The sequence below is a fragment of the Physella acuta genome, unplaced genomic scaffold, assembly GCF_028476545.2.
Source record: "Physella acuta isolate Inbredline_101_S28 unplaced genomic scaffold, ASM2847654v3 ptg001496l, whole genome shotgun sequence".
Lineage (NCBI taxonomy): Eukaryota > Metazoa > Mollusca > Gastropoda > Physidae > Physella > Physella acuta.
In genome coordinates this window covers 1-144,179 of record NW_026733011.1, presented here as the reverse complement: position 1 = coordinate 144,179, position 144,179 = coordinate 1, and the positions used below count along the sequence as shown (strand labels likewise).

General features: G+C 35.5%; 10 protein-coding genes across 18 annotated transcripts; 5 read left to right on the top strand and 5 right to left on the bottom strand.

Annotated features, from left to right (window-relative positions):
• Positions 1-28,100: 28,100 nt before the first annotated feature.
• Positions 28,101-54,931, bottom strand: LOC131928387 (uncharacterized). Its single transcript, XM_059284402.1, has 30 exons — positions 54,882-54,931; positions 54,721-54,790; positions 53,723-53,850; positions 51,379-51,535; positions 50,855-50,917; positions 50,646-50,707; positions 50,147-50,221; positions 49,265-49,313; positions 48,969-49,050; positions 48,455-48,572; positions 47,820-47,893; positions 47,394-47,496; positions 46,404-46,522; positions 45,610-45,701; positions 44,158-44,246; positions 43,214-43,339; positions 42,254-42,398; positions 41,734-41,765; positions 39,930-39,996; positions 39,093-39,219; positions 36,958-37,033; positions 36,621-36,731; positions 35,463-35,660; positions 34,189-34,223; positions 32,991-33,475; positions 32,301-32,397; positions 31,489-31,643; positions 30,940-31,174; positions 30,588-30,746; positions 28,101-30,011 (listed from the first exon to the last, which is right to left on the bottom strand). The coding sequence occupies exons 1-30, from the start codon at positions 54,897-54,899 to the stop codon at positions 29,549-29,551; spliced, it is 3,810 nt and encodes a 1,269-aa protein (XP_059140385.1). The 5' UTR covers positions 54,900-54,931; the 3' UTR covers positions 28,101-29,548.
• A 4,122-nt stretch (positions 54,932-59,053) lies between these two features.
• On the top strand, positions 59,054-82,063 carry LOC131928388 (annexin A4). Its single transcript, XM_059284403.1, has 9 exons — positions 59,054-59,182; positions 62,152-62,227; positions 66,958-67,052; positions 69,182-69,295; positions 74,749-74,839; positions 78,151-78,299; positions 79,125-79,302; positions 80,636-80,748; positions 81,065-82,063. The coding sequence occupies exons 1-9, from the start codon at positions 59,177-59,179 to the stop codon at positions 81,191-81,193; spliced, it is 951 nt and encodes a 316-aa protein (XP_059140386.1). The 5' UTR covers positions 59,054-59,176; the 3' UTR covers positions 81,194-82,063.
• Positions 82,064-82,497: 434 nt separating this feature from the next.
• LOC131928385 (mucin-5AC) lies at positions 82,498-94,936 on the bottom strand. Of its 2 annotated transcripts, none has more exons than XM_059284400.1 (7): positions 94,835-94,936; positions 92,595-92,738; positions 89,732-92,481; positions 87,826-87,949; positions 84,937-87,306; positions 84,617-84,814; positions 82,498-84,415 (listed from the first exon to the last, which is right to left on the bottom strand). In XM_059284400.1, exons 2-7 carry the CDS (start codon positions 92,725-92,727, stop codon positions 84,360-84,362), a joined length of 5,631 nt encoding a protein of 1,876 aa, XP_059140383.1. In that variant the 5' UTR covers positions 92,728-92,738; positions 94,835-94,936; the 3' UTR covers positions 82,498-84,359. The 2 variants fall into 2 exon arrangements, with proteins under 2 accessions (XP_059140383.1, XP_059140384.1); XM_059284401.1 differs by having other exon boundaries at positions 84,937-87,303.
• A 94-nt stretch (positions 94,937-95,030) lies between these two features.
• Positions 95,031-100,677, top strand: LOC131928395 (bifunctional polynucleotide phosphatase/kinase). Of its 2 annotated transcripts, XM_059284416.1 has the most exons (9): positions 95,031-95,045; positions 95,728-96,003; positions 97,095-97,276; positions 98,344-98,433; positions 98,786-98,906; positions 99,062-99,192; positions 99,578-99,709; positions 100,043-100,145; positions 100,344-100,677. In XM_059284416.1, exons 2-9 carry the CDS (start codon positions 95,763-95,765, stop codon positions 100,586-100,588), a joined length of 1,245 nt encoding a protein of 414 aa, XP_059140399.1. In that variant the 5' UTR covers positions 95,031-95,045; positions 95,728-95,762; the 3' UTR covers positions 100,589-100,677. The 2 variants fall into 2 exon arrangements, with proteins under 2 accessions (XP_059140399.1, XP_059140398.1); XM_059284415.1 differs by lacking the exon at positions 95,031-95,045 and having other exon boundaries at positions 95,647-96,003.
• Positions 100,678-100,875: 198 nt separating this feature from the next.
• LOC131928390 (phosphatidylinositol-glycan-specific phospholipase D) lies at positions 100,876-115,311 on the bottom strand. Its single transcript, XM_059284405.1, has 25 exons — positions 115,058-115,311; positions 114,543-114,598; positions 113,583-113,661; positions 110,929-111,026; positions 110,325-110,435; positions 110,099-110,147; positions 109,929-109,989; positions 108,931-109,038; positions 108,497-108,524; positions 108,220-108,359; positions 107,863-108,076; positions 107,443-107,552; positions 107,088-107,203; positions 106,602-106,687; positions 106,377-106,481; positions 106,137-106,205; positions 105,773-105,923; positions 105,466-105,515; positions 104,810-104,910; positions 104,335-104,531; positions 103,788-103,930; positions 103,364-103,451; positions 102,247-102,356; positions 101,677-101,754; positions 100,876-101,562 (listed from the first exon to the last, which is right to left on the bottom strand). Exons 1-25 carry the CDS (start codon positions 115,182-115,184, stop codon positions 101,485-101,487), a joined length of 2,553 nt encoding a protein of 850 aa, XP_059140388.1. The 5' UTR covers positions 115,185-115,311; the 3' UTR covers positions 100,876-101,484.
• Positions 115,312-115,339: 28 nt separating this feature from the next.
• On the top strand, positions 115,340-123,402 carry LOC131928391 (A-kinase anchor protein 7). Of its 5 annotated transcripts, none has more exons than XM_059284406.1 (9): positions 115,415-115,432; positions 117,022-117,126; positions 118,112-118,328; positions 118,759-118,829; positions 119,081-119,206; positions 119,759-119,898; positions 120,340-120,503; positions 121,064-121,174; positions 121,403-123,402. In XM_059284406.1, exons 2-9 carry the CDS (start codon positions 117,073-117,075, stop codon positions 121,561-121,563), a joined length of 1,044 nt encoding a protein of 347 aa, XP_059140389.1. In that variant the 5' UTR covers positions 115,415-115,432; positions 117,022-117,072; the 3' UTR covers positions 121,564-123,402. The 5 variants fall into 5 exon arrangements, with proteins under 5 accessions (XP_059140392.1, XP_059140389.1, XP_059140390.1 ...); XM_059284407.1 differs by lacking the exons at positions 115,415-115,432; positions 117,022-117,126 and adding exons at positions 115,513-115,635; positions 116,050-116,161; XM_059284409.1 differs by lacking the exon at positions 117,022-117,126 and having other exon boundaries at positions 115,340-115,432.
• LOC131928393 (DNA-directed RNA polymerases I, II, and III subunit RPABC1) lies at positions 122,834-130,058 on the bottom strand. Of its 2 annotated transcripts, none has more exons than XM_059284412.1 (9): positions 130,018-130,058; positions 128,661-128,743; positions 125,305-125,393; positions 124,833-124,894; positions 124,371-124,510; positions 124,161-124,241; positions 123,886-123,944; positions 123,604-123,682; positions 122,834-123,007 (listed from the first exon to the last, which is right to left on the bottom strand). In XM_059284412.1, the coding sequence occupies exons 2-9, from the start codon at positions 128,715-128,717 to the stop codon at positions 122,942-122,944; spliced, it is 633 nt and encodes a 210-aa protein (XP_059140395.1). In that variant the 5' UTR covers positions 128,718-128,743; positions 130,018-130,058; the 3' UTR covers positions 122,834-122,941. The 2 variants fall into 2 exon arrangements, with proteins under 2 accessions (XP_059140395.1, XP_059140394.1); XM_059284411.1 differs by having other exon boundaries at positions 129,970-130,055.
• Positions 130,059-130,073: 15 nt separating this feature from the next.
• On the top strand, positions 130,074-136,852 carry LOC131928394 (glutathione peroxidase-like). Its single transcript, XM_059284414.1, has 6 exons — positions 130,074-130,198; positions 134,152-134,246; positions 134,378-134,522; positions 134,939-135,087; positions 135,501-135,585; positions 136,174-136,852. The coding sequence occupies exons 1-6, from the start codon at positions 130,082-130,084 to the stop codon at positions 136,204-136,206; spliced, it is 624 nt and encodes a 207-aa protein (XP_059140397.1). The 5' UTR covers positions 130,074-130,081; the 3' UTR covers positions 136,207-136,852.
• A 2,349-nt stretch (positions 136,853-139,201) lies between these two features.
• On the top strand, positions 139,202-141,628 carry LOC131928396 (DNA polymerase epsilon subunit 4). Of its 2 annotated transcripts, none has more exons than XM_059284417.1 (4): positions 139,202-139,451; positions 140,439-140,523; positions 140,757-140,798; positions 141,561-141,628. In XM_059284417.1, exons 1-4 carry the CDS (start codon positions 139,209-139,211, stop codon positions 141,584-141,586), a joined length of 396 nt encoding a protein of 131 aa, XP_059140400.1. In that variant the 5' UTR covers positions 139,202-139,208; the 3' UTR covers positions 141,587-141,628. The 2 variants fall into 2 exon arrangements, with proteins under 2 accessions (XP_059140400.1, XP_059140401.1); XM_059284418.1 differs by having other exon boundaries at positions 141,570-141,596.
• Positions 141,629-142,009: 381 nt separating this feature from the next.
• LOC131928389 (uncharacterized) lies at positions 142,010-144,166 on the bottom strand (the record flags this gene model as incomplete). The annotated part of the gene is given in 3 exon segments (XM_059284404.1): positions 142,010-142,642; positions 143,042-143,191; positions 144,100-144,166. Coding segments are annotated over 3 exon segments (349 nt in total), but the record flags the coding sequence as incomplete, so codon positions are not given.
• Between the last annotated feature and the right edge of the window lie 13 nt (positions 144,167-144,179).

Below are 144,179 nucleotides of genomic sequence, written 5' to 3'. Positions count from 1 at the left end.
TATATATATATATATATATATATATATATATATATATATATATATGTGTGTGTGTGTGTGTGTGTGTGTTTATATATATATATATATATATATATATATAGATAGATAGATAGATAGATAGATAGATAGATAGATAGATAGATAGATAGATAGATAGATAGATAGATAGATAGATAGATAGATAGATAGATAGATAGATAGATAGATAGATAGATAGATAGATAGATAGATAGATAGATAGATAGATAGATAGATAGATAGATAGATAGATAGATAGATAGATAGATAGATAGATAGATAGATAGATAGATAGATAGATAGATAGATAGATAGATAGATAGATAGATAGATAGATAGATAGATAGATAGATAGATAGATAGATAGATAGATAGATAGATAGATATAGATATAGATATATAGATATATAGATATATAGATATATATATATATATATATATATATATATATATATATATATATATATATATATATATATATATATATATATATAGATCAGTATGTATATATACGTGCCCTAAAAACCTCTTCTACGCAGGTGAAAGTTCGACACGTCCTCTGTCATCTTTCTCCACCCAGATCTCTTGGACAAAAAAAACATTTTGTTTGAACTAGAACTAGAGACGGCCAGGCCACCCGACAAGTCCACGACTGAATGGTACGGCCGGCAGGACTCTAACACACAGGCCGAGCAACGGAAACCGTGGACCAGGAGGAAATGGTCCGGTGAATGAGAAGCGTTTGATTGGATGGGCTGTGTCACGTGGCACTTGTGACGTTTCGATTGAATAGATGCTGTTGGAAATGTCTAGGGTGACCTTTAGTGAGGTTAAGAGGTTGTAGGTTAGATAATGGGGTAGAAACCTACGGCTGTAAATACTGTAATGCTGATTTTTTTAACAAGTGAATGCAGATTTTTGTATTAGATAAGAGAACTTTTACTTGAGGCGGAACTATATAAACTGTGTGTAGTTTGTGTTTAAAAGTAGATCAGAATTTAAAGAACCGGTACTTCATATTTGATTAAATGAAAGTTTGGCAGTGAATAATTTAGTTGTGTATTTTGTGAAGGTTATGACTGAAGGGGAGAGATAAGGTGAGGTAAAAGGAGTGGGAAGGTATTGTTCGAAGGTGTCTGTGAGGTGAGGTGTGAGAGAGTATGTGTGAGGGCCGCTGTGTGAGGGTCTGTGTGAGGGTCAAAGTGTGAGTGTCAAAGAGTGTGAGGATCCATGTATGGGGGTCTATATGAGAGTAGATGTGAGTGTGTCGCAGTGTGTCAAAGTATAAGGGTAAAAGTGTGAGGGTAAAAGTGTGAGGGTGAGAGTGAGGGGGTCGCAGTGAGAGTGTCTGTGTGAGAATCAGAGTGTGGGGTCTCAGAGGGTCAGAGTGTGAGGGTCGTCTGTGTGAGGGTCTGTGGGTGAGGGTATTAGTGCGTCGGTTACAATGTGTCAACGTGTGAGGGTCTGTGTGAGGGTTAGAGTGTGAGGGTCTGTGTGAGGGTTAGAGTGTGGGGGGTAGAGTGTGGGGGGTAGAGTGTGGGGGTTAGAGTGTGAGGGTCTGTGTGAGGGTTAGAGTGTGGGGGGTAGAGTGTGTGGGTTAGAGTGTGGGGGTTAGAGTGTGGGGGTTAGAGTGTGAGGTTTAGAGTGTGGGGGTTAGAGTGTGAGGGTCTGTGTGAGGGTTAGAGTGTGGGGGTTAGAGTGTGAGGGTTAGAGTGTGGGGGTTAGAGTGTGAGGGTCTGTGTGAGGGTTAGAGTGTGGGGGTTAGAGTGTGTGGGTTAGAGTGTGGGGGTTAGAGTGTGGGGGTTAGAGTGTGAGGTTTAGAGTGTGGGGGTTAGAGTGTGAGGGTCTGTGTGAGGGTTAGAGTGTGGGGGTTAGAGTGTGAGGGTTAGAGTGTGGGGGTTAGAGTGTGAGGGTCTGTGTGAGGGTTAGAGTGTGGGGGTTAGAGTGTGGGGGTTAGAGTGTGAGGGTTAGAGTGTGGGGGTTAGAGTGTGAGGGTTAGAGTGTGGGGGTTAGAGTGTGTGGGTTAGTGTGTGGGGGTTAGAGTGTGTGGGTTAGAGTGTGGGGGTTAGAGTGTGGGGGTTAGAGTGTGGGGGTTAGAGTGTGGGGGTCGTCTGTGTGAGGGTCTGTGTGTGAGGATTTAAGTGCGTCGGTCACAATGTGTGGGTCAACGTGTGAGGGTCAGGGTGTGAGGGTCAGGGTGTGAGGGTCAGGGTGTGAGGTTCAGGGTGTGAGGGTCTGTGTGTGAGGGTCAGGGTGTGAGGGTCAGGGTGTGAGGGTCAGGGTGTGAGGGTCAGGGTGTGAGGTTCAGGGTGTGAGGGTCTGTGTGTGAGGGTCAGGGTGTGAGGGTCAGGGTGTGAGGGTCAGGGTGTGAGGGTCAGGGTGTGAGGGTCAGGGTGTGAGGGTCAGGGTGTGAGGGTCAGGGTGTGAGGGTCAGGGTGTGAGGGTCAGGGTGTGAGGGTCAGGGTGTGAGGGTCAGGGTGTGAGGGTCAGGGTGTGAGGGTCAGGGTGTGAGGGTCAGGGTGTGAGGGTCAGGGTGTGAGGGTTTTGGTGCATCATGTTCGAATCAGAACCAAATTAATTTAACATGTACAGTACAGAGTATTTTTTTTGTTCAGTCCTGTTCCAATTCTTGTAAAGACGTTCGACGTTTGTTTGCTTAATTAAGTTAGACCATCTGTTCAACCATTCATAATATTTTAATTAAAATATTTTTATGCGGTTTTTAAAAGGCATAATTCTTTTTAAATAAATCTTCCAGCTCTCTAGCAATTCTCTCAAATGTTAGCTTCCGTGTTGAAAATAAATGATCCTCACAAACTACACATTCCTAAGTACAGAACATTTACATACAATAAATTATATAGTTCACTCCGTTTTTATATTGTTTTAATCAATTGTGTCACATAATTGTACAATGTTTTATTAAAACTGATTCACTATTACGGTTAAAGTCAGTGTCATGACAGTTAAACTTTGACGACAGTAACAGTGTCATGACAGTTAAAGTGTCAAGTGACAGCAGTGACAGTGTGAGTGTCAAGCCCTACCCTCAAATGTCCTGTCATGAGACAACTCTATATCTTCGATCAATCGCCTCAGCCTCCTGTGCTGTGTTCTACTGAGCTATCTGCTACAGTGAGGTAAAAAACAGTTTCTAAATTAACCAACACATTATGAACTGGCATCAACATGCAGGGGACATACAGTAAATATTTCTAGTATATTAAAACATAAATCACAATAAACGAACGTTCTAACTTAGATCTTTGGTATAGTAGGCAAAAAAAAAAAAAAAAAAAAAAAATTTAAAAAGTTTCGAAATTTTCCAACTTTCAATAAAGTCAAGTTCGGAGCTGCACTTGATATTTATTTTCTGCGAATTTTTTAAATAATTTTGTTTTCCCTCATTTATAGCGTGAACTTTAATTTAGCAAACATTATCTTAAGCTTGGTACTAATCAAGACACAAAAATTATTTGTACATTACAACTCAAGTCAAGCAAGTGCAAAAAAAAAAAAATTTCAAATTATAAAAAATAAAAAAATTGGCACACAATTGGCCGACTGTTTTACACTTATGCAAGGAGTTTAACTTTTAAACTGTTGGTACACAAATATTTGTAGAATTTAAGATGGTCTATGAGAGCAGGTAATTACACCGAGGCTTGATTATGGGAAGTAAAAGAATGTTTGGGGATGGGGAGGAATGGGGTGTAGTTATTTTTTTTTTAAACGAAAATGTAAAGCAGGTATTAAATCGTCGCTAACGCGCATGACGTAACGATGCTAAAAATAGTATTTTTAACAAAACATTTGCACGTAAATGTAGGGAAATGTGAACTAGTTTTCACCCTTAACTGTCTAATTTGTTTTTCTTGAATTTGAACTAACTAATGTAAAATGTGGCGTGTATACCAACGTATAACGTCTGTAAACTATGGCGTATATACCAGAGTATAACGTCTGTAAAACAATGTAAACTGTGGCGTATATACCAGGGTATAACGTCTGTAAAACAATGTAAACTTTGGCGTATATACCAGAGTATAACTTCTGTAAAACAATGTAAACTGGCGTATATACCAGTGCATAACGTCTGTAAAACAATGTAAACTGTGGCGTATATACCAGAGTATAACGTCTGTAAAACAATGTAAACTGTGGCGTATATACCAGGGTATAACGTCTGTAAAACAATGTAAACTGTGGCGTATATACCAGAGTATAACGTCTGTAAAACAATGTAAACTGTGGCGTATATACCAGAGTATAACGTCTGTAAAACAATGTAAACTGTGGCGTATATGCCAGAGTATAACGTCTGTAAAACAATGTAAACTGGCGTATATACCAGAGTATAACGTCTGTAAAACAATGTAAACTGGCGTAAATACCAGGGTATAACGTCTGTAAAACAATGTAAACTGGCGTAAATACCAGGGTATAACGTCTGTAAAACAATGTAAACTGGCGTAAATACCAGGGTATAACGTCTGTAAAACAATGTAAACTGTGGCGTATATACCAGGGTATAACGTCTGTAAAACAATGTAAACTGTGGCGTATATACCAGAGCATAACGTGTGTAAAACAATGTAAACTGTGGCTTATATACCAGGGTATAACGTCCGTAAAACAATGTAAACTGGCGTAAATACCAGGGTATAACGTCTGTAAAACAATGTAAACTGGCGTAAATACCAGGGTATAACGTCTGTCTTTCTTCTTCTTCTTCGTTCTTAATTTTTGAATATGGTGGAGGATTCAGACAACAAGTCCAACTTCGTGGACAAACCGGACTGTGGTTTCCAGTTTGTCAGGTGTCCCATATAATTTTTCCCTGAGTGGGGTGGGCTGGGGCCAGTGTCTGCCTCTTGCCTGGCTATACAGAGTACATTCCTGGAGTACGTGCTCTGTGTTTTCCGGGGCCTTGCCACAAGGGCACATTTCGCTACACCCAACCTTCAGTTTTTTGTGCATGTGTTGATTTAGTCTGTTGTGGCCTGTTCTGAGTCGAAAGATTATGTATTGTTGTTTTCGTGTTAAATTGTAATAGCCGTCGTCTTTAATGTAGTAAGGGTGTGTGACAGACCACATTTGCGTTTGTTTGTTTTTAATTATTCTTTTTATTTCTTTTGGGTGTAGCGAAATTTCCGGTTGTGGTTTAACGTCTGTAAAACAATGTAAACTGTGGCGTATATACCAGAGCATAACGTGTGTAAAACAATGTAAACTGTGGCTTATATACCAGAGTATAACGTCTGTAAATTGTGGCCATCACAGAAAGGGGGATAACAAGAGAGGGGAGAGAACTAGAGAGGGGAGAAAACTAGAGAGGGGAGAGAACTAGAGAGGGGAGAGAACTAGAGAAAGCGGATAACTAGGGTGGGTGAGAGAACTAGACAGGGGAGAGAAATAGAGAAAAGGGGATAACAAGAGAGGGGAGGGAACTAGAGAAAGGGGGATAACTAGGGTGGGTGAGAGAACTAGACGAGAGAGAACTAGAGAGAAGGGAGATAACTATAGAAAGATGAAAACAAGAGAGTGTAGAGAATTAGAAATAGGAAGAGAACTAGAGTTTGGGGAAAGAAATACAGTTAAGGGAGAGAATTATTTACTCATAACCAGAGCAACGTTAATTACGTGTAGCCTAGTGCACGGACACTTAAAAAGCCAAACGAAGATTATTAACCCAAGACGTCTTCATTTAAAAAAAAAAACTGTTTCACGCGTGCTAATTGTTGATGTTTACATAATTTTCTTCATACGCTAAATTTGTTTTTTTAAGCTTGCATATAGCTAAATAAAGAAAAGAAAAAAAAAGTCATTTTTTTTCCTCTGTGAAAAAAAGGGGGATTACTTTTTCAACGGGAGAGTGACTACAAGATATGTCAAGGGGAAGTCACCGCACACATAATCAGCAAACCACGAACAATAACTCCAGATGATTATTAAACTTCTCCGTGAAGGTTCGTTACGTGTAAATGTGTGTATCCTAATTACCACAACATTTGTTTGCCGTAAGCATATAATGAATGAAGGTAATCACACATTTTTATATTCCTCTTCGTTCTTAATTGTTATTTCGGAAGGGATTCCCTACAACACTATAAACTATTACCTGTCAACTTGTTGTCTGACATTTAGGCCGTTTACTCTGACAAATTTCAATTTACAGCTTACTCTGAGACCGGTGTTCACACCCAAGTGCAGGGTAGTATTTTATTTACTAATTTATTGTACAGAATGGGATGAAATCCATGCAAACTAGCTTTGTTTTCGACTATTCTTCCACACATTTTGCTTCCACCATCTTTGTTGGCAATGTTACAAACCAGCCTCTTTTCAGTTTTTGAACCAACTAGCTTTTAATTCAATGTATCTTTTGGATTCATCAACATATTTCGCTATTTATGTACTATACTCTGTACACCAATGTAACTATATTGTAAATATCCACCCAAACGGCGTGGAATGTTACTGTATTTGTTTTAAATCAGAAAATAAAAGTATTTTAAAAAAGTAGTTTTTTTTTTAAATATTTTTTTTTATATTTACACGTTTCGTATTAGATTTATGTAAAAGTAAACCATCTTAAATGAACGAAAGTAGGCTACATGTAAGAAAGAAATATTACTGTTGTAAATCTGTATCAGTCCTCACAAGCCGATGATGAAAACTGTAATACTAAAGCGAACACACAACTGACGCTGTAAATTACATGTCTGAGGGGGGAAGAAGAGAAAAAAAGTGCAGGGTAGTAGAGTTGTTTGATTTTGGAGGAGTCTCTCATTGATGGGCTATTTTCCCAAGCTAATGATCCTCATCTACCCGGGGTTCGAACTCGGGACTTTTAGGGTTAGCAAACCACGAGCTTTACCGACCACGCCGACCCATAAATCAGAGGTTTTTCTTTTACAGTTATCCTTTCGGAATTTATATAGAAAATATATACTTTTACCAGTGTATATATATATATATATATATATATATATATATATATATATATATATATATATATATATATATATATATATATATATATATATATATATATATGCACGCAAACAACCGCACCACAGCTGGATGCTACAAAAATTCAGTGATTGTTTTCAATTCATGTTCAGACAAAACCACTTGTCGCACCTTTCTAAAGAAAAGGTAACCACACATTGTGTTTAGATTTTTAAAAATATGTTCGTCTATCAATTTGAAAATGGAGAAATTTTTTTTCCAAAAGTTATAATAAAGTAAATCCTTAGCTGATCGCTAGTATCTTGTACCTGATTATACAGTTAAAACACGATATACGACATTGTTAGACCACGCGTTATACAATAAGTTAAAATAGGCAACATGTAATATATACATGTCTAGAAAAGAAAAAACTGCAACATGTAAGTATAAATATTCTGTGAAGGAAAAAAATGTATATAACATTAGCTTGTTGCGAGGATTTTTTCCTAGACATGTGTAGTATACATGTCGCAGATGTAAGCGCGGTGTTAGTAAGATTAATCACGAGTTATACCGTAAGTTATACCAGAACTCGTACAGTGAAATAATCTATAAATATTTTACAGCAAAAACCACAACGTGAGTAAAGTTGTATTTAGTGAACACGTCACGTGAATAAAGTTGTATTTAGTGAACACCTCACGTTGGTAAAGTTGTATTTAGTGAACACCTCACGTGAGTAAAGTTGTATTTAGTGAACACCTCACGTTGGTAAAGTTGCATTTAGTGAACACCTCACGTGAGTAAAGTTGTATTTAGTGAGCACCTCATCTGTGTAAAGTTGTATTTAGTGAACACCTCACGTGGGTAAAGCTGTATTTAGTGAACACTTCATACCTCACGTTAGTAAAGTTCTATTTAGTGAACACCTCACGTGGGTAAAGTTGTATTGAGTGAACACCTCACGTTGGTAAAGTTGTATTTAGTGAACACTTCACACCTCACGTTAGTAAAGTTGTATTTAGTGAACACATCACGTGAGTAAAGTTGTATTTAGTGAACACCTCACACATTACGTGAGTAAAGTTGTATTTAGTGAACACCTCACGTGAGTAAAGTTGTATTTAGTAAACACCTCACGTGAGTAAAGTTGTATTTAGTGAACACCTCACGTGAGTAAAGTTGTATTTAGTGAACACCTCACGTGAGTAAAGTTGTATTTAGTGAACACCTCACACCTCACGTGAGTAAAGTTGTATTTAGTGAACACCTCACGTGAGTAAAGTTGTATTTAGTGAACACCTCACGTGAGTAAAGTTGTATTTAGTGAACACCTCACGTGAGTAAAGTTGTATTTAGTGAACACCTCACGTGAGTAAAGTTGTATTTAATGAACACCTCACGTGAGTAAAGTTGTATTTAGTGAACACATCACGTTGGTAAAGTTGTATTTAGTGAACACCTCGCGTGGGTAAAGTTGTATTTAGTGAACACCTCACACATCACGTGGGTAAAGTTGTATTTAGTGAACACCTCACGTTAGTAAAGTTGTATTTAGTGAACACATCACGTGGGTAAAGTTGTATTTAGTGAACACTTCACACATCACGTGAGTAAAGTTGTATTTAGTGAACACCTCACGTGAGTAAAGTTGTATTTAGTGAACACCTCACGTGAGTAAAGTTGTATTTAATGAACACCTCATGTTGGTAAAGTTGTATTTAGTGAACACCTCACACATTACGTGGGTAAAGTTGTATTTAGTGAACACCTCACGTGAGTAAAGTTGTATTTAGTGAACACCTCACACCTCACGTGAGTAAAGTTGTATTTAGTGAACACCTCACACCTCACGTGAGTAAAGTTGTATTTAGTGAACACCTCACGTGGGTAAAGTATTTAGTGAACACCTCACACCTCACGTGAGTAAAGTTGTATTTAGTGAACACCTCACGTGGGTAAAGTTGTATTTAGTGAACACCTCACACATCACGTGAGTAAAGTTGTATTTAGTGAACACCTCACGTGGGTAAAGTTGTATTTAGTGAACACCTCACACATTACGTGGGTAAAGTTGTATTTAGTGAACACCTCACGTGGGTAAAGTTGTATTTAGTGAACACCTCACACCTCACGTGAGTAAAGTTGTATTTAGTGAACACCTCACACCTCACGTGAGTAAAGTTGTATTTAGTGAACACCTCACGTGGGTAAAGTATTTAGTGAACACCTCACACCTCACGTGAGTAAAGTTGTATTTAGTGAACACCTCACGTGGGTAAAGTTGTATTTAGTGAACACCTCACACATCACGTGAGTAAAGTTGTATTTAGTGAACACCTCACGTGGGTAAAGTTGTATTTAGTGAACACCTCACGTGGGTAAAGTTGTATTTAGTGAACACTTCACGTGGGTAAAGTTGTATTTAGTGAACACCTCACGTGAGTAAAGTTGTATTTAGTGAACACCTGACACGAATGAACGAAACACGTGTACTCACCTGTTTAGCACGTGCCAGCTCAGTCTAGACACATCCATTACTCAACTAATCGGTTGTCAGTTTTACAATCCTCAAACCATTCCAGTAACCCTAACTAACAATCATCATACTGTTTCAGTAACCCTAACTAACAATCATCATACTGTTCCAGTAACACTAACTAACAATCATCAAACTGTTCTAGTAACGCTAACAATCATCAAACTGTTCTAGTAACGCTAACAATCATCAAACTGTTCTAGTAACGCTAACAATCATCAAACTGTTCTAGTAACGCTAACAATCATCAAACTGTTCTAGTAACGCTAACAATCATCAAACTGTTCTAGTAACACTAACTAACAATCATCAAACCATTCTAGTTACACTAACTAACAATCATTAGACATCTCCAGTAAAACTTACAATCCTCAAACTTTCTCAGTAAAAATAAATTACAATCACCTATTTTTTCCAGTAAAACTAAAAAAACCTTATACTTATCTATTAAGACTTACTAACAATTCTAAAACATTCCCAGTAAAACTAAATTACAACCAACAACTTTTTGAAGCAAAACTAACAAACCTTATAATTATCTATTAAAACTAACAATTCTAAAAAAATTTCAGTAAAAATAACTTAAAATCATTAAACGTTATTAGTTAAAGCAACTTAATCATGAAACTTTTCCAGTAAAACTAACAATCTTCAGATTTTTCAATTAACAATTAAACTACAGTACTCAAAACTTTTCTGGTAAAACTTAACAACAATCATTAAATTTGTTCTATAAACAAAATTACAATCATTAAACTTTTTCAGCAAAACTAAAATACAATTTTTACCATATTTGAATAAACCTAATTTAAAATTAGCAAACGTTCCCAGTAATTCTGAAACTTTTCCAATAAAACTAAACTAGAATCATCAAATTTTTATTCAAGTAAAGCTAATTTAAAATTATCAAGCGTTCCCAGTAAAACTAACTTACAATTCTGAAACTTTTCCAATAAAACTAATCTACAATCATCAAATTTTTATTCAAGTAAAGCTAATTTAAAATTATCAAACGTTCCCAGTAAAAACTAACTTACTATTTCTGAAACTTTTCCAATAAAACTAAACTACAATCATCAAATTTTTAATTCAAGTAAAGCTAATTTAAAATTATCAAACGTTCCCAGTAAAAACTAACTTACAATTTCTGAAACTTTTCCAGTCAAACGATCAATCTCTGCCTGGTTGCATGCGCGAACCTCCAAGAAACTCGCCTCGAGAAACAACAAACAAACTCACCTTTTCTGATTGAACTGACACATCCAGGTAGTCACTTCAACCACAACACGACAAACCGTTGGTTGCACGCGCATTTCGTGGGGGGTAGGGGAGGGGGTGGAAGAGGGAGGAGGGGGGGGGGGTGTTCTACCTGCGTCGTCAAAAAGATCAGGTTCCCCGAGGTTCGACCGTTAACCAGCTGTCAGTGTGAGCAACACGACTAGGAAAACATCAGAACTTGGAGCGTGAGTTGGGCTCACAAACACACGCAAAGCTGACAATAAATAAGGAAGGCACAGATGGAACGTAGATTTTTAGTTTTATGTTGCTAATTTGTTACATAGGTTGCTTTATGGTTGCATATTTGATACACCGGTTTAAAGCTATATGTTGCTTATTTGTTACAATGGTTGAAAGCTGTATGCTGCTAATTTGCTACAATTGTTTAAAGATTTGTTGCTAATTTGTTACATCGGTGTAAAGCTTTATGTTGCTAATTTGATTCATCGGTGTAAAGCTATATGCTGCTAATTTGTTTCATCGGTGTAAAGCTTTATGTTGCTAATTTGTTTCATCGGTGTAAAGCTTTATGTTGCTAATTTGCTACATTGTTTGAACATTGTGGTGGCATTTTAATAACAAATTTAGAATGTGTTAACATATTTAGCTCAGGCAAATAAGTTGTTCAAACATTAGAAACATTAACAATATATACATACTTATATGTGTGTAAGAGTGAGTGTGTGTGTGAGTGTATGTGTGAGTGTACTTGTTTACTAACAAATAGATCATTGGATAAATCAATATCGCAGATCAATGTTGTGATCGATCTTGCCTGACACGTATTTGGGTGTTAAACAGATCTGGTGAATGACACGTGACCAGATGTGTCATTTATGTCAGGGGTGGGGGCTTGAATGAAAGTGAGGGGGCGGGGAGTGGGAATGACTTGTATAATACAACGTGAGAGGAGGCGATGACGTGTATAATAAAATGTGAGGGGGTGGTGGAGGCGATGACTTGTTTGAGAAAATGTGGGACGGGTTGGGTAGGGAAAAAATGTAATATAATGTGAGAGGGTGGGAGAGGGAATGAATTGTATAACTTGTATGAAAAAAAATGTGATGGTGTTGGAGAGGGCGGAGGCATTTGTTAAAGTACCGGCCGTTGCCTGAGATTTGAGCGACGCGGATGGTACCCAGAAAACTACGCCAGCGGAAAACTGCGTAACAAAATACTGCGCAAACAGAAAAAAATGCGCTAATACATAACTAGTCACACAGATGCACTGTATTTTTGTCATAACTCGTGGGAAAATGTTTTATTGTGTTACAATGTACATATGTTCATTCTTTGCATACGTCTATAAACGCTCATTTTTTTTTAAATTATATTTACGTGCGCAGATTTGTGTGCGCAGTTTTCCGTTGCGCATCTTTCCGGTCACCTAGGTGTATCCAGCAGTCTATGGATGTATGCCGGGTAACTTGGCGTCAATGGGGAAATCTAGAATCTCAGACATAACGAAGCAAGTCTAAGGACGGCGTGGTAGACCGGTCTAGTGCACGATTGCTAACGTGGTAGGGTGGTAGAGCGCATGATTGCTGACCAGATAGACTCCCCCCCCCCCCACACTCCCCGAGTACTGACCTCACGGCACATGAGGCTTGCTAGCTGGGGACAGAAACCCAACAAGAAAACTCTGATAATTAAACAACTATGGAAGAACACATAGAAAAGATGTCTGAAGTTGGAATCAACGGGCCATGTGGCGCATAACAAAGATAATGTTGACACGTAATATGTTCAGTGGCGTAGCGAGGTCGGGTGTCACCCGGTGCGGCACTTAATGGTGTCCCCCCCCCCAGAGGCGTAGCGACCCTTCCCGGGGACAAACTTTCAAGTTTTCGATGTGCACCCCCCCCCCCCTCAAACTTTCGATTTGCACCCCCCCCCCCCCCCCCGCTCAAACTTTCAATTTGCACCCCCCCCCTCAAGTTTTCTCTATATATTTTGCTATTTTTTTGCCTTGGTGTCTCCCCCCTAAATGGTGTCACCCGGTGCGGTCCGCACCCCCCGCCCTCGCTACGCCCCTAAATATGTTAACATATCCCGTCTGATATTACACTTTAAAAAAAAAATCTAAAAAAAAATCTGATAACAGTGTTTCTGTATGTTCCAAAATTTTATTGAAATCCCAAAATATAAGTAAAATATATTTAAAATAGTGTTGCATCATGTACAATCGATCTATCTATAGAACATCTGATACCAAAACCTTTGCACGCTCGTGTTCCGATCCCCGCGGGAACCAACCCATCTCTCAAAGTCCATGTATCCATGGAAGTAAAGAAAACATTGTATGTGTCACACGCCGAGAACACAGGAAGAGCTCAACTCTGCTTCACCTGCCTATCCGACGTGCTAGACGTCTGACACAACGTCTTCAAGGCCAAAATTTGAAAGTTTCCCCACTGATTTAAAATTAAAACATGTACATCATAGCAAAAGGTGAAGGAGAATTACCGCCCCTGCTGCATTTTTCACACGATTTTCGCCCGTGCAGAACTCTAGTACAAGATTAATTAAAATCCTTTCTGCGTGCTACTTAAAGATGTGCGCATGCGTGGTAGCCATTCCCCAAGTTTCTCCAATCCCGTGTTTAGTGCCATACGTTAGACCAACTACCCACAATCCCCAACCTTGTTATTTAATTTACTTTTGTTGTTTTCTTCACTGCTTTCCCTTTTCCCTCCTCAAGAGCCCTTACCTGTTCTGCCTTTAGCGTGTCGAGATTAATTGTTTCCCCTTACCCATAGAGTTATTTCCCCTGGTTACGTTTCTTGCCTCCCTTGACTAATAAAAAAAAAAAGAACTTAAATTAAACTACAGTGAAAAGTGCAGTCAAATTGACTTTTATAACCGTCACTCGCAGCTTTATTTTGACATTTTGGAGTGACGTGAGTACTTTACGCATTCATTAAAACCCGCTACGTCGTTTTAACAGCCAACGCTAACGTTGAACTAAACCTTGCGGTGTAAGGTTTAAACAACTCGCACAAGTTTTATTTTCATTTTTTAACACTTAAATAATTGAACACTGCACAGCCTCAGTTCCATCGTCTGACAGATCCAACTGTAACAAATATCGGGAGGAAATTTTATTAAACGCAAATTCGATAGGGAAAAATAAATATAAAATAAAACTTTCTTTTGGGGCGGGGGGGGGGGGGCAAATAACAAAAACAAAACTCAAGGAGCAACGACAATCCAACTTTACAGACCTTAGATAAAAGGGCATCAAGGTCATGATCAAACAGAGCTTAGATATAACCAACACATTCACTCAACCATCAACCAACACATTCACTCAACCATCGACCAAGACATTCATTCACTCAACCATCGACACACACATTCACTCAACCATCCACCAACATATTCACTCAACCATCGACACACACATTCACTCAACCATCGACACACACATTCACTTAACCATCGACACACACATTCACTCAACCATCGACCAACACATTCACTCACTCATCGACCAACACATTCACTCAACCATCGGCAGTTAGGAATAGATACAACAATTAGATTTTGTAATCAACCAACACAAACCAATACATGTAGTCATAGACCATCAGACACAATCTGCCATTGACCAACAAATAGATTTAACCATTGACTAACATATATAATTTGTAATCAACCAACATACTTTAACACCGACCATACCTACCGTTCCAATTATCCGTGCTTTGAACATAAAACTTATCAGCTAACAAATTATTTTGTCAATAAAATATCAAGTTAGATTTTTTTTAAATAGTTGGCGGCATTCTCCGCCAAAATTCTGTGTTCAGTCTAAACTGATGATTCGTTGAGCGTGGAACTTCAAAACAGAATATGTACTTTCAAAACAATTTTCGTTTCATGAAAAAAAAATTATGATTGCTTAGGCGCACGATTTTTGTTTTTTATTTCTTGGTAAATTAATTGACCAGATTTCGATCAATTTCATATCAAAGATGTGAAAAGCGGTTTAATGGATCCAGCTGGTGTAATTTTAAACAAGCTTACACGTTTGTTTAAGGTTTCTGATGTACGTTAATTATCAGGGAAGGGTTGTAAGTGTTGGGCATGGTGTTTCTAAGGATAAAATTTTTTAAAGTTGAGTTGTAGACATGCACGCATATTCAGCTGTTCTGTCCGGTAGTTTAACTCCCACCCAAAAGACATGAAAGAATATTTGGCTGTTCTATCCAGAAAATTGTCACAAGGCACATTTTTAAAAAACAAAATTGAGGACATTTTTCATTTATTCAAGTGAAACTAATTTTCCAATAAATTTAATGGACATCGTCTAAAGAAAGTGTTAGAAGATACTTACAATTTTTGTATAAATAAAAATATGTGTGTATATATATATATATATATATATATATATATATATATATATATATATATATATATATATATATATATATATATATATATATAAAGACTAGAGTAGCATATGTAGAGATGCATAGAATGATGGTAAAACTGCAAAGGTTCTGTGATAGGTATAAAATTGGTAGGTTTGGGTTTTAAACACGGGTAGGTTCGGGTTGAAGATGGTGGTAGGTTTGGGTTTTAAATCTGGGTAGGTTTGGGCAAAAGATAGTAAAGAAGAAAGAGCTCGTAGAATATATATAAATTATGTAATGGGTAAAATGCATCGCTAGAAAAGGTGGAATTTTAAAAGAGAAAGATGGAGGATAATTCCACCCCAAAAAATTATGGTACAACAGGAAAGAGGGAGATTTAAAAAATCAGCAACAGGGTCGTTATGAAACAAAGACGCAATTAAGGCCGGTTTTAAAAAGTCCTGAAATAATTAATCTCGAGATTGAATGAGAATTTTAAGAAAAAAAAATTAAACGTGATTAATTTCAAATGAAACGTTCCAAAAGTTGAAATGATGATCTAATGCTTAATGGACTCGTGCTTCAAGTTTAGTTAAGTTTTAATGTTGGCTTAAATTATTTTTGGGCTCCGGTCTAACTTGGATGGGATTTTAAAGACAGACACTTTTAAATGTCAATCAATTTTTTTGGACAACCAGTTTTAAAGTGCAACCAGTTTTATGGGACAACCAGTTTTAAAGGACAACCAATTTTATGGGACAATCAGTTTTAAAGTACAACCAATTAATTTGACAAACAATTTTAAAGGACAACCAGTTTTTAAGTGCAACCAGTTTTATGGGACAACCAGTTTTAAAGTATAACCAATTTAGTGGGAAAACAAGTTTTAAAGGGCAACCAATGTTATGGGACAAGCAGCTTTATAGACAACCAGTTTAGAAGAATTTGATTATTCGAGTTAATAGATTCACAATTATAACTGTGTCTATGTTTTCTTATTAATACGTGTCTCAGCATTGTCTACGAAATTACCAAATAAATTACCCCTGCCCCAAAGCTAAAGAACACTGACTCTAACGCTATATCAAAACCCCAAACACAAACCTATAGCTAACCTTAACCCCGACATCAAACCGATCCCAAACCCCAAACACAAACCTATAGCTAACGTATAGCCTATCCCAACTTTTAACCTACATCTTACCCTAACCCTGACCCTAATCCTAACTCCAAAACTAACCAAATCCCTGTCCCGAACTTATCTTTAATTGGGCGGGGTGGAGAGGGGGGTAATTGACATGGGGGATAATTGCTCGGTGGGAGGGGGGTTTAATAATTGTGTCTATTTTGTCTTACCATCACGTATTTTAATAACTGTGTCTACTTTGTCTTACCATCACGTATTTTAATAACTGTGTCTACTTTGTCTTACCATCACGTATTTTAATAACTGTGTCTACTTTGTCTTACCATCACGTATTTTAATAATTGTGCCTACTTTGTCTTACCATCATGTATTTTAATAACTGTGTCTAATTTGTCTTACCATCATGTATTTTAATAACTGTGTCTACTTTGTCTTACCATCATGTATTTTAATAATTGTGTCTACTTTGTCTTACCATCACGTATTTGAATAACTGTGTCTACTTTGTCTTACCATCACGTATTTTAATAACTGTGTCTACTTTGTCTTACCATCACGTATTTTAATATCTGTGTCTACTTTGTCTTACCATCACGTATTTTAATATCTGTGTCTACTTTTTCTTACCATCACGTATTTTAATAACTGTGTCTACTTTGTCTTACCATCACGTATTTTAATATCTGTGTCTACTTTGTCTTACCATCACGTATTTTAATAACTGTGTCTACTTTGTCTTAAAATCACGTATTTTAATAACTGTGTCTACTTTTTCTTACCATCACGTATTTTAATAACTGTGTCTACTTTGTCTTACCATCACGTATTTTAACATCTGTGTCTACTTTGTCTTACCATCACGTATTTTAATAACTGTGTCTACTTTGTCTTACCATCATGTATTTTAATATCTGTGTCTACTTTGTCTTACCATCACGTATTTTAATAACTGTGTCTACTTTGTCTTACCATCACGTATTTTAATAACTGTGTCTACTTTGTCTTACCATCACGTATTTTAATAACTGTGTCTACTTTGTCTTACCATCATGTATTTTAATATCTGTGTCTACTTTGTCTTACCATCACGTATTTTAATAACTGTGTCTACTTTGTCTTACCATCACGTATTTTAATAACTGTGTCTACTTTGTCTTACCATCACGTATTTTAATAACTGTGTCTACTTTGTCTTACCATCACGTATTTTAATAACTGTGTCTACTTTGTCTTACCATCACGTATTTTAATAACTGTGTCTACTTTGTCTTACCATCACGTATTTTAATAACTGTGTCTACTTTGTCTTACCATCATGTATTTTAATATCTGTGTCTACTTTGTCTTACCATCACGTATTTTAATATCTGTGTCTACTTTGTCTTAGCATCACGTATTTTAATAACTGTGTCTACTTTGTCCTACTACCGAAGTGCAAGAGACAAAAACCACGTGATGAAGTCGAAAATGTACCCAATATTTCATATATTGGGGAATATATTTTATATTTTAACATTAAGCCGAAATTTTAAAAATTTCTGAAATAACTGATACCCCCCTCCCGCCCTTACTTACCCCCCCCCCCCCCCCTTCCCTATCCTCTAGATATTATCAGCTTGTATCGCCGGCAGGTATATAGAATTGCATTTGGCCTTGATGAAGAACGATGGCTCGAACAAGCTAAAGCCGCATCTCATTCCTTCTATCCCAAATTCCCTATCCCAGTTAATGAAATGGTTTCATTTTTCTATCCCGTTCAATTCCTCCGTCTCGTCTCTCTAAAACTCTGCCAAGTTTTCGCAATTTTCTGAAATTTAAAATAAAAAATTCGACTTCAATTTTTTTTTAATGTTTGTATTCATTTATTTATCCTTTTCAAGCTAGGTGTGGATGCTGTCGTCTTAATTCCAAATTTTTCTATTACCCCTCCCCACAACCCTTTCCCACATTCCTATTCAACACCCCTTCCCTCTTTCCCCGCACATACGTTCCCATAATTAAAACTCCCACTCTATACCTCACACATTGGAGAAATGGTTTTTTAACTAACGGAACAATACATTATTAAATTTAGCGCCATCTATTCTGACGTCACTCGGACATTGTTTTTTGTTTGTTTACCTTTGTCACGCAGATCTTGAATGGGCAAAGCGTCCTTCATTAAAGCCAGGTTTTTCAAATGGAATCTTTTGTCCTATTTTGGAAAAATGATTCAGAAATCGCATGCGTATATATTTTTTACAAAATTAATTTAAAAATAAAATGTATGTAGATCTATCTCCTTTAACACTTTAACATAGAATTGTACTCGTTTTGCTTGATTTTAAAACAAAATATTTTGCTTGATTTGGAAAGAGAATGTTTTGGTCAAGCTTGCGTGAGTTTAGTTTACAGTATAGACTTAGTTACATGTTGCAAAGTTTACTCTATTTGAACCTGCTGTATCTTTGGCTACGGTCAACACAGAGACTGACCAGTCAAAACCTCTGGCTTTCAAGTTCTCTAAATGATGACAGTAAGATCATTTTGTCTACAGATATTGTGTGGAAGTCATCTTGATCATCTGGTCCAGAACGTCAAAAGATCATGTTGCCCAAGAACGTCAAAAGATCATGTTGCCCAAGAACCTCAAAAGATCAATCTACCTAAAGATCATATTGGTTCAGGAACGTCGGAAAGATCATGCGGAATAGAGACGTACAAAGCACCATTCGTTTGCCCGAGAAACGTCCAAATTATTTTTTTGTCCTAAAGTAAAGTTGCCTTTTCGAACGTTTCCCCATGTGAGCTAGGTGCCCATCAGAGCTGGGTGAACTCAGGGACGTTCTACTGACTTGAACCGTCCCATTTGGTCCTGGGACGTTCTAAAGTGTATTTAGGAACAATTTATAAGGACATTTGGTCATATGGGGACCGAAAAAAATCATTTGGTCCATAGACGTCTATAAAAAAAGTAAGTCTTTATCCGTCAGCCGCCACTGTTAGTACTTAGAAAAACGTCAGTCCACATACCGGTATAGTAAGTGACTGCATTCATTCGTTTTAACAAGATTTTTTTTTTAATCCACGCGATCAAAAATTGTAAACGCTATTGGAACATTGATGAAGCAGTCTGTGAAATGATCATACGTGAGACTGGTCCTTTTGAGAATCTTCTGAGCACAATCAATACATGAAAATTGAGATGGTGTGGGCATGTCACAAGAACCAACGGTCTATACAAAACAGTTATACAGGGCACGGTGCCAGGAGGGAGAAGAAGGCCAAAATTTTAGTGGATGGGGGACATCAAGGATTGGACTAAGCTGGTCAAAGCAGAACTCTGTGTAGTGCAGGGGCGTAGCGACCCTTCCCGGTGCCCGGGGACAAACTTTCGATTTGCACTCCCCCCCCCCCTCGAACTTTTCATTAGCACCCCCACCCTCAAACTTTCGATTTGCACTCCCCCCTCAAACTTTTCATTTGCACTCCCCTTCAAACTTTCAATTTGGCGCCCCTCCCTCTAAGGTCGGCGCCCGGGGACATATGTCCCCGCCCCGCTACGCCTCTGGTGTAGTGTGTGTGTGCGTGCGTGTGTATGTATATGTGTGTATGTTGGTGTTACGGGGTCTTTAGATGTATTAAAACATGTAAACCCGTTCTGATCAGACCGAATGTTGCATTTCATCCACCAAGGTAAAAAAAATTAATTAATTTCTGCTTCCCGCCTGTAAACTCCTCACCAAAATCTGAGTTCAAACGAGCAGGCTTTTTAGCCCGGCTGTGGCGTAAACAAACAAGACGCAGCTTTCGCAGTCACACTTCCGGGAAGTGAAGTTAAGTGAGGGAACCTAATAAGTGTAGCGTATTTGAGGGAACCTAATAAGTGTAGTGTATTTGAGGGGAACCTAATAAGTGTAGCATATTTGAGGGAACCTAATAAGTGTAGCGTATTTGAGGGGAACCTAATAAGTGTAGCATATTTGAGGGAACCTAATAAGTGTAGCGTATTTGAGGGAACCTAATGAGTGTAGCGTATTTGAGGGAACCTAATGAGTGTAGCGTATTTGAGGGAACCTAATGAGTGTAGCGTATTTGAGGGAACCTAATAAGTGTAGCGTATTTGAGGGAACCTAATAAGTGTAGCATATTTGAGGGAACCTAATAAGTGTAGCGTATTTGAGGGAACCTAATGAGTGTAGCGTATTTGAGGGAACCTAATGAGTGTAGCGTATTTGAGGGAACCTAATGAGTGTAGCGTATTTGAGGGAACCTAATAAGTGTAGCGTATTTGAGGGAACCTAATAAGTGTAGCGTATTTGAGGGAACCTAATAAGTGTAGCGTATTTGAGGGAACCTAATAAGTGTAGCGTATTTGAGGGAACCTAATGAGTGTAGCGTATTTGAGGGAACCTAATAAGTGTAGCGTATTTGAGGGAACCTAATAAGTGTAGCGTATTTGAGGGAACCTAATAAGTGTAGCGTATTTGAGGGAACCTAATAAGTGTAGCGTATTTGAGGGAACCTAATAAGTGTAGCGTATTTGAGGGGAACCTAATAAGTGTAGCGTATTTGAGGGAACCTAATAAGTGTAGCGTATTTGAGGGAACCTAATAAGTGTAGCGTATTTGAGGGAACCTAATAAGTGTAGCGTATTTGAGGGGAACCTAATAAGTGTAGCGTATTTGAGGGAACCTAATAAGTGCAGCGTATTTGAGGGAACCTAATAAGTGTAGCGTATTTGAGGGAACCTAATAAGTGTAGCGTATTTGAGTTGGACCAAGACTATTTCTCTGTGAGATGTGAGTTTAAAGGCATGTTAGCACACACACACACACACACACACACAGACACACACACGCACGCACACACACGCACGCACACACACACACACACACGCCCGCACACACAGACACACGCACACACACGGAGCAAGCTGCGCGCGTAATTTGATTTGCACTCTCATATCCTTGACATCCTAACACTGCCACGTGATATTTGACCCCTAAATAGAATCTCCATAATATTTTAAACAAGAGATATAAGTTATTTATAGACAAAACATTCATATGTGTAAAGTGGTGCACGTGACAAATGTTATGAAGTAATCATCATACAAAAAAGAAAAAAAAAGAAAATTCAATGTATACATTTATTTTCTTAATTCTGTCTTATCTGTATGTTAAAATTAAGTTTCTTTACATCGCCAACTACATGCACGGGGGGGGGGGGGGGTGGAGAAGGCTGACATCTAAAAGACCGACATGACAAAAGGCAGACATCAACAAAAGGCCGATTTAGACGAAAGGCCGACGTGGGCAAAAGGCCGACACCAAAATGGCCGATTGGACATAAGGGCGATAGACTATAAGGCCGACAGTGGTGTGATATATGGGGGTGGGAAGGGTAAGGGTAGACGGAGGGGGTGAGCAGGAATGTTGGTTCCTAGCTACAAAGATAAAAACCAGCCATCAATCAAAAAATAAAATAAATAATGGGTTTTGTTTATTAACTCACAATGCCTAATGAGGTAAACTTTCATGTGTTTCTATATTGTTGTTTATTTTTTTTTTTTTTGGGAGGGGGGGGGTGGCGACGGCCATTTGTCGAAAGATGCATTGTTTCTTGTACAGATGAAATATTCTTCATAAATATTCAGTATAAATATTTATACATAGTTTATCGCAGCTAGTTTGTCCGTTCTCGGGTTAGGGTCAAGGGTTAGGGTCAAGGGTTATGGTAGTGCTAGGGTAAGGGTTAGGGTCAAGGGTTATGGTAGTGCTAGGGTAAGGGTTAGGATAAGGGTTATGGTAGTGCTAGGGTAAGGGTTAGGGTTATGGTAGTGCTAGGGTAAGGGTTAGGGTTATGGTAGTGCTAGGGTAAGGGTTAGGGTTAGGGTAGTGCTAGGGTAAGGGTTAGGGTTATGGTAGTGCTAGGGTAAGGGTTAGGGTTATGGTAGTGCTAGGGTAAGGGTTAGGGTTAGGGTAGTGCTAGGGTAAGGGTAAGGGTTAGGGTAGTGCTAGGGTAAGGGTAAGGGTTAGGGTAGTGCTAGGGTAAGGGTAAGGGTTAGGGTTATGGTAGTGCTAGGGTAAGGGTTAGGGTTAGGGTAGTGCTAGGGTAAGGGTTAGGGTTAGGGTTAAAGTTAGGGTTAGGTGAGAGTCAAGTGTTGAGCTAGGGCTAGTTTTTATCAGCAACAAACATCGACATAATGTAGATATTCGAAGTATACAGATCTCACGGTAACTAGCAATATTTAAAATAGAATATAAAAAAAATAATTATAGTTATTTCCGAATTTTTTTTTTGGTCTCTTTTTAGGTTCTACATCCTCATAAAATATGTACAAAAAATCTATTTTTGTGATGGCTAAAAAAGACGGAATAGTCCATACATCGCTGCAATGGAATTGAATAAAAGAATACCCAAACCGTTTTTGACGATTGGTGTTTATTTTAGGTTCCACGCGCGGTTGTTTACTTCCGGTCTGTATATGTTTAAGACACGGGAGTTTGGCGGGAGCGGGAAAAAAATGGCTGACCATAAATATTTTATCCCGACGTAAATGAGTTTCGTTTTGTCTGTTTTTATGTTCCTGTGGAGAATGTGGGAGGATGTGGGGAAATGTGGGAGAATGTGGGGGATGTGGGAGGGTGGAAGATGTGGGGGTGGGGCTTAGGGAGGATGTGGGGGTAGGGGGAGGGAGGATGTGGGGGTGGGGGTTTAGAGAGAGGTGGGGGTGAGGGTGAGGGGGTGGGAGGATGTGGGAAGATGTGGGGGGTGGGACTATGTGGGGAAATGGAGGGATGTGGGGGACAGTGGCGTAGGCAGGGGGGTTAGGGGGTCATAACCCCCCCCCCATAGACCCCTCGGTATATATATAAAGTATGAGGAGGGTGCAAATCAAAAGTTTGAGGGGGGTGCAAATCGAAAGTTTGTCCCGGGTAAAAATTTGAACCCCCCCCCCCCCCATGAGACGACCCTGGCTACGCTACTGGTGGGGGATGTGAGAGGATGTGGGGGTGTGGGAGGGTGTGGGAGGGTGTGTGGGTGGGATGATGTGGGGTAATAAAAACCATCAGTCTTGCTGGCCTCTGAAACTGTTATTTTCTACGGTCCAATTGACGGCAGGCTATTTAGCTACTTTATTATGGACGGTCAAATTGGCGACAGGCTAATTAGCTACTTTATTTTGGACGGCCAAATTGACGGCAGGCTATTTAGCTACTTTATTATGGACGGTGAAATTGGCGACAGGCTATTTCGCTACTTTATTATGGACGGTCAAATTGACGATAGGCTAATTAGCTATTTAATGAAGTGAGCGGTGAAGCTTGGCTCAGTACATAAGTATAACGAGCAGTTATTTTATTTTTAATAAAAAATTGTAATTAATTAAAGCTTAAATTCATGTATTTTAATTTGCAGACCTAATAGCGAATTAGCAATCAATCTATTTTGTTATTTTTATCTACGAAGATTAGTCTAAATAATTTAGTTTTTTAATCATTTAGGTGTGTTGTTTCGATTTTTAATTTGCATTAGGTATATGTAATCAGATTTGTTTAATCTCCTATACATTATATCCAGTTAAGCCTGTATCCAGCATAACAAGATAGGCTCTCACACGGAATCCACAGGGCAAAAGAAAGTGGCGGAACAAGAAAGACCTGGAGACGTGACCTAGAAGAAGACACCAAGAAGATTGGATACACCTGGGGACAGTTGGAGAGACTAGCCCAGGACAGAGATGCCTGGAAAGCTCTTGTCAGCGGCCTATGTCCCAGGAGGGACGACAGGCAAACCTAACCTATTTATTAAGTAGATTTGTAATGTTAGTAACGAATAAAGTAGATTTTTTTTATAATTGAGTCTATTTTTTGTCTAATATGTAGATGTGAAAGCTTACACATTCAGAATTTGTTTCGTATAACTTCATTGTCTGTTTTGTAAACATCAAAATGCCGAATTTTAATAAATTGATTTTATTAAAGTGACTTACGTTGTTTTGTTTTTTTATTTTTTGCTTTGTTTTTTAAACTTGTATACGACCTCTCGTTCATTCATTGTTAAAAACGTTTGTTTTTAAATGTTTTTTTTTCTTAAGGATTGAACCATATTCTATAAGAATCTCTTGCGATGCTTTAAATGATCAGCTTCGAGTCTGAGATCGCTAGTCTCTTTAAACTGGGGAACTTAACAGAATTGTCGCCCTTTAACTATGTTTAAACAAAAATTTAAAAACAAAGTCCATATTTGTAACAATCTAGATCTAGATATTTTAAATGCTATGTCTAACAAAAGTAATGGTTTCACCATCGAGACTTAAATTTCTTACCGATGATACCCTAATTGTAGCATTTTAACTGTCGGTTTATGCTCAGTACCTCACATTTTACTAACTGATAATAATAAAAGCACGTCGGTATATTCTTAATATGAAGATTTCTAAAAAGTTCAGATTAGTTGATTTCGTGTTGTGTTTTTTTTTCTTGTTTATTTACTTATTTATTTATTTTTAGATATTTGTCCAATCGAATCAGTGTTAAAGGGAGAGAAATATTGCAGCGATTGTTCGGAACGTTAGAATGATTGTCCTTTATGACTATCTGACACTGATGAACACACCCCAAGCCAATCACAATCCCCATCAACTATAGACTTTCCTTTGGTAAAAAATGGAGGAGAAACTAAATTTTTTTTCCAAACTTTTAGAAGTTAATTCAACGACAAAATAAGTTGACATAATCAATGGTGTGTTTTTATCGAAGGTTTTTTTTCTTATTTATCTTCGCAATAAATAGATAAAAAGATTGTTAGTTTTTTAGAAGTAGCTAAGCTAGTAACCGGGTTAGCGAGAGGGCAACTCAGCTCTTTTATAAACACATGCCACACAGAGAAAAAGAGAGAGGCATAATCGTATAAATAATGGACGCCGACAAAATAAAAACAAACGGCTGCTGTTGTTTTTTTTTCCCTCTCCGAATTAGCCCGAAGCGGCGGGGGAAAATGGGGCATAACTCTGACATGCATCAGATGTAATCGAATCTCTCGCTCTCACCCCGATCCTGCTCCAACATATCAAAGCTTCCATAAAACGATTTACCCAGCGGATGAGAAGTTCCAGATCCGGCAATGGCGTTCATCTTTTTGCGGATACATAGACAACGTAGAGGGGTAGCTGGTTTGGGGAGGGGGGGGGGGGGGGTCGGGATGAGAGGGACAGAGGATCGCCAATAGGGTCTGTTTCCTAACAATACAACCGGAAGTGGTAAAAAGTGAAGCTTCAAAATAAAACAGATCGCGATGTTTAAATGTAGTTACGTTGGGCTTTTCCAAAATTGAATATATTGAGGAATGGAATGTTAAAGGAAAATATTCTGTAGATGATCATGGTGTATTTTAAAAAAAAAATCCCTGCCTTTTAAGGCGATGTGAAAGGCATGAAGCCGGACTTTTTGTTGGGTGAAGTTTTTAAATTTAAGAACAAATTGAATGATGGGATCAATTACATGATGGAGCTGAAATATCGACCTGCGAACTGTTCACGTGTTAAGTTAGGAATGGGCGATGAAATTGTTTCCCTATACTCAGAGGCGTAGCGGGGGGGGGGGGGGTGCGGACCGCACTGGGTGACACCATTTAGGGGGGTGACACCAAGGCAAAAAATAGTAAAATATATAGAGAAAAACTTGAGGGGGGTGCAAATCGAAAGTTTGAGGGGGGGGGGGGGGGGTGCAAATCGAAAGTTTGAGGGGGGGGGGGGTGCAAATCGAAAGTTTGAGAAGGGTGCAAATCGAAAATTTGAAATTTTGTCCCCGGGAAGGGTCGCTACGCCTCTGGGGGGGGGGGGGGTGACACCATTAAGTGCCGCACCGGGTGACACCCGACCTCGCTAAGCCACTGCCTATACTGCATACACCGTAGTTGTCGTCCTTAAGTAGTGTTTCGTTTTGGTTTCTCTTTATTCATCTGGTTGTACTTTGTTTCCCTTGTAATGCCTACACACTGTAGAAATAGCCGTATAGTAGTTTCCCTTTAATGGTTATTCTGTAGTTGTTTCTGTGTATTGTCAACACCCCTGTAGTAGTCGCCCTTTAATAGTTTCTCTGTATGGTCGTTTCCCTGCAGTGCCTACACACCGAACTTGTAGTTGTCTTTAAGTTGTCTCCCTTATTGGTTGCCTGCAATAGTTGTCCGACGTATATCCCCTGTTGCTGTTACCCTCTTGTAGTTTACCTCTAAACGTTGTTCTGCCATATAAAGCATTGTCGTGTATAATTTCAGCACGCGATTTCGCACCTAAAATTTTTTTTTTAAAATTGTAGTCTCAATCCGAAACTCAGTCCAGTTGGAACCGTTAAAAAAATGTCCAACGTCAAATCTATTAAAGGCGTTGTTGTTTGTTTGTTTGTTTGTTTGTTTGTTGGTGGCGGGTTTTTTTTTTTTTTTTTGTTGTTATGAATATTTAAACTACAAAGTTGTATTAAAGACTGCTAGAGTGAAGCATTGTAATGAAGTCGGATCTTGTTTTAATACATGCCTAGTCTCTATGGGACACATTTAATATAAACACACGAGCCGACCCGCGGCATATCATACGCCGCTATTTAGTTGTTGTTTTTACTAAATTTCAGTTATTCATAATTTGTGAATTCGACACTACCAACGCTGCCACTGAAAATATTTATTTAAAACACTATAAGTAGCTCGTTAAGGACGATAATCCTCCCCTCCTTTCCCCCGCCCCGCCCCCCCCTCCCTCCGTTAAAGTAAACTCCACTTAGTTACCCCCCCCCCCCCCCTACGTTTAAAATCGTTTCAAACTAAATTATCTGCCCCTAATTGTCGTCACTAAACCCGGCTCTGTTTGTAAACATTTAGAGTGAACCACAGCTCACCAGACCATGTAGGGGTGGGGGTGGTAGGGAGTGCGTTTACAGCTTGTTTTCTAGCGTCTCCCAGAAGAGAATTATATATAGAGATTGCCACGCCTCTCTGTGTAGCCTATAGGCTAATAGTCGACAACTCAATCAAAGATAAGCTGCATGTTACAACCTAGACCAACTTGTGATAAAAACTTCAAATTTTATTAATGAATTATTTCGGAATTACGATGTTTTGTCACTTAGGCCTACATTTCTGATTTCGAACATTCCATTCCAAACTGATTTAATGTAAAAATATTTTTAAATAAACGGATTTTTTTTTTCATTTAACCTTTCTGGTAATTTTTATCTTTATTTTTTTTTTTTCGTGAAAGGGAAGGTCAAGGATGGCGTTGCCGCAATTCAGTCTTGTCCAGTTTTAAAAAAAAACAGAATTAGAAGAAGACGAAAAAAAAACACGAAAAAATAAGGCTACTCATGGTATGTCGAAATCTAAAGCAGGTCTCTTTCATAACGTCTCTTTCAGTAAGGATTCCCCGCCGCGCTCACATTAACTTGCAGACGATCGCTCAACTAGTCTTCACGGGGACTTTTGATATGGATTATTTTTAAAACTAGAGTTATGGGTCTTGGGTAGTTTTTTCTTTTTTTTTTTTTTATTTATTTATTTATTTATTTTTTGGCGATTTTTAAATACGAATAAAACAAATACATAAACTTTTATAATAACAAGATCTTAAATGCACTGAAAATAAGAAAATAAAACTAATTTGCTTTCTTTAATCAAAACCTTTGGTCGCTTATTTTAGAAAATAAAGGCTTTATTATAATGCTTTGAATACTTTTATTAAAGAAAGCAGATTAGTTTTATTTTCTTATTTTCAGTGCAAAGGCAATGAAAGTAAAATGCAAGTTTATACAAAAATAATTTAATCGCAAAAATATTTATAAAAATATATTCTTTACAATAGGTGTAAAAGCTATATAAAAATCTTCCTTTGCATCAAAACAATGCATCGGTCAACATATCTGAGACTTTTCGAAAGATAAATATTACAAAAGCTGGTACAATACTTATAGGTAACAATGTATTGTTCAACATGTCTGAGACGTTTTGAAGGAAATATATCACAGAGGCCAGTAGAATGCCTATAGGTAACACATCATATTTAATAGTTTAAATTAGGGGTCATCCATGTTCGATTATCTGCAGTTTTAGCCAAGCTTAAGCTCCGCCCCCCCCTCCCCAATCCATATGCATGATATCGTTTACAGATTACCATTGAGAGCACCGAGTCATATTAAAATTGTAGCATAATGAAGTAACCAAAATAATAATACAATTGTAGCATTTTGAACATATCAAAATCATATTGAATTTGTAGCAAGATACCAAAGTCATGTTAAAATTGAAGCACATTCATGATTCAAGATACCAAAATCATTTATAATAGCACCACATTCAATTAACCCAAATAATAATAAAATTGTAGCATATTCAAGAGACGTATATAATACTAAAATTGTAGCCCATTCGAGTGAAATGAAAAAATATATAAAATTTTGGCACATCCAAGTGACCAGATTCCCAACACCAAAACTCCTTTAAATAACACAACTACAACATAAAATAATCTTCTACAGCATATAACAAAGTATGCTACAATATCTTACGTGTCTACATTATCCTATACCTATGTGAACTGATTATTTTCAGTAATGTTTTTTTAGAATGTTAAGTTACCAAAGTTTTAAGTTTTTATTACATTGCCAATGTTTATTTTAGTTGCTAGAATATATTCAAAACATAATGAGATCAATATTTTTATTCAAAAATATAACAACTGTTGTTGAAATATAACTAAATTTCACTTAAACATAGAGCCTAGCAAGTTATGAAAGGTTGCAATAACATGCTAACACTGTATTGTAGACTGTAGACCTAATCATTCTTTACAACAAGAATTTATTTGAATGAAAAAAAATTTTTAATTAAAAGTATAAATAGGGGTAGCTCCTACAATAAAAAATAAACCTAGCTCATAGAATGCCTAGCTTCTAGAATGCCTAGCCCCTACTATATCATGCAGTCTGTAAAAAAAACAGTCTATATGCCAGATTTTGTATACACACTACCCTATTTGATGGGTCCTATTCTATGACAAACTATCAACTTGAGTCCAGATTTTTTTCCATGTGCAGGAAAGTTTTCAAATGTAACCAGGAAATGTCAAGATTTTTTTTTAGATGTGGAATGGCAATTTTTTTTAAACAATGTGTAACAGCCAAGTTGTTATTTAGTATTTTAAAGAGGTAACATGTCTAATTTACTAACTGAGAAACTGAAAGTTTATCTTTTAGGTATACACTGACAAGATTAGTTTTGTTAAACAAATTTTGTTAAACTCCTCGACTCAATACTGACATGGATTATTTCATTCCCTTCCTGCCTCATCTGGACGGACTCAACTTTATTTCCAGGTGCTTCTGGTACAAAATTTTGTGGTACATTATTGTATGGTCCATGATCTTTATCTGGCGTAGATCTGTCTGCAACAATTTGTGCATCAGCTGGATCAGGTGCAACAGAGTACGGCACAACAGCCTGTCCTGGTTGGCTGTCATTTCCTGCGGTTTGAAAGTTCCTGTCGTAGTCACTGGTATATCCTACCCTTCTCTCATTCGTGTGCCTGATTGTTAATTCTTTTGAACTTATCCCCCTTGGGGAAGCTGATCTTTTAGAAAAAAGTTTACTTCCTTTCAGCTTGTCAGCAGTATAAAATTCACCTACACCATTCGTGTCCTCATCTGCTGTAAGCAATGGGAACCCATGAACACTTAGACCAGACCTGAAACAAAATTTAGAATATTATAAAACTGCTGCAAATTCTGAGAAATTATCAGTTACAAAATAATGTCTAATATAAAAACAGGGGAATGGCGTGCTCAGGTGGTACAGCTTACAACAGCTAACCCAAACATTTTGAGTTTGAGTCATGGATTTGAGTCTGTAGGATGTCCCTGAGTCCACTCAGCTCAAAGATGTACCCAACTCATTTTAGGGAATGACCACACTATCCTTTCATATGCCAAGGTCATTGAAATAGATGAACTCTACTTCATCTGCCCCAGGTGTCTTGGGCACTAATGGGAAAAGTGATGCTGAATTTAGAAACAAGACTTATGACACAATAAAACAAGCTTATTCTATTTTTAAATTATATCCCTGAATTTTTACTAATGGATATAAACTATAGCAAAAATTCAAAAGTAGTATGGGTATTCTGAAATTTTAAAACAGGTTTTTTTTAATTATTTAATGTATAAAATTTTTAAATATAATTTTGGCATTATTAATTAATTATTAAAAAGTTAGATTACAACATGTTTGTACGTATGTTTGAGTAAAGTAAAATTCTACTGACATTCTGTCCGTGTCTGCATCAGGTCTGGAGCTAAAAACCTGGCTACATGTGTGAAGTGGCTGAACGGACCAATACGCCAGCTTGTACTGGTCTTCTAATGTCTGGAAATCTTCGGAGTACATGGATCCATCCAGTGGATAACTTGGGCCATGCTGATCCCTGGATAACATAAGGATAATGTTGGATTGCTACCAGTCTATAAATGGGTTAAATCTTCAAAAAAAAAACTCCCTGACTTTAAAAGTAATGAGTGGGTGATGTCACAGTAATAAGTTATAGTAAATTGATTCATCTTCTTTAAAAAAAAAATTTCAATTTTAACATTAGTACAGGTGAAAAAAAAAACACTTACGGCCGGACATAAGCGACTAGTGCCGACTTAGGCCTGGGCTTGGTCATGCTCTTAGGCAGACCTTCCTTCCATCCAGGTACGTGTCCAGATTTTGGCCTTTTCCTGACTTCCTCCCAGAACAGGTCGCGCCCACCCCCCAACCACTGCCCTGCGTGGGCTATTTTCACAGGTCTCCGCTTTGGTTCCTCTGATGCTGTAGGTGACGATGGACGCTGTGGAGGTGGAGCCTTCATTGCTAATGGGCAGAGAGGCCAGATAAATATTTCCATTACATGGTGACACAACAAATTGTAACATGCCAAATTGTAAAAGGTTTCTTTATATTAAAAGCTAATACAGCATAATGATATACAATACTGCTTGGCTGATGTTTTTTTATTACTTTCAAAAACTATGATAACTTTTATGTAATTTAAGCCTAACAAATCTAAATATAAAAACTGAAACCTCAAATTAAACTGAACAAATAAAATTTGTTTAAAATAAAAATTCAATGATAAAGTTTTCTTAATAAGCTTGATTATGCACAAAAAGTTGTGAAGGGCTCACCACTGCCAAGAGTTTGATTCCCTGCTGTTTGTTGACCACACCCAATGGCTCTCTGATGACCAATGGCAGTGTATGGCCTCTGGCGTCTGAACTTCTCAAACTGCTGCTCATGGAAGAGTTGTCTTTCTGAGGCACTTTTTAGAGCTGTCCTAGTCCTAAGGGATTATAAGATAAGTGCCCTAGTCCTAAGGGATTATAAGATAAGTGCCCTAGTCCTAAGGGATTATAAGATAAGTGCCCTGGTCCTACAGGATTATAAGATAAGTGCCCTAGTCCTACAAGATTATAAGATAAGCTAACAAGGATTGATAGTCCTTGAGATATTTTTTTTTTTTAAATTAAATACTTTAAAAAAGGTTTATCACAAATTACTCAGAACTATAAAACATGATAATTTTTACAATATTTAGAACCTGCTTCTTCAATCAAAAAAAAATTGTTAATTAATTTATGTAAGTACAATCTATCTGTTTTATTGGCAAAGATGCGTTATTAATTTTTGGGCAACTAACATTTACTAGAAAGTAATAAAGTTATTTGTTCTTGCAATCAGTTAAGATTTTTTTAAATTGTAAAAATTAACACAAAAAAAAAAAGCTTCAGGAATCAAAATAACTTCTGGATCAAAGTCATGTTCCGTCTATTGCAAAGTAGTGGTGATGGAGAAACTCGCAGCCTTACATCAGCACTCTGATGGGAACTGTTTGTCTTGTTCCAGTTTGTTTCCTAACGAGGCCCCAAATCCTACCTGCTAATGCATTAAACAATTCACAAAGACTTAACCTTAAGTAAGAGCAGTGGTCAAGCCTAACCTGATAACACTAGAAGGTTCCACAAGACCCGCCTCCTTCAGTTTGATGTCTTGAAACGTGATGCTTTTTTTCTCAGCGGCGTCTGAGGTTAGGAACCCTGGCAGATGGAAGTAGATTTTTTTAATAGACATTTGTTGAGAGAATAGTTGTCTTGAGATTGTTTACAGATTATTTTAGACACTTGTTTACAAAATATTTTATAGACACTTGTTGAGAGAATAGTTGTCTTGTCAAACAGTTGTTTACAGAATATTTGTCATGTAGTTGTTTACAGAATATTTGTCATGTAGTTGTTTACAGAATATTTGTCAGATAGTTGTTTACAGAATATTTGTCAGATAGTTGTTTACAGAATATTTGTTAGATAGTTGTTGAGAGAATATTTGTCAGATAGCTGTTTATAGAATATTTTTATATTTGTTAGATATTGTTTAAAGAATATTTATCAGATAGCTGTTTATGGAATATTTGTATATTTGTTAGACACTTGTTTAAAGAATATTTGTCAGATAGCTGCCTAGAGAATATTTTTATATTTGTTAAACACTTGTTTAACAAATATTTATCGGATAGAATTGTTGGACAATTGTTTACAGATTATTTGAGCATATGTTAGACAATTGTTCACAGAAGAGCTATAAAGTTCACAGATCACATGACAGGGCATGTTTAAGTATACAAACATCTCACCGTTTGTGAATCTTCCTTTCTTTGGTGTGACCCCCGAAACATTTTTCGCAGCCTGTTCGGATGTTAGGGTCATCTTATCCACTTTTTCTTCAGATAGTGAGTTCACTGTGTCCATGTTTTGTTCAGATTTACGGGTCAACTGATCTGTTTTGTGTTGAGACACTGGGTCAGGCTTGTCTATTATCTGTTGAGATGGGCTCGAGATGTCCATTTGTTGCTCAGATACAGGGGTCAATTGTTCCATTCCCTGCTCAGATACAGGGGTCAATTGTTCCATTCCCTGCTCAGATACAGGGGTCAATTGTTCCATTCCCGGCTCAGATGTTGGGGTCAGCTGCTCTAGACCTTCCGTGGCCTGGGGTACTGTATGGTGTGGGAGTTGGATCACAGACTTTGCCCCGGGTGTGACCTCACTCATTAAGTTGGGGACGTGCAGGTCAGATCCATGTTGGTCCAGGTTCTCTTGTCTAGCTGAACCATCGCTCCTGACATTACATAAATAACTTTTCAGAAAAATCAACAACTATGATAGCACTTCATTAAAATACGTAATTTATTCTACGTTTACTCAGAGTTTTGAGTGGCTATTTAAATACCTTAAGTAGAAATTTGTCTACATCAAAAATGATTTCCTAATTAAGATTAAAATTTTCAAATTTTTCTAGATCGAAAATGATTTCCCAACGAATATTGAAATCCTCAAATTTGTCTAAATCTAAAATAACGTCCCAATGCATGTTAAAATCTAGAATTTTTGTTCACGTTTTTATACCTATTATTAAGCACCACGGATATCTTTTGAGGGGAAAAAATTTATAAAAAAAAAATAAAATGCACAAAAACTATGCCCTCTTTGACCTGTTTGCCCAAGAGGCAGATACAGATGACGGTTTCATGCTGCCCACATACATGACAATTGTGGCCCAGCAATTTTTTTCTTTTTACCAACTAATGCTAGGTACTCGTTAGGTTAGGACTGAGTGAGCTCACCGAATCCTAAGAACTTAAGTCAAAAACAAGAACAGTATTTACACCAAAAACATAAGTCTAGAGAATTCCTCTCTATGGCCTAGCCAAGTCTTAACACTGAAATGTTTGAAAGCTCTGTTAGAATACCTATGTTTACCTAGACAGGTAAGATGCAGGTATGAGTTACCAAAAACAGCACAAATGCCATATAAAGGTAAATACAACCTACCTGCCTGTCTGATCCACAGAGTCAGGAAATGGCACCTGCAGGGAGAAGAAAAACATGAAGACTGGCATGTTACGGAAAACAAATTGCTTGTTGATGCCAATCAAATCTGATTACACAAAAATAATTACAAAGTTTTAAATTGCCCCTGTTGTTTTCGTAGAGAGTAAGTAAAGTAACAAAATATTTTGAATTTCACTCCCCTACCAGCTTTTTATTATATTTAGACTGCTAATTTACATACTAGTTGGTTTATTAATCATTTAAAACAAAACAACTTTGGAAATGAACATATAAATTAAAAATTAATAAACTATGCAACAAAATCAATAAGCATTGGGAAACATCTTTTTTTGATCTGCTGTGATCTGGCTCCAACAATATTTTTCTATTCTTTAGCCAGTCAATTCTGTTTTTAAGACTCATTGTAGCTAGTCTAAAATAGAATACGCTAGCCCATAGCAAATCCAACTAAATGTTGGCTTATAATGATCCAAATTATGAACAGTGCAAAATTCAGACAAAAAATCATAAGCTTAATTAAAACAATCTTATCACAACAAAATACGCCAAACATTTTGACAGTGAATTAGAATTGAACAAATAAAAGCTGAATAAACAAGTTATAAAATATACAAGAAAATACTCAAAGACAACAATATGCCGACAAGACAAAGGCAGTTTTATAATTGGAACTTACCAACAAAAAATTTTGACATTAAAACATTTGAAAAAATTTTCAAAATGTTATTTGTAACTACTCAAATGTGATGGAACAAAAAAAAGAATTTTTATTTTATTTCACAAACCCAAAATATTTTTCCACTAATTTTACAAAAGGAGATTAAAATTGCTGAGAAAAGAACCAGAAATAAAGCAAAATAAAAAAACGAAATCCAGATTTCATTAAAAAAAAAATGCAGACCAAAAAAGGTGCTGCTGTTAAAAATCAAACAATGTAAAAAAATCTCATCAATAGAACAGTAAAAAAGTCTGATGAAAACATCCAATCAAAACTTCACTTACAAAAGTAACAACAGCTATTGGAGCCTGAACAAAAAAATTGTATTTGGTTGCAGTATTCTTTTATTTCATATACAGCTTAAAATTTTATTTGGCTTCTGCACAACTTAAAACCATGTCCCAGGGATGATATGTGCCTTCATCAAAATGTATACAACCATCTCTAGCTAAGATAAACAGGAACTGACCAATGGTTTAGATCTTTGGCTAGCTACGCCTACCAGCAGTTCTAGCTAAGATAAAAAGGAACTGACCGCTGATAAAGATCTCTGGCTAGCTTTGCCTTCCAGGCCCAGGTACTGACTGGGGTTGGGAACAACGACAGCGCCATCATGAGCGTAATGGTCAAATTTATATCGGGACAGGTCGGTGATGAAAACAGAGTGGTCAGTCTCAAACAGCGGGGCTCCTGGATGTACGTCTTCATACGTTTGGCTCATACTTCTGTTCACCTGGTTGAGATGGAGGTACAAGCATGAAATGGTTGAAGATTGCACTGGGGGTCAAAATAAACATGAAGATTCTTAATGTTCTTGTTCTGTTTTGATGGTGTCATGATGTGATCATGTGATGTTGTGATCATGTGATGTTGTGATCATGTGATGTTGTGATCATCTGATGTTGTAGTGTTGTGATCATGTGATGTTGTGATCATGTGATGTTGTGATCATGTGATGCTGTGATCATGTGATGTTGTGATCATTTTATGTTGTGATCATTTTATGTTGTGATCATCTGATGTTGTAGTGTTGGGATCATGTGATGTTGTGATCATGTGATGTTGTGATCATGTGATGTTGTGATCATGTGATGTTGTGATCATGTGATGTTGTGATCATGTGATGTTGTGATCATGTGATGTTGTGATCATCTGATGTTGTGATCATGTGATGTTGTGATCATCTGATGATGTAGTGTTGTGATCATGTGATGTTGTGATCATGTAATGTTGTGATCATGTGATGTTGTCATCATCTGATGTTGTAGTGTTGTGATCATGTGATGTTGTGATCATGAGATGTTGTGATCATCTGATCATGTGATGTTGTGATCATCTGGTGTAGACTGGGTTCTTCACTTATCACCATCAGATAAAATGGATGCTGTTATATTCCCAAGTGGGAATGTTTAAGACATCCCTGAGTCCACCCAGCTCTGATGAGTATCTGGCATGAGTTGGTTAAACTAAAGGAATGCTCGGCACAGTGTAGGCCACACTATCCCTTCATATGCTGAGCTCAAAGCTTAAAGCATACGAACTCTACTTCATCTGCCTCTTCATCTGTATTATTGTCTATCCTGTCATCTGTAATATGGGCCAACATCTCTAAAAGCCATTCTACTTCATCTGCAGTATGGGCGGTCAAGTCTGCAAGAGTACAAGCTATGAAACCATCTACATGAGCACTAACATTGTGTTTGTTCTTGTTGAGTGACTCAGATGACAAGGCTCTTTTGTTGAGCGGCCCAGCAGACATGGCCCTCTTGGTCAGGAAACTCCCTCCCGTATGAGAAAGTTTGGCCTGGGAAAAATAAAAATTTGTAACTTATAAAGGAAATCACAAAAACAAAATCAGTTCCTCCCGCTCTATAAAACTCTTCTATGTGTAAGTTTTAAAACCAAGAATTTTATAACTCTAGGAAATTTTAAAATTGAAAATTTGGATGGATTCATTATTCCATTAATTAAACCACTACTCTGATCAAATCATTAGGTGAAAGCAAGAACAGGAAATGACCTCAACTGACCTCAGTTGGGAGAAGCATGAGTAAGTTTTCATTGGCTCCATTCTTCCCTTTACTCACAGCAGAGTGGAGGGTAAATCTGAAAAGTTAAAATTTGTAGACAATTTTTTTTTTAATTAATCACTGCAAAGTGGAGGGTAAATCTGAAAAGTTAAAATTTGTAGATAATTTTTTTTTTAATTAATCACTGCAAAGTGGAGGGTAAATCTGAAAAGTTAAAATTTGTAGATAATTTTTTTTTAATTAATCACTGCAAAGTGGAGGGTAAATCTGAAAAGTTAAAATTTGTAGACAATTTTTTTTTTAATTAATCACTGCAAAGTGGAGGGTAAATCTGAAAAGTTAAAATTTGTAGATAATTTTTTTTTTAATTAATCACTGCAAAGTGGAGGGTAAATCTGAAAAGTTAAAATTTGTAGACAATTTTTTTTTTAATTAATCGCTGCAAAGTGGAGGGTAAATCTGAAAAGTTAAAATTTGTAGACAATTTTTTTTTTAATTAATCACTGCAAAGTGGAGGGTAAATCTGAAAAGTTAAAATTTGTAGACAATTTTTTTTTTAATTAATCACTGCAAAGTGGAGGGTAAATCTGAAAAGTTAAAATTTGTAGACAATTTTTTTTTTAATTAATCACTGCAAAGTGGAGGGTAAATCTGAAAAGTTAAAATTTGTAGACAATTTCTTTTTTTTTAAATTAATCACTGCAAAGTGGAGGGTAAATCTGAAAAGTTACAATTTGAATAGAATTTATTTTTTTAATCAACACCAATACTGTGGTCTCATTTTCAGTCATCCCCTGTAGTTTCTACTGCTGAACATCAACATCACCTAGGTGTCTTGTTTGCTGACAATAACTTGTCAAGACATGGCAAAGGGGGGAAAAAAATTTACTGGCTTTTTTTTATACTTACAAAAAATAAATATGAATAACATTTCAAGAAATAAGTCTCATCTATGAATAAGTCTTAGAAAAACAATAAAGTTTTCATAAACACATCTCTCTGAGCCAACTCATTTCAAAACATTTTGAACACCATGGTTGGATAAAAGCGTGTTTGATAACTAACTCCACAAGTTTGGACCCTGGGGTAGATGAGTCTCTTTAGCTGTGAACAGCAACCCATCTAAGAGAGACAACTCTAAAATCAGACAACTGCTGTCTTGCAGTTTGTTCTTGGCTGGACAGAAGGCTATGGAAGCAAATCCAGAAACAAGAGCAGAGGGGAAGTCAATGGGCCACATTACAAGATGACATGTAATAACCTCTAGAGCAGGGGTTCCCAACCTTTTTTTACTCTAGAGCGCATTCTAAAATATCGGTAGGGTGGCGGGCACCACCTATTTTAAATCAACAAACTCCTTCCATAACTTGTCATTTTCCCATAATTTATTTTCTTATTTTCTTATAGTCATAATGTATTAATAAATAATAAACAAAAATGTTTCAAAATAATAAAATTATTTGGCATTTTTTTCAAATTGCATACACACTGAGAAATGTATTTACAAAACGTAAAGAAAGTAAACAAAACACATTAATACAAAGAAAACATTTAATTAAAAAATATAATAAAGTCAATGTGATCTTTGGCATTGCATTTCATTGGCCAGAGATTCATAATTTGGAGCGTATGACGATAATCCTGTTAGCAGACAATCATAAAGATGCTCATCGGTGAGTCGAGATCTATATCTTGATTTTATTAAGTTCATGTTTGAAAACAATGATTTGTATAAATATGTCGAACCAAAAAATTATTCAAATGGCACTAGCCATTTCAGGCTAGCGTAAATAGTGCAGTCTGGCTCGCCTCTAGACAATTTGGGACAAGTATTGAACATATTTAATATACCTAGGCAGTCAAAAAAAAATTAAAACTGTAACAAATGAATAAAAATAAATCATATTTTAAAATAATGTTTATGAAAAAAATTCTGTCTCTGTCGAATAGTGAGAGGCGGGCACATACGAATCATTCAGCGGGCGCCATGGCGCCCGCGGGCACAGGGTTGGGAACCCCTGCTCTAGAGCATTACAGTTAAGAACAATATGGAAACATTTTCAAATCATAAAACCCAACTTTTATATAATTATGGATATTATTAAAGAGCTTAAAGGGAAATAACTGTGACTTACTTATTGCCATCTGTTTTGATTGGTTTCCACATGCCAATGTCCCTTGAGAAGCACATAGCCCTCATGTCAACATAGCTGTAGTGGGCTTCACTGTTTTTAAACTTGTTGACAATACCGCCAGTGGACACTGCAAGCACATACAACAACAACAGTTAGGGGTGGGGGAGGAGTTGGTGGGGAAGATACACAGCACATCGCTCAATTTCTTACAATTATTTTTTTATAAATATAAAATAAATATCAATTAATGTTAGCGACAATGTTTACAAGTGTTGTAGTGCTTATATTTTTGGTGTTGAATGTTTTAGTCAGTGTTAACAGTTGTATTTATCAACTAGTATAGAGCTAAATATAGTCATGTCAATCAACAGGTGAGAAGGGAACACTGAGTCGGGAGTGGGAGATGATACTGCACACATACACCACTACATACAGGTACTACAGTGGTATCTCTACACACCTGGGATTACACACCTGAGATTACACACCCAGGAATACACACTTAAGGTTGTTCACCTCAGGTATCCTCTCCATACACCTGGGATTACACATCTCCACACAGATGGGATTACACATCTCCACACAGATGGGATTACACATCTCCACACAGATGGGATTACACATCTCCACACAGATGGGATTACACATCTCCACACAGATGGGATTACACATCTCCACACAGATGGGATTACACATCTCCACACAGATGGGATTACACATCTCCACACAGATGGGATTACACATCTCCACACAGATGGGATTACACATCTCTACACACCTGGGATTACAATCTCCACACATCTGGGACTACACACCTGACATATAATCTCTACTCACCTGGGACCCCATCTATTTTGACCAGAGCTATCTCCCCAGCCAACAGCATGCTGATTTCACCAACCACCTGTCAACAAAGATAAAACCAACTCACACATGCTGGACAAAAGATAAAACCAACTCACACATGCTGGACTAAAGATAAAACCAACTCATACATGCTGGACAAAAGATAAAAACAACTCATACATGCTGGACAAAAGATAAAACCAACTCACACATGCTGGACTAAAGATAAAACCAACTCATACATGCTGGACAAAAGATAAAACCAACTCACACATGCTGGACAAAAGATAAAACCAACTCATACATGCTGGACAAAAGATAAAACCAACTCATACATGCTGGACAAAAGATAAAACAACTCATACATGCTGGACAAAAGATAAAACCAACTCATACATGCTGGACAAAAGATAAAACCAACTCATACATGCTGGACAAAAGATAAAACCAACTCATACGACATGCTGGACAAAAGATAAAACCAACTCATACATGCTGGACAAAAGATAAAACCAACTCATACATGCTGGACAAAAGATAAAACCAACTCATACATGCTGGACAAAAGATAAAACCAACTCATACATGCTGGACAAAAGATAAAACCAACTCATACATGCTGGACAAAAGATAAAACCAACTCACACATGCTGGACAAAAGATAAAACCAACTCATACATGCTGGACAAAAGATAAAACCAACTCATACGACATGCTGGACAAAAGATAAAACCAACTCATACGACATGCTGGACAAAAGATAAAACCAACTCATACATGCTGGACAAAAGATAAAACCAACTCATGCATACTGGACAAAAGATAAAACCAACTCATACATGCTGGACAAAAGATAAAACCAACTCATACATGCTGGACAAAAGATAAAACCAACTCATACATGCTGGACAAAAGATAAAACCAACTCATACATGCTGGACAAAAGATAAAACCAACTCATACATGCTGGACAAAAGATAAAACCAACTCATACATGCTGGACAAAAGATAAAACCAACTCATACATGCTGGACAAAAGATAAAACCAACTCACACATGCTGGACAAAAGATAAAACCAACTCATACGACATGTTGGACAAAAGATAAAACCAACTCATACATGCTGGACTAAAGATAAAACCAACTCATACATGCTGGACTAAAGATAAAACCAACTCATACATGCTGGACACAAGATAAAACCAACTCATACATGCTGGACAAAAGATAAAACCAACTCATACATGCTGGACAAAAGATAAAACCAACTCATACATGCTGGACAAAAGATAAAACCAACTCACACATGCTGGACAAAAGATAAAACCAACTCACACATGCTGGACAAAAGATAAAACCAACTCATACATGCTGGACAAAAGATAAAACCAACTCATACGACATGCTGGACAAAAGATAAAACCAACTCATACATGCTGGACAAAAGATAAAACCAACTCATACGACATGCTGGACAAAAGATAAAACCAACTCATACATGCTGGACAAAAGATAAAACCAACTCATACATGCTGGACAAAAGATAAAACCAACTCACACATGCTGGACAAAAGATAAAACCAACTCATACATGCTGGACAAAAGATAAAACCAACTCATACGACATGCTGGACAAAAGATAAAACCAACTCATACATGCTGGACAAAAGATAAAACCAACTCATACATGCTGGACAAAAGATAAAACCAACTCATACATGCTGGACACAAGTGTTTAGACTAAATTCTCTTTATCTTATCATTCTGTAACTCATATGTGGGTATATAACTTACCTGTGGGCTTAACAAGACTTTATCCCCAAGTTCTGAAATTAAAAGTTAACTTAAATTAAAACACACACAAAGTGTTTTAAATTTTTTGATACAAACAATGCAGGGATATTTTACTTTTGCCATCTTATAAAAAAAAATACATCTATAAACAACACTGGTATAGGTTAGGGTTAGTGTAAGAGCAAGGTTTAAGCCCTACCAAGCAGTTTATTTGTATACATATTTAAAGGAGCAGAACTCAGCCACCTTTAGCTTAATAGATTACCATACCTCTCCACCCCAACACTCCCTAGAGCTATACCAATTCCACACCCCCCCCCCAGACCTACACCACTGCCCCACCCCCACACCCCAGACCTATAACACTGCCCCACCCCCCAAGACCTATACCACTACCCCATCTCCCCCCCCCCCCCCCCCGACCTACACCAATCCCACACCCACCCCACCCCAGACCAATACAACTACCCCACCCACTGCAACATTCAGTGTAACATTCCCCAAGAAAACTGGTACTAACTTGGTTGCTGGGGTTTCTCTTTAGCTGCCTCTCTGGCCGGGTTGAGAATGGGAGGCTCCAGCTTTGGGATGGGCTGGCCTTTAGTGAGGAACTGGGAGGCCCAGATCACCGAGTGGGTTGGTTTCAAGGGAAGCGAGTCTGACAACTGAATCACAGGGGAGGTAATCAATAAAAATTTCTTTATAAAATCAGTGAAATGTCAAAAATCAAAATAAATCATTTAAAGAGAATAAAACGTTTAAATGGTTTTCATAAGTGATTAATAAGTTAATAAATTTTAACAACAGAAGGATTTCACTTCATTAAATAATAAATAAAATATCATAAACAGAATAAATAGACTATACTCCCCCAAAGAGATCATGTCTATGAAAAGTTTAAACATACCACAGAGAGGAAGAAATAAACACAAATTTTCATTACAGTGAATAAAAAATTAGTAGGGAGGGTGAATTATTTATTTTGGGAGGGATGGGAAGAATTATTTTTTAGAGGAAAATTTTCAGATTAGCAAAAAGCAACAGATTGAAAAACCTGTAAAATATAACAATTAACAGATAGTTTGTCAAACTCAAGATGCTAAATTTAAAGGTTGAAGAAAATAGAGGGTCATTTATTTTTTAAATGCTAAACCGAAAAGTTTTGACTTAGAATCCGATAGCTGGGGACAGCAACCTATCTAGGAGAGACAACTCCAAAATCAAACACAGGCGTATAGCCTTCTAGTAAAGGTCACCGGTCACAGCAAAAGAGTTCCTAGAGGAACTTCAACTTCCATGTGACCAAGGCGAGCTTCATGCATGGAGGCACCCGGCTGTGTTCAGGCATGGAGAGGGGTGGGCACCGCCATGCCAAGTTTAGCCCTAGTTACACCAATTCTGGAGCCCCAATAACGGATAAGGGATTATTTATTTTTCATTTTTTTTTAAACAGGTACATTCAGGTGAAAGGTCAACCTACTGCCAGGTATCTGTCACCAACAGGAATGTCAGACATTTTGACATCAATCTTGTCCAGTCTGGTGTGGACAGCCGCGAGAATGTTCTCAGTTACCGTGGAGTGGACTTTACGCATGGGCACTTTGTTCTGAAACATCAGTCATAAACATCAGCTGAGATTACAGTGGGTGTTTTTTGTGTGGGTGTAATATGTGTGGGTGTTTGAAACATCAGTCATAAACATCACACATCAGCTGAAATTATAATGGGTGTTTTATGTGTGGGTGTTTGAAACATCAGTCATTAACATCACACATCAGCTGAAATTATTTGTGTGTTTTATGTGTGGGTGTTTGACTCTCAAACATCAATTGTTAACATCCCTAATTAGTTGAGAAATCAAACACTAAGTTAATTGTTGTGTGAATAAATGTTTCTTACTTGTAACATATTTAAGAGGTGTTGGGTTCTGGCTTTTTGTGATGGCATGTGATGTTGGTGGGTGAGGTTGCGGGAGGAGGTAAATGCTTGATGTTGCTTATGGTATAGAAGACCATATAAGTATATAGGTACTGTACTTTACTTATACATTGGGATGGAGTTTTTTTTAACTTTCTTTTTTATTTTCCTTTTTACATGCAGGATACATGTTTCATGTTCGTTTTGAAATTTAAGCATTTTGATGTTAAATTTAACATGCAGACGTTCACACATTCTCAAATGTTTATTATTTTAGAGCTCCCCCCCCCCCCCCCCGGTGGACATCATAATCGATGACCTCCATCCTGTAGGCCTGTATATTAGTAAAGGCACATGGGAAGTCATTAAAGACAAAATTCATCATCCGGCCCTATAGTATGTAACACAAGACTAGCTATTCGCCTGAGGTGAACTGGGGGTGCTAGCTGACAATACTCCAATTCAAATAAACCTTTACCTGACAGGAATACTAAAGACTAGACTCACAAAAATATTTTCTGCCTTGATCAGCTCCTCCTGCCATTCATCAACCAGATCCTCACTGCCAGCAGCACAGACCACAAGGTTATACACACCTAGAGTACAGAAACACTACAAGATTATACACGCCTAGAGAACAGAAACACCACAAGATTATACACGCCTAGAGAACAGAAACACCACAAGATTATACACGCCTAGAGAACAGAAACACCACAAGATTATACACACCTAGAATACAGAAACACCACAAGATTATACACACCTAGAATACAGATGACAAGATTATACACACCTAGAATACAGAAACACCACAACATTATACACACCTAGAGTACAGAAACACAACAAGATTATACATGCCTAGAGAACAGAAACACCACAAGATTATACACACCTAGAATACAGAAACACCAAAAGATTATACATATCTTGAATACAGAAACACCACAAGATTATACACACCTAGAATACAGAAACACAAGGTTATACACACCTTGAATACAGAAACACCACAAGATTATACACACCTTGAATACAGAAACACCAAAAGATTATACACACCTTGAATACAGAAACACCACAAGATTATACACACCTAGAATACAGAAACACCAAAAGATTATACACACCTTGAATACAGAAACACCACAAGACTATACACACCTAGAGAACAGAAACACCACAAGATTATACACACCTAGAGTACAGAAACACCACAAGACTATACACACCTAGAGAACAGAAACACCACAAGATTATACACACCTAGCTTACAGAAACACCACAAGACTATACACACCTAGAATACAGAAACACCACAAGACTATACACACCTAGCTTACAGAAACACCACAAGACTATACACACCTAGAATACAGAAACACCACAAGATTATACACACCTAGAATACAGAAACACCACAAGATTATACACACCTTGAATACAGAAACACCACAAGATTATACACACCTAAAATACAGAAACACCACAAGATTATACACACCTAGAATACAGAAACACCACAAGATTATACACACCTAAAATACAGAAACACCACAAGATTATACACACCTAGAATACAGAAACACCACAAGATTATACACACCTAAAATACAGAAACACCACAAGATTATACACACCTAGAATACAGAAACACAAAATTATACATGCCTAGAATACAGAAACACTACAAGATTATATACACCTAAAATATAGAAATATTTCCTTATTTCATGTTAATTAGTTCATCAGAATATTTCTAAATAAAATATCCTTATTTTAACTATCATACTGATTTTAATGCCTAATTAATTAGGAAAATTATTAAAATAAAATACTAAAAACTAATTACATTTAAAATATAATTTATTTTGGCCACATTTAAGAAACGTCAGTAGAACAAACATTAGAAGTGTCTTTAATAAATTGTTTTGAATAAAGTGTAAATAGACTGACCTTCGTCTGTTTGAAGGTAAGTAAGGAACCTCGGAACTTGCAACATCAGGGATACAATTTCCCCAGCCATAAGAGCCTTACAATCAGCATGTCTGATATAGGTAGATGCGCAGTTGGTTAGAACAATATAACATAAAAATACATACATATATATGATAGGGTGGATATCTCCACAATACACAGCAGTAAAATAGAACAATATAGCTTATATATATATATATATATATATATATATATATATATATATATATATATATATATATATATATATATATATATATATATATATATATATATATATATATATATATGTATATATCATATATATATATGTATATATCATATATATCATACATATACATATGTGATATAAATTTATCACAGAGGGTAGGCTCCACTCTGATACAATGCACTCCATGTCATTGTGTGGTGCTCCACCTTGCACCCCCCTTCCCCTTTATAGTGAACAAAACTTTGATATTACATGAGGAGACTTTGCTACTTTGCTAATAAATTTTGTTAAAATCTGAAGAACTGTTAACAAAGAATATTTAAATATAACCAGTGAGTGGTCAGTAGCAGGATGGGGAGGGTGGAGGGGGGGGGGTAGGTTGCTGGTAGGTGGATGAAAAACAAGGCTCAGTTATAAAAGCTTTGAAGTAAAAAGATTTTTTTTAAAGTTTACTATAATATTATAAAATAAATAACAAATTCATATTGTATCAAAATTACTACCTATGTTTAAAGAATGTAAAATAAAAATAAAAGTTGTGTGCCAGTCTGGCAACACTTACAAAGAAATAGATTTGATTTTATGCATGTTGGCCTCTGAAGTCTGGCTTATTTTGGTCAACTGGGAAACAGCAAAGTAGATACACATAAACAGTTGTGGGTAGAGTCCACCAATCAGGTGCTGTGGAAAAACAATGTACTTTGTAATATAGAAATATAAAATCAGCTTGGTGAATACTATATGGCAATCTAATTACTTTGTTGATGTACTATAGATGTCTTCTCTTATTGATGTAGATATAAAATTCTCTTGATGTAATATCAATATCGAATTCTCTTGATGTAATATTAATATCAAATTCTCTTGATGTACTATTGATATCAAATTATAAGTTATAAATTCATTGGTGGGCTATAGATTTCTTTCTTCTTGACTGTAATATTGCAGGGGTTATCCTTCAATAAAATTAATTATTAGGTATCAACATGTTACGCGCCTGTATAGCCAGTTAAATTGCCAGCTTTTCTTTCTGGGTTTGTTTCCACAGCCTTTGTCTACACAAGAACAAACTGCAGGGCAGCAGTTGTTAAATTTTAGAATATGCTCTCCTAGATGGGTTGTCTTATTAAACTAACGGGGCTCATCCCCTCAGAGTCTCAGCTTTGAACTTTTGGAGTTGGCAATCATGCGCCTTCACCTAACTATTGCATCTTATAGATATCAAATCCGCATGGTGTAGGTTTGCGGTTTCCAATTTCTTCTGTGACTGCCGCCCACCTCCCCACCTGTTATCTTCTTGTTCCATATTGCATACATTTAACCAAACATTTATTGCTATTATTATAAGATACTAGTTAGGGACAGATAATAGTTAGAATAAGATACTAGTTAGTATAAGATAATAGTTAGAATCAGATACTAGTTAGTGTAAGATACCACTTAAAATAAGATACTAGTTAGTATAAGATAATAGAATAAGATACTAGTTAGAATAAGATACTAGTACGATGCTCCACACATGTTCAAACCCACAGTGCTAAGATCAACTCACAGCATTGTTATCACGATCAACTTTTGCGGCATTCAACAAGATGCAGATGACGCGGGTCCGGTGACTTGGGGGCAGTAGAAAATATGGTAAAATGCTGACAGATCTGAGGAGAGGTTTTTATTTAAAATATGGTAAAATGCTGACAGATCTGAAGAGAGAATTTTTTATTTCGTGTACTATTTTAGATTTTGTGAAGGCAGATATTTACGCTACACTAAATATCGATTGGATAAGAACTACTTAAACGGTTTCATTTAAGCATTTAATAATTTCATTTAACTTGAAAATAGCAGAAAATCTACATCATTTAATTGATAACACATAGCTGTACCTTTGGACTTATTTACTTTATTGTAATTAAAGTTTTTAAAGAATATAATGTATAAGCTATTTTATGATTATTGAATTTTAAAAATTGTAGCTTACCCAAAAGGGTCCAAGTCAACTGCAGACAAAACAGATTTGAGCAGTGAAGTCGGAAGCTGGAAATCCAAAGAGATCTGAAATATTTTCGCACAAGTTTAATTTTTTCTTCAAATCAAACCAAACAGAAAAACAATGTGGAAATTATGTTGAATGGGGAGGGTACCAAAGATAATTATGGTGTTTTACTATAGATATTTTAAATGAACAATAACTGCAAAACTACAAATTTAAAAGGATTGCTAGTATTTGCTATCCTTTAGTAATTAGACTAAATCAGTGGTGCTGCATTAAAAAACATTCTAAGTCTGCTTCTTCTAGTGATAGTATGTCTATTACAGATATTAATTTAAACCCAAGGTAGATAGCTAACATTTTGACTTATAATAACTAGATACAGTATGACCATAAAGCAACACAACCACACTATAACACAATCATATTATAACACAATCACACTATAACACAGCAACAATATGATACAAACACATTACAACACAAATACAGGACAACACAACCACATTAACAATCACACTATAACACACCCACACTATAACACACCCACACTACAACACAACCACACTACAACACAACCACATCATAACACAGCCACAGCACAAACCAAGCAACCATCTTACCACCAACAGGAGCAGCAGCATGTTACACCTTTCTACATCAGCTTTTCTGGCTTCCATAAGTTTTTCCAGGAAATGGTTCGGGAACATTGACTGTAGGGATGATCTTGAATCCACAGACCTAAGCAAAAATAAATGATGCCATCCTTCAAACAACAACAAAGAACATGTTATGAAACATTAAAAGAAAACAACAAAGTCCAATTGGCAAACTGGAATAATTAAAGTATATATCTTAATGTTATCCTAAAATATTAAAAGACTAATTCACGTATAAAAGAATACAAGCAAATGTAAATAATTTTTTATTGCCATGGAATAAATTGTTTATTTTTTAGAAATGAAAAACAAGAGGCAAAAATGTGTATACATACAAAATGTAACATTTTAAATTAGTAAGAACTTAATTTAAAGAACAAAATATTTCAACTGAAATCCAATGATCCCTTTAAAAATGATTAGCTAGATTGTAAACAAGGGTCGTGAACTGCTCAGACTGCTGTCTGCCATGACTTACTTGTTTTCCCCATGCGACACCCAGCGTAGAATATCTTCCTGGACCATTCGGGTCAGGTAACGCAGCCTGCGCTCATCAGTATCTGAAACAATATTTTAAGGGGCCAAACATTAATTGGAGATTTCAAGTATCTTCTCACAATAATAATACAATTTATCCAACATCAATTGTTTATTTTTTAGATTTCAGTACAGACTAACTAGTTACTGTTATTAAATAACATAAGAACAGAATAAAATAACTAAGCATGAATTTAAAAAACCAAGTGCACCTATTCGGATATCTACATAACTCACGTTTTGTATGTGTTTCTGACAAAGGAAACTTAGAATAGATGTATTTACACTGAAATAAGCACAATTTAAAAACTTAGAATATATGTATTTAAACTGAAATAAGAACAATGTAAAAACTTAGAATGGATGTATTTACACTGAAATAAAAACAATTTAAAAACTTAATAACCAAAAATAAGATTGATTTTAAAATCTAATAACCCAAAACAAGATAAATTTTAAAAACTTAATAACCTAAAGTAAGAACAATTTTAAAACTTAATAACCCAAAATAAGAAAAATAACAATTTACAACCTATCAAATAATGTTATAGTGAACCCAAAATAGTAAAAATTTTTAAACTTAGACTAATTATCCAAAATAAAAAATAATCTAAAAATTAATAAGAAAAATGTTAGTGGACTCCTTGTGACCTCAGCTGTATGAAAAATCTTGATGATGAAGCCCTCAAATTAGTTATAAAAACTGATAGAAAAGTAGGGTGAATAACAAATGGTCACTAATTTAATAGTAAGGATTTGAATTGTCATCAACTAAGAATTGAAATCTGATATTGAGGAAGGCTATGTTCTATTATTAAACCACAATATCCTTTCAGATGTTTTTCAATACATGATGATTGTATTTCCCAAACTGTGTGTTATACTTTATAAAAATGCACTTTTATTTTAATGTGACTGTAGACATAAAATTTTTAAAAAAAAAAAAAAACTGGTTTGCGAGAAATGACTATGCTTTTTTGGTTTTCAATTTAACAAAAAAAAAGTTAATAATATCTTTTTACACAGCAATGTAACAATTTCAAGTAAACTAAGTAAGTATATTCTGTCGTTAGATATGTGCTATGTAAGACATGTATGTAATGACAAACATGAACGCACCTGTTTACTCACAACACCTAAAATTCCAATGTTTTTTACTGCTGTGGTGCGGAAAGTTCTTCCCATTTTGTGGCGCTGTAAATGAAAATTTTAAGTTTTGTTAAGTTTCCTTTAATGGTAAGAAAAAGTGATAGCAATAATAAATTTGAATAAAAAAGAAAAGGATTTTACAATTTTGAATGAAAAGAGATCATTAAATCTTCATGCAATTAAGTTATATTTGAAACAAACATATAATAATTAATGTACAATACCTACAGAAACATTTATACTAATGTTTAAAAAAATTATGATGGCAAATTAAATTTTATGAAAGAAATGTATGTGCTAAAGCCTAGGGTAAAATAATATCTTGGTGGTACTTTAAAAAGAATTCATATTTTTTAAATGATACACAAAAGAAGAATCAGAAATTCACATAGCAGCCCTTATGGGAGAAACTTATAACTGAATGTTTGAGTTAACAATGTAGCTCTCTACTAAAGAAAAATAAATTTACCACAGGATGTTCTGTTAATTCTGAATCAATAAAGAACTGTTTAACATGAAGCCGTTCAGTCACTGAAAGTTTATGAAAATTGGAATCATGAACACAATATTTTAATACAACTATCAAATAGATTCTGTAGATGTATGTGAAAGCATTAGCGTAACTAATTGCATTATAGTTACGAAATGATTTTAAAAAGTACAACTGTATTTACTTACCAGTAACTAAACGGCCATCCAGTTCCCATATTAGTGGTAGACAATCAATAGCATGAATGCGATCTAGAAAAAAACATGTAGCAATTACATTTAAAACAAACTTTATAGGTATATATTATATAGTTGATACAGACATTTCTACACACTTTTATTTATTTGTTATTACATTAGTTAAAGGAATTTTGTAGAATTTATATAATGTATGATTTAACTGACCTAGAAATATTATTGATAGGTTTTTATTAATAAAGTTCTGTTATGAGAATTTAAGTTTAAGTATAATCTCAGCACTGCTGATTCAAAGTATTAAATATATCAAATTATCTCTAAGCATCCAGCTTCACATAAAAACATTTCATGTGTTTATTATTAATATATTATTTCTTTTTAACATTACAATTACTTCATAATGATTTTTAATCAACTATATTTTATGAGCATATATAATTATATACAAACTAACATATAGCTATGTGCAGGGATTGCACTAGACATTAAAGACTACATACAGGCCATTCACTTACAGTAGGGATCTGAATCCAGACAGGGGTTGCCATGGAGACTAATACTAAGAAAGTGTGCATGTCTGATTTTTTCTAGATCAATCCATTTGAGGTTATTGTTAGACAGGATGACTGTTCCAAGTGCCAGATAGCGTGACAGAGAGTTCAATATGCAAATCTATTCAATGAAATTCAGGAATGTCATAATAGTTTTTAAATATAAACACAGATGCTTTTTGCTAAAAGGTTGTCAAAAAATTGCATCAAACTTTTTTTTACTTCTCATAAATGACATTTTACTTCAGTCTACCTTACCCTCACTCTCCAATTGCATTTTATTAGGATTATTTAAAACAGCAATTTCATTCTAAAATTTAACAGAGCTGGGTAGATTGGTCAATCTTTAACCCTTTATTTACGGAATTATGTTCTGAATGAGATTTTTACTTAAACAATGTGTTACTATATTGCTTTTGGCACATTCAAAGCATATATCGAAGGAAATTTCGTTTCATAAATTTTTAATGGCCCAAACAGATATTGGTACTTATAAGTACCGTCAGTAAACTAGGACATTTTTTTTCAAAAATTTTTTTTTTACAAAACAGGAACAAACGATATAATTTATTAACTAATAACATGGCAATCATTATAACAATCACTTTTTGTAATTTTCACACATAAATACAGCACAAAAGTATATTTTGAGTACGATTTTTACTGGATTTTCTATCGGAACACATCTTAGACCTCAAACACAGCAAAAGTAGTCGACATGTCATGCTCCCTCAATCTTGTCTGTGGTCTTTCTGGTGTAGCAACGGTTGCCGGAATGAACATGCTTTTGCTGGAAGCTTCCAATAGCTAGTACAATGTGCCGCATTAACAAACAAAAGCCTAGTCATTCAGCACGCAACTACAAGTAATACTAGTATAATTGTAGCCTACTAAAATGTTATGAAAAGTCTACACTACAGTGCAAAGTTCATAAATAGAAGTGAGCTCAATGTGTTTAGGATAGCCGTAGTGGCCTACTCCTTTCTGTTTACTGATTAAAATTTACCATATAGATCAATACTATATGCAGAAGTATGGACTATTACTAGCCTACATGTATACATTACGTAAATGCTAGTTGTTGTAGGCAAGACAGTTTAGTGCAGTAAATATAACTAACAAATTAAATCTTACAACTAGAACTAGGCTTTGGTATACAAATGAAGTAAACTAAACCTTGTAAACGAGCCTGCAACTGATACCTTTATTCTTGTTAATTTTTTACTACTAGAAATTGACATGTAATTACAATCTTTCTTAGGTAAACCATATGCTAAACTTCTTATAAATGTGTAAATATCATTTTTTGAGTACATTTCGATAATTAATTATCAAGACAATATTTATGTAACTCCACATTAAAAATCTGCCATTTTCTAAAAATCTTTAAAAAAATGACCGTGTGCCCTGACGGTACTTATAAGTCCACTTGTAAACATCGATCTAATACAAAGACAATTTGATTAAAATTGTATAACTAGAAGTTAAATGCGTTTGCCTGACTATTGAAGTTGCCAATAAAAAATATTTGGGGTCGAAAACTTGAAAAATAAGGTAAAACATAGGGAAATCAAGAACGTATGTGAGAAATGTACAGAAAAATTGTGAACTACCGATATAGCAAGACATTGAAAATGGCGTCACACCAGTAATTTTCAAAAAACAATGATACCTCCGACTACCGGCGACTCAGGGGAGATAATACTATTAATTACTTCAATAATTTTTTAAATTCGTATTAAAATAAAAATAATACAGGCATTTAATTAAAGTGGTACTTATAAGTACCGTCAGTAGATAAAGGGTTAAAATGAAAACTACTAAAATAGTTTTAAAATTAACTTTTTAAATGCAAAAGTGTGACAGCACAATGTTTGAACCCACCTCTCCCCCCTTTTCACGCACCATTCAAATAAGCTTAACCCCCCCTCCTCCCTTTTCCCTATCCTAAGGATTGTGGCATCATTTTTTTATTAACTCCTAGAACAGCAAAACAAGAATTCCTCTCTTATGGTTAGTAACCAAGATCTAAGTGCACTAGGATTAAAATAGAGAGGGTAATGATCCTGAGCCAGCTATTTTTCTTCTGTGTAAATCAATATATAGCCTGCAGTAGAGCAGTAGAGTCAATTGTCCAATGCACTAAATTAAAGTGTGTACATAACAACCTCATTAAAGATGGGGTGAAGCACTATCATCATAAGTTTTTATTCAACGCAAAGTGAGATATTAACATTTTTTTAAGATCTAAAAGCAAGCCCCATAGAAAAAGTATAACTGAAAAGCCGTATCCATGACATGATTGTACCTGATTGTTACTGAGGTCCAAAGACCAAAGTTGCTTGAGATTTTCCAAGCCTTCATCTGATTCTAACTTGTTGTTCCGCGCTTTAAGCCAGTGAAGGTTCTCACACTGCTCCAGATGATCTAGCTTGACTTAAGTAAAAAGTTGGACTTTAAAATTTACATCAAGAAATTATTATATAATGTGTAACATTTAAACTTCTAAACAAGAATTTTTTAGTTTAACTGTCCAATTAATTATCACTAGTAATCACGCATACATTATGCACTTGTATAGTATCTGGCACATATAATATGTGGACATTTTTACCCCCCCCCCCTCCCTCCAATCATCAATTCCATTAACTACCACTCTGGGTCTACATTATTTCTAAGGAACCTTTGTTTTAACACCTGGTGACACTACCTAAGACGGTGACACCAAAATGATAAATAGCTATTTATAGCAACATGCGTGCAACATGTATACCATACATGTCTGGAGAAACAAACTTCTCGATAAGTGAGTAGCCCTATGCGACAAATCTTTTCTCATAATTATTATTAATATTATGTGTAAAAAAAAGTAAATAAAAACCAATGACCATCAATTTTTTTTTAATGTTAAACTCGACTAAAAACATCATAAATAATGTTTTTGTTATTAGATATTTTGTCTGAGATATGATTAATTTAAAATAATTGTAAATTACAATTATTTTAGATTTATCATTTAGTCATTTATTTCATGTCTTAAGATTAAGAACTTTTATGATGAAGACAATGAAGTCATGATTATTTTTTTTTAAATAATGATTAATTGGATGAGTGTGGGTTTTAATTCATATAGATCTAATAATTGTTCTATTTATATAGAAAATTGGAAGCGTATTTTAATGTTTTATTAGTAGATTTAGATCTATTTGCATATATTTTCATTATTTAATTTTAAATAGATCTATTAGAACTTTCTGAAAACAGGAAGTATAGGCATAGTTACGAAGCAACGGCGTCATAAGTTACCGAGTTCTAGGCCTGAGAGATCCAAAAACTTAGCCACATGAAGGGGAACTTTAGACCGCTTGCGAATGGTCTGAAATTTAAAATGATAACGCATATTAATATATAGTATAACTTAAAATAATTACAACTCTGAGTAGTTTAAAATCGTAACAGACAATCACCTCTGCCTTTAGCCTCATGGTTGATTCTATTTTTGTTTACACTCCGGCGCATTAATACATTTTTAAAAAATGAAGTACTCTTTTTTCGACATTGAGACAATTATAATTATAACCACTTGAGCTCTAGACCGCTTCTAGTTAAATAAGTTTTCTACCCATTTATAAAAAAAAATATGTAAACATTTATTTAGTAGCATACGGAATGTTTACAAAAAGTAAATGGTTTTAATAATATTTTAGAGTGAAAAGTAGGACTTTCTATTTAAAGTTGTCATGTGACTTGGACAATTTTTTTTCTACCCACAAATTATTTTCATGAACGTTTCTGCAAAACTCCTGACTATATAGAATTACAGATCAAATACTATATTAATATATTCCTAACTAAACTAAAACCAATAATGCACAAATCATAGCAGCTATTGCAATTGTGGTAATGATACTAAAATGTAATTTGAGACAGTAATTGTTGATTGTTTTTTAATGAGGAAAGTTTTTGGTGATTTTTTTTCTTGGTTCTTAATTACAATATTGAAGGGATTTTTTTCAACACAAAATATGGTCCATACTTTCCGTTGACTCCTATTTTGGTCTGCTTTTCTTTCTTTGTCTACCACTTTTTTCTCCGGGGAAGGGGCACTTGAAATTTTCGGGGAGGGGGGGGACACTGTTAAAAGTATATATTTTCTATATAAATTCCATTTCGTTCTGGGGGGGGGGGGGGGTGGCAGACTTTTTTACAAAGAGGTGCCTGGAAGAAACTCTGTTGTCTACTCAAGTAAAATCTGCAAGGCAGCGTTTGTTTGATTGTGTTGTTTTCTTTCCAAAACGAGCTGATGTTTGTTACCAGCTGACGAGGCTCATCTGCCCAGGGTGATAACTCGAGACTTTTAGAGTTAGCGTCCATGTGATATACGTTTATAAAAATACGATCTCCTTGTGGGAATATTTTGGAACATTACAAGCATAGCATGTGTGTAATGGGATCTGCATTATAATAATTGTAGTCCTTTATAAACAAAGTCGATTCTATAGACAGTTAAACTATATGTTCATTGGTGCACATTGTTTTATGATCCATTACATCCCTTGAAGTTAATCACATTGGCTGACCTAAAAAAATATTTAGCAGGATTTTGCTTTTTAATAAGCTACCCAGCTGTATTTACTGCTAAGCCTTTTTTTTTTAAATAAGGAGAAGGTACTATGCTGGACGCGCAAAGCCCTAGTTTCTAACTACTACATAAAGAGTTGCAAACAAAAATGTCTAGATGTGTAGCCGTCTCATGGGTGCAAGCATTCTGATGTGCTAGGGGGGGGGGGGATATAATAAAAATATTAACAGGGCATTACAATTTAAAAAATTGGGTTATGGAGACAGGGGCGTAGCGAGGGGGGGGGCGGGGGTGCGGACCGCACCGGGTGACACCATTTAGGGGGGTGACACCAAGGCAAAAAATAGCAAAATATATAGAGAAAAACTCGGGGGGGGGTGCAAATCGAAAGTTTGAGGGGGGGTGCAAATCGAAAACTTGAGGGGGGGGTGCAAATCGAAAGTTTGAGGGGGGGTGCAAATCGAAAATTTGAAAGTTTGTCCCTGGGAAGGGTCTCTATGCCTCTGGGGGGGGGGGGGGTGACACCATTAAGTGCCGCACCGGGTGACACCCGACCTCGCTACGCCACTGTATGGAGATGAATGTACTCCATTGCATGATGTGTTGACAAGTCTCCTTGACTAGCTAGCTTCACATTGTCATGATGGTCAACTCAGCAGTATAAAACGCAATGTTAGTATTGATAAAACCACGTGAAGCTAAATCGCTATTTTAAAGAAAATATTTTGCTCTTTGCTGTTGTTTTATTGTTTTTATTGGGCAATCAGTTTAAAACAAAGAGAGTGGGGTTAATTGTTAAAATTGCTCTAATTAGTCTAAGTGATTCCATTGACGTTCATGTGTATATTATCCTTATCAATGAGAGAGGAAAAACTATAATATTATGGAGGCGTGTGACAGTTACATTATGTGTTAACACACACCTCGTTCGATGGTAAACTTGTTTCTGGTATGACCTCAACAGTTAAATAACTGTTATGAGGATTATTATTTTATCATTGTAAGCTTATATATGATGTAGCTCATATTTATATGTATACATTTTTTTTTATAATGTAATGGGATGAATCGAAGATAATTTCATACTACTTAGCTGTGTGACTTTTAAAAGTCTATTATTATCTGCTATATCGCCATTTGTGGAGATTGTTGCCCAGCTGCCTATACTTGGCCCATGAAAGCTGAGACACAAGAGACACATACGAGACCGAATCTTGGAACCGAACTCAAGACTCCCGGGCTAGCTAATGCCCACTGATTGACTTTGGTGAATCTTCTCCTAAAGCTGTTTTACTAGCTTGAACTTTCCGTTTATTCCATTCTGTTTTTAAATACTCATTAACCTCAAAGCTCACTTTAAGCAAGTCTCGTGGACAGGGTCATCTATTCAATGACGTCATACTCCTAGGTGAACGGCTCGTACTTGTGTGGCCGTGTATGACGGCGTCGACGTGGTCGAGCCGATACTGCTCATGGTTGCTAAATCGATAAGTCTCGAGTTCGAACAGATGAGGCTCGATAGCTAAGGACAGCCACTCATCTGGGAGAGACAACTCCAAAATCAAGCAACTGCTGCCTTGTAGTATTGTTCATGGGGGAAATCCAAAAAGAAAAGCAGGCTGAAATCGGAGTCAACGGCCTATAAGGCGCATAACAAGTTAAGGGGGTAGCTAAAAAAACATTACGTACAAATACTTTGTTTTATGTCAAAATAATTGATGGTTTTTATTTTAATCGGGTGAAACTTTGTAACTGACAGGAGAGGGGTATGCTTTTTGTTTTGATGAGAGCTAGGAGAGGTAAAGTTCGGTTAAAATAGTGTGACGTCATTTATAACCGACCCACAAAATGTTAGTGATAGTGGAGCCAAGGGCGCTAACCCTTCCAGCGCAGGTAATCATCTATCTATCTATATATATAATTCTCTTCTGGGAGCCGCTAGAAAACAAGCTGCAAACGCGCTCCCTACCTCCCCACCCCTACATGGTTTTAGTGAGCTGTGTTCACTCTAAATGTTTACAAGCAGAGCCAACGATTTTAAACGTGGGGGGGAGGAAGGAAAGAGGGGGGGGGGTTATGGTCCTTAACGAGCTACTTTATAGTGTTTTAAAGAAATATTTTCAGTGGCAGCGTTGGTACTGTCGAATTCACAAATTATGAATTACTGAAAAGTAGAAAAAACAAGAACTAAATAGCGGCGTATGTTATGCCGCGGGCCGGCTCGTATATACAATTCTCTTCTGGGAGACGCTAGAAAACAAGCTGTAAACGCGCTCCCTACCATCCCCACCCCTACATGGTCTTAGTGAGCTGTGTTCACTCTAAATGTTTACAAACAGAGCCGGGTTTAGTGACGACTATTAGGGGCAGATAATTTAGTTTGAAACGATTTTAAACGTAGGGGAGGGGGTAACTAAGTGGAGTTTACTTTAACGGAGGGGGGGGAGGAGGGGGGGGGGGGGTTATCGTCCTTATCGTACTTATAGTGTTTTAAAGAAATATTTTCAGTGGCAGCGTTGGTAGTGTCGAAATCACAAATTATGAATAACTGAAAAGTAGAAAAAACAACAACTAAATAGCGGCGTATGATATGCCGCGGGTCGGCTCGTAACATGAAATACTTGCTGCAGTCAGCCTTCATAACACGAAAAACTGGCTGCAGCAAAAGTTCGACATCTGAACAAGGGCTGTGTCACGGATCACTGCAAACGATCGCTGAAGTACGTAGATGCAGGAAGGTGGGTGTTTTAATGATATTACCATACAACAGTGAGACTCAGCTGTTCAAATACAAGACGGGGGGGGGGGGGGTTACGAGCTGTGAAGTATGAAACGCGTACATTACTAACTTTGTATTCACACGAAAAATCACCTTTATTTTGTTTTGTTATGGCTATTCTTTTGTTGAGTATTTATAAAAATATAGAATTTATACATAACACCCAGCACCCACATAATTTTAAAATCAAACCGTCCTTGTTTGTACGAATAACTGTCATGTAACGCGGCCAGGCCGGTCCATTTTGCGGCGGTGGGGATGTCAAGATGTTCGTCCGCGCTCCGCACTTTCAGAGTTGTCTACCTGCCCAGCTCGCCATTCACTAACAAACTGTGGACTTGTGGGGGATAGAACACATTACACATTCACACAGTAGCCGTAAGACTTTCTTTTTTACAACCATGCCAGTAAGTATTCGATTATATTATCATTTGTTTACATTTTACAGAATGTGTGGCGTGTATGTCATGGTAGAGATTATGCACATATAACAAAATATCACATTTAACCCTCCCCACCTCCACATAATGTTTTATAACTTTTTTAGGAACCCGCCCCTCCTCCTATCACAAACCATCACAACATTTGGTACTACAGATGGCTGTGTTGAAAATGTGAAGCAATTGCAATGAGAGAAAACCCATGTGTTACATTTTATTAGAATCAGCTGTTGAGTCATATAGTGTGTTTTAAAAGTTTTGATTGTGTAAAAACCAGTTGTGTCAGCTTATTTATTCAACCATCCTTAAAAGAAATGTTGCAAAAAATAACAATTTAATATCTCTCAGGCAGTATTAGGCCTGTATAACATTGTCATATACACCATTACCTTATACTATAAAAATTATAACAAACTAGTAGAAAAAACATTAAGCCTACATAACTTATAACAATGATACAAAATGTTAAACCACACCTACACCCCAACCCCGACACTTTTATTATGTGCTTAATCCCTAAAACCCACAAATTATCGAACATTTATTATTTACGAGATGGTTGGGTCAGTTATTAGTATAAAATTACTTCTTATTGATTTAAGTAAGCACATACAAAAATTTGTGTCAATTGTAATATTATAGCAAAATAAGACATGATAAATTGGGGGGGGGGGGGGACATTATTAAATAACAAAAAAAAAGATCGTTGAATGTGTTGATGGTTAAAGGGGTAGACGAAAAGAAAAGCATATCAATAAAACAAGGAAATTATCAAAGCAAAGAGCAATGAAAGGACAGGCAGATTGTAAGGACTAAGAACTACCTTCCAGACTTTTTTCTCCGGGGGGGGGGGGGGGGGGGGGCACTTGAAATTTTCGGGGGGGGGGGGCGGTAGACTTTCTTCGGGGGAGGGGGGGGCAAAGCCCCCCCCCCCCCCCCGAAGAGATGCCTGGAAGAAACTCTGCTTGTGAAAAACCAAATGAACTTTCGAATTTTTGCCAGCCAGCATTTAGTTAGGTGGGAATTTTGTAGAGCATCGATTCTGGGAGATCGATCAAAGTGTCGCGTGTGGAGGCGGGTACTTCTCCAGTAGGACGGAGTAGTAGGTTGTAGTATCGAGGTTTTTTTTTTTGGGTCTTTGTTGGTATCGGTGTTACGATTCTGAGGGGTCTGGACCAGGATCAGAATCAAGTTAAAGGAAGCGATACCAGCAAAAAATAACATCGATACGGCCCTACATGAGGATTTGAAACAGAGAAAAAATGGAGGGAGCTACTGATTTGATTGACCGCTGACTACGTGATGAACAGATGGACGAATTCGTTGATCAATGTAAATCGATAAACGCGAAGATTGATTGGTATCGATGTACAACATGCATTCATATACGTTACAAGTAGCGATACAGAAAGTGGTTTGTGCGATAATTGACAGTTTGTGTAACATCTGGCTGTTTGTGTGACATCTGACAGCTTGAGTGACATTTTACAGTTTGAGTGACATTTGACAGTATGTGCGACAATTGGCATTTTTTGTGACAACTGACAGTTTGTGTGATATATACAGTTTGTGTGACATTTGACATTTTGTGTGACATTTGACAGTTTGTGTGACATTTGACAGTTGGTATGACATTTGACAATTTGTGTGACATTTGGCAGTTTGTGTGACATTTGACAGTCTGTGCGACAACTGTCATTTTTGTGACGACTGACAGTAGGTGCCAATCGACAGTTCATGTGAAACTTCACAGATCTATTGAGTGGCGTGTTAGAGACACCAACACGAAGATTAACGAACCATAACGTCGAGTTAGTGTAGTGGGAGGGGTGGTGAGTGGGGGCAGGGGACCTGGAGGGTTACTCGGTGACAGTGACATGTCGAGCGGGGAGGGAAGCGTTCAGTTTTACGTCACGGTGATTTCCGCCATTACGAACACATGCAAATAGCTGCCACGCCCCGTTATTAGAGTTATCCTTCCTGTCGACACACTCTCCTGTGCTGGCTACACGGAGAAAATTGCAAGACACGCTAGAAATGACAAAAAAAAAATAACCGCAGTTGGAATTAGTGTGGGGGAGAGGGGTAGAAACATTTCTAATCCACCTACAGATGGCGTGGGAGGTTCACATGATTGGTAAATGACTAATGCGTCAACTGTATGTGTATGTGGATGTATGTATGTGAGGTTGAGGCCAACATAATGTGGAGAGGTCAGCAGCTTGCAATAATTGAAGTGGAGTCGGGCGAGTGGTGCCTACCCAGTGGCGTAACTAGGCAGGGTGTCACCCGGTGCAGTTGTTAAAGGTGTCACCCCACACCAACCCACTCTCCAACTACTTTGCATTTTCGATTCGGTATCACCCCTCTCCAATACTTTAGTAATATTTTAACTAAATAACACATTGTTTTGACAGTAAATTTTACAATATTTTTCGATTTGGTGTCACCCCCCCCCCTCCCCAAAAGGCGTCACCGATGCGGACCACAAACCCCGCCCCACCTCGTGGCGCTACTGTGCCTACCACTGTCCTAACAAAAACCACCTTATAACCACCTAACATAAACCACCCTACAACCACCTAACATAAACCACCATAAACCACCTAACATAAACCACCATACAACCACCTAACATAAACCACCATACAACCACCTAACATAAACCACCATACAACCACCTAACATAAACCACCGTACAGCCACCCTACATAAACCACCCTACCACCACCTAAAACCACCCTATCTATAAAACCACCCTATTTATAAAACCACCCTATTTATAAAACCACCCTATTTATAAAACCACCCTATTTATAAAACCACCCTATTTATAAAACCACCCTATTTATAAAACCACCCTATTTTATTTATAAAACCATCCTATTTGTAAAACCACACTAATTGTAAAACCACCCTATTGTTCCTACCCCCAGGGTACAGTCAAACACCGTCACGAGTTCAGCGCCGGAGCAGCCGCGGAGAAACTGAGGAATGCGATGAAAGGTTTCGGTAAGTTTCGGTAGATTCCGGTCATTACTTTCTGTAAATGTACATACATCATTTCTGTTACATCGGGTTTATAAAAAAAAAAACACACCTGTGATGTATAAACAAAATAGATGAAATTGGTACCTTGCCATTTAGGTGTATATGTTCGCTTAACGCTCACAAAGGAATGGAGATTTAATCAAAAGCTGACGCCTGGCCTGTACTTATAAACAAAATTCAAATTACACCACGTAGATGGCCAATGATGGAGGAGGTGTGTAGGCCTACAGGTGTTTTCTCGCATCCGTCTGAGGAGTTGTTTAAGTTTTTAAATTTGTGAACTGCCCGTGTTTAAACGGTCAGCATTAATTTACCTGTTAAGTCACGCACAAAAGACTTAAGCCAGTCGCACGTCGTACATCAAGCGACGTTTTCGACCTCCGCCAACAAAACACAGAGGAACACATAAACAAACAAACAAACAGACAGAGAAGCGTCACAAAAATGTATTTCCGTGCAAATGTAGTGACGTTACAAACCATAATCTATGAACGAAGGCCCTGTTGCCTCTACATTTTAAAAATGTGTTTAGGCTTAATTAACATAAATTATAAATAGGGAAAATCAAGAGTGAGTGGGGGGTGGGGGTAGACCCTATAATTACAAAATGTCTTGCACTCTAGCTGTATTGAAATATAGAATATATAGAATATATAGTCGTATTAAATTAACACAGTAATAAAATATTGGAATAACGGCACAGGAAAACAAACTTGTATCATCCGCACACACCAGGGGTCGGCGTGGTCCAGTCGGTAAAGCTCATGGTTGCTTAACCGAAAAGTCTCGAGTTCGAACCCTATGGCTCGTTAGCTGGGGACAGCCACTCTTGAAGAGACAACTTGGTTCTTGGTTGCTATGGAAACAAATCAAAAAGAAAAACAGACTGAAATGGTCAATATGGCGCATAACAATATGACACTTATACTTCTAACACTACAATTAAGCTTGAAGAATAAGTTCTGCACACTAGCAATAAGACACTGTAGACAATATGTTTTGTTCTTTCTTATGTGTCTGAAACCTTTCCTCTCATGTGGATCTCTGACGTGATCTCTCTTGATGGGAAATATAATGCAATGGTAGGGATGGAATGGTGGAGATTGGAGGAGTTGGGCAGGGAAGGGAGGTTGACAGTAAAGTTTAGGGAGATTAGGTCCAAATACTTTTAATGAATGCTGATAGAAGCCAACACAAATTTTCCCAATTCTCCCAAGTGTTACCCGCCATTTTTCAAACATACTGATAACTAGGTCACGTGACAATAGGGCTGGTAAGTAGGTCACCAACCAGTTCTATGGCTCATGCAGGTTGTATTGAGCCGTAGAACAGGTTGGTGACCTACTTACCAGACCTATAACGTGTTTCTACGTTTCAACTGGTTTACCAAAGCGGGTTGACACAATGGTACAACTCCCCGTGAACGTGTAGTCACAATGGTACAACCATGAACGGGTTGACACAATGGTACAACCATGAACGGGTTGACACAATGGTACAACAATGAACGGGTTGGCAGAAAGGTAAAACCATGAACGGGTTGACACAATGGTACAACCATGAACGGGTTGACACAATGGTACAACCATGAACGGGTTGACACAATGGTACAACCATGAACGGGTTGACACAATGGTACAACCATGAAACTACCGCAGCCTATGTCAAGCCTACTTTATCCACGTACAAGCCTACTTTATCCACGTACAATCATACTTGTATCCACATAAAGTAGGGTCACTACACGCCCCGGTGGATGCTTGTATCAAAAGAAGTTCAGCGAGTCGAAATGTCAACAACAGGAATACACCCCATAACTAGATGTGTCGGCTGATTGTGACATTTGAATCATCAGTCTTCACACAGCGGTGCTTCTCTAACTAGCTGTGTGTGGGGGGTGGCAAAACCTGTTGTGTTTAATGGTTTAGTTATACTTTTAGTATTATACCCGTGGTCGCAAACGGTTTCAGATATTTAAAAACTTTAGTTTTAGAAATCCTCCCTTAAAGACCTTGACCTAACGGTCAACTTTGATTTTAGGAAAACCATTGCGTGCTGCCGAGTGCAGAGACGTAGCGAGGGGGGGGGGGGGGGGGCGGGGGGACATATGTCCCCGGGCGCCGACCTTAGGGGGCGCCAAAATGGGTTGGAAAAAAAAGTGTGAGGGGGAGGGTGCAAATCGAAAGTTTCAGGGGGGGGGGTTGCAAATGGAAAGTTTGTCCCCGGGCGCCTCTGGCCGGGTGAGATTGTGGGAAATCCTGAATCATATTATTGGTTTAGGCCAACGTGTAAATCTAAAATATACAATGCCTAGAAATCTTCTGCGTGCACATACATGCAAACGTTTCGCATAAGTGGAAAAATGGACTGACTATATGTGGATAAAATATTTTTTCTAAAACCTAGCTTCCATGTTTTACTCGTACATTGATCCACTTTTAATGCATAAAATATATCCTTTAACACATTGAAGTAATAGGATTTAACCGCAGTAACTGTGTTCATTTACCGCAGTTCATATATCACAAGATGGTATTCAACTTCCACCTTGTTTGTTTTCTTCTCACGGTCATATTCACACGAACCGTTTCCGTGTGAGATGATAGACTGAGTCAACACAAGCAACAAAAGCGGTGTCGGTGTTGGCCAGAAAAAAATGTCACACAATAAAGCCATTTGTGAGAGGACTCGAAGGCTTTTTGAAGTTTTCTCAGGTGTTTGAAGTCCTTTAAAAAATAATATTCCGTCGAATGTTACCAAATATAGATCTACCCATATCTAATTGAAGTGGGGGGTAAGGATTAATATACGATTAATATAGGATTAATATAGGATTAACCACATGTGAAGCCAGGGAGTGTGTAGAACGCATTGTTCATTCCCCCCCCCCCCCCCGAATCCCCCAACCCTTACTGGAGCCATCTATAGAAGGGGTCTCCAAACTACGGCCCGCGGGCCGGATGCGGCCCGCGATGTCCTCTCATCCGGCCCGCGGAGATCTTTTTGTCCAAGTAAAAAACGTTTGTTGCTGATGGCTGAGGAACTTTGCCCAGAAAAATCAAAGACATGAGTGGAAGAAACTGGCCCCCGAACTGAAATTTGATAGTTAATGCGGCCCTCGGACTGAAAAGTTTGGAGACCCCTGAATCTATAGGGTTAACATTCTCCTGATTCATAATCCTAACCGTACTGTAATGTAACTATAACATATCTGTCACACAACTGATGTGCATTAGCAAATTTAAACGCAACTACGTATAGCTAATACAATGTTTGTGCCCGAATTTAAAAAAAAAAAAAAAAGAAACCCCATGATTATATCATATTAGTAACGGTGTGTCGGTGCTATTCGTTCGTTTAGACATTTTTTATCCACTATTTTAAAAATCTTCGTTGCCAAGTAAGTGCGGCACCCAGCGCTTACTAGTGAACATAAAAAAAAAACTAAGCTAATCTGTGGCAGTTTGCACTTCAAAGTTACTTCGTTACGTGCCTCGCGGAGTAATTCGTTGATCTCCCCTTCCTGTAGGCCAGTGCTTCTCAAACTATGCAGAATCAAATAAACAACATTCAGTGTGCAGTAGCCTATACTACGGGTGAAAGCGAAACTAATGTGATACAAAATAGTACAAAGTAAAATTTCGTCCATAGGAAACACGATGCCATTTTAGCCGATATTTTCCAGTTCCCAACATAAAAGTTCCCCTTTCGAACCTGACGGCGCATGCGGAAGATGAAGTAGAGTTCACCTGTTTATTGTAACCTCGGCATATGAAGAGATAGTGTGGCCAGCACTATGCCCAGCCGCCTTTACTTTCCCTATTGTGAGTTAGGTACCCATCAGGGTTTGGTGGGGTCTGGGACGTTTTTAACATATCGTAGGTCATAAAATGACAGATTCCCCCCTTCCCCCCCCCCCCCCATATTATCACAGTTACACCCCTAAAAACTAAAATCAAAGTATTTTCATTATTTTTTGTATTTACGCAATACAAAACACATGTCAAATGTTCTTGACCCTCGCCTCACACACACACACACACACACACACACACACACATACACACACACTATGTGTCATACAGGACGCCTAATATAAAGACCACTACTACTCTAAATGTCATAATTAAAGATGTAATGGCGTAATACAAAATCGCATGTGACAATACAAAATATAACGCCGCCATTCAACCTAATACAAATAAAAAAAAGCCATAATTCATGATATACTATATCTTGAATTATGGCTTTTTATTTCGTCTCTACAACTGATCTGATATATGCCTTATGACATAATACAAATTGCATGTCGCAATACTAAATATGTGTATGATGTCGTAACACGACATTTAATGTCTAATCGAAGATACTACATCAAGCTAAGTGGAAAGATGAGGGTGGGGGTGATGATACTACTGAGAGCCTCTACTCTCACACAAAAGATTACAGAGCTGCCTCTTACACACGGCGCACGGGGACAAACTTTCAATTTGGCGCCCCTCCCCCATATATTTTTTATATTTACAATGCAAAACTGCAGCTAAACTAAAATGAGCTTATAATTATTTTTTTCCAACCCATTTTGGCGCCCCCTACGGTCTGCGCCCGGGGACATATGTACCCCCCCCCCCCTTACCGCCCCCTCCCTCGCTACGCCTCTGCTCTTACACTATATTTACCTTTGTATCCAGGTACTGACGAAGACACAATTATAAACGTTCTGGGAAACCACACGTGTCAACAGAGGCTTGAAATCGTCAAGGCTTACAAGACTGCTTACGGCAAGGCAAGTAATCCTTGTTAAAAAATATATTTTACAGTAATATATGAAGATTTCAATTGTTGCCCAATGGCAACTAAATTATAACTTTCCATTATCAATTTATCAATTTACTTGTACCTTATGTAAAAAAAATTGTAACCTCGTTATTTTGTGAATTATTAATTTACAAGTACCTTATGTGAAATAGCGTAATCTCGTTAATTTGTCAATTATCAATTTACTAGTAATTTCTGTTAAAAACGGTAATCATAGCTATTTTGTTATTTCTCCACCTCCATTACCTTCTGTTTAAAATTTTATCCTCGTTGTTTTATTTCTCCACTTCCGCTACCTTCTGTTAAAAACTGTACCCTTGTTATTTTGTCATTTCTCCACCTCCATTACCTTCTGTTAAAAACTGTACCCTCGTTATTTTGTCATTTCTCCACTTCCACTACCTTCTGTTAAAAACTGTACCCTCGTTATTTTGTCATTTCTCCACTTCCACTACCTTCTGTTAAAAACTGTACCCTCGTTATTTTGTCATTTCTCGACTTCCACTACCTTCTGTTAAAAACTGTACCCTCGTTATTTTGTCATTTCTCCACTTCCACTACCTTCTGTTAAAAACTGTACCCTCGTTATTTTGTCATTTCTCCACTTCCACTACCTTCTGTTAAAAACTGTACCCTCTTTTTTTTTGTCATTTCTCCACTTCCACTACCTTCTGTTAAAAACTGTACCCTCGTTATTTTGTCATTTCTCCACTTCCACTACCTTCTGTTAAAAACTGTACCCTCGTTATTTTGTCATTTCTCCACTTCCATTACCTTCTGTTAAAAACTGTACCCTCGTTATTTTGTCATTTCTCCACTTCCATTACCCTCTGTTAAAAACTGTACCCTCGTTATTTTGTCATTTCTCCACTTCCACTACCTTCTGTTAAAAACTGTACCCTCGTTATTTTGTCATTTCTCCACTTCCATTACCTTCTGTTAAAAACTGTACCCTCGTTATTTTGTCATTTCTCCACTTCCACTACCTTCTGTTAAAAACTGTACCCTCGTTATTTTGTCATTTCTCCACTTCCATTACCTTCTGTTAAAAACTGTACCCTCGTTATTTTGTCATTTCTCCACTTCCATTACCTTCTGTTAAAAACTGTACCCTCGTTATTTTGTCATTTCTCCACTTCCATTACCTTCTGTTAAAAACTGTACCCTCGTTATTTTGTCATTTCTCCACTTCCATTAACTTCTGTTAAAAACTGTACCCTCGTTATTTTGTCATTTCTCCACTTCCATTACCTTCTGTTAAAAACTGTACCCTCGTTATTTAGTCATTTCTCCACTTCCACTACCTTCTGTTAAAAACTGTACCCTCGTTATTTTGTCATTTCTCCACTTCCATTACCTTCTGTTAAAAACTGTACCCTCGTTATTTTGTCATTTCTCCACTTCCATTACCTTCTGTTAAAAACTGTACCCTCGTTATTTTGTCATTTCTCCACTTCCATTACCTTCTGTTAAAAACTGTACCCTCGTTATTTTGTCATTTCTCCACTTCCATTACCTTCTGTTAAAAACTGTACCCTCGTTATTTTGTCATTTCTCCACTTCCATTACCTTCTGTTAAAAACTGTACCCTCGTTATTTTGTCATTTCTCCACTTCCATTACCTTCTGTTAAAAACTGTACCCTCGTTATTTTGTCATTTCTCCACTTCCATTACCTTCTGTTAAAAACTGTACCCTCGTTATTTTGTCATTTCTCCACTTCCATTACCTTCTGTTAAAAACTGTACCCTCGTTATTTTGTCATTTCTCCACTTCCATTACCTTCTGTTAAAAACTGTACCCTCGTTATTTTGTCATTTCTCCACTTCCATTACCTTCTGTTAAAAACTGTACCCTCGTTATTTTGTCATTTCTCCACTTCCACTACCTTCTGTTAAAAACTGTACCCTCGTTATTTTGTCATTTCTCCACTTCCACTACCTTCTGTTAAAAACTGTACCCTCGTTATTTTGTCATTTCTCCACTTCCACTACCTTCTGTTAAAAACTGTACCCTCGTTATTTTGTCATTTCTCCACTTCCATTACCTTCTGTTAAAAACTGTACCCTCGTTATTTTGTTATTTCTCCACTCTCCAGGACCTTCTGGACGATCTGAAGTCTGAGCTGAGGGGGGACTTTGAAGAAGTCTGTTTAGCCTTGTTGACTCCCCTGAGGAAATTAGACGCTGAGCAGCTTCATCAGGCTGTCTCTGTACGTGGGCTCGTTATATCTCTATAGGCTAAAGACCTACTGACTCTTAGAACTCTATAGGCTAAAGACCTACTGACTCTTAGATCTCTACAGAGTAAAGACCTACTGACTCTTAGATCTCTATAGGCTAAAGACCTACTGACTCTTAGATCTCTACAGAGTAAAGACTAAAGACCTGCTGACTCTTAGATCTCTATAGACTTAAGACCTACTGATTCTGAGATCTTTATATAGAGTATAGACTAAAGATCCACTGACTTAGAACTCTTTAGACTATAGACCTACTGACTCTTAAGTCTCTAGAGAGTATAAGACCAACTGAGTCTTAGATCTCTAGAGAGTATAGACTAAATCCTACTGATCCTTCATACAATTTTTAAACACGATTTAGGTTCTCTTCATTTGATAGATTACCCTTTTTTCATATTTCCAAGACACTCATACAATTGCTACATGCATACAAATTGCAGTAAACGAGATAGCGCCTTAAAATATTTTTATATTTGAACTCAAGTTTCAATGCTACTAAGCTAATTATTAGAGTTTATATACCATGTTTATAAACTTTTTATACTATTTTAGTATATACACATACATGCAAAGTTTCTTCTTTCATGCATATGTTCCTCTTCCGTTCTTTAATGTAAACAATAAAGCTGTTTGGTGTCTCCAACAAGGAAATTATGACCAGAAAACTTTCGGTAGCTAGGTGTCGGCGACTCGACAAGTTTTGTCGATTGGAAGACGATAGCTTTGTTTGTTCGTTGCTCCATGGCAACGGTTGCCATGTGAGAACGCTGGGAGGTGATGACGTGAAATGTTTTAATCAGGTTCGCTTATCGGTAATTTAGGGTACAGAACCACGCCTTTGTTTACACGTTACAGTGGATTTTTGTGTGCATCATATCGATATTTTACATGGGCATCAGGCTAGCTCCATATTTCAACAGCCTAACAGCACATTTCAACAGCCTAACAGCACATTTCAACATCCTAACTACATATTTGAACCAAATTTCAACAGCCCAGATGCACATTTCAACATCCTAGCTGCACATTTCAACATCGTAACTGCATATTTCAACATCCTAACAGCACATTTCAACATCCTAGTTGCACATTTCAACATCCTAACTGCATTTTCAACATCCTAACTGCACATTTCAACATCCCAATTGCACATTTCAGCATCCCAACTGCACATTTCAACATCCTAGCTGCACATTTCAACATCTTAACTGCATATTTCAACAGCCTAAGCCTAGCGGCATAGATGCTTATTTAAACAGACTTCCCCCCTCTACCCACCTAGAGAATAATAACTCATTTATGAAACAATTTAGATGTAATAACAACTCACACGTCGCCCTCAGCCAATTTACCCCGCTGGATGGTAAGGCCTACAGATATGAGAGACATCTATGTGACATTAATTGACTCAAATCATCAGACCTATAGCCAGGGGCGGAACTACAGTGCCGCCAGACCCCGCAATGCGGGGGGGCCCAGACCGATTGGGGGCCCAAAAATCCTGGCTAAACTATTTAAAAAAAAAAAAATTAAAAAAAAAAAATTAGGTGGAGGTCGAGTTATCTTTCTTCTACAGTTACAAACAAACACGATAGTCGGCAAACGTCTTTGATAAAAATGCACAGACTATAGCTCGAGAGACCGCCAGACATAAAGTCAACTTCAAAGACGCAGCCTACCGTTCTTTTTAGTGGCGTCGACTAGGAGAACAAAAAAGCATTGTTATATTGTTTACATTATTAAAATACATATCTATGATTGTGTGTTTAAACTACTGGCCTGAATTCTACAAAAAATATAATTATTTATTTCGATCTCGTACATTTATAATTGCGTTCATTTTTACTTTAACAACTGTATCAATAAACTTGTAAAAGTTTAAGTTATCTCCCTTCAGCGAAGCATCTGAAATTTTACTGTGCCGGCACGCTTTGAAATCGGGCTGGGGAAATGTTGCGGCGACTATCCTGGTCTTCTAGACGACCGGAAAAAGTCGGCACTATTGATGTAGATGTTCATCGGCGCTTTCTTGTCCCCTTCCAATGAACCTTCCCAACTCTCTCCCCCGCCCCCTCTCACCCCTACCCCTCACCTCTACCCCTCACCACACCCTTACTCTTACAATAAGATGTAATGCATAGATTAACGAACCGTCTATGAACTACTGAACTGTAAACTGACCACTCCTGCACATTTTGTTAAAGACACTAGTCAGTAGTTGTTCATTTACCTGATGAACAGCGACGGAACTACAGTCCCGCCAGACCCCGCAATGCGCGGGGGGGGGGGGGGGGGGGCAGGCCGTTTAGGGGCCCACGGCTGACCAAAATTAATATTTTTTTAAATTTTGAATTTAATTTTCGTGCATTTTTGCCTTAATATTTGGTTTGTAAAAGAAAAACACTAGCTGCGGTACGATTATCTTTATTTTACAGTCACTATACCACGCTCTTCCGCAACAGATAAAATCCATTACACAAACTACAGTGTAAAATATAGGCAACTCTTCAAATTTGAATGACTTCTTTGACTCGTTGCCCCCCACCTCTTCAATAGCTAAATAGAGGACACGTAACTGTTTAACCGATCCTCCAAAGTGTACTGTCGCGGATTAGGCAGGGGATGGGGACCAAAAAGGGGGTTCAAAAATTGTCGAATTTTTTTTACATATTTTAAACAGTTATTTATAGTTGTATTTTTTAACCATTGTCAAGGCCGAGTTCTATTTCCCTACAATCAAACACACGCTGTCGTCGGCAAAATTCTTTTAAAAAAACAACAAAGTCCATAGCACGAAAAGCCGCTACATATGAAGTGGGCTTTCGTCTTTGCGGCATTGGTAAGGGACCCGAAATCCTTTGTACATTTTTCAATGTTAATGTGTTTGTGATAGTGGTTGAATTTGTATCTTGCATCCTACAAATAATAAAAAAATAATATAATACTATACTAGAAACTTCAGTTTTATATACGGTTACTTGTTTTTGCTTTTACGAGAAATATCATAGTAAACTTTTAAAGTCTATACTTGGAATAATCTCCCCTGAGTAAGTTTTACAATGGGCGATGCTGACGTACATAGATCAAGGCGTTTTGATGTCGCTTTTAAGTTTTTTTTCCGAGCCGACCCCTATCCCACCCCTCTTTCTCAACCTCACAAGTATCGAGGAGATAAATGTATCGTTTATGAACTACTTCCTAACCGTACGATTCAAAACTTCAGCACATTTTGTCAGACACTAGACAGCACTAGATCTAGATCTAGATCTAGTCAACAGATATTAATTTATTTTCATAGTATTAGGCACATCTAATTCACAAAACAGGGCAGGTAAGATTATTTTTATATAATTATTTAGAAATTAATTACGTTTAGAATTAATTGAACATTATTAATAGTCAATTACTATTTATAAATGACGTCATTGAGGTGGGGGTGTGTGAGGGTCTGGCTTTTTGTTAGTCCCCCCCCCCCCTCCCCTAAATCAGAAGGTTATCCAACGTGTGACCTGGCCACATACAGTTGTACATGTGAAAACATTTTTCTGTCTATTTTGCATTACTGCATCATTCACCCAAATCGCCATGAAAACTTGGGAAGCTGTTGAGTACAGCCCCGCAAAAGTTTCTGTCATAGGCCTAACATTTGTACATATTGGAGTGGGGACTCCTAACGGAAATATGTGATTTAGCGCCCCGTGATCCTGCATAAACGGATGAGGTTACTACTTGAATACAACCGGCGGCAGTGTCATCCTGAGCGCATCACATATGAGCAAGTTGGCCCCCCACAGACAGTCGTTTAAAAGTTCCCACAACACTAGGAATAAGTCTCGCTACAACACTCGATGACTAAATCTAATTAGGTGTCGCACCAATGTTTCTTCCTAGGTAGACTGTTTTCGGAGGAGGGGTGGGGGAGGGGGAGCTCTGCCGGAAGAAACAATGTGTTGCACCCATCACCCGTGCAGTAATGTAACCGGTAGCTCCAAGAGCCCCGTGACTCCCCTGACACCTGGGCCGTCGCCGAGGGACTTACAGCATGCCTTGGCGTGTCTAGTTGGTAGTGTGGACAAACCCGCGCCCTAAGATCCAAGAAATGAACTGCCGACATTGTTAACATTTAATTCAACTTCTGGAAAACAGGGCACACGGTTGGTAACGTTTTGATGAAAGCCTCATAAAAACCGGCGTCAGTTTGGAGTGTTGTACTAGATTTAGAGAGTCCGTGCTTCTCACATGGAAAACTGAATGGGGCCAGCTCGTGTGTTGGAAAACCTCTGATTTATTCGGGTACCGGATACATTTTTTTAAAAAATTTAGTGCGACCTTTGTTTTCCATATATATATATATATATATATATATATATATATATATATATATATATATATATATATATATATATATATATATATATATATATATATATATATATATATATATATATATATATATATATATATATATATATATATATATATATATATATATATATATATATATATATATAGGGGCCCAAAAAAAAATTCTGCGGGGGGGCCTTTTTTTTCTAGTTCCGCCACTGCCTATAGCTCAACTATGACAATGTAACCAGTAATACAAATTGGGGGGGGGGGGGTGTCAGCTTAACGGCTTGACGTGTGTTAATTTAATTGATATGGGGGAAGTGGGGGCGGGAGACATAGAACAAATGCAGAAAATGTATAATTGAATGTGAAATGGGTAGTTTGGGGAAGGGTGGAGTTAATTGAAATTATTTAAAGAATTTTAAGTTAAATTTATTTGGAACAAGGTTGTAGGGTGGCGAGATTTGTTGTACCCTAATTGTTACCAGCTGAGGGTATTATATTGACTCTATTACTGGCTAATTAGTTGAGTTGTTTTTTGTTTTTTTTTAATAGAAGGAATAAGAATAGGTTTGACACTACAATAACAGTCCCTAGACAGCTAGTCTTGAGTTCGAATCCGGACTAGTCAGTAGAAGATCCCTGAGTCCACCCAGCTTTGATGGGTACCTAACTGACGTTAGGGAAAGTAAAGGCGACTGGGCATAATGCTGACCACACTACCTCTTCACAGAAACATGTGAAATATATTTTACTTGACCATTGACCGTCAGGTTTTGAAAAGGGAACTACTACTAACATAAAAAGTTCCGACTTAGAACTAGCGATCCATAAAGCTCATATGCTATTTTTGCCTCGGCCTATGAAGGTATAGTTTGGTCAGCACTATGCTCAGCAGCCTTTACTTTCCCCAACGATAGTCAGGTACCTATAAGAACTGAGATGACACCATAGTTTTAACGAAATCTCTCCCGTCCCATTTTTTTTCCTCGCATCTATCCGTGTTCATACTCACCATGATCTCTCCCCCCCCCCCACCCCCCTCCCCCCCCCCCCACCCCCACCCCCTTACACAGGGCGCTGGCACGGATGAGACAACCATCATCGAAGTACTGGCCACCAAAACCAATGCAGAGATCGAGGAAATCAAGGCCGTCTATAAGAAAGGTAACTCTCGTTTCTTCAGGTCTATTTTTAGCTCTAGTTCCGGCTCAAACTGGGATGGCAGATGTTTGAGTTACTACCTGAGGTCAGTCTTAAGTGGCAGGTAAAGGGTAAGTTGTTGAGTAGACAAATTAAAGGTTTTCGCTGATCGTACATCACTCGACGAAACAGTACTCATGTTGATTTTAACATGAGCTCAATAAAGCGTAAAAATGTGGTGCCATCTAATGCTGTTTCGTCTTAATGATTTAGCCTTGTCATAAAATTAGACGTTTCAGATACAGATGTATTGATGTTGTAATGCTGGTATTTAATAAAGGCCGATTCTAGTCGGAATAGAGTCCTTTCATATGACGTCACGTCCGTTCGTGATACCTACGCCCGCCGCCACAGTGGTGTACACAAGACGTAAACACAATCAGCTGTTCGCCAGCGCTGGACGTGTTCACCAGCGCTGGACGCGTTCACTGTATGTAAAGAACCGCACCCGCGGAAAAGGAAAAATACGTTAAAAAACTTGAACTCTTAGGAATTGAAGATCCTTATACTGTTATTGACAGTTTCGTATAAATAAATATGTGGACAAAATTTCTAAATAAAAATACTGTTAGTAATACTGTTTGCGTTTAGAGTTAAAGTAGCCGAATCTGATCAAATGCAGTTCTCGATACTTTGTTTCATGTAAGGACAGTAAAATAATAAACTTCATTTTAATTATAAAAGATAACTATTAATAAAACAAATATGCTCGACCTTCACAAATACTAATAGTAAAAGACAAAGTCAAAAGTAATAGGCTAATAAGAATAATAAGATCTAATAGTAGGCCTAATACCTGGCTCCGCTGGGTAGACATAGAATCTAGAATCTACTTCTTTACTTAAATTTAATTACTTTAGATCTACATTCGATTCAAAATACACCCATAATAAATCAAAAGTAGTCATAATAGGCCTAATAAAGCATTTAATTGTCTCTAAGATCTAAAATCTCGCTCTATTATCTAATCATTTTTTTAGCAAACGAAATTTTCTGAAATTGAAATAGATTATATGACTAGACTTAGATCTAGAATCTGCTACTTAAATTAAATTGTAAAAACTTTATACAAGCATGTAGTTGATATTATTGTAGTAGAAGGCTTTAATAAATTACTAAGGCCTACCTACTTTGTTGTCTTTTTACAGCAATATGTATCTGATACTGGACTGAGTTTAATTAAATTCAAATTCATATCTAGTAATTGGTCTACTAAGTTTTTGTAGCCTAGTAGTACAATCTAGATCATACCAGCCAACAACAAATAACCACATTATTATTATTTGGTTAATGATTAGGCTAATTTTTTTTTTAATCCACTGTTTATAAAAGAAACAAATCAAGCTAGAAACATTATAAGTGAGATGGTTTAGAATAATAACAATGGACCCAGTCTACAATTGATACAATTGCAGGTCTACATAGGGCCTACAGTCTAGTAGTTTACAGTAGGCACCTAGTGTGTAGCTAGTATACTAGTGTGTAGCTGTCCAGAGTTAAGATTCTTAATGCCTTAATGCTTTCCCCTGATAAGCCGTGTGTGCTATAAATGACATAACATGACACCGAGGTGAGAAGTGTTGAGGGGAGAGCAGTGGGACTTTCCCCTTTGTTCTCCCTGCTGGGCCCTGAGGGTCAAAATTATATCAGAAATACTATCTCTGTGGGGCTGGGTATCACGGAGGTGAGACATTTTCAGGGGAGGACAGGGCAGACTCCTCTTTGGTTTTATTGTGGGCTAGATACAGGTGGGGGCAGCCATCATGAGGGTTGAACGTCAGTATTAATGTGTCTGATTACTTCCCTGCTGGATTATAAGGGTCTTAAATTGTATAACATGCTACCCAGATTGGTTATTACCCATGGATTATATTAGCCGTTGTAGTGTGGGTTTTGTAGGAGTTAAGTGGTCTCACGTTTGCTACAGTAGATAACCTCTAATATATTACTGCATTTGATCAGCTTCGTCTACTTAAACTCTAAACGCAAATGGTATTACTAACAGTATTTTTATTTAGAAATTTCGGCCACATATTTATATTATCCACGAAACTGTCAATAACTGTATAAGGATCTTCAATTCCTAAGAGTTCAAGTTTTTTAACATATTTTTCCTTTTCCGCGGGCGCGATTCTTTACATACGGTGAACACGTCCAGCGCTGGTGAACACGTCCAGCGCTGGCGAACAGCTGATTGTGTTTACGTCTGATGTACACCACTGTGGCGGCGGGCGTAGGTATCACGTGATTTAGGTCACGTGTTTGCAAGGACTCTATAAGATACGCATGCGATACGCATGCGCAATGGAGAGAAACTACGACTTAGCGGCGATGTTTTCGATGGTACTGCGCATGCGTGTGTTTACAACCGCAGAACCCTAATACCAACCCTAATCCTATCCTTAACCCTATCCCTAATCCTATCCCTAATCCTATCCCTAACCCTAACCCTAACCCTAGCCCTAATCCTATCCCTAACCCTAGCCCTAATCCTACCCCTAACCCTCAATCTAGCCCTAACCCTAGCCATAGGTCACTGCGCATGCGCAGAACTATCTTTTGCCGAAAAATCTTATTCCGAGTAGACACTTCGTTTAATAAAACGCGACTAGCAATTACATATGAGAGTATAATTGGCCTTAAGCAATCACAAGAACAAACAAACAAAAAAGACGGGATACACAAGCATATTAAAGGAAAGAAAAATAGACAAATACTGAAAATAATTTAATTTTAATAAAAAAAGACATTGTGGGGGTCATCCATAAATGACGTCACGCTTTTTTGGACGATTTTTTTACCTCCCCCTCCCCTACGTCACACGTCGTCACAAAAAGCCAGACCCCCCCCCCTAAAATGACGTCACACCTCAGCCTAACCCCCCCCCCCCCTCTCAAAATTGCTATTTTCTTAAAACATCGATATTTTTCCAAAATCTTGTCAGAACTCTGTCAACTCTGATCAATTCCTATTACAATGTATTAAAACTGTTTTCTACAGCGAAATAACGGCTAAAACTCTTTCTAACATTGCTTTTTTATAATGCAAAAAAGTGACGTCACACCATCTGAACCCCCCCCCCTCATCACACACCGTCACAAAATTACGGACCCCCCCCCCCCCCCCCCCTTTTTCCCCCTACGAGTGTGACGTCATTTATAGACGACCCCTTGGTCAAGGGAGATAACTAACAAACTATAATATAACGTAAAGACTACTGCGACCGAATGGTTAATATTAATTAACAAGCTTTATTTCTATTCTACTGTGTTTAGAGTATGAAAAAAATCTGGAGGACGACCTGTGTGGCGACACTTCCGGCTACTTCCGACGTCTGCTCATCTCTCTGTTGGCCGCAGGGAGAGAGGAGGATAAATCTGTTGATAAGAAGAGGGCAAAGGAAGACGCTCAGAAATTTTTCGATGTAAGAATTTATTTTTACCACTTCTGAACAGGAGGCTATGATGTGTTGTCTTGAGTAACCTAATTAAATATGTTGGACTGGATTAAATATTTTCTATGCGTACAGGCTAAGGGAAGGCTTTAGGTTGACTATTTATTAGCGGGACTGGACAATGTTGAATTGGCAATCGAATGGTATTGTTTTATGTTGCATTCGGTACTCTATTTAGGTAGGCTTATTTTGGCTACTAACCTTTTTTTAATCTGAGGTTTAGTCTGTTAGGTAGGCTATACATTTAGGAATGTCAACTATCAACAGTTTAGTAAGGTGATGTTAGAAGTGACGTGGGATTTTGGGGGTGAGGGGGTGAAACGAGGGAGAAATGAAATCGATAGCCTTAGGAGAAGGGGTGGCCCGGGATGGGAGGAGGGACCAGTTGACCTTCATGCGAGGGTGTCACCGCACGTCTTATCTGTCAGCTGATCGATACACAGTGTTAAACCTCAAGGAAATTCCTGTCCTGCAATCGTTGACAACATTTACATGGGCTCTAAATCTACATACTAAAGCTAACAACAATTACAGGACATGGATTTTCTAATGTCTGAAATAATTAAAGCTAACAGCAATTACAGGACATGGATTTTCTAATGTCTAAAATATAAAACGTCTTTACATCTATATCAAGGTATTGTTGTAAACTGACTAGACTTTGTTTAACCAAGGGAAACAACTGAGTTAAATATTTGCATGGGAAAGTTATCTTGAGTTTTCTGCCCATTTAAAATTTTTGTGTCAACAATGTTTCAGTTTTCACACTGTTTAGCTTTGTTTTCTGAACCTTAGGCAGGTGAGGCACGCTGGGGAACTGATGAGGCCGAAATCAATGCTATACTTTGCTTGAGGAGCAGATCTCAACTGAAAGAAACCTTCCATGAATTTGAAAAAATTTCTGGGAAAAGCGTGGAAGATTCCATTCGTGCAGAATGCAGTGGAACCCTACAAGAAGGATACCTAGCTATTGGTAGGCTGAACGTTGAAGGATTTGTAGTCATTTATAAATCTAACCGGTTCTAAATACCCTACTCATACTAACAATCTTTATGAATCACAGATCTTAGATAGTGCTTTGTCCTCTTTCATCCCATATCCCACCCTGTATATGCAATATTTGTCTCAGGGGTTCTGCGGAGGTCAAGACAGACAACAAACTCATATAATTTTTGATTGTATTTTTTAGTGCAGAAGAGATAACTATTAGGAAGGGTTTGATGAATGTGCTTTTGAAATGTGTGGGGTACGGTGCTTCCAAAAAGATTAAGAACCACTAATTTAAATGCAGATTTTTCTCACTTGTAAACTGTGACCATTCATTGGGCTTCATCAAACATGTTTTAAGTATATGAAGAACATAAATTACTTAATTGTTTTAATGGATATGAGAAGAAAATCTAACATGTGTTTTTTTTTTTTTATTTAGTTGAAGAAACTAAAACGTTTCTATTATAACATTGGAGAAAACTGCCTAAAAAATTGTTTTTTTTTAATGATGGAGAAAACAAGTTTTTTTTAACACGTTTTTATTAACTCAGCTTCGCGTTTGTGTGTTTGTTGTTAAAATTGACATCGAAAATTAGCCCACTTCTGATTGTTCTATAGTTCTGAAATTTGGCATGCAAGCTACTTTCGCCTAACAATTTCAGATGCAATCATAAAAACTAGCAATTAGAGACCGTAATTAGCTTAATTTAATTACGCCCAAAGGACCATAAAATTGAGGACATGATTTCTAAAGATACCGACAAGACTGGAGGCTTATTGACACAGTTACTTCAGCCCCAATCTATGTGAGCGCGCTGGCCGTGATCGTATAGTGGTTAGTACTTCGCGTTGTGGCCGCGACAACCCAGGTTCGAATCCTGGTCGCTCAAGATTTTTTTAGTCCGTGTATTTATAAACACTTAGTCAATTCATACTTATTCAAGTCATTAGATAAAGTAGAAAATAAACTATATAAAAAACTTTTTTAAAAAACACGTTTTTCATGTGTAGCAACGGACTAAAAAGGAGAAAAACTTTTTAAAAAACCACGTTTTTCTTGTGGACTAAAAAGTAGAAAATAACTATTTACATACATTTGATGACAAAAAACGTGGGTCGGGCAGATGGGTCGGGAAATTTGATGGTGAACTTACCCACGTTTATTGTCATCAAATGTATGTAAATAGTTATTTTCTACTTTTTAGTCCACAAGAAAAACGTGGTTTTTTAAAAAGTTTTTTTTAAGTATTTTATTTGGAAAATATGAAGAAAAATATGTCACTAAACATGAATGTGTTATATTTATTTTCTTGCAGTTGAAACCACTAAAGACATTGAGGGCTATTTTGCCAGAAGACTCCACGAATGTTTTGCTGGGCTAGGTACAAATGACAGTCATTTGATTAGGATAATTGTGAGCAGATGTGAGGTAAGAATTCAGTTAGTTGTGTAGAACAATAAACTGTAACACCGGATTTACACCTGTGACATGTATACCATACAAGTCTAGGAAAGAAAATCTTGCAATAAGTAAGAATATATGTTGTTTTTTTTCTAGACATGTATAGTATACATGTTGCAAGTGGAAATGCGGTATAAGAATGCAACTCAGATTTTACTTTTTTCACTTATGTTTTTGTATGCTCTTTCATAAACTGGAAGATCAGAGTGGATAATTTCTATTTCAAGTTTTAAATTTGTTTATTATACAATTAACAGTCCTCTTTTAAATGGTTCACTTTCAGATTGATATGGATGAAATTGCACATGCCTACAAGTCTAAATATGGGAAAAAGCTGAGTGATGAATTAAAGAGTGAATGTGGGGGAGACTACCTCAAAATGCTCCTTGCTCTAGTAACACCACAAGAGTAATCTCACCTCAAACCATTTCAATTTATTTCATTTTTTTAAATTAATACTTTCTTACTCATGTTGATGTTTCAATTTATTTTACATTGGTAGATGGGTCTTGTTTTGTTTTTCAAATGTATAATAATAATAAGAATAGTAGTCAAATAAATAAAACAAAAGCATTTGTACTGAAAATAGCATAATCATAACATTTTAGGTCATCTTTGAATGTTTTAAATGTTTAAATTTTTAGATCACCATAAAATTCATTCCTAGTTAAGAAAAGTATTTTCTTTAGGCTTTCTTTGCATTTATTACATAATAACAATTAACTGTCTTGTATACAAATGGATCGTTTAACTTAAACAGTACAGCATTGTCACTACTTCATCCCTGATATATCCACCATTTGTGCAGCACTTTATCAATTCTGACCAGTATTTCAACAAGAAAAAAAGCACCAGTATTGTTTTAGTTTCTCAGGTTTAGCAAGTTTTTGCTGTTTTGTTACCTAACGGAAAATCTCATTTTGAAAATTAAATGCATCCATTCAAGTAGAACACTAATTATGCCCATCAGTCATTACAATTAAATATTGTTAAAGGGCATTTTATTTTTTGCATTACATTTATAAGAAAACAGTACACATAACCTTAAATATTTAAGCATATTTTTTTTTACATGCTGTAGATAATCTGATTGTGTTCTTTGTACTTTACTGATCTGCTTAAACTTAGAACATTCTTTTTCTTGTGATCCATAGCCTGGTGTTTGTTTACTGGATGTTAGAATACAGTTGTTTAGCACAACAAATAATCATTTATTTTCTGTTATTTGTAATTAGGAAATTTACCTAGTTTTTTTTTTTAAATAAATTATCTTTCAACTGTATTTTCCATGTTTTTGTTGAACTGATTGCATAGCAGAAGCATTTGAACAATCACTAAACTTGGTTCCTCTAGCTTTGAAGAGTGCTATATAATTATCTGACAATGTGGTTATAATTATATAGACCTGTGTGCTGCTATCTAGGAGAATAATATTAGCCTATTGCCAACAAGGATTCCATTAACATCTATGTTGTTTTGTTAACTAAAGTCAACTCAAATTTTTTTTTTAATATTTGAAAATAACAGAATTTGGAAAAATGTATCCATTGTTGAAGATTGTGTTCAGTTCAAGTAAAAAATATTAAAATGCTAAGTTTCCAAAATGAAGTTTAGTTGATTAAATTCCAGAAAGCAGTGCAGTACAATAAAATGTTTGTATTGAAAATATTTTAACATGAAGGACTGACAGAAAAAGTAAAACAAGACGTCATAATATAATATTTCAAAGTAATTTTCTTATTTCTAAACATGTGCACGAGTGATGATAATATGTACAGTATGCTACATAGCTAAAGTGTTGGCTGACCAACAATTACATGAAATACAGTGATCATTAATGCAAAAGGAATCAATTAAATTGGTTCAATGGTCATACAACAAAATACACCAGGGGAAGATGGGGGTGTGGACTAGTCCATGCCAGCTCAATCATTTCAAAAAAATGTGTTTAAAGTTAGTTATCACAGCAAACATCTATGTGGCCAAGCATAATGCCATTGAATATTACTGTGTAAAAAGTCTGGCCTTTACTGGACATGACAACTTTAGGTAAGAAAATTATGTACAATGAAATCCTTAAACCCCCACTCTATACTCAGAACAAATTATATGATTCAATTATGCATAAGATACATTTGGCAATATATCATCAACTATCACAAGTCACCTTAGTACAAAAAATAGCTTCTATTCTATAAATAAATCTGACCCTTCCAAGAAAACCCCTGGCCAGATCCACACAAACCAGCAGTCAGATAGAGAAATACATCTGATTAACACACAATGCTGACCAGACACACAAGCTACACAGACCATCCTACCAGTTTTGTTCTTTCAACTGTCTAAACAAGCTTTCAAGTGTCCAGCAATCTGATGCTGGGGTGCAGCTACATGTGGACGTGTTTGTGAGTGTGTGGCTGTAATTTTGACTTGGTGCATTCCTAGATATATTGTTGGAGGTTCAATGAGTATTGAGACTTGGGATTATTTCATTTAGGTAATAAATACAAGGTATTTAGACTTACTCTTTTACTAAACAACAATCTCTGTAATACTGAATGTCATTACATAGACACTATTACATTTATTTGTATACAAGCCTGTGCCAACTAAAAGAATACTCTTAAGAGTAAAGAATGAGAACAAATAATGTGACTTGTGATTTAATATTAAAACTTATTCTGTTCTAAAAATGTGTCTAAAAACAATAGCTATTTACATTTGAGCATGACCAACAACATTACTATATGCTAAAAATCAAAGCAACGTACAAAAGTTCTATCATTATGCAGGTTGTGTCTATCTAAAGAAGCAGGTTTCCTTCTTTTAATGTACCTTAACACCTACTCATGCAAAAACTAAACTAGTTGTCTTTTGTGTGCTTTTTCTTAGTTAAGTGAATTAAAATATTATAGGTCAACCGTAATTATGTACAGACTAATTTCATGAGTAAAATTAAAATATACTCAACCCTACATTCCTTTTTTTAAGTAAATAAAATATGTAAAAATGCAGCACTGTACAAAAACCTATTATCTTGACAGAGCATTAAACAGTACACAAACTTACTTATTGGCACAGGCTTATATACATTTTTAAAACTTTAATGAGCATACAAGTTTTCTTAATGTTGTACATCTACATCTCACCCTTATTATTCTACATATTTTTTTGCTTTAAAAAATTTTTTTTTTTAGAATCATTTAAGCACCAAATACAGGAATTCCTATCTAAATAATATCAAATTACTTATCAAAGTAACTATTTAAAATTTAAAAAGCTATTACGTCACTTTCATTTGCCAGTTAACAGTGAAGTCTAATAGTGGAGTGGTTTCAATACTCTCTAATAGCTAACATTACTACTTAAGATACATTGTTTTTATTATCTGCAATACTAGTTTAACATTTTTAAAGTACAAAAAACTCACCATAACCTACAGTAACTGACCTAAGTAAAATGTTTGTGGATCCTACCACAGTGATGAACAGTTTTTATGTAAGTTAACATGATGAAACAGTAGTGTTACACATTTACACACAGCTAAAACTTTCACACCAAAAAAAAAATAATTTGTGTTATCTGTGCTGATGAACTTTTCTGCGCTTGCTTGCACTTTGATCCTGAGAATTATCTGCACAAAAAAACAAAACAAAACATTGTAGATTCCATTATTGAGAAGAAAGGTCGCAGGATGTACTGGTATATAGTTTGACCCTCACAAATTCAGCCATCAACAAAACTTGTAAGTGTAAGCAATTTGCAGTTATTAAACATTTGAAGTAACTTGATGTTATGTAATAAAAGTTTGGGGTACGAGGAAGTAGCAACCTACCTTTAGCTCTGACAGAGCGTGTGGGTCGTTTAGTTCCTCCAGGTTCTGGGTCAACTTTAACAGCATCTGTATGGTTGTGTTGTTGAGTGTCTATTGTACCTACAGTTGCCTCTTGCGACGGGGCAGAATCTTGATTAATATCTGTTGATTTATTTTTGCTTCGTGTCCGGCCACTCAAGATTGGTGTGTCAAAGTATGCTAAATAACGCAAACAATCCAGTTAATATCCATTCAGTTGTATTGTTTTATTTTGAACATTTTTAAATGTTAGGTTTCTACACAAAAATAAAATAATTTCTAACTGTTTTAATCATACTCACTTTGATCAATTGACTTCTCAGGAACATATGCATAAAACTGTCTCTTTATACGATGACTTTTTTTATGTCCTTCATCTTTTGTATCTAAGCTGCCTTGATTTGGTTTAACTTTAATATCATCAGCTGATGAGGCACGCTGAGAACGATTTTCTTTATGCAAACTCTCCTTGCCATCGCTCGAAGTAGCTCGAGGTGTGCGAATATCCTTCGATTGATCTAGGGATGAGCTCAAATTTCGGTTCTCAGATTCTCTCTTTTCAGTAAAAGAATGAATGGTTTTGGTCTCTTCCGTTGCTTTAGATGGGACACCATTACCCAACATTGGTGTCTTAGGTTGCGCACTGCTTTTCACACTGGTGAGACCACTTTGTATACATGTTAGTGTTTTAGGAGTGGACTTGATAGTTGATACAGGTATCAATTCTGCAGGTGCATCAGACTGACCATCTCCTTCACTGTGTGTGGACTTTCTTTTTCTGGTCACCCTCCTAACAGATCCCTCAGAGTCCAAAGGCAGCTGGGAATCATTGTTGAGTAAATGAGAATCGGAGTGAGGTTGAGATCGAGTAACATGTTCCAATGATTTACTCTGAATTGTTACCATTGGACTGTCCATATCTTTGTCATTTTTTCCGTGCTCCTCTGCTGAGCTGGCAACAAATGAAGAAATAGCAGCTTTGGTCTCTGGTAAAAGATCTTTAACTACAGACACAGAAGAATGGGTGGCCAGTGACGAGCTTATAGATTCCAGCTTTGTTTCCTTAACAGACACTGATGAACTGATGGTGACAGATGTGCTGTCAGTATCTGGTTTCACTTCTGTAACAGTTACAGATGACTGGGTGGTCACTGGTGAACTGATTGTTTCTAATTTTGGCTCCTTCACAGACAAAGATGAACTTGTTGCTAATGATGAACTAATGGTTTCCAAAATTGGTTCTTTAATTTTTGTTAGAGATGTATGAGAGGACACAGATGTTATAGTCTCATTAGCAACATCAACGTTGTCTGAGTGTGGCTTGCTAGATGAATCAGATTTCATTGGGTTCCACTGGCTTTCTAAGGTCAACAATGGGCCAATAGAATGAATACCCTCATCAAGCTTGTCATTTGTTAAGCTCCCTGATACACTTTCAAATATATTTCTAGTTGAATGAGATGTTGGCGTGTTAGGCAAAGTGATTTTAGTTAGCTTGGGAGGAGCACACAGTTCTGGTAGAATGCTCCCTGTTGATGTAACCAAAGCAGTGTCAGCTCCACCAGACATTGTGCATGTGATAGACATGGGGTATAAAGTTGGCAATGGTCCAGGAGAACTACAAGTAGAGTTGCTCATTGTGCTAATGGCATAAGGCACATGGAGTGCTAACGCTGGTGCACTGCTGCCAATATGTGGTGAGCTGATAGAGGTTTGTTGACTAGAAATGCTGGGAGTTAACAATGGCTCTTGGGCCCGCTGCAAAACAGGCATTAATGGGGAAGATGCATTGGAATGGCTTGTACTATTGTCCTTTGTGGAATGGGCAGTATCAGAAGCTGCTTCTTGTCTATTACTATTACTGCTTGCAGAACTGTCTGTTGTGACATGGTTACTCCAACAAATTGTTAACCTTGAATCTTGAGTGCTATCATTTTTTGATCGAGAAAAAACACTGTCCCTAGATTTATGAGGAGGAAAGCTTTGTGACAACATTTTACCAGAATAACATTTTGTGTCCAAAAGTTTAGAGGGAGACAGCTCACTAGCTTGCAGAGTTTTTGAATCAACTGAGTTCACAGTTTTGCAGTGAATAAAGCTACTTTCACTGCTTGGAAAATTAGAAAGTCCTGCAAGGTCTAAGCCACCTGATAAAAGCGAATGTTTGTCATGGGCAACTAATTTGGGAACACTGGCACCCGGTGAGCGAGTGCCACTTTGAATACAGCTGCGAGATGAACCAGACCCAGCTCTTGGGGAACCACCTGCAGATGATGATTTGCATGGTCGAACCTGAGGCATAGCAACTGAAGATTCTGATGCAGGCAAAGGTTTGACCACCCTCTGGACTGATTCAGTGAGGCGACGAGGAAGTGGTAAACCAGGAGCATATATATGATTCAACATGTTCACATTCACTGGGGAAGATCTTTTAGAATAAATAGATGTGATGTTGTTCCCTCCTTTGCCCTCCATTCCAATGTTCCCATTGCCTGTCTTCCCATTGACCAACTCTTCCATTTCTAAAATTAGATGATCTGGTCTTTCTTCCCGTGTATGTGTTTCCATTGCATCACTGTGCTCAGAACTATTTGCAGGAGATATTTTAGCAGACTCTGTAAACTGCTGAAGTTTTGTCTCTAAAACATCATCTTCAAGCTTAATTTGATCTGCTGTGAAAGAAAAATTAATTAGTACTAATGTTTCAAACAAATGTGCAAATAGCTAAGTACTTTGAATATAATTTAGTTATATCCTTATATTTAATGACATCACAAAGCATCAAATAAATGTGGAACAAAAGTTATCAGAATTTAGAGATTCTTTAATAGTCTTACAGTTGATAAAAATAAGGAACTTTTTTTTCTAAATAACCATCATAAATGATAAATAAACCCTTAACACATTAAGTCCAAAAAGAGACTGGTAATGGTAAAAAAAAAAATTCTTAAAAATTTGTCCAAAAAAGAATTTTTTTTTAAAATGGCTAATGTGAATATTGTCAAATTCAAAATGGTAAACATTTCATTATAGAGAAAAATGATCATTAACTTACTCAAGGCAAAATAAAATTGATGTTATATTTTATTAAGCATTTATAGTTTCTACTATTTAAGGGAATGTATCAATTACTTTTCCCAACTTGTTACACTGATTTTAAAAAGAAACTGAATGGGTTGCAAAACTCATACCTTTCTTACTATTTTGTTTAGGCGAGTTCCTTAACTTTTTTTGTTGTGTTGTTTCATTTATAGCAATCAATGTCTTGTCTGTAGTTCCTGTTGGACCATTCATTTTTTGACTATGGATATCACCCTAGAGGAAAAAAATGTTAAATTTAGTTTATGATATATGTATATACTTCCAAGTGTTAAAAATGAAGCATGTTTATAACATACATATGCATGCTATGACGCTTCCTTTAAAAGAGACATTAAAGATGGTGAAATAGTTTTAAATGTTTATACTGAAATATTCATAACAGTAATGTAAAGAAAATGAATCAGGCTCACTTTTTATTCTTAACTCTCAAGAAACTAATAATGTCACTGATAATTTTTTTAAGTACTTTACAATGAGGAATGCATTAATGTTAATGCATAATTGTCAAGTTTTCAATTTTGATAACTCAAAATCTGACAAATGAAACATTAGCAGTTTCTCAACTGTTTCTTTTTACAACCTCCATTGTATAACTTAAGTTTTGGATTGAGCAAATATTTCATTGGTATCTCAACAAAATATTATCATGTATCCACAATAAAGTAGTCTAAATTAATCTGCTTGCTTAGGCAAAGTAAAATTAATGCAAACTAATTTTTTAACCATTAGACAAGACAAAACAACATTTATTATTTTAATCAGTTAAGACCTGATGGGGTAATTAAGTTTAGTTTATATATTATATGATTATAAACATTTATTTTCATAAATAACCCTGTCAAAAAACATCAATATTGCCTTCAAGTTCCGGATAATAGACTTGTTTATCACTATACACTAAATTAATTGTGTATACTAAGTAACACTACTCTTCAAATCCTACTGTAAAGTGACTTACCATTGCAATGTATTAAACTCACAATACACTAATGCTAGGTTATCATTAGCAGAAAACTTTTAGGGGCTATATTGTAATGGTCCTTTTAGCAAAGGATAGGTTGTTACTTTTATGACATATGGCCAGTAGCCTTTAGTCTGGCATTATTTTGTTTGAGCTATTTAAAAGGTTCTCAATGAGTCCTACTTTTCAACCCCATTTTTATAAGGTGCCACTATAGGGTCCTTTACTTCTGCAAATTTCCAAAAGAGCTGGTTATACTAGGTATCTAACAACACACACTTCATTATCAAACAATTTAAAACTTACTCTTTAATTATATGTAAAATGTAGATTGAAAGTAATGAAAGGTCAATACTAGCTAATTATGTCAAATCATCTACAGAAAACTGAGGCAACCAAAACAAATGCAATATAGCCTACTAAATTATTTCTTACACACAAAATTAGTTTAAGAAAACTAAAAAAAAAAGTCTCTAATTATGAATAATGGATCAGGAAAAATAAAAGATATTTAAAGACAAAAAAATAATTATAAAATTAGCCTTAGAGTAATTAAACTGAGCTTTTAATTAAGGGACACATGTGAAGATCTTTTTAGCAGCATGAAAAAACTGCCAAGTGGCATGTATCCAAAACTAATATTGCTAATTCGTTTCCCAAAACCAATTAATGTGTTTATACATAATGTTTAAACCCATTGATAATTTTAATGGTTCCAGTTAAATCAATATCCAATTTGAGGGAAAGGGTTTTTTTAGTATTACATTTTGCAAAGTTTATTAAAATACCCACTGACATATTTTTGCACAAAATATAATTATAGAGGTTGTATTCTTATAATAATATTTAGTAATTTCAAAAATAAAAACCACACACCATCTTCCTAGCAACATCACGATTACAATATTATGGCTAGAATTGATCTAAACACCAGGATAAAAAGCAAGGTGAGTCACCATGGATTACCCATATATAGTTAGATGTTGGCGCACAGAGTCTTTAAGTAATTAGCTTTCAATACCTGCATTACTTACCTTTAAATCATCTTTTAATTTCCCTATATAACTGTCATGAAGATGAGAAGCCCAATTTATCTGCTGCCCACTTGTCTGCACAACACTTTTATTTTCCATTGATATTTTATGTGTGTCCAACAAGCGTGTAATATCACAACTGGTCGACGTTTGAGTACATGTCACTAAGGATGTTTTATTTACTTGACTGCTATACTTAGGGTGGATAATTTTCGTCTGTAACGTGTTTTCACCTGGATTCATTATATACCCAACTGTTATTGTATTTGTCACTGTAGGTTTTATATCCACTTTAGTGGGGGCTGTTTTGGGTGGCTGCGTTTTGCCACTTCCTTCATCATTGTCGGTTCCAGTGTGACTAGAACGAAACTCACTATCACCAGGTTCTGATGGTGTATCATCAGACCTCTCTGACGAGCTACCAACCCCAGAGTCATGATTTTCAACTTTAACACCACTATGTTCTAGTAGGGTCGTTGTACCAGAATGTACAGAGTCGGCAGCTAAGCCACTGTGGTTGGAATTTTCTTCTCCTTCAGATGACATTTTTTCAGGTGGGCTCTCAGTGCTACTTTGAGAGTCAATATGTTTTTCAGGTAAAGAATTGAGCAAATGAGAAGAGCCATACTTTGTGGCTTGAACTGCATCAGAGCTTGCTGCCTGCTTCTGCTGGTTGGAGAATGAGACCAAAGAAGGTGAAGATGACTGTACAGAATGGAGTGAAGTAAAAGAAGACAAAGGTCTAGATAATATCTGTGAAGATTCTTCATTGCCAGGTGTTACTGAAACAATCTGATGTGTCTGAGGTTGAGAAAAAACAGTTTGGGATGTAGACGAGCTACTAGTGTAAATCATAGATCCAGAAGAACAAGATGAATCTTTAGATTCCTGCTGAGATGGAACAACATGTCCACTTAAAATGGGCCCATTCACAGGGCCAGATACAGTGTTCCTTTGATGTACATTACTTTTAGAAATATTTCTCACAGATGAATTAGGTAATGATTCTTCAACATTACTAGCTATTTCCTGCCATGGAGTCACTGCATAGATATTAGATGACGAGCTTGTAGATTCCTCACTGACTGAATAACGAATAGGATTAGACAATATCCGATCACCTGCCATCTGTAATTGCCCTCCTGAGCGAACAAAGCCAGCAGTAGCATGTACATCCAATGCTTTGGATGAACAAATAGGCACACTCATTTTGTTCAATTCCTCTAATTCTGATACATTCCTACTTATCATTTGTGAAGTATGGTTTGGCTGCCCTGAATCGACAAGACTGTCCCTTGGTTCTAACTGACCAGTGTAAGGATTGATTATCTTTCCAGCTGCTATTTCCACAGTAAATGGATCCAAATCCTTTGCTGAATCAGAAACTTGCGAGCTGTTATTTCCATTTCTACTAATGTCAATTTTTGTAGAAGGAACATCTGCAGGATTCTCACCAAACGGACGGTCTGTTGAAAACAATGGTTTACTGTCAGGACGAAAACTTGGCATTGAGGAATTAGGTATGTGATTAGTAGGAAGTATTCCAGTCCTTGACGGAACCAGATCAAGAGAATAAGTGTCTCTAAACTGTGGCGATAATGTTACCGTCACATTGTCATTAGGCACACTGGGCATCCCTCTTGATAATTCTACACCAGTATTAGCAATCAAGTGAGGGGGGAAAGCTGGTTTCAAGTCTTTTGATTTCTTTGAGCGCTTCTTTTTCTTAGGCGGTGGTCCACCAGAATCACCAACTGTTAAAGGTTTATTTGGATTCCCACTAGCCATACCTGCAGCTACTGCCAGTGGATCAGTTTGTAGTAGATTAACTAACAAAGGACTGGAAGCAGTAACTGGTTTTCCTGGCTTAGAACTATTAACACTATGAGGGTATGGAGGTGGTGGTGGTAAATCCAACATCATATTTGATGTTGGAGAAGATGGTGGCACCAGAGAAGTCTGGGAATGAAAGCTTGGACTCAAAGGAGCTGATAGTCTTAAAGGTCCAACTGGATTAAAACTGCTGATGTTAGTTTGTAGCGTCTGCTGAAGTGAATTGTTTGCCTGACCCATAGTGACTATCTGCCCTATGGGGCGGTTGCCTGGTTGGAAGTTGTGTGTCGATTTAGTTGCTGAACTCTGACCTGCAGAGGCAGGAAGGCGAGGAATTGGTGGGTGAAAAGCTCCAGTAGAATTAGTGAAAGAAAATGTGTTGCGAGATCCTCTGAGTGTTTGGTTTTGCACAGTCTGACTGGCAATATTATTTGGTCTGAATGAAGGGATATGAGGTCCTTGAAACGCATTTGGAGAAAGACCAATTCCAAGTCCCGAGGTTGGCGAAGTTCCTACACCCATTATAGTTTCAAACAGAGATGGGTTTTGGCCAACAGATGATCCGTGTCTCAGATAGTCTACTATGTTTTTTCTGGTCACCTCGTCATTACTAGGGCCTGGTGAAGTAGCTAGCTCATTTGGTACAGGGCAACTAGGCTCTGTAGTAGCTGAGCTTAACTGCAAAGAAGAAGGTGTGCGCAACACAAATTCTGTAGGTTCATTATTGCGACCCGCAAAGGTCAATGAAATTTGTGAATCTCCTTGAATCTGGACAGATAGAATGCCCATCTGCCTGAGGGCATCATTGCCATTGTGTGCCAGCTGTCTCAGTCGGCTGGCTGCTTCTCTTGGAATGGTCAGTGTTACCTTAACACTATTCCACGGTTCCACCTTTTTAATGAGCAGCTTTTGTTTTTCTGAGAAAATAAAAGTATACATTTAAAAGGCAAGATAAACCTTGTGATAAAACCATTAGCCTATTATTTAACAAAAACAATTTAATCTACAAAGATAATATCTAATTAGCTACCTGTTAATAACAAATCCTTCAGCCTATGTCTAAACTTCTCTATTCGACTACTTAAGTCTGGGTCGTGGAAGTCCCCATCACATGTTAGTACAGCTTCCACGACATCCTCCTCCTGACCCATCGCGCCATCCATTAGACGCACACCTGAAAATATTAAGATTTTTTTAGATTAATAAATTAACTACTATTATAAAATTCTTACATCACAAAAAGTGAACAATAATCACAGCAGTTATAGATACACTTGTAAATATAACAACCCTGCCAGCCAAAAATACAATATTATGTTAAGTTCTTACACTGTCTATATTATTTATTTTTAGCTGGTAAGCAATAGTTAAACTTGTCTAACCATTCTAACAGAAACATTTGGCAACTAGTAATTTGGCAATTATGCACTTTACTGGCTTATGTACACTCTGTAGGACAACCTATATCCACTCTGACATGTAGCACACTTTGGTATGAAAATTAATGTTTTTCAACAGAAAAAAATCTTATCACATATTGGGGCCATAGAAACAGATCAATATTATGTCCCCTGGACCAACAATTTGAAAAGGATTCATTTTTGTTCTGTTGTTTTGAAATTTTAAAACTTAAAATAGGAAACAATGTTAAAAATCTGAAATTTATTATCACAGTAATACTTGAGTGTTTTTTCTGCATTCAAAAAGTTACTAGTGGTTTAGTTAAATTATTCAACCACATACTTTTAACTGAGATTTTTCACATCATAAATAAACAATGCTTTTTATTTAAACAGTATGCATCAAAACAGAAATGTTAATAACAGAACAGAAGTCAATCCCCTTTAAAATTAAACAAGATGTGTCATTAGCAATAAAGGGATATTGATAAGAAAGACAACAAAAATATAAAACAATTGTCTTTTAAACTTCAAGAAAAGAAAATTTGTTTCCTTCAACAAGTTACAGCACACTGAGGCTAATATAACACAGATTGGTTAAAAGGCACCATATTATTTGTTGATATGGGCTAAGAGCATTTAGTCTTCTGAGTATCTTTACACTTTTAAAAATACTAAAATTTAAACTGAAATATGCCTATTTCAATTATTTAAGTAAAAATTAAAATAAATTTTTCACAGAAATTATTTTTATTTTAAGACTAGACCCTATATTTTCATTTATGATGTTTGACATCTCTGTCAATTTAGGAGCACAAACTTAAAATTAGCTATTAATTTTTCACCACCTAGTTTGTACTATAGACCTACTTGTTAAATAAATGAATAGTTAGCAACATTTTATAATACTTATTTTAACATCATCAGGATTATACCAAACCAAAGATTTTTTTGTGGCATCATTAGCATTAACCAGGCCATAATAATAGCCTTGGCACTAAGACTGATTGGGAATATGACAGCAGAAAAATTCTTGAAACAATATTTTAGCACCTACAGAAAAACTTGATTCAAGTAAAACACAGCAATACTGATTTATTTTAAATGTGTAGGTAGCTTACTTAGGGCCTAATATATTTAAGTTGTATAGGCCTACTATATTATATTATTTAATACAAATGATAGATATAGGCCTATGTACTGGATTTATAGTAAATTACAAATTGTACAGCACTGAAGGGGCAATGGCTTCAATCTCTTAGGTTAAAAATTGGGATGTGATGAATATGAATTGATTGTATTCTTAAACATACCAATCTATTATAGTGGCTTTATGATTTAACTGAAAAAAATACTAGACTACATCATTTTAACACTCATAAAATATAAAAAGCATAGCTTAACATCTAGATCTAGAAGGATGATTTCAAAAACACACTGTCTAGAGTAGAATCTAGATCTAAATGTTCTTATGGTGCTGTTAAAACTAAATCTACTTGTAAAACTTGGAAATGGGTCACACTCAAAACACCTTTATTATTTTTTTACGTTTTAATACTTAATTTGGCTGATGTAAATAAAAAGTATTGCATTGTGTTTCACTTTTAAGTTTGCCGGTGTGAAACAAACAAAAAGCGTTACTTAAAGAAAAAGAGGCACTTTTATTATTAATTTTTTTTTTAAAGTAAGCATCATTTGTATCTTTTCGGGTCGGCCTTGCTGGCAAAATTTGCAGCCATGGCCGGAAAAGGCTCGCTATGGTACGACGTGCTATGACTATCTTTTATATAATAATGGCGCAATTTACCCCAAAATAAACTATGGTGAGCTAAATAATTCAAAAGATATTTATTAATTCAATAACTTTTACCTAATAAGGTGTCCAAGTATAGTTATTTATTCCCATGTATCATAAACGCCATGGAACAATAACAAGTGCCGCCATTTGCAATAGTTCCAAAACGCATGCGCAATAGCCGACAGAATTCTGGGAGAGAGTGAGGTTGAGTATTAAGGACGCGCGATTGACCGACAATTTAACAATTTCGAAAACTTTTTAAAATGCATTTTGATTTTAAAAAGTAATAATACTAATATTTGTTTACAATCGTTATTTAGTCTTTAAATTTAGAATATTTTCTTTTTGAAAATACTATAATTATTTCATCATCCCACGTATAAGAACAAAGTGCGCAAATTATTTCAAACAGCACACTCGTTTTTTTAGTGCACTTATTCAGAAAAATTATACTATATTATATTATTAAACTTCCATAATCTTTTACAAATGTGTTTCCGATGATGAAATGCATTTTTAATTTTACTTAACGTGTGTATAAGTTTTAATGGAATAAAGTAGGCGTTGTGTGTAACGCGTTCTTTACAATAAAGCTACTCAAAAACGCTTTTGGATAAACATCATTTGTAAATCTTGTAAACCTACCACCAATGTTATTTATCTTAGAGTTATAAAGAATAGTATAAATCAATATATAGGTATACGTATAGCGATGGGGGGTGGGAGAACCGATAGGCTAGAGAAAAAGCGGAGGTTTTCTCTTTAACACCAGATGGCGCACTAAAAGAGGTCACCAATCGACGTAATCATGGGGTTGCCCTCAATGTTAGGCCTAGCTTCGCGGAGGTAACCTTGTTTACATATGACGTCATATAATTGCTTGTTTGGACTTGCCAGGGCCATTCCATGTCTATTTCTAGCTTTTTGAAGTACTGAAATTTAGTATATAAACCGTTTCGTGCTAGAGTAGCGGAAAAGATTAAGAAGGATTCACAGCAACATGTCGTCCCGACCTAAAAGAAAGGCTGTAACTGATTCTGAAGTTAAAGCTAAAAAGTTACGCGGTGAAACAGATCTTTGTGATGGGCTGCACTGGTCGAATGTGGGTACGGATAGTAAAGGGGTGTGCCCTTTATTAATAACGTTGACTTCGGATAGCCTAGAAGGAAGATCAAAAGTAGCAAGTTTTGATATAGATTTTACAATAATAAAAACAGCAAGCGGACGCAAATTTGCCACAGGTACTTTAATAATTTTAAATATTTTTTTCTTATATTTTGTTACCGGTAGTTTAAAATCATAACTTGATTTGGTAGGCATACTCTTATTTAATTTTTAATAAATAGGCCCTAATTGTCGTAATTGGGGGGGGGGGGGGGCAAGTATTAAAAATGAATGTAATTTCCTATGTGGATTTTTTTAAATTCTAATATTTATTTTCTAGTGATTTGTGTTAGAGTTTATATTTTGTGAAACATTTTGGTTGATTTTACACCTTAGGATTATTTTGTTGGTAGTGCCCTAGCTGGATTAGTAGTAGTTGGGTTGAAGTAACTTTATTTATGAATGTAGATAAAGGCATAGGTACTTTTTAATTATCACGTGCGGAATTTCCAAACATACTATAAAATAAAAGGGATGTGGAGATCAGCCTACATTATAAAAGCAGCTAGGCTACTTCAAAGAACTAGATTTTTAAACAAACAAAAATTCAATTAAAATTCTTGATACTTATTGATCAATTTTATTTTCTAAATTAATGGATTTCTTTTAAACTTTTTAAAAATAGGTCACGTGTTGTTTTATGCAATATGGGAGGCTATCACTATTTAAATTATGTACGTCATTTGACGCTCTTTAATCAGAACGCCCCCTTTTATTATTTCCGCCAGAAAACGTGCCATCTTCTTTAATCGTTTACATGCCGCGAAGCACGATAATATGAAAATGTAATCTAGATCTTCTTGTTATTGAAAACTTCATTAAAATCAAAATACCTCGTTACAAGTCAAACGAAACCTCCTCTTTCGGCCCCACGCATCGTCTATTGAGTTGTTGTTTTTTTTTCAGTTGCGATGTGTCATGTAATAATTTAGTTCACACATGATATATCAAGGTCTTTTTAGTCACAATCTCCAATGTAAACTTATTCTTTTTTTAATTATTGTACATAATTAACAAGAAGAAAGTTATTAGTATTCTGTATCTCACCGCAAATAAAGCTAGATCTATGTGAAACTGGTCTAAAATTGTCTGTTAGCAAAACTAAAATGTGCGCGCAGCTCGAACACGCATTCCTGCGTATTACAAAAATCTTAACCACCATCTGCAGGTCCTAAAGACTGGACTTTCTGGGATCCTTCTGTGACAGAAAAATTAAAAGCCCTTGACAAAGATGGGCATCGGATCGTTTTTTTCACCAACCAAGGAGGGATAGAAAAACTGAAGGTTACACCGGAAGGCTTCAAAGACAAAATAGAAGATATCCTCAAACAACTGGGAATCCCCGTTCTAGTAGGTCTTTGTTTGACGTAAGGGTAGCATATATCTGGTTTTAGTGACGTCATTATTAGGGTAGCGCCTTGATCAAACAAATGTAGGCCTGCCAGAATCCGCGGTTTAATTATGTTTAATCAGTGCTTGATATTGATTTGTATTAAAGTATTAATTCAAGAATGTTACATAAAATGTTTGCCAAAATTAAAATAAATAGTCTTGATGGTACTGATAGAGCAGTAGGACCTAGAATCTAGATCAAGAAATAACTAGATCTAGATCTAGATTCTAGATCTAGAATCTAGATCTAGATCTACTTGACAATTTGACGTAGATCTACTTGTAGATTGGAGAATATGCTCTGCTAATAATTGTTATTTTTTACGTTTGAAAACGTTAAGTTGCTAATTCAACTGGGTTTATCGTCCTAGCTCATAGATGTTCTTCAAGCTACCCTTAAGGCTTAATAATAATATTAATATTAGTTAAAAGTAGCATAATTTCTGAAAGCGGTGCAGTGGTGGTATGGAAAGCGGAAAACATAATTATAATATAAAGTTACTCCTCTTTATCTATTTTTTTAAATATGACAATGCAATACGAAATAGACACATTTCTTTACCCAATAATACACATATACACTACACTGTCTGCACCAAGATACGCCATTTGCCATTTATTGGGGCATTAATTTAAGGATGGACACCATTATCAAAAATGCGAAATTGTTATGAGTGTGGCCTCCCCATTAATTCTTGACTGGCCACACCTATGCCTAATTTTTCCGTCAAAGAAAAGTACATTATAAATATTAAATAAGTGAGCCCCATACTATCAACACCACAAAAGATTTGTGAATATTGATTATTATTGTTGTCTTTATCCACAATTTCTTCTATGACGGTAGTTACAACACTCCCCCCCCCCCCCCCCCCACACACCCCGCCTTCCTCTTACTTACATAACTATAATTGCGCCCTTGAAGGCTGTGTGATGTCCCATAAACGTTTATAATTTAAAATCAATGTGGCATATATTTCAGCATTGTTTATTTTTAAAATATATTTATATAATGTTATTTCTAGGTATTTGCAAGTACCGGAAACAACCAGTACAGAAAGCCAAGTACGTCTATGTGGGATTATTTTGAAGAAAAATGTAACAAGGGCGTAAAGGTATAATAATTAATGTTTTTACTATCAATCAATTATAATAATTATATCTTTATAACAATTTATTATTAGACGTATTTCTTCAGATATATTTTAAACAATTACTAACTTCACAAAAAATAATTCTGATAGAAGCACTTTTTATTGGCCTTACTTAACCTTAAACTAAATTACTTAAGAAGGCACTTTTAACTAGATAAATGTAGGTTAATAATTGTGAATTTAATATAAATTTATACTTTCTTGTTAACTAACTACTGATTCTTTAAATAAATACTTTTCTAATCCCTGGAAATATTTCTGCATGTTTTTTTTTCTTCACTAATTTATTAATAAATTTTAATTTGGGTCCTAGGTCAAGAAGAACCAGAGCATATATGTAGGAGATGCTGCTGGCAGAAAGAAAGGCTGGGCCAAAGACAAGCCCAAAGATTTTTCTTGTAGTGACAGAATGTTTGCTGCCAACATTGGCATTAGTGAGTTATTTATTAATCATTCACCTGATTATATAAAAGACCATTTTCTGAGGCATTTATATTTGAAACTTTATAATTTTTTCATCAATTACTTTGAAAATTGTTGTGGTTTATGTTCTTCTACTGATGTTATAGCCTCCAAAAAAAAATTTCAGAATTTGCAACACCCGAAGAATTTTTCTTAGGAGAAAAGCATGTTCCATTTCAATGGGGATCCCTGGATCCAAATAAGTTTCTGTCATCCAACCCACCAGCTGTACATGACAAGACCACATATGCGAGTAAAGTAGGTTCAAACTGTGATTATTAGGTTAAAACCAGTGTCACATGACAGCTAAAAAAAACCCAATGAATTAGCTAGAATTTATAACCCACAAATATACTAAAGGCTAGCTGTAAGTTTTTTTTTTTATTTTTAAAAATTAAACTACTGTAATATGCCATGTTTTTTTAAATTATTGCTTACTAATTTACTTCCTTTTATCATAATTTATTCGATCTTCACTGACTTAATCATGTAAGATTTTTGTAATTCTATGTTGGACTATATTAGAGTCATTGGATTAACCATAAGATCCGCATAATATTTTAAACAAATACACATGTTTTTGCTTTGAGGACTCTCATATAAGATACCAAAGCCCACGTAACAAATTTTTCTTCTTCCCCAGAAGCAAGAATTGATTGTGATGGTAGGGCAGCCAGCATCTGGTAAAAGCACATTTTCAAAACGTTATTTAGTGCCTCATGGCTACACCACAGTAAACAGAGACACCCTAGGCACAATGGAAAAATGTGTCAAGGTAAAAAATGTTTTTTTAAAAGTTTCCTTATTAAATGATCTTAAAATTTTAGCAGGATTTTTACCCCACCCCATCAAGCTAGATCCCTTCCATAAATTTTTTCACATAGTTTCATCCTATTCCAAAAATAAACAGAATTCTAATACAAATTTACATGCTTTTTGTGCTTTGTATTCATAAGATATACATGCATAATATTATTAATTAGCACATTTCTTAACCCCACCTGAGTGTAATTTATTCTTTATCAATGACCCCCTTTCCTTTATCCTTAATACTGATATTTGTTGAAAAACTATGTGAACGTTTGACTACTGATTTTGGTTTCTATAGATGGCAAAAGAAGCTTTGGAAAAAGGAAAGAGCGTTGTCTCTGATAATACAAACCCTTCAGTAGATGGTAGAGCCAAGTTTATCAATCTGGCTAAGGAAAAGGGTAAGTCAAAAGATTGAAAACTTATAAGTTATTTTATTTTAAGTGGATTGACAAGAAAACTTAAGTTATGATTATCTTATTTTGTTATTGCCCATGACACATTGGGCAGATAGAGTTCAGCTGTTGTGGTTTCCCTAACACAAGTCAGGTACCCATCAGAGCTATGTTAACCCTTGATTGCTTTTTTTCTGTTCAAAGGAGTTCCCTGTCGTTGTCTCTGGCTACAGACTCCAAATGAACTCTCTCACCACCTCAACCTTTATCGCCAAACTTTAACGAATGGCCAAGTCAGAAGAATCCCTGATGTAGGCTACAATGTATTTAAAAAGAACTTTGAGGAGCCCACAACCTCTGAAGGTTTCTCTGAAGTTATCAAAGTCCAGTTTCAGCCAGAGTTTGACTCTAAGACTGATGAACAGTTATTTAGAAAATGGACTGTATAGTGTTTTATATTGTATACTTAGACCATGTTAGAAATTACTGTACATTTTTGTAGTCATTTTATTTATAATAAAAAAATTTTTTAAACTTGTTTTGACTTTGTTTAAATCAATCAGATTCTAAAATAGCTCTTAAGTTAAATGAAAACTGTCATACCCAAAGCTTTTAATTTGCTTAACCCTTTATGAAGTTTCTTAACCTTATAAATGGAATACTCTACTATGATAAATTACATACAGTTAATATACGTTTTGATATTTAAGAATTTTTATTAACAAAATTAGCACAAATTAGTTATAAATTATAAATGAATACTTATAAATTATTAACAGTTTAAACAATGGAATGTAAATATCTAAATCAACAAATATATTCATAAATATATAAAACACTTTATAGGAAGAGGTCATCTTATTAAGTAGGTAATGAAAATAGAAAAATTAAAATTACCAGTATCACATTTTACTGACTATGTTACATCTTCACTGTCATTTAATTAGGTAGTAAAACTATAGCATTAAAAACATCAGAATTGCACAATACATTTTTGTAACAAAATAGTTAAGGACTTGCTCATCTTCTCCTCCAAGTCTTTGGAGCAGTACAAAATGGACTCCAAAAACATCAATGTAGTGATACATGAAAACAAATTATTACTTTTACACCAGTAAAATACATTTAAAAATTCATTTTAACAAGAAGTGCTTTTAGTAGAAATTGAGACAAATGGTTTGCACTTGTATAGTTAAAGGAAAATAATTTTTTATGTAAATCTAACAAGAAATTAAAGGTGAAATTTTTTTTTTACAAGGCCTTTTTTTAATAACTAGTTCTTACACTTTTTAAAACACTTTTTAAATGGTTTAATTGTTTGATTAAAAATTATTTTCTAAATAATTTAAAAATTAAAAACGCCAATAGCTCCTGACAGTCTGCCACCTTTTGAGCTGTGCTCAGCTGTGACAAGTAGCTGGACCTAAATCAGGGGAAAAAAGTTTTTTTAAAGTTTACATCAACATTCTTATAATTGAGTAGTATTATATTCCCTTCTGTTTCAATGCACAAGCAGTAGAAATGAAGTATTAGTCACCTTAAGTTTGGTTTTAACTACAGCCATCCTGGAACCAAACCTGGCTTTATCCTCTTCAAATTCCAGTACCTTGGTTGCCTGTCAATAGCAGAGTTTTTTATTTTTATTTTAAAATACTGATTTAGCTCTAAAGTCTGTTGTTTAAGCAAAAAGAAAGTATGATGGATTATTGAGTTAAAATCATTTCAACTAAAAGAATAGGTCAAAATGCATTTTTTTTAAAATGTACAGGTTGTTAATAAATAGTCTATTGAGAAAATAAGAGTTATTTCAACAATGAAGAGCTCTATTAAACCAGAAAAATAATTCAGAGGGGATGAACTTAATCCTGCCATAAATTGGGCTGCACAGATGACAGCAGCTTTATTTTTTGTATCCACGACTAATTCCCTGTATTTGCTATTATGAGAAGAAAAAAAAGGTAGATTCTCCCCCTCTTGCCCATCCGCCCTTAGTAATGTCATTAAGTTAACATGATTTTGCACTCCATTAAATAAATTGTAAACAAAAAAGTATATGTCCATAAAACAACAAATGCTAAATTGTAAAAATAATTAAAAGAAAGACCACCTTGTATCCTGGACATGGGTCTAGCATAAACCTATCATCACATTTGGATGTGGCATCACCTTTTGGGAAATTTGGTCCACCCATATACACAAAGACTTGACCCTGTTGAGCTAAAAGAGGTATAAAAATAACCAGTCAGTCACTTAAAATAATATAATCCTTGTATAGTGATTATTTAATATTAACTGAATATTTTATTAATTTGAAACTGAAAAGTTAAGCCATGCAAGAGTTGCTAACAAACTGAGAAATTTATTTTGGCAACCATGAAAGACTTACATGAGCAATTATATAATGACATTTTTTTTATCATTGCTTGACATAAATAGCTAGATACATTTAAGTGTATTTAAAAAGATAAGGCTGAGGTTAGAATTAGACTTAAGTTAGGTGTGGGTAGTGAAATGGAACAATACACATAACAATTAGCCATGTAAGATGTTTTTTAACCAACTTTTTAAAAAAACCACCACCTTGATAGTTATACCAAGCCGTATTTTTGTTTAGTTACAAAGTTGCATGACCATTTCAACAATATATACTTTAATTAGTTTTCATCTTGCAATGTCTAAAATGATACTAATCAGGCTATATATATGATTGTTTAGTGTTAGTTGTACTTTCCATCTGCTGTGTCATCATCTTTTCCTGTTTATGCCCAAGACACATGGGGCAGATGAAGTAGAGTTCATCTGTTACAATGACCTCGGGTATGAAGGGGTAATATGCTAAGCACTATGCCCAGCCACCTTTGTTTCCTTATTTTTTATGTATTTATCCAATTATATTTAAAAAGAACAAACTACAGCAGATGACAATTATGTGAGATATGTCTGAGCTCATGACAAGGGAATGGAGAGAAAAGTGAACATAGCTTTACAAAGGAATAATTTAAGCATAGTAGCCGTTCATTTCTTTTTAAAAACAGAATTTTCTAGGTCATTGAGTTACTTTGGTTATGGAACTTGGTTTAACAACCCCAGTTTTAAACTGTTTTAAGTTGATCTCAAAAAATAAAGTTTAAAAGCTCATGTGACACCCTAAGCAATGACCACTAGGTATAGATAAGTACAAAGTTATTTCAACCTGAATGCAAGAATAATCAGCTCTCACAAACCTCCTTCAAGCTCCTCAGTGATGTCCTCTGTCCTTACAGGAGCACTGATTATAAGGTCATCAATTCCATCTCTATTTAAATCTGTGAACTAAATATTGTTTCATATTTCACAGTAAAATGAATCACTTCTTTTAATGAATGGAATCAATGAACTAACATTGTATCAGAGGCGTAGCGACCCTTCCCGGTGCCAAACTTTTTGATTTGCAACCCCCTCAAGATTTCAATTTGCACCCCCCCCCCTTCAAACTTTCGATTTGCACCCCCTCCTCAAGATTTCGATTTGCACCCCCTCAGCCTTTTTCCAACCCATTTTGGCGCCCCCTAAGGTCGGCGCCCGGGTACATATGTGCCCCCCTCGCTACGCTACTGATTTGTATTCTGAAATTATTATAACATAGAGTATTGCAAGGCTCTGATTTACCTTGAGTTGGGCACCAAAGTTTCCAAACTTTCTGTCCCCTTTAAAGTATGTGATTGGTTGGCTGGGGTCAGACCAGTTGAAGAGGAGTACACTTCCTGCTTGGTGAATGTCAAGGTCAAAGTCAGCTAGGTGACCAGTGACCTCTAGAAATTAAATAGAAAAATATGCTTAGAATACAACAATATCAAGCAAGATTCACAACCATTAAATCCAAGTAAAAATGGGGGATTTTTATTACAAGTGTCCAATAATAGAATCTTTTTAAAAAAGGGTGTTAGGTTACTTGTAGTTTAAAATCACACAGGTTGCTAATGTCAGCTTGCTATCCCATACCCCCAACCCTAGTCCTAAGACTTATTTCTAACCATCAAATTAGTTGAGAAACAATACTACTAACAACCTAACACAACTATTTTTGGAAGAGTCTATTATTGGACATTGGTATCTTCAATCATCCGTAAAACTGTTTGTTATTCAACCTTTTTGAATTTCTTCATAATACTGAATAATCATTTATATAAATTGTTTTTTTTCCAAAATCATTCACCTTGTCCAAGAGCAGTCACAGCAAGAATCTGGGAAGTCTTGTCAAAGGGGTGACCAATCTCTACCTGACCACCCATCATCTGAAACTGTTGGACCCCAACTATCACTGCCCCTGGCATGAGTTTCCCATCCACTAGGCTATTCAGACGGGTTTGTCCTACAGCCTGAACATCTGTTGGATCCAATGAACAATTTGATCTGGTTGAGAAAAAAAAAAGGCGTGTACTGTAAAGCAAATTTTTTGTTTTAAAATTATATTACACATGTTCATTAGCAGAATTTTAACTTCTGTAAAACCAAACAATTGCTCATTACATAATTAAAATACCAACAAAGAAATAATTATTTTTTAAAATGAGTTTACTTATTTTTTAAAGTTGAAATGACACTCTGAAAATTTAATATTTGAAAAAAGCAAAATGTCATGCCTATCACTGTAGTAAATTTATTTTTTAGACAATATTCTTTTTCTTTACCTGGCACATTTCCTAATTCCTGGCTCTCCTGTTGCTAACATGGTTACATTTGTATTGGGCACGTTTTTAGCAGCTACACTGTAACCAAACCAACCAAAATCCTAGACAAAAAGTTACAATTAAAGTAGGAAATCATAATACAAATTAAAATTTGGAAAGGACCCATAATTTTTTCCATGGTATAGTATTAATAATAGACAAAACAAGTTAATAGTGACAATTTAAGCGCAATTTCCTTAATTAATTTTTTGTGACCAAACGAAAGGATATTTTTGAAAACTTTCTTTGGCAATATTGTTCTAAATTATGGCAGAAATCGATTGGTAAATGTTTCAAGTCGCCAAGTGGTCTGGTTGCCGAGATATGGGCCAAAAACTGCTTTTTTTCGATGTTTTTTGGCTTTTCCGGGAAATCCAGGAAGGAATTCCGGGAATTTTTTTGGCCCACAATCATCCTCGGAACTTGCTTAACATATTTGCTTTTGGAACTAGTCCTCGATATTGCTTCGTTGAGGAGGAGATACGACTTAAAGCTGCGGACACACATCGGACACACATCCATCCAGAACGAGTTAATAATCGCAATGGTCCGTATGGAAATTGCGCTAAAAACATCAGAGAAAAAATGTAAAGTAAATTAACAGTAGTCTGACTTACCTGTTTACCACATAAAATATTTTCAGGACTTAATGCCAGGTTAGTTTTGCCTGAAAGTGGTATTGAAATTATATTATTAAATGACTAAACATTATAAATAATAAGACATTAATAGAGGAAAAATGATAACCTACATGGGTGAATTACTATTTTTTAACCCCATGGCTTATCCTATAAATTTATCATGCATTTGATATAAATAGCAATGTATAAACAAAGTCTGAAGTTTTTAAAAAAAAGACACAGCATAAAAATTTTATTGCTAAATTTTTATGCTGTGTCTTTTTTTAAAAATTTAAAATAGTACCTGCATACTTGTTGTCAGCTTGAACAAATCCCACCATTCCTCTCTGCACGCCACCACAAGGGGCATAATGTGAGCCCACAATGAGGTCACTATAATGATCAGAATTTATATCTGCAGATTTAAGTGTTGCTCCTAAAGTGCAATATTTGTCCTGCAAAGGAAACCAAAATATAATTAAAAAAGTAACTGAAAAAAAAACATTTTAATTGTCCAAGTAAGAATATTTTTTTTACTTTTATTAATACTCTTTGTTTAACATAATAATTATTATTATTGATATAAGATAATTTTATTGAAAATGCCTTTAATGAAGGCAACATAACAACATGAATAATATTTATTTCATCAATTATATTCTGCCTACCTGACAATCAACTGTACCTCTAAGTAGAAAACTTCCTTCACTGGCTGAAGAGTACAAGTAAACTCTGCCCTTGAAAACAATATATGTGTTGTTAAATTTACCATCCAACCAAACAATCAACAAGAAAAAAATATATTAAACAATTGTACACACCAGCAAATATCTTCCATATGAAAAATCATATTCTACATGTAGGTAATTCTAACACCCAATCCATCACAACTCTACATGTTAACTTACCAGGTATGTTAGGCTTTCTGACCCAAAACTGGGAGCACCAACAGCTATCTCCAGATTCCCATCCTTGTCAAGGTCAAAAATGGCAAGGGACTGACCAAATTCTGACTGAACAAAAAAAAAAACCTTTAAAGTCTTAAACTGAAAAATAAATCTACTTGTTTGCAAACTAAAAGTTAAACAAACATACAAACAAGATTTAAAAGTTGCTTAAAGTCAAATACTTACATTGGTTGTATCCAGTGGGCCTATTATTTTAAAATGGGCAGCTTTTGTAATATCAGTTGTTGATAGATTTAACCCTTGATCAGTTCCTGAAATAAGGGGGATAACAGGAATTGGCATTTATTGCCTTGTATATATGACCTAAAATAAATTAAATAGAAAGTTTAATGTTATTTTTAAGCACAAAGAGCTATATTTTAAAATATACTCAATTTTTATTTCTTTTACACAAATTGATACCTAAGGTAAAGTCTAGCTAAGTTAACAATAATCTTCTTTCTGTGCAAAAAAAAACTACACATTTTTTTTTTCTAAACAACAGATTTTAATTTAATTTTGAATAATTTAACAGTTTATGTAGAATGTAGTAAATGCAGTTAACACAGAAGAAAGAGGGGGGGGAGGGGGGAAGGGGAAATGAATATTGTTGTTTCCCTGATAATGTACTGATAGCTATTTTATAAATTCAATTAATCTTCTGATACTGACCATATAAAATAAATACTATCCCTGTTTTCTTCTTTGTGTCAGGATCTATGCATCCTGGACAGCCAATCACAACATCATCGTTCCCATCTTTGTTTAGATCAGCAACAGCATAGGAACTAAAAAGTAACAGCAGTTTTTTAAGTTGTGTCAACAGTTTAGGAAATAAATAAATCATAAGCAGTTATATGGACATAAAATTTTATAACTATTGCAAATTTTGAATTCATGTATAGCATTGATTTTATCAAGTTAGAAGCATGTATGATTTATAGGGACTATAGATTTATGAGAACTGAATGTTATAAAAATATTATAAAAAGTAATCATTTTACTTTTATAAAAGACAAATCCTAACCTTCCTAGTTTGGAATAGTTTGCAGCTATTGTAAGTATTGCATTAGGAAATTCAACAAAACTGGATTTTTTTCTCTCTGTGTTCTTTGTATTAAGACTCGATATTTTTTCCTACAAAAAAAGAAAACCAACTTATGATTAGTGTTTCTTTTTGGTATCATTTCGGAAAAGTACTATCTTTAATGATTGGTAGGCCAAAGCTAAATCTAACTGAACAAAATAAATCTAGGAAAATGTTATCTTTTTCTATAAACTTTAAACTGAAAACTTTTGATGATAGTAATAAGGCATACATTGGCTTCTGAAAATGTATTCATATTTAACCTTGAACCTTAAGTATGAGATTTAAAATTTTATTTTAATACAACAATTCAAAATTACAAATAGAACTTTTAAAAATATATCATGAACTTAAACAAACCTGCAAACTTGAAGATGGTCTCAAGTAAACGCCGCCATGTTTATACTCAACAATTATATCCTTAAAACTGAAACTTGTAGAGGCTAGTAGGTTATCATACATTTTCTTAATTACTGATCCTCTGAATGAGGTTGTTCTTTTCTCCCCTTGTATGTTAGTGTTAGCAGTTTGATTACATCTGATAAGCAATGGGCTATGATTCATATCACAGTTCCTAAAAAAAAAATACCAGCACATTTTTTTTAAAAATGTAACTGCAATATACTTTTACAATATACATGGGTATATGATAATTAATAATTATTTACTTGTAAAAATCATCTATATCTATACAGAAAATTTCAATGGGCTACTAACTTGTATCCATTTTCAAGAACATAAGTGATATGTTTCCATATTCTCTGAGTCCAAGCAGCCATATCTTCTATTCCTCCAAGATAATAGTTGTACAGTTCATTCCTCAAAAATGGACTTTTTTTGGCTATGATTGGATAGTACTTCAGAAAAGAAGCAAAAAGAAAACTCAGGGAGAGCTAGCTACAAAAAAGCTGTTAATAGTTGATGAATAACTACTAAATTAAATATAGTAGCACTATCATGTTTAATCAACTGCTATGAGAATGACAAACTTTACCTCTTTTACAACCAGTCTTTCTGCCAATCTGTAATACAAGATTTAAAAATGGTAAAAATTGAAACAGATTAGAATAGGCTAGAATAGTCCAGATGGTAGGGGAGAGGTGTGTGAGTTGAGTTAACCCCAGGGTGTTTAGGTATTGTTATCCCAAGGTCAAGTGCGGGTATAAAAGCTGGAGTGAACGATTGTAAGGGGCTTTTAGTTAGCAGCAGCTAGGGACGAGGACTGCTGTGTAATGTGTAAAGACAAGAACAAATAAAGTAATGAACATTTTCTCTGATTGTTTTTGCATTGAATAAAGCCCAGACGTAACAACAACGTTATTTTAAGGTTTTTTTTAAAATGTAAATAATACACATTCAAACTAAAAAACAAACTCACAGACAGAGTGACCTAAGTGAAAGGTTGTGAAAATAGCATTCCAAGCTTACCTGGCCAAAAACATTATTTGTGTGCAAGTAACCACCACAGTTTCATTTATGACCTCTTTGCCGTAATAGTCTTTAAAGATTCCCAACAAGTCATTAACAGGTACATACCTAATAGATTTCAGGTTATCAATAATTATACTAAGATTGGCAAAATAAACAATAAATTAAAAGGTAGTAACAGTAAAAATTGGGTACGCCATGGTCAAATAGAGGAGCTAATGACTGCTAACCCAAAAGTCTCTGGTTATAATCCAGAGATCCAGCTGAAGGACTTCCCTGAGTCTATCCAGCTGTGAGGGTACCTGACTCATGTTAGGATATCTGACTCATGTTAGGGTATCTGACTCATGTTAGGGTATCTGACTCATGTTAGGGTATCTGACTCATGTTAGGGTACCTGAGTCATGTTAGGGTATCTGACTCATGTTAGGGTATCTGACTCATGTTAGGGTACCTGAATCATGTTAGGGTATCTGACTCATGTTAGGGTATCTGACTCATGTTAGGGTATCTGACTCATGTTAGGGTACCTGAGTCATGTTAGGGTACCTGACTCATGTTAGGGTACCTGAATCATGTTAGGGTACCTGACTCATGTTAGGGTATCTGAATCATGTTAGGGTATCTGAATCATGTTAGGGTACCTGACTCATGTTAGGGAACCTAAGGCGGCTGGGCATAGTACTGACCACAGTATCCCCTTGTATGCAGAGGTCATTGAAACACATTAACTCTATCTTATCTGCCCCATGTATCTTGGGCACAAACAGGAAAAAATTATGAACAGTAAAAACAGAACAATTAGGGGTTTTAACATTAAAATATGCATAAATTCAAGGAATAAAGAACTTTGAACAACAAAACAATCTCAACTAAAGTTACATTAAATAAACATGCAATTAGATCTGGCCATTAGGGTTTTTCTCAATAGAAATTACTATGTATGTTATCATTTTTTTTTTTAAAAATTAGTAAAAACATTTCCCACAAATACATACCACTCTCCTGTAAAATTACTGTAGTTGAGGTTCAATTGAAACAAGTTTAAGACATCTCCACCTACAGATATAGAAATGAAATCATGTTGATGCTTTTTTTTTAACTGAAGGCAACATTCAGTATAATAAAGCATTTCATTTTATAAACAGCAACAAAAGGAAGTTTTTACCTAGATCTCCATCTGAATGAGCTGAAGGGAAATCACCATGATAGTTTGTCTGGATGTAATGAAAGTAGATTTAAAATGTGTCATTATTGACAAATAACAAACAAGTGAAATACCTGAGGTGCAAAAAAAAATAGAATCTTTCTAGCCCCTAACATAAATTGTAAAGTTTACTCCATTACTTTATGCGCGGAATATTTAATTTGTAACAAAGAAGATTGCTGCTAACCCCTGCCATAGCCTGCAAGAATCCTTGATCCAAACCAAGGGAATGCCAGCTGACATCTGCAACTTGATGGGAGACAACTCCCATAATAAAAGTTACCAGTTTCAAACTTTGCTACAGAAAAACAATGTATAAAACACAAAATAACAAAACCTGTTTGAAAAAAATAAACAGTTATACATCTAAAATTTTCAATTGAATTGTCTTGACTAGTCAAGGTAAAGCCCAGCTTATGAGGCTCCATATTTTTTAAAAGAGTCATTTACTAAACTAGAATAATCTAGTAATAAACTGATTTAAATTGGATTGAATTTTATAAAAGGTGAAGTTTAGGTCATTGGAAAAAAATTATAAGAAAATATAGAGTTCAGATATTAACAACATGTACTGAATTGAGATTATCAAATAGAGACCAAATAGACATTAAAATTTAGGTTTGTAGGTCAGTCTATTCACAGCTTTCATACTAATTTATATTCTTTGTGATATTACTAATTATAGGTTATTTAGTTTAAAAAATGTAGTTCCAGAAAACAGTACAAAAGAATATACTATCAGCTATTTGCTGAAAACAAAAAAAAGTGGAGCATAACAGACGACTCCTGACCTCATTCCATGGCTTGGGGTAATTTCTATGAATGTAGTTAATACTGGCATTGAGAAATGGAGTCCAGTGTGCGTCTTCAGCAACATCATGAAATTGACCTGAAGGAATTTTAACAGATGTGGTAGCTTCATTAGAAAATTTTTATAAATGTAAGAACAACATGCTGTAAAACTTAAATTTTTATAAACAGTGGTATTAGATTTAATCTCTACAAAATAAAATACCAGCAAAACTTTTAACACTTTACAGTCTGTGCTCTAAATGTTTTTTTCTTGTGTATGGCCAAGCAAAGGGGAATAACACACTTTTTAAAACTTGTTGCTCAGAATAATTAATAAATTAAAAAGTTCATGCACATTTAAAAATTAAGACAAAATGTAATTCACAGAGCAAAATGGATGCAGATTTGTGTGTGCATTACTTTAATTATCATGAAATTAACATAATAGTGAAAAGAATGGTCTAGACCAGTGGTTCCCAACCTTTTCGAGTGGCGACCCCCTTTTATAAATAGTTAGTGACCCGCGACCCCCATAAAATTAAAAAAGCCGAATTTAGTATGGAAATTAATAAGCACTAAAATAAGATTTTCTAGAAGACTTTCAATATGAACTACTCTTGATAACTGTTTCAATACGATGTGTAAAATTGCATGCTATTTACTAAACATTCACTGTTAAGTTTTTGTTAACGCCAACCTATGTCATTATCAACATTCAATTTACTTCTTAATTTTGTTTTTAATCAAAGAATAGTGTTGAAAGGCTATTCTCGAAAAGTCGATCAATTTTACGTTTGGGTATGAATGGTGAATAATACACCAAAATTGTGTGAGCAGTTTTTCATCTTAGGTGGAATCATTCTGCAAATCAAAGAATTCACCTTGTAATTCATCGGGAATGCTGGCAACATCAAGGGAAGTAGAGAATGGGTATGCAGATTCTTCTTCTTTCAGCTCAGAGAAATAGCGCCGCAGTTCGTTTTCAAGAGATTCAAGATGCCCAGAAATCGCTTCTTTCAAAATTTTAATTATCTCACAATCAGGTTCATCTACCATACTGCAGAGTTTCTCAAATGTACAACATTTCCAAGATTTATTTTCTTCGCCAATTTTGCAGCTTTGATAAAATGCCCCGAGATTATTATGGAAAGTAATAATCCTCGTTCATTTTCCCTGAAGCTTCAGGTTAAGCTTACGTTGATGTTCGAATATATCTGCTAGGTATGATACTCTCTCCAACCACTCTATGTCGTTTTAAGTATACCAAAAGGTCTTGTTGCCTTTGCACTTCCAATAACAATTTGATTTCAGATTTCAATTCAAAAACACGATTCACAACACTTCGTTTGACAGCCAGCGTACTGTAGTGTAGAAAAGCAGAACCTCGTGATCTATACTAATGTCTTTGCTCCAGATTAAATATAATGTACGAGTGTTACTTGCAATGGAGTCTTGATGACTAGGGCGTACTGGTAAATCATGCAGTGGCTAGTGAGCTAAATCTTTTCTGTTTTCTGAATGCCCGATTTTTACCTAAACCTGGATAGCGCTCCATCAGTACAAACCCCACCAGCCGTTTTAACCAACTTTAATCTTCCAGTTTTAAAAAAAAATGTATTTATTTTCTCCATGCTATTTCACAAAATAGCAACTCTTCTTTGCTATCATCTGAATGAATATAGACAAAGACCAGCAACTGCGAACACGAACTCACGTCTATTGATGTATCAACTTGAAAAGCAAACAATGGTGAACGCTTGATTTCATTAAAAATTTGTTATTTAATATCTACGGACACGTCGGCTACAAGCCGCTGAGTAGTATTATTAGGCAGATATATTTGTTGCATCTTTACTGCACTGGAATCCCCAAGAATTAACTTCACCATCTTCAACATGCAGCGTTTGATGAGATTTTCTTCTATTGTGTGTGGTTTTTTTTTTTGCTTGGCATTTTCTATCGCAACTTCATTTGATGCTTGCGCTAATGCTGTATTTCCTTGGTGAAAACTTCCTGTTCGATCAAGTCTCTGACGTACGTTTGCAACTAGCTTCATGCAGACGAAAGAACACGATATCTTTTTTGGTGTGTTCCGAATGACTCGTCTCAAATGACGTTTTAGTTTTGAAGGTTTTATAAACTCGTGACTGAGAACAACTTTGCACAGTAGGCCTACGCTTTGCTTCTTCTCTATTTGAATTCCAGTGATGTTAGTAAAGCAGAACTGCAGATATTCTTCTAAATATTTATGTTTTGTTTCTCATTACTTAGATTAGTATACCAGTTGGCGACCCCCCAGAAAGCCCTTGGCGACCCCCAGGGGGGTCGCGACCCCCAGGTTGGGAACCCGTGGTCTAGACAGAACCAGCATTTTTGGAGTCATAGAACTGCACCATGCAAGAAAAATCTCAGGTGCATCATAGGACTGTAAAGAGTTAAGCAAACATAATTTCAGAGGTAGCCCATACTTATAGAAATATCATGAAAAGTAATAGCCTTCTAGCTCTTTGAGATTTAATGAATAAGAATGTTTTTAAAAATTTTAACTATAGAAAATTCTGTTATCTTTTTTTTTTATTAAGATACAAGTACAATAAATGATATGCACTTGTATCTTTTTTAAAAATAAACACATTTCACCTGTTCCACTTACCATTAAAACATAAATTTGGATAAAATGCATCAGGAAATACATTTCCTGCCTCAAGCGCATCTTGATTTTGTTTAAGGATCTGAAACAGAATATAATGAGAGAGAAAACATTTTCCAGGGATAAAATTATAAAAATATAGCACAAAATATCCACAAATGTAAAGTGATATAACCTTTGTAAAAGTCTGTTTGATAAATGTTTTAAGTACTGTTACCCTATTCCAATATTCTATTATAAACATTAAGATAACCTAAGGTCATGGGCGTAGCGAGGGGGGGGGGCGGGGGTGCGGACCGCACCGGATGACACCATTTAGGGGGGTGACACCAAGGCAAAAAATAGCAAAATATAGAGAAAAAACTTGAGGGGGGTGCAAATCAAAAGTTTGAGGGGGGGGGGGGTGCAAATCGAAAACTTGAGGGAGGGGTGGGGTGCAAATCAAAAGTTTGAGGGGGGGGGATGCAAATCGAAAACTTGAAAGTTTGTCCCCGAGAAGGGTCGCTACGCCTCTGGGGGGTGACACCATTAAGTGCCGCACCGGGTGACACCCGACCTGAATATGGTAAACCTTTCATTGTTTTTAAAAATTGATTTCACATGAAATAAATTTTCCTTATGTCTTGCAAGGCTATTGTATAGTTCAAATCAATGTGTCATAATTGTTTGTTTTTTTTGCTTGTTATAAAGTGATAGAATAAATGATCTCAAACAGTTTGGTAAGAAAAACAATGTTTTGGTAAAAAGTAGCTACAACCGACAAAAGTCTAGTAGTAATCAAAAAGTAAAGTACCCTTTCAAACCTGACAAACCGTAGTGCAGGTGAATAAGAATTCACCTGTTTCAGTGACCTGAGTAGTGTTAGATTAGGTTAAGAGACAATCTAGTACAGTAAAGCATAAGATTGGTCTGGTAAAGTAATCATACTATAATTATAATAGTATCAAAGCCAGCATTACTTACTGCATTGTAAACTGTACTGTTGTAAGCATCAATGTAGCTATCAAGTGCTCTGTAACCTGAAATGATAGACAATGTAAAAGGGTATTCTCCCTGTTATTAATTGTAGTTTTTGGAGATCCATTTACAGAGTTTCTTCCAGGCATCTCTCAGCCCCCCCCCCCCCGAAGAATGTCTACCCCCCCTCCCCGAAAATTTCAAGTGCCCCCCCCCCCCCCCCCCGAGAAAAAAGTCTGGAAGAAACACTGTCCATTTATGAGGTCCACATAAAATTGAATATTTTACCCCAACCCTACTTTAGTATACTTTAATTAAACAAACTCCCCCCCCCCAACCCCTGTTATGGGGGACAGTCTGAGCTCTCCTACTTTTCTAGACTAGCACAAGCTAGAGCAAGTAATAATCTATAACTAATAAATTATAAATAATCTATACAATAATCTAGATTAGATTAGATCAAGGTTAAAAAAAATGTTAGGCCTACTAAGTACTAAGTAAACATAATATACTCTACTTACTTATTTCAATGTGTGTGACGCCCCCACAAGCTTCACTCGCGTCTTTTAAAAACAACGAACTCATTACAACGAAAATGTTGATTAAGAAATGAAACGCTCTAGATCTATGTTTCTTAACTAAAGCCATATTTAAAAACTAGATCTAGAATCTAGATATTAAAGCGTTTATTCGTTTAAATTAATTTTATTTTAATAAAGTAGATAGAATCTAGATCTAGACTAGTTTCTTATAGATTTAGATCTTAGCTCTAGCTCTAAAATACACCTGAATACACAGATAGCGCGATATGTTCAAGTGCTTCAAAGCCCTGTTTCATTCATTGTAATGTTAGTTTAGATTAGAAAGCCCTATCTTATCGATAGGCCTAAAAGAGGGTAGGATAATTTTTTTGTTTACGGTGTAGGTCTAGTCTAGAAATTGTTGACATTATTTGTTGAAAAACATCTGTTAAAAAATAGAATTTACTAATCTACTCCGAGACATCTAAATCACCTAGAATCTAGATCTAGATCTAGAATCTAGATTCTAGATCTAGATTAGATCTACTACTAACTCTAACTTGTACTAGGCCTAACTAGTAACTAGATCTAGATCTAGCAATTATTTATTTGATATTTAAATTATTTATTATTTAAATGTATAGGATAGGCCGGCTTAGCCTAAGCCCTAAGTATAATAATTTTATTAATTGGCCTAACTTAGGCCTAACTTATTATAAGATATTATTTAATATTAGCCCTGTATTAAATAATATTATTTAATATAGGCCTAATGGCTAATAATATTAATAAACTATAAAAAAAAATTAAAGTAATATTAAATCTATATATTATTATATTCTACTAGATCCTCTATATAGAATTATAGATAGATCTATATTACTTTTAATTACTAATTAGTATAGTATAGTTATTAGTTAAGTATAGATTATAGATTAGTATTAGTATAGTAATATTATTTTTATTAACATTTAATTAACACTGTGTTGTAGCTGATAGTTGATATTGATTATTGATACAAACAATGATAGTAATAAAATAGTCTTGATTTGATCATTTGATGTCATCAACAATGAGATCAACCACAATGATGCGTGAAAATAAGTAAATAATAGTCACATTCTCAATATTCAATATAATAATTATAATTATTTCATAAATTGAACATATTTATATATATATTAATAATATATAGATCTATATCCCTCCACCTTTTTCTGTAAGGAGTCATCCATAAATGACGTGCTTTTTTGGACGATTTTTATCTCCCTCCTCCCCTCCAACACACATCTTCACAAAAAGCCAGACCCCCCTCCCACCCCCTCTCCTCAAAATTGCAGTTGAATTTTTCTTAAAAGATATTTTTCCAAAATCTTGTCTGAACTCTGTCAACATAGAGTATTTTAATCAATTCCTATTACAATTTATTAAAACTGTTTTCTTAAACTCAAAATAATGGCTGAAACTCATTTTCTCACATTATTTTTAAAATGCAAAAGTGTGACGTCACACCATCTGAACCCCCTCCCCCTCATCACACATTGTCACAAAACTAAAGACCCCCCCCCCCCTCCTCCCTATGAGTGTATGGAAGAACCCTAACCTGGACATATTACGAATAATAGTGTGGTCAGCACTATGCCTAATCTCAATCTCATTAATCATTTTTAGTAAAATTAAAATCCATCCGAATTTAGTGGTGTGTGGGGACGTTTCACATACACAAGCGGAGGATAATTGTATTATATTATTTTAAAAGTAGTACTAGTTATGGTCTACAGTAAATAATAATTAATGATAATAAATGATATCAAGCTATTTTAAATTTTAGTAGCTGTTTGCCCCACACCCAATATCAAGACATAATATGCGATCATGGCAAAAAAATTCTTCCTCAATCAAAAACAATAATTCTAATGTCAGTTAATAGTCTTTTAAAATCATTTTCTATTCCTAAAAAAAAGGAACAAATGACAACAAAATAAATCTAATGTGCAAATGTACAGACAGCAAGCATGTACATTAAGCCTCTTATAATTTCCAAATTAAGTTTTAGAAGAATTCTTCAGGTATGATATGAGTATTTTTTCTTAATCATTATGCATTGTACTTTACAGTTATTTAATTTTAATGATGGTAATATATTTGGTACGCTAAGTAAAATTAAGAACACGGAATACTAGTAAAAATAAATCTAATAGTCATTAGGGCAGAAATAGTAAATTATACATGTTTTTATTATCTCAGCATGCCTAAACAGATTGTGTTGTCAGCAATATATGCCCTTAGTGTTGTTTACTTTCCTTGTCTCATGCCAGGTATCCATAAGAGCTGAGTTGACTCAGACAACCAAACTTGAAACTATTAAGTTAGTAACTGAGAATTATACTGTTTGACCAATGATTATTTCCTCCCCTACTTTGAACATTGGTCATTTAAGGCTTATTAATTTTAAAATAATAAATATTTATTATTTATTTATTTTGTCACAAAATGTTAACTTTTTGGAACAAATGTGTAGGTTGTCTCCCTTATTTTTGTTGGTTGTCAAAAAAAACAAAACAACTAATACAAATTAAAACCCTTAAACAATTCTGAAGTCTAAACTTATAAAACAACAAGTAACACATCATAAGATACAGATTATCAAAATTAAAAATAAATACATAACATATCATTTTGAAATATGTTTTTAATAAACTGGATATGTTGGTTTACTTGTTAATGATAATGTAAAAATCTATGTGTCACAGATGGAATGTTACTTGTCTCTAGAGACAACTTGCTACTTTTATCAGTGTTACAATATGAATATGTAATTCTATCTGTATATTTTAAGTATTTCTATAATATTTAAAAACTCTCCAGTGCTAGTTCTGTCCCCACACCCTCTCCAAAGAGGTGTGCATCCTTGTTTGGTTACCCCCCCCCCTCCGTGCTTTAGGACCCAGTTATTTATTCCATTATTTATCTGATTGAAATTACTAGAATTACTAAGAATTAACTTCAATTGTCTTTATTAAAATAGTTCGATTTTTTTTTACTGTCAAATAGAAAATGGTTTACAGTAAGCTTGTCTTAAAAAAACCTTTAAAGCTTGGTGGAAAGCAAGGGGTACTGCCCAACTCTGTTTTGATGAAATTGAAATCAGTGCTGACAAACAAAAAAGACTCTATCATGCAGCAAATAATTGCCTGTGGTGCTGATTTGGTTCCGAGTCAACCTGTTGTCCAAGATCTTAATACAGTTTCAAAACAATTGGAAGGAAAGGGTAATTATATACATCACTAAAAGTGCTCCGCCATAATATTATTAAATTGTAAATAACTTACTAAAACACTTGAAGTTTTATTTGTATCAGTTTAGAGAACCAGTTTCAGTATCATCTCAAAGATAACTTGTAAATGTATTTTAACAATGATGATAAGTTGCCATGTCTATGAGCTGTACTGTTGAACCAGTTTCATATACATTTTAAAATTTTATTCTCATCTATCTACACTTATTTTTTAAGTACATTGATACCAACCTTATCCCATGAAAATGTGATGACCACTAAAATATATCAGTTCTATAAGTGCAAAGAAATATATCTAACAATTTTACGAATCTAATGTAATATCATATGATGAGTATTATGTTACTCTGCTTTACAAAATGTTACCAACATGTAAAACAGTTTCCTATTTTATACTGACAAGGTTTTGAGAGTTGTAAAACTACATCAGATTCAGATGTACAAACGGATGAAAGCCTTTTACAGAGCTCAGAAGTAATTCATTTTTTTTTTCAAATATCTTTTTTACATTACAATAATATCCCTGCAGCCGTCCATTAATCTTTACTTGTAAAATCTGAATATGATTTTTTTTTTTTACAAGTGCTGCTTGTACTACAAACCTGAATTTTGTTAAAGCGACACATTTAAATTGATTTCACTTTTAACCTAATTAGTTCATTCCCTTTATACATATTCTTAACAAAAGGACTGATGATTTATCTGAATTTTTTTTTTTTACATAGACCTCTTTAGACTCTAGCCATGATTCAGAGAAACTTCTAAAGAAAGATGAAAAACAAACTGATGGTCAAGCGAAAAAAAGAACAAGGCCAAATTACTTTGTTGCAGTACAGATAACAGACCCTGAGGTAAAGCAAATCACTGCTTATCATGTTATAGTCCAACGCTGAAGGTATGTGGAATGGTATATCTGATTGCTAAACAACACCCACCCTAACTCTAAATATATATTTTCTGGTTGAGTTTAAATAGTCCATGGTCAAAGAAGTAACTGGTATCTTGTCATACTTGCTGACCAATGTGTCAATTTTTTTATAATTTTATAAAAAAAATACTAGCAATACGTAATTGGGCAAAATAATTTTTTTTAAAATGTTCACAATTGAATGTAGTTTCAGAAACAATAGATTTTGAAAAATTAATATTTCTGACTTTAATATGTATTTTAAATGGGTTTAACCTGCCCTTAATAGTTGTAGAAAAACACAAGCTGCAGAATAAATTGTTAAGTCTTGAAAATCATATTGATAGAAAACCACTTAAGTCTTTACTAACTGTACAACAGACATTTCATGTTCTAAAATGTGCAGTTAGTGTTTTTTCTCTGTTCCCTACCTAAAGTTATTAGATTATTAATAATGTTGAGCAGCAATTAGGTTAATTGTTTATGCTAATTACAGATTTACAAAGTGGCCAAGAAAGTGCAGTCAGATGTTGCAGATAATTCTAAAGCAGATATAACGAAGGCAATAATTGGAACAGAAAAATTTCATATAACACTAATGGTGATGCACCTTAAGAATCTGGAAGATGTTCAATTGTAAGTGAATACTTCTTATTTTCTGCATTGTCTATAATAATTTATACTTCTGCAATCAGCTAGCATGCTAATTGATACACCCCACTGCCAAATTTTAGTTTAAACAACTGAAAAGTTAACTGAAAAGTTAAATGTAGGCTATCCCTCTGGGATCTTTTTTTGTTTAATCTCATGTTCAGTATTGATTTTTGTGAGTAAAAGAGTTGCCTCCCATTTAAAAAATTGACAGCTGTTTTTCATCATCGTCATCATTCCTTTGTGGCCCCTGGGGAGCAAAGGGCTGCAACCACACATCTCCAGCGGACTAGGTTTTGGGCTGCTCCCCTAATCTGTGCCCATGTGAGCCCAGCTGTTTTTGCCTCTTCTTCAACCATTCTTCTCCATGTCTTCCTTAGCCGGCCCAATCTGTTTATCTTAACCGGAGTTTAATTACTTTTTCAGAGCTTCCCAGACCTTGGATAATTGTGTACTTGAAATTCATGAAAAAATTGAAGGCCAGCAAGTGACTCTAGATTTTGAAGGTCTATCAGCATTTAATGGAGGGCGTGTTCTATTTGCCACATTAAAATCTACACAAGGGCTGCAACATTTACATGTAATATCAGGTTAGTTGTATCATGATACAAGTTTTTTAATACATCTGCTGTATCTTGTTTTATATTAGCAAAACAAAATTCTTGAGTCTTGACATACTGGTGAACTCTCGTTTAGTCACTTAGTGCTTTCAGTTGGTGTAAAGTTTTAGTTGCAAAAGAGTAAAAAAAATATTGAAAAATCTTTACAACAAGCTTTTATATATACATAAAAAAAAAGAAAATATAACTATGTATTTATCCTTATATAAAAGAGTGGAAATTTTATGAAATTTTAATTTTAAGCATTAATTTGCAAATATTTACTAATGCTATTCACCTTTAGAAATACCTATAAATAAGAATGAATTTGTCTGTAGGCCTATTTATATTTAGAGAAGGGCCTATGAATTTCCAAACTTTTTTCAATACACTTAATAGAACTACTAACACACACTTTCAGTTATAGTTAGATACAGTTATCATATAATGCTTTGTTTTAGTGCTAATATAAACTTGGTGTTATAAACATTTCCTGTTTATTATCTAAGCCATTATATGTTAAAACCAACAAAATCAATCTCATTTATCAGGTGAAGTGCATAGGCTGATGGGGGAGAGTGGAATCTTATCAACAGATCAGCGAGCCTTCAATCCCCACTTGACACTTATCAAGTTTGATGGGCACAAGGGTAAAAAATATGGTGAGGGTAAATTTATTAATTTTTATTATTGTGTACGATCACATTTAAAAATTGCTTTATGTTTTAGTTTTGTGCTAAATTTATCAATTTTTTTATGTCTTTTATTATTAATAAATGTCACATTAATTAGTTAAAATTTGTATGTTTTGAAAAAAAATATGTACAAAATATAATGCTCTTTTAAATCATCCTAGTTTTTATAATAATTCTTCTATTGTGTGTGCATAGGTGTGTCAAAACTGAAACCTGAAATGTATGAGCCATACTGCCAGCAAGTATTTGGGTCCCAACATGTTAGCAGCTTACAGCTGTGTAGGATGAATGCTAAGCGTGAAGATGGCTATTACTTCGTTGATCATGAGGCTCACTTCATCAAACAGGCAGATTGAGTTCACTGAACCTGTGACAACAGCACAGGTTGTTCATGGTTACAATCAGCCATTGTATGTAAACAACTACAACGCATTCTACTAAGGTGATGCTGGTTGTATTAGCTGGTTAAGAAGGAATTGAATCCTGTAGAATAGAAATGCCCGGTTAAAAATAGATGTGCCTTAATATTGTGACCTGGTGACACACTAACCCAAGCCTATAAACTTGTTTGGCCTTAATGTTGTACATTAATACAAGTATGTTCAACAAGTATAATTTTATATTACTACAATGTTTGAAGATTACATAAGGGAGTGGTGATTTTGAGATTGAACAGGAGTATTTTTTAACCCTTAATACATTTATAAAATAAAGGAAAAAAAATCCATGGGAACTCGCTTTACTACTGATGACGTAGCATGGTAAATCATGATGGTACAAATATTGATCAACTTTGGCTCCCCAAAAATGTATTTTAAAAAATCATTGTTTAAATAGGCAGGAGGAGGTTTAAGATAACACATTTAACAGGGACACAAATTTAGTTTACATTAAAATGTAAGCAGATATATGTTCTCACTGGTCTGCACGGGTATTGTATTTTCAATACAAATAAAGCCCTGCATCAGCTCCTGTCAAAGACAAGAAAGTAAAGGTTGTGACCTCTTGGTTACTACACAGCCAGTGTAATGTTTAACATATAAAAATTAATGTTGTATTAAATGGCAGCTCAACTTTCAAAGCAAGGAAGTATTTCTTTAATCATGAATGGCCAGATTTCTCTCAGCTTCAGTACTGTTGTCAAAGAGACTTATAGTGAGCATCTGCATGCGAGTTTTACTTTTAAACAAGACTCCTATGATAGAAAAGATACAATCACTAAGTTTTTTAACCTCCTGCTACTGCTTCCCACATTTTGAGATTTTAGAAAATGATTGAAAAAAGGGAGATTAGGTTGATAACATCAGGTAATAATTACATTAATTTAAAAACTTAAATTACTTACGAGACAGTTATTTAAGAAACGTTGAATCTTTGTTGTTCTTTCATTTGTATGGCATGTATGTATCCTTTTTGTAAATTTTACTTTTTCTGTACAGTTCAGCAGTTCTTGTTTTCTTTGCTCTAACTACTTTTTAGTAGAGATTTGTGAACAGAACCAAACCATCTTTTTTTCAGGTGCCCATCATAATTTATGGACAATGGTGTCAATTGACTTATTGTTGATCACCTTTATATTAAACTGTATCAGTAAACTGTTTAAAAACAAAAACATAAGACAATGCAGTCTTTGTAATGTGTATTTAATCTCAACAAATGAACACACTTCAGTAAAAACAAACATACTATACATACAATTCATTCATGACCTTTACAAAACATACTTAACAAGAATTAAACAACCAATCTATAACTGACATATCTTCCAGCTGTTTCACTAGGCCTGATAATTTTCACCACCTGTGAAGTCCAAAAAATATTAGATATGATAATAATCTGATAAACACATTACAATATATGTATATATATATATAGGTATCATGCCCATGCCTGACTACATCATTAAACAAGCATTTTGGTGTAGAGTGAGAGGTGCTTTTGTTATAGGGATAAGCTAAATGGCTGTGAATTGTACTACTGTGAATATTCTAAAAATGTGTCCAATTTGTTGTAAATAACAAAATAGTGTGTTTTTATGCATTATTTTTATTTTTTTTTAATAAAGACTCAAGTTAAATTGTAAATCAAAGCATGCTTATGATGTTATGATGCATTTTTAAATCTTGGCATTGTTTTTTAAGTATGTGGTTTTATAAGGTTTTTAGATGTTTATTAAAAATAAAATTAAAATTAAATGTTTTTTAACATTTATTCATATCAGTTTATCAGGGTGTTGAAGTTGAATGGAAATTTGAGTATCTGTACCTTGCAAGTTTTCTGAATTAAAATTAAATAGACATGGAGATATCTGTGTACTTATTAAGAGAAAATCACACAGTATGATATCTTTTATTTAATCTGAGACCATGGAGAACAAACATGGAAAAATTACTAACCTGCCCTCTTTTGAGTCCAAAATAACGCGCCACTGGGTCACCTTGCTGAATTCTTGGAAGTTGAGATTCTTTTAATTTGCTACAAAGTTATGGAAATAAGCTTCATTCTGTGTACACATTGGTTTACAAAATATTTGTGTTGAATGTTTAAAATAATGAATTAGTACATATCATTGGTAAATGTAGGTTTGCAAATAAGGTTTCAAAATAATTACGCAATATCCTGACAAATGTTAGTATACCACTTTACACTGGCTAAAATGTTTTAAAACTAAAGGATACTATCTGTTTAATAATTCCACTTTTTCTTCTGGAGTCATGACTTTGTGTTCTGGCACTAACTGAAAATTAAATATATACTCAAGATAGTAAATCAAGTTTATATATTTTACATTCAACAATTAAAACACATTGTTAAAAATTTGAACAATAAATTTAAAAAGTTTGTGTTGGATTTTAATACTTTTTGAAAGTGACAGTAAAGAAAATGTCTAGATTTGAGTCCTAAGATGTAGCAGATAAACATTTTTTTTAAAAACTCATGACTATGTACTCACCATATGTTCAGTTATGTTGATCAGTAATTCAGACTCAATGAATTGTTCTAATATGTATTTAGGTGCCATTTCAACCAGAGCCTGTTCAACAAATAAATTAACACAGGGTGTAAATGTCATGACAGCAACAATTGTAGTGCATACATATGAATAGACAGTCAATGTGTCTGAAAACGAAATGACATTTAGAAAAATAGGATTTATGTTTACCTGCTTGGCAGAAGGTGTCATACCCATCTGGACTACAATAATAGCCCTCATAATATTTTCCTCTTGCATTCTCTGACAATATGTCTTGATGGTTTTAATTCCCACTTTGCTTTCATCAGGAAAAAACACAAACATCTGATCTGGTAACAAATAATTGCAATAGTTGGTTAAAAACAGCATTCATTTATTTGAACATATAGCTAATTCTTCATCAATGCAATGTTTAATTTAGAATTGGACTAAATGTTCCAGTAGTTTCATGTTATTTTTTTTCACTATGCTAATAGTGTGAGGCTGTTAATATCTGCCATAGGCACTTCCAAAGTATACAATTTTAAAAACTAAAAGCTTGATAATAATAATCATATTATACAACTCACTACTGAATACTTGCTACAAACAACCAACCAACCAATTTTTTTCCTCACCAACACATAATACTACTATTATTATTTATTTCACCTGTAGGGTCATCATTATGCGCCACTAATACAATGAGGTCACTCCGGCTGGGTTTTCTTTCACTGTTCAAACAAATATAATTCAAATTTAACTAAATAATATTTATACAGACAACGTATCCTGTTAAGCAGTAACGAATAACAAATTTAAACAAGCAGAACAGCAGTACAAAATGCACTGACAATACAGAAGATATACAAAAAACATAGAATACATAGAGAATAGATGTTAAACTGAATATTATAGGAAAATGTGTGTATGTGATAAAATTATTTTTGTGTTATTCTATATAGCAGGGATAATTTTTTAAAAACCTGCTTCTGATGAAAGCTTACATTTACCAAATAGAGGAAATGGCAATGTAAACATATGTTACAATTAATTCTAATTAACTAATTTAGAAATGACTGCAAAAAGAGCAATGTAAAAAAACAACTGTCAGATGTAAAAAAAATGTCTTATGAGGTTGTACCTGGGTTTATCACCAAACTGTTGTTTAAACCCATCTAGAGTCTGGTCCAACTCCTCTTGGGTCACTAAGTAGCCTCTGTCATGACACAGCTGATGAAACATTGTATTGGCTATTATGCATCATTTAATATATAATAATAATATAATAAACTAGGCCTACACAACACATAAATATTATCCCCTAACTATAAAAAAACATATTGTGATTCCGCTACTTTTCTGTTCTCCGACAGGTAATAATAAAAAAAATTCAGGAATTAAAGCCATGGTTTTGCTAGTAACTAGACAGAAACTCAGACTACATTGAGAAATTAACACCACGATTATGTATTGTACGATTGTACATTAGTTTAAAACAGTTAATTTATTTACTTTTCCAGAAGATAAGTAGAACTTGCTACCATTGCTTAAAACTAAAAATTAATGATGATTTTAATAGCATGTCGCACAAACTTCTTACCATAACAATAGTTGGATCTATATGGTTTTGGGTGTGTCTAGGATGTATTGAGTATTCAAATGCTCAATTTTCATTGTTATTATAATGCAAGGCTAGAAAGATATCATTGCTCTTCTATTCTATTTCTTGAAATTGAAAAATGTACATCTATTTTTTTTTCTAGGCCTAATTAAAAACATAGGATTTTCTTTCAAGACTCATTGCAAGTACAATCATCAAGCTTTTCCATAGTAATCAGTCTGGGTTTAGAAAGTTTCATTCTTGTCACACTGCTCTGATTAAGATGAGTGAAAACTGGCTAAAAAATATTAACAAAAACCTACTCTGTGGCTCGCTGTTCGTCGATTTCAGAAAAGCCTTTGATTCTATTGATCACACCATACTTCTTAAAAAACTAATTCCATACAAATTCCACGACTTTACAGTTAGGTTACTTCACTCCTTTTTATCTAACCCATCTCAACGCGTGTTTCACCTTAATACCATCTCTTCACAGAAATATGTTAATATAGGGGTTCCACAGGGCTCAATCTTAGGTCCTTTACTTTTTTCTTTATACATTAATGATCTTCCATTACACATTGACGCTGGTCAGTGCGAGATGTTCGCTGATGATACTTCTTTACATGTCTTTGCAGACAGTGCTGAGTCACTCAGTTACAAACTTCAAACGTGTGCCAATCAGCTTGCTACTTGGACAAAATTTAACAAAATGAAACTTCACCCTGATAAAACCAAGTCAATGTTTATTACAACTCATCAGAAACGCCTTCGTCTTCCTTCCACCGCATTAAACATTACTATAGACAATTCAAACATTGAACAGGTAGATAGTTACAAATGCCTAGGGTTGTTTATAGATCACAACCTCACTTGGTCTGACCATATTCATTTTCTAAGAATGTCCTTATTAAAGACAACCTTTCAATTAGCAAGGATAAAAAACTTTCTCAACTATAGGAGCAGGCTGGTTTTTTATGAGGCTTTTATTCAATCCAGGTTGGATTATGCTTCTGTAGTGTGGAGCGGCAGCTTTATAACTAAGCAGCGTCCTCTTCTTTCTTTACAAAAAAGGGCTATAAAACTGGTTACTGGCTTGTCTAGTAGTCTGGATTCTTTTCTTACAACTAAAATACTTCCATTAAATAAAAAGATAATATATACTAAATCAATTTTCTTATATAAAATATTCCACGAAACAGCCCCCTCTTACTTATCAGATCTATTTTCTTTTAACATAAAATTAAATCGTCGTCTTAATTTACCATTCCCTTATTCAACCTTTTTCCAAAAACATAGCTTCGCCTACTCTGGTTCTAATTTGTGGAACAATCTTCCTAATAAAATAAAGCTATCTAGATCTGAAAATATATTCAAATCTAAACTAAAACTAAAATTATTTAATGACCTAACTGACTCATTGTAACATTTCTCATTCATCTATTATATTCTCTTTTTTATCTCATTATGTATGATAGCTATCATTACTATGTACTAGGCCGCCTCATTGCTTAGATGGCTGGATTGACCTCTGACCCTGAAACGTCACGCGTCGTTTTCTGACGGTTTTTACGTTTATTTTATGGGTCCTATACACGACAAATGAATAAACTGCTAATATCGCAAATTCTCATTATTATTTTAATGCGATATGCTAAATAATTGGACGCTATGCCTGAAAATAACCGAAAAAATCGCTAGATATGTGGTTTTAATTAATACACGCTATTCTTGTCAAGTACTCTTGGGAAAAACTGAACTGCCGCCTTAAACGGCCCAGTACATGGTCAAAACCCCCTGGTACAGATGCAGAAATATATAATTGAGATATTTATAATGAGTAATTACAGTTATGTTGATTTGACTTTTTTATATCGAATTTCCATATGAGGTACCCATGCAAACATTTCTGTCCGCTTTGTTTACTATCGTGACGTCATAGTTACGCTAGTTACCTCACAGAAACAACTAGTTTTTGTTTTTTGCGGAATGAACTGTTAAGGCTAGTTTTTTAATTATAATTCAACTGTAGCGTATGCAGAAAAAGTAAAATTGTGGAAGTAAAATTGTATTAGTAATTTTATTAGTATATTGATTTTTTTTCTTCACTGTGGGCCGACAGTAGCTGCATTTAATTCGTGACCGGTGGTTAACCTCGTCAACGCTTTTGCGTGGCCTATTCGTTTATATAATTAGTGATGCTCGTTCAGTGGCCTTTTTCAGAGCTAGGCCTAATTACGGGCGATTTTTAGACTTAATTGATAGGCCGTTAGCCTTTTTCATTGCTGCGTATTTAAAAAAAATGCTCGTTCAGCGGCCCTTTTTTTTTTTGGCGCTAAATAATCTGTTTACGGGCAGAGGCGTAGCGACCCTTCCCGGCGCCCGGGGACAAACTTTCGATTTGCACCCCCCCCCTCGAACTTTTCATTTGCAACCCCCCTCGAACTTTTCATTTGCACCCCCCCCCGCCTCAAACTTTCAATTTGGCGCCCCCCCCCCCCCCCTAAGGTCGGCGCCCGGGGACATATGTCCCCGTCCCGCCCCCCGCCCCCCTCGCTCCGCCTCTGTTTACGGTCATTTTAAGCGTTCATTTATTATTTTTTTTAAGCTAGACGTAGATCTAGTTAAAAAAATAATTTTTATACAACTGGCTGTCTAGCATGCCTGACTGATATGTGAACTTTAAAAAAAAAATGACCAAACTTTTTTAAAAAATGACCAGAAGTAGGGAAGTAGGTCTGTTTTTCAATTTGCTTGAAGAAGGGGGGGGGGAAGAGAGAGAGAAGTCAAGACACCGACCATCTCGTGTACGCGTGTTCATTCTATGACGTGTACTTTATTTAGGCCTGCTCATAACTCAACTCAGTCATACAAAATTAAAATACAAATAGACCTACTTGCATTACTGTTTTTCGAATTCTCCATAATTTATAAGTTTCTTGTTGATCATCCATTTGAAATCTAATCTAGATTCTAGGTCCTAGGAGATGTTTTGAGTGTTGTTAGGCTTGGTAAAATTTCAAGAATGGTAATGTAGCAGCAGTATCAAATTATTTTTAAACCGCTAAACGTGTTTCGAGAAACATAAACAGCGCATTTGTCGCTAAAAGGGTAAGAGATATCAAATCCGCGAAACTCTCGGGGAGGGGGTACAATTGTTTGGAAATATAAATTCCTTTATATTTATATTTTTAATTATGGTTATTCCTAATCATGTAACTTAAATTTAAACGTTATTGATAATTTTGGGGATTTATTTCAATTAATTGGCCATATGTGCGGGGAATGGGGTGGTCCATAAACAGCGTCATACTCATAGGGTGGATTGTTCGAAATTTTGTGATCACGGGGAGGAAGGGGCTCACTCAGAAATATGATGACACCAATTTGCATTTTAAAAAGTAATGTTAGAAACTGAAATGCAGCCTTTACTTCGATTTTTGTATAACACCTTTATTTTACTCGTTATTTTGTTTTCGAGCCTCGTCCGCCATGGGTCGAAACTGGAAAGCGAAATTTCTACAGGGCCGATTTCTTTTGACTTGGGGTCAAGACTTGATGGCAATGTAATGTGACAACTAATTTTACGGTCACCTATTCTATTGTTTGAAGTCTCTATAAATTTCTCTATAAATTATTATTTTTCTCTTCGGATTGAGACTAGCAAATCAAGTTGCATCTGAAGTTCTGCAACCCTTTAAGGGTCGTCCATCACACCGCAAGGGGGAGTGGGGGTCGGAAATTTGCGACCACGAAGAGGGGGGGGGCGTATTAATAATTAAAGGTTGAGGAATAACGTTATTATAGAGGGTCTGGTTTTTTGTGACGGTGGGGAGGGGGGAATCTTTTTTAAAAGTGTCATGTCATTTATCTATGACCTCTTAGGCACTCTGTCTCTATGGTCTTCCTTGACAGAAACTGTACCCGCCTACCCCATCCGATGTTCTCCTCAGATACCACCCTCCCCAACTGATTCTAATCTAAAGGGGCAAATTTTAATGAAAAGGTGGCCACGGTTTAATGTAGCCTAGTCTTGAGTTACTGCGCATCGTCATAGACTTGTACTGTAGCATTATTAGAAAAGCATACTCGGTTGTTATTTATCAATGATACTTCAATCCCTAATACACGCTTTTAAGACTATTTTTTAAATACTTTGAAAAGGTTTAGTGTTAGTAAGTCTACAATCATAGCAGAAAAATTTACAATTATTTTAGTTTTTGTATTGTTAGTGGCGATACTGCCGATACACACATGTAAAAATCGCTAATCGATACTTATTTTGATCTCCCAATGACATTTGTCTCTTCAATAGGCAATGCTATTAGTAGGAAGGTTTTGTAGGGTGCGGATATCAGAGTTTGGTAGTTGTATAGTCCAAGCTATTGGAATTTGTACTAGCACTAGATCTAGTGCAAGTCGTAACATAAAAATGGTAAGTGATCTAGATTCTAGGTCTTAGTAGCAGTCGTAGGCCTACAGAAGATAAGTGAATTGTGACAGTACATAATGATTTAGTTTAAATGTAGGCAAAAAAAATATCACAGTAAAAAAAGGTAAAAGCAAAAAAATTACAGGAAATAAAGTGAAATGCCTACCTAATAAAAATAAAGTCACATGAATAAGTCACAAATGTGTAGATTTTACTAGATTGTCACTTGTGTAGATCTAGACCAGGGGTCTCCAAACTTTTCAGTCCAAGGGCCGAATTAACTATCAATTTTCAGTTCGGGGGCCATATCTTTCATTTTTCTGGGCAAACTTCCTCAGCCATCACCAACAAACGTTTTTTCCGTGGACAAAAAGATCTCCGCGGGCCGGATGAGAGGACCTTGTGGACCGATTCTCTATTTTTATGGATTGTGTTCATTCTTTTATGTTTTCCAAAACTGCAAATCAACTTACAATTAAATTTAATTGCATTGATATATAATCTATATATATAATTCTCTTCTGGGAGCCGTTAGAAAACAAGCTGCAAGCGCCTCCTTGCAGTCCCCTCTCTTTCTCTCTATCACTATCACTACCACCCCCACCCCACCCCCACATTGTCTGGTGAGCTGTGGTCACGCTAAATGTTTACAAAGCTAAATGTTTACAAATTGTAGAGCCGGGTTTCTATTAGGGGCAGATAATTTAGTTCAATATTAAACTTACAGGAGGTAACTAAGAAATAACTAAGAGGAGGCTGCTTTCACGGGGGGGGGGGTGTAGGGTCGGGGTTAGGGGAAAAGGGGGGGGGGGTAGTGTTTTAAAGCAAATATTTTCAGTGGCAGCATTGGTACTGTTGAATTCACAAATTATGAATTACTGAAAAGTAGAAAATAAAACAACTAAATAGCGGCGTATGATACGCTGCGGGTCGGCTCGTATATATGATTAAATAACCCTATGAAGGCTAGGCTATTCATACTCTTCTGACCAATCAGCACGAGGCATTTTTCTGTGATTCTTAAATTCCCCTTTTTATGCAATGTAGAACTAATTTTTTTCTATCTAACCTTATCACTAACCCTGAACCCTAACTAACCCTATCCTAATGTCCATCCCTGACGCCTAACCCTAAACTTAATCCTAATGCCTACTCTAACCCTAATGGCCTAAACCATCTAAACCTACCCTAATGCCTAACTCTAAACTTAAACCTAAAAGACCTAAAGTAAAATTTAAAAAAAAAAGCAAAATAAAACTGAGCCAAAAGGAATGGAAACCTATGCCTTGAAAACAAACCAGCAGATGCACAACCACTCTCACCACCAGTAATGTTCTAAAGTCGAGTGTCATACACAAGATAATAAAAATAATTATTATATTTATATGTAGGCCTACAGGACGATAAATAATAATAAATTTGATTAGTTAGCTACAAATAGCCTCCTGAGAGCTATTTGTAGTTAACTACCAATAGACACTATCTTAAATTCCGTTAGCCTATAGATCTAGTTTTCATCGTGGAAAGTCCTACGGCAAACAAAAATAAAAACACAAAACTGTGTGACCTCTTTATGTTCTTTGTCGTTTATGCTTATTTGAAAATTGTGTTGATGTCATTTTTAGGGTCATTGTGAGTTCACGTCAGTTTATATTTCCACATATACAAGATACTTCAAACAATATGCGAGGTTCCTATTTTAATTTTACCCATGCCCATGAAAACTCAACCATAATTTTCAAGTGTAAAGCAAACAGTTAAATAGGGCCCATTTATTATATTAACTTCTTAAATTTTTTTCAACCTTTGACAAAGTTATCAAAAATTCATAAAAAATAAAGAATAGAAGTGTTACAGAGTTTTCCTAGCATGTTGTGTTTTGTTTGTATGGAGTTTTACCAATAGAGTTTTTAATTGTTGTTCTTTGTTTATTAATTTCAATGTGCATTCCAACTTTAGTTATACAAGTTTTTGGCTTTAGGTTTGGATTGCAACATGTCCATTGCTGCTAAACCTAGATTCTAGATCTATCTCTAATCCATTAATCTATATCCCCTCTGGGATGAATTAAAACTTTGCTAGTGTTGCTGAATGTTATAACTATGCACTATATTAATGCAAGAGATTTTCTTAGGCAAGTGGCTGTGTTCAGCTGTCTCAGTTTGTAGAACACCTTTAATTAGTGGAAAATAATATTTTAAGAGTCACTTGCATTAAGTAAAATATTGCTTTAGGTGTGTATGAAGTTTGGTCACCATATAAGTAAGTAAAGTAATGTTCTTTTTAAAACATGACGGTCTATAGGGCAAGTGAGGTAGAGTTCACTTGTTTCTGTGACCTCGGCATATGAATAGATAGTGTGGTCAGCAAGTTAGGTACCCATTAGAGTTGGGTGGACTTAGGGACAGTCTACTGACTTGAACCCGGATTCGAACTCGAGACTTTTGGGTTAGCAGTCCGCTAGACCACTCTGTCCCAGGTCACCATATAATAATTGCTAATATTGTTTGGCAACTGCTTCCCCCCCCCCCCCCCCCTTACTTTGACTGATACTTAATTTGAAAACCTGATTTACTCGTATTAATATTTATGGGTCTTCTCTTCAGTGTCCAAGGCACGTGGGGCAGATGAAGTAGATTTCATCTGTCATATAAAGAGATAGTTTATTCAGTACTGTGAACAACCACCTTAGTTTTCCATAGGTTGAGTTAAGTACTCAGCTGAGTGGGCTGGACTCCTGTTAACCTAGAGTTAGGGGAACTACACTTAAGACTGTTGGGATAGCAGTCGTTCACTCTACCGTCCAACCACTCCATCTCTTCTTTTTTTACCTATGCTTCAAAATAATTTTGGGCTTTATCTTATCATAATGTTACCTCATTAAAATTAATTAATAAAATTATAACACCTTTTGAAAACAATATCTCTCCAGAGGGGTTTTTGTGGGTTAACACAATGAGCATTTGTGGTAAAACCATAATAGATAGTTGTGTCTATCACAGTACCATCTTGTGCCCATGCTGATGAATAAAATTAAGTTTCTGTGAACAAAAATTTTAATTAAAGCTACAAATTAAATTATAGTATTTTTACACTGTATTTAAATTTACAAGATAACAAAGATCTTGGTAGGCCAATGTAAATCTACAACACAAAGACTACAAACAGTATGGTTTATCTGGAACATTTATTTGTAAATCATGTCTGAGGGCTAACATTTTCACTTTGAACATTGCATCAAGTACAATTATGATATATAGGCTTAAGTCATGCTTTATATCATCATGGCTAATACAAAGAGTTTCAGTTTTAGCGTGAAGCTTTAGAATAAAAGATACAAGATATTTTGAAACCAAAATGTTTTATATGACTTTGATAAATGTTATGTTATTGGGGATATGACAAAATCAGAAAATATTTTAAAATTCCAATATTCCTTTATTTTTTTAAGTTATAGAATTTCTCAACATTGCATAGCAATAAAAAAAAAATAGTGCCATTTCATACAATGATCCGGACAAATGTAAAGTTTTGACTAACCCTTACTTCCTTGAAATTGTTAAATTACCATGATGAAAACAGACACCTCTCACATGTTTAATAGCTTGGAATAAGTGGCTGCAGCAGTACTGGCTGTATGTAATGATACACCACTTCAGTGTGTGTGTTAATTGGTAAAAATTAAATTTTTAAATGAAGTTGATTTAAATTTCATGCATTAGTCATGGATGGAACTGAACATTTAGATTTTAATTGATAAAGGTCACTGAAGCTAGAATGGGAGGGGGGGGAGATTAGGGCTAGGTTGTTTTGGTACAGGTAACTCATGTTTTTTTTTTTTTTAATTCTACATGCCTAAATTTATTTATGTTGGTTTTAGATTTGTTTATAGAAAAATGCTTCATGCTTTTAAATAGCCAAATTTCCTACTAAACAACTTCACTTTGATATTTTAGGCTGCTGGTGAAGAAAATTGGAAGAACGCCAAATCTATATATGATTTTAGTGCTGTAGATATCGATGGCAATAATGTATCATTAGAAAAATACAGGTACTTAAGATTATTTTTAATTTTCAATTAATAGCTTCTTTAGATTAGTTCAACTTGTGTTACATAATCATACTCCAAATAATACTCCATATTATAAGTGTAAAATGTAACTTGTTGTTTTCTCATAACAGGTCTAAAGTAGTTTTGATTGTGAATGTGGCCTCTAAATGAGGTTTCACCAATAAAAACTACACTCAGCTGCAGGAACTGCACTCCAGGCATGCTGAGAAAGGACTGGCCATTTTGGCTTTCCCTTGCAATCAGTTTGGGAATCAGGTACTCTAGACTGATTCTTATGTTCTTAGTGATTGCATTTCTCCACAGATAGGCCTACCCTTCTGAATCTGTCAGCTAACCTTTTAAAGTGTGGATGAATCTGTTTTACAGGATACCTACAAACTATTTTTATCACTGGCAGTAAAATTAATTGTTTCTATTGCTATCTAGTATTTCCCTTTTCCTTTTTTTTATATTTACGCTTTAAAAAATTATTGGTACTAAATAATTGTGATTAACTCTTATTAAGGTCATGGAATTTTGGGGGAATCTGAAAATTATTTACAAACCTACAGTTGACTGTTTTAAAAAGTAAATTTACTATAATTAATACAGTGAAAATTGGCTCTAAACAATGGGCTACTGAAGAAAATTTATTAAGGAATGATTTGTAATCCAAAAGTTGAACTTTTCAGGAGCCAGGAACAAATGAAGAGATAAAGAAGTTTGCTGTTGAGGGCTTTAAGGTCCAGTTTGACATGTTTGCAAAGATTGATGTCAACGGGAAATCAGCTCATCCTCTCTATGAATATCTTAAACATGTGCAAAAAGGGACTCTTGGAAAGTAAGTAGTTCTTGTAATACTTATGATAAATCTTTGCCTACATTCTACTGATGCTGAAGTCTAGAAAGTGGAAAATACAAAAAATGTGCTTTCTGTCAGAGAAAAAAAACCACCAAAGCTATTTTACCCTTGTTAGTGAATAGACCATGGTGATTTGGTGTAACCATAAGGTGTTGCAAACCTGACCATTGTCTCCTGCTTAGTACTCTACTGGCAGTGTAATTTTAGATTAACTTATTCATACTGTACCCAAAATATAAAATTATATTTTAAAACATTTGTAAATGTTTAAGTAATATTTTCGAAATTGATTTCATACCTTATCCCATTTTCTTTTCTAAATGTATTCAAAAAAAGCAATGTGCAGGGGGATGTACATGGTGATATTTTATGTTTACATTGTTTTATTCCAGTTTTATCAAGTGGAATTTTTCAAAGTTTCTAGTTGACAGACAGGGCAAACCAGTGAAAAGATATGCCCCAAATGTTGAACCATTTGTAAGTTTATCAACTTATACTAAATTGTTTTTTTAGAAGATATTGATCAGTATAACTCATCAATGTACTAATGGAGTTCATTGAATTCTTTGGATCCCACTCTATGTAGTTCCTTTCATTACTATCATGTATGCCAAGATGGATGCTATACCTCAGAGCAGCTATTTGATAGAATCATGCTGATTTTCTTTAGCCAGATCCCAGTTAAGCCAGAGCTAAAGAAAGTCTTTAAAAATATAATAAGAATCAAATACATATCTATACAAACTTTGAATTTTAGGTTCATCATCCTTTTCTGTTTGTGTCCAAGACACAGGGGGCAGATGAAGTAGAGTTCATCTGTTTCAATTACCTTGTCATACAAGGGGATATTGTTGCCAGCACTGCGCCCAACCGCATTTGTTTTCCTAATGTGGGTTAGGTACCCATCAGAGCTGGGTGGACTTTGGGACGTCCTATAGACTCAAGCCCAAGATCATAACTTGAAAATTTCGGGTTAGCAGTTATAAACTCTACCATTTGACCATGCTTCCCTTTTATTTTAGGATACAAAGTATTTAATGAGCAAACCTACATTTTCTTTTACAGGACATTGAAAAAGATATCACTGCCCTTCTGTAGTGCAAACTGAAGCATATCACAGATGTCTGTTTATTAATTTATTGTAACAAAATTCAATCAAGTGTAACATTTGACTAAAGAATTCAAGTAAAACTACCAGTGAGAAATAAAGTTCCACTCCTCAGTCAGAGTTATGATAACAAGACCTTAAACCTATATGGGTGGGTCCTGTTTGATCCCAGCACGTGCAGAGCTGGTCTGGTCTGAGAGTGGACAGTTTCTCTCTGGTTCTTTACTTCTTTTCCTTCTTCAAATGTCGAGATTGTCATTGTGATCCTATTACATAATCCATATAACTAAATTATCTTATTATATACATTGACAAGTAATTTTATGGTGAATATTAAAGTCTATTTTTAATAATATGTATTAGTTGTTAGAATTCATGTACATTAGCAGTAGCAGCCATTTTCTGCATTATGATGTAAGAGAAAAAAATTTTTTGGCTTTTGTGAAGCTTACTGTTTGCTCAGGCTATATTTCTGTATTGAACAAGGAAATCTAAAATTATAAAGACCAAACTTTAGTTCATGGTGTTGTTATTAAATTTTAATTATATTTTTTAAAATTATATTTTTCTTTACAGATTTTTAGAATTGGTCACATTTTCGAGGTTAAAAAACGTATTAAACTACTGATTTTTTTTTTAAAATTGGGTTATTTATATTTCATGTGACAATGTGTGTATATAGTTGTTTTTTTTAATGATAAGTGCTAAAATAAATCTGCATCACAAACTAATCAGGTGGCCATAATAATGATAATTTCTTTAACAAAATATTTAACACTGAATACATAAAGATTCCTCCTTTAACCAAGCGATCCATTGGGCAGATGAAGTAGAGTTCATGTTTCTTTACCTTTGCATATGCCAAACTGTTTTTACTTTCCCCACTTAGTCATGTACCCAGTAGAGCTGGGTGGACCTAGGGACATCCTACAGTCACAGGTCTGAATTGAGACCTTTAAGCTAGCGCCGAACACTCTACCATTCACCACGCCTTCGCAAACACCTAATACAATGATACATTTATTTCACTTTCTAATGCATGTTTCTATGTTCAACCTTGCACTGAAGTGCTTGATGAAGGAAATGGGTGTTGGAAGAAAGAATAGAACACACACTTACACCCTCAATTGTCTCATGTTATAGGTTTTACTTTATGCCCATTATTTCAAAATTTTATTATCGCAAAAACACTTTTATATATAAGTATTCTAGCTGACCTGTCATGCATTGCTGAGATCAAAGAAGAAAGGAATTTAATTCAATATGCTTGTTCATCTACACTTTAATCTACACAATAATGTATCCGCCGAATGTTATTTAGTAAGGCAGGCATCAAACCTCACATTCAAAAGACAAAAAATGTGAATGCGTATACACATACAAGTGTATATGGTATATATATATTTTTCTTACGGGGGGGGGGGTGACACCATTAGGTGCCGCACCGGGTGACACCTGACCTCGCTACGCCACTGCATAGACAACATCCATATTTTCCCCATCCACGTCAGCAGAAATGTGTCCGTTATGTTATGATTGACCTGGTTTGTTATTTTTCCATCAGAAAATGGATATGTAGTCTTGTGGATTGCTCGTATAGGAATATTGTTTGACCAATGACAAGATTGTTTGGAGCACAGACATCTGCAAAGAGTTCAATGTTTTCGTTGCATGTGCCCTATCATTGGCGTCGCACAATGAGCCTCTTACAAATGTTGCATATGCTTTCATCTCCCACTTTTGTGTTCTGGTCCCCATGATATTTTTGCATTCTTGTCTTTTATGATCTTTCTCTCTATGTATAGCTTATACAGTATAAGTCGAGAAAGGCCTGCAAAACATTATAGAAATGTTTCTTCTCCTTTTTTGCACTAGTGAGCACATAACATTAAAAACAGCCAACTTACAATAATTGGCATCAAAATTGCAGCTATTAGTCGCTATAAGTTTCCATCAGTGTTTCTTCCAGACATTTTTCTCCGAAGAGGGGGCCCTTGAAATTTCGGGGGGGGGGGGGGGGGGGGGGGGGTAGAGCCCCCGAAGAGATGCCTGGAAGAAACTCTGGTTTCTAATATGTCTATGCCAGCATTGACTTTGTAGCCTACTACTCCCTTTATAGTCTTTCTGGCCAAAAATAATCTCTTGTTCGTAGTCTGATTTTGCCATTTCCATTCCAGCGGGTTTCTCATAGGCTAAGAATCTTGATATTTTTTCTACTCATTCAAACGCTACTTGGGTGGCTTTGCTTGTTTCATATGGGTCTGAGTTTCGGGTGTCTCCATTCTGGTTCTTGCATTCAGTAGCGTAGCGAGGGGCGGGGGGGGACATATGTCCCCGGGCGCCGACCTTAGGGGGCGCCAAAATGGGTTGGAAAGATAAATTGAAAGGTTGAAGGGGGTGCAAATCGAAAGTTTGAGGGGCGTGAAAATGGAAATCTCGAGGGGGGGGGTGCAAATCGAAATCTCGAGGGGGGGGGGGTGCAAATCGAAAAGTTTGTCCCCGGGCGCCGGGAAGGGTCGCTACACCTCTGCTTGCATTGGCCCTTATGTGATCGATTTAGAAAATAGAAGGAACCACCGAGGCAATTTTAAGCACAACTTAAAAACATTACCCATTTCTAAAACATTTCTTTAGACCTAAAATTAATAATTGCTAAATTTTAGGTTTAAAAAAATCTCTTACAATGCACATTATCACCCCCCCCCCCCCCCGCCCGCACTTCTAAAGTCCACCTCCCCGCCCCTAATTAAGTGGACGTCCCTCCATCCAAGCCTATAACCTATAAGAATAGGTGTTGAGAGGAAACTTAGATAACATATTCTCCGTTGGAAGTTTCAATTACAACATTGTTAATTTCAGTTTAATTTAATTTAAACCCTGGTGAATTTACAGCGGACTGGAGTAGAGAAATCTTTTTCAACAAAGTTTAAAATACTGATTCAATTGTATCGCTCTTATTTATGAAAATCCTTTTAAACTCATATTGTAAACAATGGCGGGATCTGCGATAGATACTCCTCAGTTAATCGACACAGTTCCAGACAGTTTGGAGTTTGACAATAATATTGAATCAACTGAAGTTGAAGTAAATTCGACAGAAGCTCAAATTTCCAACAGTGAACCTCAAGAAAAACTTATAAAGCTTCCCTTATCTCGTATTAGAAGTATTATTAAAACTGATACCGATGTCAAAATCGCAAGTCAGGAGGCAGTTGTAGCTCTTGCTAAAGCTGCGGTAATTATAGATCTAATATTAATTAAGAGATATAGATCTAATAGTAATTAATTAGTTAATAAGTAATTGCTAGATCTGGCTAGAATATCATTTCCAATTACTGATTAGTTTTTAATTAGTTATAGGTCTAGTTTTAGTGTTCGAAATTGACTACTCGGAAGATTTTTCTCCCAACGTCTCCACTTACTTAGCAAAAGATAGCTCTACGCTTGCGCAGTGACCTATGGCTAGGGTTAGGGCTAGAATTAGGGGTAGGGTTAGGGATAGGATTAGGGATAGAGTTAGGATTAGGGATAGGATTAGGGTTGGTGTTAGGGTTCTGTGGTTGTAAACACACGCATGCGCAGTACCATAAAAAATATCGCCGCGAAGGCAAGTCGTAGTTTCTAATTATTAGTATTAAATTCAGATCAAAACTTTGTCTGGGATAGCATAATTGAGGGGTTTAATTTAATTTTTCCATTGGCATTTATTTATTCCTTTGAAGCCACTAAGGCGTGACTAAGGGGCTCTCTTTATTTAAACCGACTTAAGCAGAGCAGCCCTTATTCTCCCTTCACTATCCTTCTCTAGGGTTGCTTAGGTCTGAATACTTTTTCCCCTGTGGGTTTCAGTCCAATGCTTGCTATGTTATGTTGAAATGTTGGCCTCTTGCCTTTTCGGGAAAATATGATTACTAACCAGAAGGTCTCATGTTAGGCTCACAGTTCCATACTGTGTGACATCTATGTGTCCACTCATCTCAGATGGTTACTTAATTAATGGCATAACATTAATGAGTACTCACTTACATTGAATAACTTATAGGCCCTAAGTTATTGAAATTGGTTTTGTAGATCTGTCATAGCATGTTAATTCTAAAAAATAATTATTAACATCATTTAATAATGAATAATTGTTTATATGATTACCATCATATTATGAATGTTTAAGAAAAAATGGTTATTAATTTTAATTACTTATTAATATTATCTTTAAAATTTCCAGGAACTTTTTATTCAAAGCTTAGCTAAAGAGGCTGCCATTCGAACACTGAGGGAGAAAAGAAAAACAGTTTTACGGAAACACTTAGGTGAGCTATAAAATGTGGGAACTAAATGTCTAATACAATATACATAATCCTTTAATAGGTTATCTGTTTGAAAAGTGACACTGAGTATGACCTTTTGAAAAGTTAAGTTTAGATCACTCTATTTGAAGTGTATGGTTAGCTTCATCTTTTGAAAGGTTACAGTAATTTGATCTAGTGTATTAATTATAAAAATCTCCACATATCATAAAGTTGCTTTATTGTTTTGTTTTCAGATACTGTATTTGAAACAAAAGACTGTTATTCATTTTTGGAAGGTAAATCCTTAATATCATTAGTAACTTTTAATGACCCTTATGTGTTGATGACTGAGAGTTAAAAAAATATATTGCATACTATGATAGTAGCTTTCTATTGGTTAGGGGTCATCCATAAATGACGTCACACTTGTAGGGGGGAGGGGGGGGGGTCCATAATTTTGTGACGATGTGTGATGAGGGGGGGGGGGGTCAGATGTTGCGACGTTACATTTTTGCATTATAAAAAAGCAATGTTAGAAAACAAATTTTAGACGTTATTTCGCATTTTAGATAACTGTTTTAATAAATTGTAATAGTTTGTAATATTTTAGAAAAATATCGATGTTTTAAAAAAATTCAACTGCAATTTTAAGGGGGGTTGTAGGTTGAGGTGTGAAGTCATTTTAGGGGGGGGGGGGGTCTGGCTTTTTGTGACGACGTGTGACGGAAGGGGGGGGGGTAAAAATTTAAAAAAAGCGTGATGTCATTTATGGATGACCCCTTAGGGTTATTTATTATTACTATGTAGGCATGTAATTAAAAAAAAAATTAAAGTGCAAAATATCTGAAGTGTCCCATTTTGTTGATGCTCAGTGGTTTGTTTAGTTCCCCTTTACTTAAAAGTATATTTATTCGCTTCACTTTCCACACTTGTGTTGAGTTGACTTGTAAAAAATTTGTTTACAGATTACTCATTTGTAAAAATAGTAGGCCTAATTATTATTTTTCACTACTTCATTATTAAGATCTCATTGCATTTTGAAATTTATTTGTTTTCAGGTGTATTAGAAAGCTTTGAAGACTGACAGAATAAAAGCCATTCTTTCAAAAAAAGTTTGTTTATTTATTTGATCTATCTTGTTTTTAATGTTTTTTTGTGTATTATATATTAAGCAATACAATATTCATACTTTGTATGCTGCAGTTTCTGATTTTTAAACTGGGAAAAATTATTCTTTGAATGCAGTTTATACATCTCTGGTTTTCACCCCATATATCCTAATTAAATCTTAGCTCTATAGAGATACTTAGCACTTTGTTTATTTACAAAATCCCCATATTGTATAAATATAAAGCAAATATGCTACTTATCCCTTCAGCTTTTTATTTAATAATAGCTAAGTTTATAACTGCAGTTGTATTTTGCACTCTATAATATCCATCTGCACAACACATTTATTTTTCAAAACGTGGTCTGCTGTGTTCAAAATATTGAGTGGCAAATACTTAATGTGTTAGATAAACTCAACTCATTACAAATTTTAATAAAACTTTTAATTTCTTTTTTTTTTAATGTACCAGCTCAAAACAAAAGAGGTGCTTTAAGCTTGATAGAATAGATGATTTATTTTGACTGCCTATTTCATAATCGCCTAACCTCCTTGCCACTGGGCATAGTGCTGACCACACTATCCCTTCAAATGCTGAGGTCACAGAAACAGGTGAAATCTACTTTGCTTGTCCCATGGACTGTCAGGTTCAAAAAGGGAACTTTACTTTTTAACCTTTTTGTCTGAATCAAACATTGAAGGTGCACTGCGAGAACTATTTTTCACCCTCTTTATACTTTTGACTGAGTAAATAGTTCAAAAAAATTTGAGCCTTTGCGAGGTTAACTCCCCTTCCGTAGTGAATGCCGTCAAAGCTAACAGTTCCATTAGTTAGTCTGAAGGTGTCGAACACTGGGATACCAACAACATCTAAAATGGAGTGAATCTTCTCGTTGTATTTTAGTATACTCTCTGTGCTTTGGGACTTGACTCGGGGTGTTTTATTTTAAGCAGTCCAGGTGCATGAGTGGCAGACCAGACTATTCTGGGCCAGGTCGATTGTGATGCTTGCTTCAGTAGTGGCACTAAAAGCTGAAAAAATAAAAAAAATCATTACACAGTAGCACTAGCTGATGTAATAATTTTGTAAAAGTATTCCAGATTTTTTTTTCTGTATTTCTAAGGATAAATAATAATTTATTCAAAATGGATCTGAATACTAGATCCAATCAAATTAGAGAAATTAAGTTTTTAAAAAGACAATGTAACAGCAGTCACTTTATTTTTTACAATTATAATTTGTATAATCTTTAACAATATAAATGATGGAGGATGGGTGGGGAATGATTTAGAGAGCTATTCTGTCTTAAACATCTGGATTGTATGTCCTGGGGTGCAGAAGCTACAGTGGTAATTCATTGTATTGAAGTGTTTGGTTGCGCCATTAGTAACAATTTGAAAAATAATGAAACATGCCATCAGCTAGTTCACCTTGTTAACGATGTTTGGAGTGTCGAAGTTGTCATGGATCCCTATGCCAATCAAAACCCAAGAGTTGATTTTTCCCCTGAGCTCATCAATGGCCTTGAGCGTCAACTCCCACTGGTCAGCCTTGACATATTCTAAGAACTTGAGCTTGAGCTATGGAAGAGATTAAAGATTTGATTCATTGAAGTTTTGAAGAGTTGTCTCCCTAAAAACTTATTGTTGAATTCTACATGGTGTAAGTGGTTTAAATATCTGTGAAAACAATAATTTTTAAAAAAGACATTGTAAACAAAAATCATGCTACTAATTGTTATATTTTAATAATAAAGCTTGTAAGTGGAAACTTATCACAACTATTGATGAAAGACTATTGATTTGCTTATGTAATGCATTTGCTATTAACTATTAGTATTATATCACATCTTTTTAGCGCAATTTCCATTCTGGAGAATTGCGTTTATTAACTCGTCATTTCTGGGAATGGATGGATGAATGTATGGATGTATGAATGTGTGTCCCGGCTTTAAGTCGTATCTCCTCCTCAACGAAGCAATATCGATGACTAGTTCCAAAAGCAATTATGTTAAGCAAGTTACGAGAATGAACATAGGCCATAAAAATTCCGGGTTTCTTTCATGGATTTCCAGGAAAAGCCAAAAAACCTCGAAAAAAAGCAGTTTTTGGCCCATATCTCGGCAACCAGACCACTTAGCGACTTGAAACATGTACCAATCGATTCCTGCCATAATTTAGAACAATATTGCCGAAGAAAGTTTTCAAAAATATCCTCTCGTTTGGTCACAAATTTTAAAATTACATAAACACCTACAAACCGATCGTTCTTCTAGCTTGAACGCACCCCAGCATTATACGTCAGAGCTATTTTTAGATAACATAAGGAAATTAAGCATAAATGTCACGAGACTTTTTTAATTAACTTGTTTATTTTACACTGACAGTGTACTTATACACTAAGAAGAATTACAAGGTTTTTTTGGTGTGAGAAAATAATGAATAGTAGGCTAAGTTCAACTGACACTCTGAACTTAGTTCAAGTTTACCTGGTGATCACATTCCCAGGTATCGCGGTCAATGTAGTTCATGCACATTTGCAGGTGGACAAAATTTCTATCACACATCT

Bases quoted from the DNA above. Each gene is read 5' to 3' on its own strand.
- LOC131928387 (XM_059284402.1), bottom strand. The intron at 49,314-50,146 runs GTGCGTTCATGT...TGCTTATTTCAG, and splicing joins TAGGTGTTGTGAGTAAACAG to TGTAAATACATCTATTCTAA. The intron at 37,034-39,092 runs GTAAGTCACAGT...TTAACTTTTCAG, and splicing joins ATCAAAACAGATGGCAATAA to ATTTACCCTCCACTCTGCTG.
- LOC131928388 (XM_059284403.1), top strand. The intron at 62,228-66,957 runs GTAAGTTTCGGT...CTTTGTATCCAG, and splicing joins GAATGCGATGAAAGGTTTCG to GTACTGACGAAGACACAATT. The intron at 80,749-81,064 runs GTAAGAATTCAG...GTTCACTTTCAG, and splicing joins TAATTGTGAGCAGATGTGAG to ATTGATATGGATGAAATTGC.
- LOC131928385 (XM_059284400.1), bottom strand. From the start codon at position 92,727: ATGGATGGCGCGATGGGTCAGGAGGAGGATGTCGTGGAAGCTGTACTA. The intron at 92,482-92,594 runs GTAGCTAATTAG...TTATTTTCTCAG, and splicing joins GAAGGATTTGTTATTAACAG to AAAAACAAAAGCTGCTCATT. The intron at 87,950-89,731 runs GTAAGTAATGCA...TTTTTCCTCTAG, and splicing joins AATTAAAAGATGATTTAAAG to GGTGATATCCATAGTCAAAA.
- LOC131928395 (XM_059284416.1), top strand. From the start codon at position 95,763: ATGTCGTCCCGACCTAAAAGAAAGGCTGTAACTGATTCTGAAGTTAAA. The intron at 99,710-100,042 runs GTAAAAAATGTT...TGGTTTCTATAG, and splicing joins CAATGGAAAAATGTGTCAAG to ATGGCAAAAGAAGCTTTGGA. The intron at 100,146-100,343 runs GTAAGTCAAAAG...TTCTGTTCAAAG, and splicing joins CAATCTGGCTAAGGAAAAGG to GAGTTCCCTGTCGTTGTCTC.
- LOC131928390 (XM_059284405.1), bottom strand. From the start codon at position 115,184: ATGGCTTTAGTTAAGAAACATAGATCTAGAGCGTTTCATTTCTTAATC. The intron at 111,027-113,582 runs GTAAGTGGAACA...AAATTCCTTCAG, and splicing joins TCCAAATTTATGTTTTAATG to GTCAATTTCATGATGTTGCT. The intron at 110,148-110,324 runs GTTAGCAGCAAT...CATTACATCCAG, and splicing joins TCTTGCAGGCTATGGCAGGG to ACAAACTATCATGGTGATTT.
- LOC131928391 (XM_059284406.1), top strand. From the start codon at position 117,073: ATGTACATTAAGCCTCTTATAATTTCCAAATTAAGTTTTAGAAGAATT. The intron at 117,127-118,111 runs GTATGATATGAG...ACTGTCAAATAG, and splicing joins GTTTTAGAAGAATTCTTCAG to AAAATGGTTTACAGTAAGCT. The intron at 119,899-120,339 runs GTAAGTGAATAC...TTACTTTTTCAG, and splicing joins AATCTGGAAGATGTTCAATT to AGCTTCCCAGACCTTGGATA.
- LOC131928393 (XM_059284412.1), bottom strand. From the start codon at position 128,717: ATGGATGATCAACAAGAAACTTATAAATTATGGAGAATTCGAAAAACA. The intron at 125,394-128,660 runs GTAGGTCTATTT...ATGTTTCATCAG, and splicing joins TTCGAAAAACAGTAATGCAA to CTGTGTCATGACAGAGGCTA. The intron at 123,683-123,885 runs GTATCCTTTAGT...ATAACTTTGTAG, and splicing joins GTGGAATTATTAAACAGATA to CAAATTAAAAGAATCTCAAC.
- LOC131928396 (XM_059284417.1), top strand. From the start codon at position 139,209: ATGGCGGGATCTGCGATAGATACTCCTCAGTTAATCGACACAGTTCCA. The intron at 140,524-140,756 runs GTGAGCTATAAA...TTTTGTTTTCAG, and splicing joins AGTTTTACGGAAACACTTAG to ATACTGTATTTGAAACAAAA. The intron at 140,799-141,560 runs GTAAATCCTTAA...ATTTGTTTTCAG, and splicing joins CTGTTATTCATTTTTGGAAG to GTGTATTAGAAAGCTTTGAA.